The sequence below is a fragment of the Urtica dioica genome, chromosome 11, assembly GCF_054948205.1.
Source record: "Urtica dioica subsp. dioica isolate 48M chromosome 11, U.dioica_male_clone48M_v1_H2, whole genome shotgun sequence".
Classification (NCBI taxonomy): Eukaryota; Viridiplantae; Streptophyta; class Magnoliopsida; order Rosales; family Urticaceae; genus Urtica; species Urtica dioica.
In genome coordinates, this window is record NC_142766.1 from 18855635 (window position 1) to 18997920 (window position 142286).

Below are 142286 nucleotides of genomic sequence, written 5' to 3' on the forward strand. Positions count from 1 at the left end.
GATGTGAGCGTGCCAAAAGAGAGTGCCTCGTTGCCCAACAATGGTGTAATTGTAAACATAACTCTGACCACTCTGTATCGGACATTGCGTCACATACGCCGGCCCGTCCGCCCACCCCGTCTGCAATTGCCGAATCCCATGCCTACAAACAAAATATATGTTCAATACAATCACAATATATATTCATAAATACATACACATACACATCAACACATATACCAATGGATTGAAATGTTGTTGCTGACGTGGTTGACCACTTTGATCTCGACCCGGTCCCCTTCCCTCGCCACGATCCTCGGCCCCGGAAACTGTCCGTTCACTGTCACTATGCTCTTCGTTTTACACAGCCTCGTCACATTTTGCAGCTTTATCTGCGTAGTGTACGTACGTCATTCACAATACAACTAAACAAGGCATTATAAATAATTGAATGCGAGTTTATTTTATCGTATAGGGCATACTTCAAACTTATAGTGCCGTGTAATACTGGCAAACGCATGCTCTGGAGTGGAAACCAAAGCTATGAAGCAGAAGAGAAAGGCTTTGACGAGAACTGCGGGTTGAACATGGTCTTGTACGCCCATTCTCGCTGACTAGCTAGTTTAATATTATATAGATATGGACGTGCAGTGGAAAATGATATACTTGAGAAGTGTGTGCGTGTGTATATATATAGGTTTACTTGGAAAATGACGGGTTTTGAATGGATATTAATTTTGAATAAATTGGCTGATGCGTTGTTATAACAACTTTAGAGTGGTGTCGAAGGTAAACAAGTAGTAGTTTCCGTTGTCCCTCCTTTCCCTTTAAGACAAGCCACTTAACAAAATAATTGTATAATGTATACATGTAATGTAAGGTACGTGATTTTGACCAACTTAAACATTAAGTGCGGTAACAACTAGATGTAATATGTCTGCTCAAAAACAAAAATCATGAATTTATTTTTATATTTTATTGGCTCCAAGTCTATGGTAATATGTCACATGCCTAAATTAATATATATATATATATATATATATATTAATATATATATATATATATATATATTAATATATATATATATATATATATATATATTAAGTTGTTAAATATTTATCTCGTCGCTATAGATTAACCTAAATTAGTACGACTTATTTTAATCTCACGCGTTAATTATTAATTTATGGTAAAAAAAAATATTTTGTAAATTTATTTTTATAATATATAATTTTTGAAGCCTCAAATACAGAATTTCAAAATGTGAATTTTCCCTATAAAGCTAGATACACCACTATTAAATTCAGTCTTCATCGCCGACGACCTAGTCACTCTTCCACGCCAAATCCACCTCGTCGATTCATCATTTCTTAGCAAAAAATCTTACATGCTGCGTATGGATATCCATTTTGTGTGACATATATTATTTTACCCAAAATGTATTGACTTCTGGAATATATTGTGTGACAAAATTATTTACTCCAAAAAAATTAGAAAAAGAATTGTTACCAAAACAGAAACAAACTTTTTCGTTAGCAAAAATTATCACAAATTAGAAAGTTGTTGGGAATTTATTATCTACGTGCAGATTTGTAAATGGATGATCTTGGTCGTAAAGGAAACAATTCAAGCTCATCAAACGCTGAACAATTTGATGTCTTTACGGCTCAATAAATTGAGGGTGATATATAGCGTTCAATATATAAAAAAAAAAAGGTAATATATAATGCATTAATATTATACCCACCATATACGTACGTGTATTGTAATAATATTCGTCGTGATCTTAATTTAGTCTCATTCCCATCAATTCATGTAACAACTCATGGATGAATAATAGGGGAACCTCAACTCAAGCAATATCTCAAACAAGCATATATTGGTGATACATCGCAGTGTGAAAATATAATGTATTAATAATATACATATATCATACGTATTTGATTATCTCGTACGTATACGACGATGCCTCACAAGACAATTAGGCTGCAAAATATTGTAAGACCAAATAAGATTCGTTATAGTCGAACCGATAAAATGTCACGTAAATGATACAGAGATAGTTGTAATAAAAAATATAGTCAGAAATAGTCTTAACCATTGTGAATATAATGTTGATCCTAGTGGCTTTGTTTTGTTTTGTTATTTATTTTAACATAATTGTCCGTATTTACTATTTAAGTTAAATCCAACTAAAATTTCAAAGGTCCTAAGGCGACTCTACTAAATCGAGGACCTTGGAGTGAGCCTTGGGCATTGCCCCTCTCTCCATCAGGCTGAGCAAGTCCCGACTTTAAATATTGAGAGACTATTTCAGTGATCCTAATTGTTATATTTAGATGGGATTGAACTAGGTATTGAAATTGATATGTTCTCTTTGTCGCTGTGCTGTGGAGAATCGCGCTCATTTGTTCAGAGATTGTAGCTTTGCTTCTAGAGTTTGGTACAAGATTTGCTCCTCCCTCTCTGTGGTCGTCCCTCCTCGAGTTGGCGTTCCTTTTGAGGACTTCAGTCTTTGGTTTGGCTCTGCGGGTAAAGATAAAAGATCACGGTCTGGTTTCAAGGCCATCTTTTTTTTCCGTTTGTTGGGCCATTTGGAAGCTACAGAATAAATGTATTTTCGAAGATGCCTTTGTTTGCTTCGACAGTTTTTGGGACTCCCTCTTCCGATCCATCGGTTTTTGGCTCGTGACCCTTGATCCCGATTTTAGCTCTTTTAGCCTCTCTGACCTTTCCAGAGATTGGACTAGTGTTTTCTAGTTTGTATTTTGCTTCTTCATAGTAGAAGCTTTCTTTTTCCCTTTTTAATTTTATCTTGAGTTTCTCCTAAAAAAAAAGATTCTAAGTTATTTTCTTCTATATTAAGAAGATTATTTTCTCATTTTTAATTAACGTTAGAAGAATTTCACTCATGTTTTAAAACTAAATTAAAACTTAGGTAAACATATTAATATAAATATGTCACTAATAAATCTTACATGTAATATTTTCATCGTTTTTTAAGGGGAAACATGTAATATATTTTGCGTATATAATTATAAAAATGATCGTCATGACAATTCTCCTTTATTAGCCTGGCGGTGGACTGTACTACGTAGTCGTTTTGCAGCTTTGAGGTCTAGGGTTCGAACCCGATTGCCGTCACTCCTCTTAATCCCACCTTAATTTTTTTTTTCTTTCTGAAAAACCTCCCGCCAAAACCCCTCCTAAACCCTTGTCCGACTCCGATTGACCAAAAAAAAAAAAAACTAGACACGGCGATTCGTCGCCATGGCCGCGTCAAGAGACCAAGCTCAAAACATCGTCTTCACGAAGCAGCCTTTCATCGAAGACACTGGACCTCGCAGAATGTACACGCATATCGATCCACTTTTTCTTGTCTTGGTCTGACGATCTTCGATCGATTGAGTAATCGAACTGTGGTTGCATATTGATTTTTTCTTTCCTTACAGAGAGAGCATGAAGTTCACCGCTCAATCGGCGTCGGAAATCAGCAAAATGGCCGAGACTCAGGTGTTCAAGGGTCAGTACTACGACGCGAATCGCAGACCCATCGAAGGGGGCTTATTGGATCCTCGAATGGTATAAAATTTCACGAATTTTCGTCAGCAAATGCTTGTTTGATTTTCGCTCTTGGTCATTTCTAATCGTTTTTTTTTTTTTGGTTCCCTGTTTGTGCATTTATTCAGGGTCCGGCAAATAAATTCTCTGAATGCTCAACGTGCTTCGGGCGTTTCTCCGATTGCCCGGGTCACTATGGGTATTTGCAGCTTGCTCTGCCGGTGTATAATGTCGGATATTTAGGTACCATATTGGACATTTTAAAGTGTATCTGCAAGGTGATTTTTGCTTTTTTGTGTGTTGTCAAGTTATTTGAGATTTTTCCATGGTTTCGATTTCTTGCGCCGTTTGTTTGATGTCCTTGAATTCTTTCAGTCTTGTTCTCGTATTGTTCTTGATGAGAGTCTGCGCAAAGACTTCCTGAAGAAGATGAGGAGCTCGAAGATAGAGCCGTTGAAGAAGACCGAGCTGATGAAGAGGATCGTGAAGAAGTGTAACAGTAGAGCATCGCGTTGCACCAGATGCGGATACGTTAATGGTTTGCCTCTAGTTCTTGCATAACCGTTGCCAACATGTTTTTTTTTTATTATTATTGTTTATTTATAAACCAGTGTTTTTCTATCCCATAAATTACAGGTTCGGTGAAGAAAGCTATAGCTATGTTGGGAATAATTCACGATCGTTCGAAATTGATTGATGGTTTAGAAGAATGCAGAGCAGCAATTGCTCACACGAAAGAAGCTAGAGGATCTATCAGTTTGGCAAGTCATATTATTAATCCTGCAACTGTTCTTTCCCTTTTTAAAAGGATGAGTGATGAGGTATGTGAGATTAAGCCTTCTGGACCATAATTCTTTTTCGACTGTTATATTGTCTAACGTTTTGTAGTCTATGGTATGATAATATTACAAAATATATGTGATGGTCAAGGAACAGCCTTATAATGTTGCTAGCTCGCCTTTTAATAAAATTTGTTTATTCATCGTTTTCGCTTAATTTTCCTGGAACATCGCAGGACTGTGAATTGCTTTATCTCTCTGGTAGACCAGAAAATCTTATAATGACGACCATTGCCGTGCCACCGATAGCAATTCGGCCTTCTGTTATCATAGATGGATCTCAAAGGTCATTTTGCTTACCTTTCATGTTTAGATTTCACTAGACTGTCATTGTTCATGATGCTGTGATATTAATTGAGTTACTTTTCACATTTGCTGCAGTAACGAAAACGACATTACCGAGAAGTTGAAGATTATAATTCAATCTAATGCCAGCCTTCGGCAAGAACTAACAGAAGCTAGTGGTGCTGCTAAATGTTTGGTAGGCCATAGGAACTTTTTTTTTTTTTTTTTTGCTGAATGTAGGCCATGAGAACTGAATAGCTAAATTATATGCCCTCTATACTTGTTGGAGTTCTTAGCTCCTCTGAAATGTGAAGCACAAATGACGTTCAATGTCTTCTTGCCACTGATCGTTACACTCATTCTAAAATAATCTGTTCAGGAAAGCTGGGATACTCTTCAAGTCATGGTTGCACAGTATATAAACAGTGACGTCCGTGGCGTTCCTTTCTCGATGCAAAATCAAAACCAGAAGCCGCTGAGTGGTTTTATGCAGCGGCTGAAAGGAAAACAAGGAAGGTTTCGAGGGAATTTATCCGGAAAGCGTGTTGAATATACTGGCCGAACTGTTATATCTCCTGATCCCAATCTTAAAATTACAGAGGTTAGATATCAAGCACAAAGTAACATGGTTGAGCTGTTCTTGTGACCGCCTTCTGATTTTTCTTTTCTTTTCTTCTTCTTCATATGCTACATAGGTCGCAATTCCGATGCGAATGGCTCGAATTTTAACTTATCCGGAGCGCGTTTCCCATCACAATATAGAGAAGTTGAGGCAATGTGTCAGTAATGGCCCTGATAAATATCCGGGTGCCAGGATGCTAAGACGTGCTGACGGGTCAACATGGTAAGTGCTCTAGTATTTTTATTCCTTGCGCTGGCATCTATATATTTCGTGAATGTGAGTGGTTTTTATTTGTTTGTGTTGTAGGTCTATCAGAGTTTCCCGAAAGAGATTAGCCGATGAACTGAAATATGGTGACATAGTGGAACGTCACTTAGAAGATGGGGACATTGTTCTGTTCAACAGACAACCAAGTTTACATCGGATGTCTATCATGAGTCATAGGGTAATTTGCATATTTGAATTGGTGTTAAGAGTTATGTTTATCCCTTCACCCTGACGTTTTCGGTGTTAAGTTATGGAGCTTACACATGATTTAAAAATAGGTCCAACAGGGTTGAACTTGCCATTACAGGAGTCGTTAGATGGTTTTGTAATGGCTATCAAGTTAGGAAGAATTAACCCCTGTAGATGATGTTATTTGTAAATAAATAGATTTCAATTCTTGAGAAGCTTGTATTTATCACGCCTAATGTATGCAGTCTGGTGTACTGTTTTATAATGATGGGAAATGCTTGCAATAACATACCTCATTTGTGCATTCAGGCAAGGATTATGCCGTGGAGGACTTTGAGGTTTAATGAGTCCGTTTGCAACCCCTACAACGCTGATTTCGATGGCGATGAAATGAACATGCACGTCCCTCAAACAGAGGAGGCTCGTACAGAGGCAATTTTGTTGATGGGGGTAATTATTATTCTGTCTCACTAAATTCTTGATCCAAATCCTGGGAGAATTTATTATTGTGCCACACTAAACCATGGCAAGAGTATAATGAGTCATTTTTAATTTTAGATTTTCTGAATGATTTATACTCGATGTTTTGACAGGTGCAAAACAATCTATGTACGCCAAAAAATGGAGAGATTTTGGTTGCTTCTACCCAAGATTTTCTCACATCATCTTATTTAATTACACGGAAGGACACATTTTATGACCGTGCAGCTTTTTGTCTCATGTGCTCGTACATGGGAGATTCCATGGAACAAATCGATTTGCCAACCCCAGCTGTGATTAAGGTTGCTTTTGACTTTGTTGTGATCATTCTTCACATTGGCTTTTCCCATCATTACTTAAGCTTGACACTTCATGTTATACTAATAAAAAGAGCTGTATGTCTTAAATTTAGATGCTATACCTAGTTGTTGTTGTTTTTTTTTTTTTTTTTTTTTTTTTTTTTCCAATTATTACCATTTCTAGTTCTGAATGAAGAAGAACTGTTATTTTTACAGCCTGTGGAACTTTGGACTGGAAAACAATTATTTAGTGTCCTAGTACGCCCCAATGCAAATGTGAGAGTCTTCCTGAATCTCACTGTTAAAGAGAAAAACTACACCAAGCTCCAAGTGAATGGAAGGGAAATTGAAGCAATGTGTCCAAGTGACGGGTTTGTCTATTTCCACAATAGTGAACTGATAGCTGGTCAACTTGGCAAAGCAACATTAGGTGAATTTTTTTGTCTTATCGTTCCGTTTTTGTTTTCCTTTTGGTCTTTGTTGCAAGAAATGTTTTAACTTCCATTAGTGGGATTTTCTCCTTTGATGAAATTGGTGGGCAAAGTACACTCTTCATAACATGAAATTAAGATTGTTTCTTAGAATTTCCCAACCAAGCACTTTCAGAATTTGAAACCAATAATATGAAAACAAAGTTTCAGTGCTAGAAATATCAAATGGAATCTTGATTAATCCAATGATTAGACGGTAAATTTACCTTTTTTATTCTGTTTCTTTTATTTTATTTTATCTTATTTTATTTTTTCGTACCTGCCTTGTTGCTGCTTGGTAAGTTAATCATTTTCAAATTCAGGAAATGGAAATAAGGATGGGCTTTACTCTGTTCTTCTGAGAGATTACAAAGCTCATGCTGCTGCTTCTTGCATGAACCGTCTAGCTAAGTTGAGGTATTTTTCTCCACGATTTTATCGGAAGCTAATATGTACTTTGGTTTTTATTTCTCCACTAGTGGATGAATTGACATAGGTTCTTGCAAACTTGCTTAGATCCCAATTATTGGAAGAGTTTTCTTTTAAAAACAAATTATTGGAAGAGTTCCTGTTTTGGCAAATTTAAATGTGCCTCACTTAGTAGCAATATAACTTACCTTTTCTTTATTTGATTGGACACAGTGCTCGGTGGATTGGCAATCACGGGTTCTCTATTGGGATAGATGATGTCCAACCGAGCAAAAAATTGCACTCTCAGAAAGAACAGATAATTAACGAAGGGGCAGACAAATGTGATGAGAGAATAAAGCTGTTTAATGTGGGAAAGTTGCCACCTGAACCCGGTTGTGATGCTGCTCAATCTCTCGAGGCGAGGATAACTCAAATATTGAATGGTATTCGAGATGCAACTGGAAAGGTAAGGTCACTACGCCGTATTCATTTTTCTTAAAAGGAAACAACGGGACTTTTTATTGAAAACGGCAGAACCGTAACAAAACTAATGAGAACATAACTTATTTAAAAAAAATTCTATATTAAATTAATGTTTCTTATTTATCGATCTTCAACTGCTTATGTAGTAGTCCTTCCTATTTATGGGTTTTTTTTTTTTTTTTTTTTTTTTTTTTTCCTCGAGTTGAGCTTAGTTGTTCCACATAATAATTATGAAGAAGCTGGCTGTTAACGGTTCTATAATTCCATGAAACATATTAAAATGAAATTTCTGATGTATTTATATTTTTTTTCCTGTTTCTGTATAGTTGTGCATGCAAGAGTTACATTGGAGAAACAGTCCGTTGATTATGTCGCAGTGTGGTTCCAAAGGATCTCCAATTAATATCAGTCAGATGGTTGCTTGTGTTGGTCAGCAGTCAGTCGGTGGTCGTCGTGCACCCAATGGATTCATAGATCGAAGTCTTCCTCACTTCCCCAAGAAAGACAAAACCCCTGCAGTATGTTTTTGTATAGCTATTTTTGGACGTTATATCAGTTTTCTGGTAAAAAAGATTATTTTCCTTTGGATCGTTTACTAGCTGACGAGCTAAATAAGTCTACTTTAATTTTCCTATAGTTAAAGAACTGTATATTTCTTTTATTTAATTTAACTGTATATTTCTTTTATTCAACTGTATATTACACTGACCCACTTTTATATCAGGCTAAAGGTTTTGTTGGGCATTCTTTCTATGATGGCTTATCAGCTACTGAGTTCTTTTTCCACACCATGGGAGGCCGAGAAGGTCTTGTTGATACTGCGGTCTGTGTTCTGTATACTTGAAAAATAAAAATTAAATCCATGCCCTATTGAATTCGTAATTGTATTAATCTTTTTTTTTCTCTCTTCTTTTTTTTTATTTTTTTTTATTTTTTTATTTTTTATGTTCTAGGTGAAAACAGCTGACACAGGATACATGTCTCGTAGACTAATAAAAGCTTTGGAGGATTTATTTATCCATTACGATAACACAGTACGCAACGCAAGTGGATGTGTAATTCAATTCTGTTATGGGGATGACGGAATGGATCCAGCACAAATGGAAGGGAAAGATGGAGCTCCGTTGAATTTTGATCGATTATTTATGAAAACCAAGGTTGGGAAATTGATAGTTTTCAGTTTCTTGTTTTATGTTCATATACACGGCGTTGATCTCAAGTTTATGATGTCACTGTGGGTTTTATAGGCCACGTGTCCTGCTGGAATAAACGAAAAACTGTCTCCAGAAAAGGTGTCTGAAATAGTCGAAAGCAGGCTTTCAAAGCAAGATATGACCCCTGAGGGAGGTTGCTCAGCTGCGTTTAAAGATTCTCTGAAATCTTTCCTCGATGGATATGTAAATTCTTTGAAGAGAACATGGGATACATGCGAGTCCGTGGAAAGTCTTTCTGGGATGGATGACTCTGGAACCACAAGAAAGATTATCCAGAACATATCCTCACTTACTGCTCGACAACTAGAGGTATTGTCTTATGTTTTTTTGGTTGGACTGAAGATATTACTCTCTTTTTCCCCTTCTTCGACAACATCTTTCATAGGAACTCACTTCCTGTTGTTGACGACCAAACTCATCAGTTCAGATTGTTATTTCAATATCCGTATATGCTAAAAAAATAAAAATAAAATTAGTTTCCGATTAAAGAAAATATCTGTATATGCTTAATGTTCTAAATGACTGGAGTACTCTTGACTGGTTTTCCACAAATGGATATTATTCTCTTGTTCTTTTCAGTATGATAGTTGTCATTTTAAAGCTGGATAGAAATGTATGCGACAGTCATCATAGTTTATTAACTGTACTCTTTGTGGATGAGCTACGGCTTAGTTTTTTCCATAAGGAAAAACTAATTAGGAACGAGTTACAATATAAGTACAGTTTTCAAGGTTTTGCAGTATCTTATAATCTGAAGTCTTCTGTACTTGTGTCTAGTAAGAAAATATGTGCGTGATGTTTGCATAATCATTCAGGTTTTTATGAACACTTGTATATCCCGTTATCACTCCAAAAAAATTGAAGCTGGAACTGCTATTGGAGCAATTGGAGCTCAAAGTATAGGGGAGCCTGGGACTCAAATGACCCTGAAAACTTTTCATTTTGCTGGGGTCGCTAGCATGAGTATCCTTTAATCTTTAACTTCTTTTAGTTTAGCTAGGGATGAGATAGTCACAGATATACCTGCCCTGTTCAATCTAATTGTTTTGTTCAAGTTGGACCTTTAACTCCTCGTTAGATGTTACGCTTGGAGTTCCACGTATCAAAGAAATCATCAATGGAGCGAAAAGGATTAGTACACCCATTATTACTGCAGCACTAGAGTATGACGGTAGCGTAAATGCTGCAAGGATGGTGAGAGGCCGAATCGAGAAAATAAGTTTAGGACAGGTACGTCAAGATTTACTCATAGTCGTTTTCATTTATTCATATATTTATTTATTATTGTTAATCCGTACACAATGTTTTGAAGTATAACTTGCTTATTTTGTTGATGAAATGTTCCCCTTTTTTAACACAAGGCATTAAGCTATTTTGGTTTCTAGTTTGTTAAAAAAAAAAAATCTCAATCCTTGGGATGTCTTTTCCCTGACTAGCTCTAAGGCTTATTCTGTGAGTTTCAGGGTTCTCAAAGATTGTGATATCCCAGCATTTCGTAAGGAAAATAACAATATTAAAAATAATAAAGGAAAATAAAACAGAATTTATCTCCTTCCCTCCGTATCTATAAAATTAATATGAACTTCAAATCTTTCATAAATTAACAATGAATGATATTTGCTACAGGTTGCTAAGAGCATGAAAACTGTGATGACCTCTCGATCAGCAGCAGTGGTAATCACGCTTGACATGGATATGATAGAAGAGGCACAATTGTGCATCGACGCTGGTGTTGTCCGAGATTCTATAATAGCAACTCCTAGAATCAAAATTAAGCAAGAGGTCATCTTTCTCTCTCAATAGTGTTCGTAACGTTGCTTTTGCATTAGATATACTTAACCCATATTTTTTTTTTTTGCAGCATATTAGGGTCTTGGATCACAAGAAGTTGGAAATTCTTCCATTTGAGTCAGATAGAAATAGACTTCATTTTCATCTCCACCACCTTAGGACAATTCTTCCAAATATTATAGTAAAGGTGACGCAATGTATTCCTATTCGTGTTCGGTTCATTTTTTTGTGGCCTTCAAGGCTGCTTACAATTTGATGAAATGCAGGGTATTAAAACTGTGGAGCGTGCTGTCATTAGTAAAGAAGAAGATAAGAAAACCAAGATGGGTAAATACAAATTGCTGGTAGAGGGGTAAGTTCTCTATCCAAATACACTATAGTCTGTTTCCGCATCGCAATAGTCTCAGAGCGTATATGACAAAAACGGTTTTCTTACACTTTGACATCATTCTGGCTTATGAATATACGATCTCCGTTTTGCTGCTCCTGGTATATTAAAGGGTGTCTGAAATTTCTCTGCTTTCGTTGTTTAGAACGGGTCTTCTAGCGGTTATGGGCACTGAAGGAGTGGATGGACGTAAAACCAAAAGTAATCACATCATCGAAGTGCAACAGACACTTGGTATTGAAGCGGCAAGAACCTGTATCATCGACGAGATAGAGTATACGATGAAGAGCCACGGAATGAGCATAGATAACCGACACATGAAGCTTTTAGCGGATGTCATGACTTCTCGGGTAAGTACTTTTACTTCCCACCAAAAGATTGAAAAAAAAAGGATTTTTTTTTTTTTTTTTTTTTTTTTGTGGTTTCTTGAATATTGTGTCATTTATAGGGCGAAGTACTTGGAATAACAAGGTTTGGGATTCAAAAAATGGACAAGAGTGTGTTGATGCTTGCATCGTTCGAGAAGACCGCCGATCACCTATTTAACGCCTCTGTAAGTGGACGAGAGGACAGGATTGAAGGCGTGAGTGAGTGCATCATTATGGGTATACCAATGACGATTGGGACCGGAATGATCAAAGTCAAACAAAGGTAATTATGAAGCATAATGAAATGGATTCACGTGAAAACTATAAATACGTGACCCGTTTCAATTAATGCTTTTGATCAACTATTTTTTTCCCTGAAGAATTTGGCGTGGTTATATAATTACATTTTTTTAAAACAGTTATAGCTTTTCTGAGTACTCCTTGATGGCTCACAAATAATTGTATTTGATGGTGCAGAGTTGACGTGCCTGCCAAGCTATCCAATAGGCCAAACGCCATTCTTTCTGACTTCAAGTAGAAGTGCACGAAGCCTTTCTAGTTCTTGAATCAAATCGATAAAGCACAACAAAATGTTTCTGAACAGAGCTACTTGTAAGGTGAGAGTATTACAGGTAAAGGAAAACGAAAGCTCTCTAAATTTTTGCCCAAATCCGAGACGATGTGTATAGAAATTTATGACGTAGTTAAGGTTCCTTTACATCTAGAGCGAAACCAGTAGTTGATAAACGTTTGACCTATGTTGCTGCGGAGGTCAAACAGGAAAGTGAGTTTGCTAAATTATTACCCCCAAGTGTAAATACAAGGGTTTTTGTTTAGTTGGCTTGAGTTGGGTTTCAGTATTGGCTTACTCCACTACGATGCTCACTCTTGTGACTTTGAATATTCGATCTTTCTGGTATTTAATTTTTTTCAAGTGATTTTACCGAGCCATATTGACGATAGATTTCTTGTACACTAATGAATGTTATGCCTCAATAATTGAAACGAACAATGATAAATTTTCTCAGTTTGATATTTATATGTTTTCATTTCCGGTATTTAAATCTAATAATTATAATTGGAAAGAAAAAAATAAGTATATTATCGAAAAGAAAAATCTTAGTTTTCGTTTATAAACGTGAAATGTGACACACACACACACACAGGGTAATATAACAAACTAATAATGGAGAAAATTCATACAAATAGCTATTTAAAACAGTGTGAAATGACTTTGTGAACACAAGAGTGAAATGACCTAGGTTCTTAGGCTCATTTAATAAATTCTACAAAACCTCATAACGTCTACGTCTAGTATATATAAATTATGCACAGTAATAAATAGTTTATTTACGTCTTGTAATCAACCTACTTTTCTAAGGGTATAAACATACCGTGATAGTAAAATATCTAAAAGCTAATTTTTGTGACCTTTATATTCACGAAGCGTCAAAATATAATCTCCCATAAAGTGGGATGATCGAGGATCTTTATGAAGTTGCTTCTTTGTTTCGAGTCCTGGAAATTCTCTTTCCATTATTAAAGGGAACAAGAAACTCGACTCTCGTCAACACTGAAGCTCAACTCTCTATGCCTAAATTGTATTACATTAATCTGCCCTCCACAAAACACACTCCCAAAAACCATCGAATATCCTCAATGAAAAAAAAAAAGAATCATTATTTACACAAGAAATTCAGAAGAAAAAAAAACCCCTATACATTTATCAGCTGGGATAATCGTAAACCGCGATCTGCAACTGAGAGTTCTCGGGCTCAGCCACGGAGTCCCTCACGAAAGCCCTTCTCCACCAAACCTCAAAGGCTCTCTGAACGTTGGGATAATCGTCGCCTTTGTCGAGAAAGCGATCGAACCAGTCGAGCAAGATCGCCTGTTGCTGAGGCAACGGAAGAGTGAGGATCGTCTGTCCGAGCCCGTCCTCCACCGACTTCTTGTCCACCGACCGGCAACCCCTCCTCATCCACGCGAAATCCCCGTAAAGCCCCTCCAGCCACGTCTCGAGCAGCGAGAATCGCGTCTCCTTCGGGACCAAAACTCTTCCCCGCCCGATCGCCACGCACAGCTGCGCCGTCACTCTGCTCACCTCGTGCCGGTACACCGTGCCCGCTCTCGAGTGCAGACCCGCCAGCTCGTCCTGCTCCGCCCATATCTTCACGAACTCGTCCGCGATATTGTTCTCCACCAGAATCTCCACCATCCAATGGATGTTCTCCGCTTCTCGGGCGATCTCGCGCCGGTTCTCTTCCGGGCCCGACGACAGCGAGGCGGCGAGGGACGCGATGCAGTCTCGGCAGAGGCGGTACAGCGTTTCCTTCGAGACGTCGAGCCTGAAGATGTTCTTGTTGTCTTCTCGGAGGAGCCGGGAGATTAGGGCTTTCATGTCGCGGCGGGCTTTTTCGTCTTTTGCTTGGAGGACGCTCGTGAGGAGCCCCGAGAGGAGGTCGTCGGGTTGGGATGAGGTGGACGGCTCCGATGAGAGCCTCGAGAGGACTTCTCCGGCCAAGGCAGAGTCGTCGAGCTGAAGCTGGTTGAGACTAGATATGATCTTCTCTTCTTCTTCTTCGGACCATGGAACGGCTTCCAAGTACTCTAAGCACGAATCGATTCCAGCGTCGAACAACAACGCCGAAGATACCTGTAAAAACCGCGATGAACAGTTCTAATTTTTTTTTTCTTTTATATGATTCCAAAAGATGATGTCAATTTTTTTTTTTTTTTTTTTTCTGTCAACTTCTTTCTATTGCAAATTCCATAGTGCCTTTGAAATACAAGCTTTTCAGTCAATACAAGTATACAACTAGTCAAACAAGAAAATGTGGATTCTCCACAGTAAAGTCTCACTCACTCTTTCATTTTCAAGCAAACAATATAAAAAACATCTGAAACAGAGCATATCACAAAGAATATTTATATTTGCATAGAGAATGTTGGTACTCAAATAGATATTAAAAGCAAAAGCCTGATTACTTTCCCGGCGTACCTTGAGCAAACCCAAGACCTTGGAGACATCTTCTCCGATCAACCTCTTCTTCAAGTCGTCATAATACATCAACACGACGGTCTCGACATAAACCTCCAGATCGTCGCAGTCGCTGATCTCCACCGTGTGAGCGACGCCGCGCTCGCGGCGGAGCTTATCGGCGAAGAACCGGCTCTTGGAAGCCAGAACGCTCTTGTGGACGTCCATGGAAACCCTAAGCCCGTCCCTTCCAACCACCGCGAGCCTCACGTCGCCGGCGCAGCCATCCCAGCCGGAACTCCGAAACGGCGCGCCGTCGATGAGCTTCGCGACCCGATCGTGGACTCTTCGCCGCACCGCGTCGGTGGATCGAGCCTCGCGGCTCTGCTCCTCCGACATCATCTCGTACAGCGTTTGGCCCTGCGAGCTTTCCGTCGGCGGCGAGAACGGAATCTGCGGCGGAGGAGAAGCTAGGGATTTGGACGGCGACGATTGCGGAGAGTACGTTCTGGAGGCAGCGGATCTCGACGGCGAGAATGTGAGAATTTGGTCGGAGATGAATCCTTGCTTTATCATCGCAGAGACTTCTCTCGATTTGAACGAGCTCTCGGTCGCCATTAAAGCTCTGGTCTGATCTTTGTTTTGGCCACAAAGAACAGAGACAAAGCTGAGAAAATAATGCAACTGATATGGCTGATTTTTCCTAGTAAGAAAAATAGAGTAACTTGAGTAAAAATGAGGTTCAATAATGACAGCGATTAGTAACCTAAAAAACGGTTTTTGTGAAGGGTAAATAATTGTGTTGCACGTTGTGGGACCCAATTTCTCTGTAATTGTTACTTTACCTCTGCGCTATGCAATGCATGGTATTGGACCATTGGTCACCAGGATAATTATATACTTTTTGAAGCTGGATTATTCTGTTTTTATTAGGGCTTTGTTTAGTCGATTGATTCATTTTGTCTTTTACCGCCGCAGAGATGTATGACCAAGGTTACTTTTTTAAGGAGCGAGCAAATCAATGAGTGTGATTTTTTTATAATACAAGAAAACTAAGCAGATCCAAAGGAAAAATATTAATTTATTTTGTTTGGTGTGAGTGACAGCAATTATTAAGTGAGTAATATAAATAAAATGATGCTAAAAATTGTAAAAACAAAAAATTCTGAAGGGACGACGGTAGAAATGAGATTGTTACTTGTTTTTTTTTTTTTTAGTTGGTTAGTGGACCAATGACGTGGGTTTAATGTCATTTCTGGGCCATAAATAGGAGAATAGACCATATGCATATAGATTATAGACGCGATTTTTACTTTTTTTTTTTCGCGGTGATTCCTATATATTTTACGGCAGGGCTATGTTACCATATATTATACTATCAATTCGTCATAAATGAATGTGTATATCTATATAATAATGAGTGTGCACTTCATTTCACAGCAAGAGTCTGTGCAACACAAGTGCAAGTGTTTGGGACAGATGTGACTCATCTTCTCTGTCTTTTGGGTTCGCTCAATGTGACACTTAATATTGGTTTTCAATACCATCTCACGTCTTATCTATCAAACAGAAAATAAATGTTGCCTTGTTTACTTTGTTGATCAATCTAGTTAGATGGTCTTCTAAGTTGAAGATTAAATCTCATACTTGAATCATGCTGATATGCATTTTTTTTAGTGTCTCTTAAAATGTCTTTAAGGTACCAGACAAAACTGCACATGATAAATAAACCTGAATTCAAATTACACCGAAGTACAATGAAATTCAAACGTAGGTAAGAGAGAGAGAGAGAGAGTAAAAAATCAAGGGACGATTTCTAGAAATCTAGCGTAGTTTATATAGAAAATTATACATATTCGTGCAAGATAAATACAAACAGTCATACTTGTATGTTTGAACGATAATTATTATCGCAAACAACATGACTATTCGTTCAAATAGTAACTAAAAAAAATAAAATATGCGATTGTAGGGGAGTCAATCGAGATTGAAGCTCAGAATACGGAAATTCAAAACAAAAATATAAAATACCCCTAAATTAGAGTTATGATGAGAAACAAGATTTTTTTTAAGAAATGGTAAAGCACCAGTCTAGCCTAGGGGTGAAATCGGTTCGGTTCGGTTCGGTTTTGGACCAATTTGAAAACCGAAACCGAATTTTCGGTTTTGAAAATTTTGGACCGATGACCGAGCCGAATTGGTCCAAAACCGAAAATCGGTTAACCGGTTTTGTAAAACCGATAACCGGTTTTATAACCGTTTTAAAACTGGTTAACCAGTTTTAAAGATGTTACAATTATCCAAATCGGTTATCCGGTTCAAATCGGTTATCCGGTTTCAAAACTGGATAAAAAAAAATCGGTTAAATAACCGATAACCGAATTTTTGGATTTTCAAAACCGATAACCGAACCGATTCTTAAATTCGGTTTCGGTTAACCGAACCGAATTTTCGGTTTGATGACGTGGCACCGAATTTCGGTTCCGGATCGGTTCGGTTATCGGTTTAACCAATTTTCGGTCAATTTTTGTACACCCCTAAGTCTAGGAAATGGTTAGCACTAGGGAAGAAGAAGTTTTTTACACTTTGAAATACGTCAAAAATCGTCGAGAAACCAAATTATTTTTAGATTTTTTTTTAGAAGAAATCAATGGTAAAGATACAAGTATTTTAAAAAATAAAATTAAAAGTTTTTTTTTTGTCCATTAGATATATAGCCTTATTTACATATATGATGTTCTATTTAGCCAACCTACAACAATTTTTTGGTAAATAGTCATAAACCATTATTTTCACGTTCAAAAAGTTTAACTACAATAACAAAAAAGAAAATAAAAATGTGTAAATACGTGCAAATACGTCAAATCTGTGGTTATTTACCTAACATTTAATGAAAGTTGGCTAAATAGCGATTCCGGAAGTTTAAGTGGCTTAGTTTTCTAAATTTTTTTATTTTTATTTTTTGCTATTGTATTTGCAATTGAATGCATAGGGTCGGATTAGTAATCACTACTAATCCGTGAGTATTTGCTATTTTATATGGTAATTCAGTGGGTGTTTACCTCTCAATTTACCCGCAATAAATACGGATGATGGTTTTGTAGGTACCTTTATTGATTAAGACACTTGGATCCTTGATTAGGATTTAGGACTCTATCAGAGACTAGATAGAATTAAAGTGATTATACATTGCTAAAGGTAAAACTTCTCTGTCGGCAATTTTGGCCTTAGTTGTCGGAATATTTTTACCACAAATTTGTACGAATGTTGACGAAATTGTCATCACATAATGTCACTTTCCTTGTTCAAGGTTTTCTGATATATGAAAGAATTAGTGTCTCCTAAACAACAATAGAAACCCTCGACAATGAACAATCAAATGTTTGTATTTGTTTATTAGAATTGTAAAGCGGAAGAGAGAATAGAGAATAGTCAGTGTGACTATCTTAGCATTGACAGAGAGTACGATACAGAGCATATATACTAGTCTATCACTTGTTGAGTTGTTGACTAGTCAACATATAGTATGGTAAATGACTATATTATCCTTAATATTGTTAAGTAATGAAAAGAACAAATTTTGATTAGACCTTTTTTTTTTTAATCTGACCTTGTTATCGCCGATGATGATGGATTGAGAAACAGGTAAACATATCTGATCGAAACTACATAAGCCCACGTAACAAAAATAGTGGAATATTAAGATTATATACGGATTAATCTAAATGAATTACACACACTACCGTTACCGTTATCGTACCGGACTTCAATTTTAGGGGAACCCGCTTATCGAAGTGGAAACCGAAGGGGATTCAGACAAAAAAAGAAAACCGGTATCGGTAAAAAACCGTTTACCGTAAAGGAAACCGACAAAAATGTAGGAAACCGAGGGGTATTCAGCAAATATTTTGCAATAATAAACACTTTTTCATATTTTGCAAAACTAAATTACTTAGATTATTAACACGTACGATAAAATATAAAACAGAAAGTTCAAACCAAGATAAAATTCAACATAAAGTATCGTAAAGTCAAACCTTGATTACAACACGTACGACAAAATATAAAACAAAAAGTTCAAACTAAGATAAAATTAAACATAAAGTACCATAAAGTCAAACCTTGATTAAAACACGTACGACAAAATATAAAACATACTGCTTAGTAATTAATTATACGTGAAGTGTCTCTCGTCACTGGTGAATGAAGAACCGAACGCCATAATTCATCATCAAATTAATTTTAATTCAACATAAATAAACATGATCACAATCATCAATTCATCATCAAATTAAGTTTAATTCAACATAAACATGATCACAATCACCAATTCATCATTAAATTAAGTTTAATTCAACATAAACATGATCAACATGACAATCATCACCAAATTAATTTAAATTCAACATAATCATGACAATAATCATGAATTTCTCATCAAATTAATCAATTCATCATCATATTCTAGGATTAAGACACAAATTTTTGGAAAAACTGAAAAAATCCCCAAATCTCCGAAACCCTAGATTCATACCTCTCGGAAACCTCGATTTTTTTGGCAAACGAAGGCAGTGACAAACAGAATCCGCCGGGAAGTGCAGTCAAGTTGACGGAATTCACGGAAAACGGTCGGATTCCTACCGGATTCACGATACGGCAGTGGTTTCTTCACGTTCCGTCCCGATGAGCTCCGGTTCGACGAATCCCGGCCGGAATCCGACCGGAACCCTCGAAAAGCCAGACCTCTCTTTCCCTCACCGATCACTCACAATTTTGTTTCGAAAGAGGGTATGGCCTCTATACTTTGACTGAATCGTTGACTCGTAACGATGCATACCCTTTGGATGATTTTTTTTTTTAATTTTTTAATTTTTCATTATTATTTATTTTTTTGCATCAACCTTTGGATGAAATAAATTATACACACATGGGTATTATTGACTGTTGTCAAACTACTGTGCGTGTTATTATCCTTTATAGTGCACTGATATGTGGTGGCAATGCGTAAGAATTTATTTTTCAACTATGAAACACTAGGAATATAATGAATTCACATTACGAAAATAATTTACATCAGACTTGACTTGATAAGCACCCAATTTAACAAACTTGAGCAACACCAGATTATTGTAATCAAAACAGGAAAGCGTCCAGAGTGGCAGGAGCAAAAAAAATAAAAGAGATTGCAAAAACAATACATGACCTTGTAAATAAATACCACCCAAAAAAAAAAAAAAAAAACAGGCAGAAAGAAAGAAAGAAATACATGATCAAAAACCTCAATTATTTTCCATCTACAAAAATACCAAAAATAAAAATAAAAATAAAAAACAAAGGCTTCATCATAGCTTTTGACATTCTTCCAAGACCACGTTCTATTTAGCCTGCATAGAAAGAAAAAAAAAAAATTAGTGTCCGTGATAATAAAATTTAAAAGAAATATATATAAACAAAGAGACCTGAGATTTTAAAAAACATTGGTTTGTAGGTCCTCCAACTCAGGGTCCACAGCTTTGTGTCCATTCTGTTCATCCTCAGCAGTCTCTCCGAATAGCGGAGCTTCAAGCTTAGGAGGGTTCTGCAAAAGAGGCATATTTATACATGTGTATGTATGGAAGGGTATAATACGAATGATATATTTCTTTTGTAAGAGAGCCTGTAGTTATTATGAGCTTTGTGATCGAACCGTGCAGCGAACGAGAGCCCAATTGACTCCGCGGAAGAAAGGGTGTCGCTTCACTTCATTGGCTCCTTCTCGAGACCCCAATCGGTTCTTCGGGTCTCTGTGAAGCAGCCTGTACATTAGCTGCTTTGCTTGTAGACTCACCTGTATATATATATATATAGCTTTTTTAATCAGTTATCTATATGTGCATTGATTGTCAAGATGATGACAATTTTTTTGTACGTACTGGTATACTGGCTGGGAATTTGAGATCTTTGTGAAGAATGTTGGCAAATGTCTTTTGCCTTGTCTTTCCCCTGAATGGCGTGTATCCATAGAACATTTCATACAGAAGAATTCCTTGGGGAAAGAAAAATAATTTGATCAGAAACACATATATATTTTTGTATGAAACAAGGCTAGTAATTACGTTGCAAAGATATTCTTAATTATCACCTAGAGCCCACCAGTCCACTGCACTGGTATGTCCCGCTCCGGTAATAATTTCCTGTAAATAAGCCGTTAATAATAATAAATACAAAACGTCATGTTTTGTCCTAATTTTTCTTCTTGAGAGAAAGATTTGTGCTTTCGTATTGAGAGTAAACCACTATAAACCCGTGTGTGTTATTTGTTCTTCACTTCTTTGATATAATTTTTGTTAGGTTGAATTTGGGGCTTAAATCCCCTTATAAGAAATATTTACGAGGGAGAGAATGTCGAACCGGAGCGATGTATTCCTCGGTGCCGACAAAGGAGTTCGATGCTCTCATCGGCTCTGCCATGAAGATCGGAGCCTGCTGGTTTTTGTGTGACCTTTTCTTGTCATTTGAGGCAGGAATTATAAGCTGTGAAAAACAAGAGAACATATAGTCAATTCGGTTCTTTTTTTTTCTTTTTCTTTTTTCTAAATGTAGTCGAAAAGAACCACGAAAACCACCTCCGGCTTGCAAGAAGTCAGACACGACAAGTCAAAGTCGGTCAAGGCCACGTGACCAGATCCCTGGAGCAGAACATTTTCAGGCTTCAAATCTCTGTAAATTATCCCTGAAAAACAATAATACAAAAAAAAAAAAAAAAAATTATGAGAGGTTCTCAATTGTGGCTTTTTGCACAGTGCGTGATTGACATACCTTGGCAGTGAAGGTACTCCAGTGCAACAAGTACCTCGGAAGCATAAAATCTACAATAACATCATCCACAAATTGTGATAAATTTTATAAATAAATAATCAATCAATCAAAACATTTTAATTTAATTAGGGATTATTATCTCTATTACCTCACAGCATCTTCCTTGAGGACTTTTGTTGGTTGTCGGTCGAGAAGCAAGAACAGCTCTCCGCCCGGGCAGTAATCGGTTATAAGACAGATATGCGTTTTCGTCTGTGAATTTTTCAAAATGAATTAAATATCTTTTAAAAAACATAATAAAAAAAATTCAAGACTCAAATTGCTTTAATTTGCTGACCTGAAACGAAGCGTATAAGGCGGGAAGGAAAGGATGATCCAACATGTCAAGAATCTCTCTCTCTGCACAAGCTCTGTGCACCTATACACACACAAGTAGTACATGTACATTAAATAAATTAACTAAAAAGTTGAACTAGTTTATATAAAAAGAACATTGGCTGAGGAAAATATCATTACCTTGTTACGGTTGAGCATGACAGTCTTATCCATGGCTTTCATAGCAAACATCTGATTAGTTCCAATCAGCTCAACCAAGTGGACACTGCCAGATCATATCATCATCAGTAACGAATCAAATCGTATTAATAATCAAAGCAACGAATTCGATTCAAATAAATTTTTATATACCTGCCAGTGTCTCCGGAACCTAAGGGCTTGATAGGCTTGAAATGCTTCAGTCCAAGCTGTTCTCCGTCCTCCTTAATCTGCGGAAGCGCATTTTATATTTTCAATATTAAAAATATACTCTTTTCATTCAACTTTTATTTATTTATTTATCAAATGGTACCTTTTGGATGGCTTTCCATGAAGGGCTCTCCCTTCTATGAGGCTTTGGATGAACAACTTTGGAATGGTTCAGCCACAAATCCTCCGGTTTCTGCGAATTTTTTTTTTAAATCATAAGCTCTGGAAATGTGTGTCGATTTATATAAACAGCCACGGAAATTACCATATTAGCATCCGGAAGCTCCCTAACTGCCTCATCAACGTTCTCGGCGGTTTCTTTAATCTGAGACACACGGTGATTAAGCATGTTTTATTAAGGACGTACAAAATATTAGTATAGATATTGTAAAAAAAATTAAGAAAAGTTTAGTTACAATTTTTTCGCCCTCGATGGCAGTCTGGTCGGCGATGCAGTTGCGAAGAGGCTCAACGTGCTGACTCCCATCTAGTTGTACTCCAATGAAATACTGTACTTCTCCCTGTTTATATCAAACATATAAACCAGTAAATAAACCAACCAATAAATAAATAGATATCTCCTCTGTTTTTATTTTTTTTATTTAGGATTATGTTAAAAGAGATATAGTAGTAGTACTTACCTTTTGATCACGCATAGGCTGAAGGTGGAACAGGTTCCAGAACTTTTTCCCTGTTTAAATTACAATAGTATTGAGTTATTAACCATGTCTTGAATTGTATTATCAGTCCATGTGTGTGTTAATAATAAGAATAATTAAAAAAAAAAAAAGAGTTCATATCTATACCAGTTTTGGTGTAGTTAATGAGCTGCACAGTCACATCTGTTTGGTTGTCAATGGCGTCCCTGATTTTCCTCACAGTCGCCGGATCGGTTTCTGGTCCTTGAAGAAACCTAAGTCACAAAATCATATAACGAATTAATTTCTCAAAACTCCAATATAACACCAAAATAATATGTACTTCATATACCTGCAGTTCCTTCCCAAGATTTCTTCACGGGAGTACTCGGTCAGCTCTAAGAAGCTATCGGATGCGAAAATCTAAAGAAAGAAAAAAATGCCACACAAAATCAATATTACAAAAAAAAAAAAAAAAAAAAATTCAATTGTATAAATGTATGGAAATAATGGTACTTACAATGGGATTATCAGGCAACCTTGGGTCGGTGATGACGAAATTCTTCTCGATACGTTCGAGTGTGGTGGCGAGATCCATACCCTTCCTCATTTCCTTTTGCCGTTTCTTGTTTTCGACGCTCTTTTCCACTCCATCTTCATCGTCCTCGTCATCGCTATGAACATTGTCGACGACGATTATATTCTCATTCTCGTCGTTCTCGTTCTTTGACGGCCCCTTCTTAATCAGCCTTGATCATCATCGCCATCCATAACAATGCACACAACATATCAATCACCGTATATACAGAACTAACAACGTTTATAAGGTCATGAGTAAAGGAAGAGCCGGAGACTATATTTAAAAAAAAAGGGGGGGGTTAAAGTTCATAAATAATATCTTTTCGATAAATAGAAAATATAAGATCTCAAGTTTATTATATATAAAATTGTTAAGTTTCTTAGCCAATTTCTAATATGATTAGATAAATAACAACACAAAGTCTATTAAAATAAATAATAGAATAATAAAGGTTAAGTATTGGTTTTAATATATATATATATAAACAAAAAGAATAACAGGAAGTAAACAATTGGTCATTGATCACGAGTTACTCGCCTCATTTTCAATTCTTTTTTAAGAGAACTTGACATGATATAGAGTGGCAGAGGTAAACATTTTGAAAATTTCACTTTATACCCTAATTTTTTAAGCTCAAAATTTTATGATTTTTTTAAAACTAGCCCCCTCATTGTTATTTTTTTTTTAAATTTGTCCCTTTGATTACAATTCAAGATATATTCACGCACCCCATGAGAGAGCGGCGAGTTGACTTTTTGGGCTTCTTGTCGGGAATCTCGCTGATGCGTTGCATGGAGGCGCGTGGAGGAGCGTGGGAGTTGCGTCTGTGTGGGACCGCCATGCTCTCTGACTTCCTTCGGTTCGCAGACTCCACAGATTCCATGACTGGAAGGTCGTCCCTCAAGTTGCCTCCGGATTTTCTCAATGGACGGTTCGTTGACTCGCTCAGAGCGCGTGGCCTCTTCACTGCCAGAACTAGCTCGTTCACCGAGCTCGTTGCCATGTCCTTCTGACGAGCTGCAAAAACGCCCACCATTAACTATTATTAGCACACTGCTCCTTAATCTTATGTTAATTTACTCGTATTTAATTTGCATTTTGATCACATATACAAAGATCACTTCGTTTAATTATGTTAATTAACTATTCGGTTAATTAACTTCTGACAATATTTTTCTATCACATAGAGAAAAATCACTTTGAAAAAATAAAATAGAATAAACAGCCTTATTAGAAGGTATATTTTTTTTTCATCACCAAATTTTTTTTTTACCAGCCCTGACATAAAGTTCCAATAAATCAACAATTCTGACATTTACAATTTGCACTTGATATTTCCAATCAAAATAATGCTAACAACTGTGACGACTGATGTCAATAATTACTGCGTGTGCATGGACATGTATGTATATATATTAATTGAAAGTCTGGGTCCGCAAAAGTTTCCTAATAAAACCAATATTTCAAACATTGTTAAAGTTAAAGATGCCCCACATATTACTCATTTCAATATCAAATCAATGCTGCATATTAACAAACTTGTGAATGGATCAAAAACAAAAAGTAAAACAGTGATAGAGTGTGGAGAGTACCATCGTAACGGATCAAAGACTCAGGCAATCCATTGGGTCGGACGGTCTTTTCCTTGGACCCCTCAGTGTGCTTACTCACCTCAACTTGCATTCTAAAAAAAAAAAAACTAACTAATAAAAAAAACGTACATCATATCGTATCATATCACCATTTAATCTACTCCCTAACCAAACATTCCCAAACTTTGTCACATCTCATTGCGATCCATCGATCGTCAATCCGACGGTCCAAAATGATGTGAATTAATTCAATTCTAGAGCACTGAATATCAGACTGTCACTTATCATATCAAGTGGCCCAAATGAAAGAGAGAAAACAAAGTTGGGCAAATAATTTAAGACAATGGGGACACACAAAACAATGGCTTTATCTAATTATTTATAACTCTTTCTATACTCTCTATAATAGTCTATATAGCCATATACACGTAATAAATTAGATTATGAAATAATTTTATATTTCTTTGGTCCGGTAGTGTGCACGTGGCCAAAGATTAAAATACCGATATCGAAATTTTGATTTTATTGATATATCGACTATCGATTGGTATCTTATAACAAAATATAATTATAAATATATTGTACATGTATGTTTTTAAATATATATAATATATGCCAACATGTCTAATAAATATACATAAATATATGTATTTTATGTATATTTATGTACATATATATATATATATATATATATATATATAATTAAAGTAAGAGCAAAACAAAATAATCTTATCCACAATGAAAATCGTACATACTTACGCACGAAGAATTTCGGTACAAAAAAAAAAATCGTATGTACAAGTGAATGCTTGAATGTAATTGTGAAGAAATAATAAGTCTTCTATTTGGTAAGAGAAAAATAATATATAAAGAGGAATGTAAAGCTTTAAAATTTTAAAGATATCTACGGACCTAAAATTAATATTGGACATGTAGTAATAATTAAACATATAGTCAAGAAGGATATTGAAAAGGCTTAGAATATATTGAATTGTAGTAATTTACACCATCATGAAATGTTGTTTGTCTTCACCGAGATCACATCACATATCTATATATACAACGCCAATATATATACATGTGCTTGATCGTGTAAATGTCTCATGTTGATGAATCATAACTAGATAATAATCCATATCACACAGCAACGAGATGTGACAATCACATTGAAAAAGCAATTTTAATTGAACTACTTTTGAAGCAAACTTGTATGAGAGTCAAAGATCAAATCATGAGGATGCTAAAGTAGGCAGAGAAAATTTAATGACAAGAGCCACTTAATAACCCATTAACTAATAGGTAATGAATTGCATTAATCAAACGTACGTGTATTATTATTATTATTATTTTATTAATAAATGTATGGTCCAAATTTAATTCCGAAATCTTTGTTCTTCCATGAGCAACAAGTAGGTAGAGAAAATCCAAGTACTGAGTCAGAGATCACACGTTACTCTGAGTGTGTCTAGCTTTTCGTAACCACACATCTTATCTAAAAAAGAGAACAGGAAAAGGAAAAGGAAAAAACAAACTTTATATTAATTTACTTTATCTCAGACTCTCATGATCTCCTTCGAACTCATAAAAAAATGCTCATCTAATGAATATTCCTTTACGCTACTACTACTACTAGTAAGTTAAGTTCACGACCTGTATGAAATAAAGAGGCCTGATTGGGAATATATACACATTTAGCATGAAAAATCCATATCGACCCACGTGAAGAAAATGAAATAAGAAAATGAAATCCACCCAATCATATTTGCGGAAGAAATGAATGCATGACAACCCATATGCATATCAATTTAATGAATTAATAAAAAAAGAGATCGACGGAAGATAGACTAAATAACTAACCCAATGAATTTGAGGATTTTGCCGGTTTCGTCCTTGATGGGAGCGACGGTGAGCAAATTCCAGAAAGGGGTCCCATCTTTCTTGTAATTCAAAATTCGCCCACAATAACTCCCTCCACTTTGCAATGTCTCCCTAATCTTCGCCAACTCTTCCGAGTCCGTACCAGACCCTTGTAAAAACCGGCTGCACAATAATATACAATCCCTTTAAAACTATTTTCTTATTCACATTTTCCTGTTCCAGAGTATATAATTATTGTATTCATTCTGATTAATACAAACCCCAATAGCTATATATACATATATATTATTAATAAAATTCAATTGACCGCCGCTAAACAAATTTAATTTAAACAATCAAAATTTATTAAAGAATCCAAAAACAGCAAAAGAAGCCTATCGGCCCAGTCATACTTGTTAATACCATTTTATACATTTAAGCAACCAAAAAAAAAATTACCATTTTTACAAATTAGTTAACTCAAGCTCAAGGCCTAAATTTATAAATAATTAAAATAAAAAAAAACTATTATATATGTCCTCTCCTTTCTTAACGATCGCACCTAACTTTAGTGGCAACTTCAGTGATTTAGGGTTTAGCCGTTTATGTGCTGAAATAAAATAATGCAGAATAACAATTATATGTGTAATTAAGAAGAGAAAAAAAAAAGGTGAGGATGATGATGATGTTACCAGTTTCGTCCGACGACCTCCTTGGAAGTGTAACCGGTCATCTTGAAGAATCCGGCGCTGGCGTACATGATCGGAAAATCCGGCTTGGTGGCATCGGAGACCACGAAAGTCTGCTGAAACGCCGACAGCGCGTCCTTCAGATCCTCCGACACGCGCGGGATCCCTCTGCTCCCTCCGCCGTCGTCCGACATCTCGCCGGAAGTCCTCCCGACCGAGTTCTGCGAGCTCCGCCGCGAGTTCCCTCTCACGTGACTCGCCGCCGCTCCGCCGGGCTCGTCCCCGCCGGAAGTCCTCACCGCCACCCCCTGCGGCTTCCCCGTCTCCGCGTCCGTCTTCAGCACCAGCCCCCACTCCGCCGCCCTCTTCTCCGCCGCGCCGGAAGGGGCCGTCGGCGGCGGAGTCGGGTCGGCGGTGGTGATGGCCATCCAGGAGGTGATTTCCTGATCTCCGGTGGCGGCGGCGGCGGTTTTGTTCGGCCATGACTGTTGGTTGGGCCGGAAGGGAACGGTTTCGGGTCGGGTCGGGTTGAAGACTTCGAGCGACCCTCTGGAGTCTCTCGGCAGAGGAACCTTCGACGATGACTTGCTGTTGTCCGAATTGTTGTTCTTATCCATTGTTTCTGTTTCTCTTGATCGCTGATATCTGAACCAAAGGAAAAAAATTAATAAATGTCGTCTCAGGAAACGCAATACGCCAATATACAGATAAGTTTCTATTTTTTTTTTCTAGACTGTTCGGTTAGTTAGTACGTGGGTTGACTGGACTGTATTAATTAAGGGTTTGATCGGGTGTTGTGTGGATGGTTTCGGCTTTGGGTTTGGGTTTGGGTTTATCTGAGGAATCTGAGAGTGATGTTTTTGGCGAATTTTGAGCGAGGAAATGAACGTATCGTATCGATGCATGAATTGTCGAACACATCAATAGCTTGTTTTTTTTAGTCGGTTGGATTTGTGTGTGAGAGAGAGTATGTGATTGAGTGTGAGTGTTTCTGTTTGTGTGGATTGCGTAATGAACATGAGTGACCTGTTGTCAAGGGGTGTTTCTGACATTTACACATTCATATATGAGAGAGTGTTTTATTAGGGTCCGTTGGGTGATTGATAGCTAAGTTGAGAGCTTATGAGGTCCTCAGATTCTTTGGGGGTAGAATGGTCCAACGAAACACGTTTTGACAGCTTAAAAATGTATTAGGAAAATGACAATTGTGGCAAAAACTAAGTGGGTCCGGATTCTAAGCCCAAACTTGAAGAGACGGTCGCTATTTCTTTTTTTCTTTTCTGTCCGTGAAGTAAATATCAAAAAGTTTTGTGTCACTTTTTCATGTATGTAAAAAGGAGTAAAAAGAAAGCGTTGACTAGTCTCAGCTGCGAGGAGAATTACTGCTGAAAGTATTCCATATTTAGAATGAAAAGAAAGAAGAATGATGTGTACTTAGTTTTTAATGTGCATGAGAATTAGTGTCACTTACCTGATCAGTGATCAGTGCTTGATTGAGCTGCCACGTGGACAAAGTAAAGCCTTTTCTCTCTCTCTCTCTCAAGTATCCTCAGAAACTGAACAACATGAAACAGAGACTCTCAGAGATGTAGTGAAGATGAGAGAACCAGTGAAGCAGTTTATATATGGAGGCGAAAATCAATATATTTTACTGTTCAAAAAAAAATTAAAAGAAGAAAATAATAATTATAAGGAATGATTGCATGTCTCTATTAAAGCTTTGGCTTCCCATCCCTATACACCCTAGGCCTCACATGCCTTTTGCCCTCAATAATTTTGCCATCTCTCTTTAAAAGAAAAATCCAATTATATGTGTCCATGAATTCAGATATATACACTGACTCTCTCATTGCATAAATCTATTCCTGACAGTACATACATTATGTGCACAAATAGATTTTATCTATCCAGTTTTATATTTCTGTGTGTAAATTTTGTTGACAGACTGGAAATGTGTTGGCATCAACAAAAACAACAAAAGTAGAATCAGAGAGAGAACACTCCATCAAAACACATATAGAACTCTCTCTCTCTCACTCGCAAGAGACACAGATTCTCTTACGATAAAACCAAAGACCGATCGGACACGGAAGAATGGAAAGAATAGCAAAATAAAATATCTAGTAGTAACTAGTACATAGAGTATGAATCTTTGCACTGATTACGTGAAGTAATAAAATAGTTTAAAAATAAAATGGCTAACATGGGGGTTGTGGTACGTAGGAGCAACATACTTGCATTGTCTTGAATCTCGCTAATTTCAAAATAATATAAAATAAACAAACTTGAAAGCATGGTCGTTTTGGAAACATGAAGAGAGCGACCACGTTGTATTTTGGTTGTGTTTGTTGGATTGTAATACAAGATAGATTTATAGATTGTGATTATACACGATTTTTTTTACCACATTTCATTTCACCTCTCTTTTTATTATATTTTTTTAATGAAGTTCTTATACATGCAACTTCTATACTTCGTTAGATATATCATAAAATGGTTGGAAAGAATTTATAAATATAAATGTATTTTTTTAAATTAAGGAAAATTGAGTATGAGGTTGGATAAGTCTTTCAAGAATTCTTTCCTATATAATTTTTTTTTTACTTATACAGGTCATTTTTCTGTAACACTAGGCATAGCATAAATCAATTTGGATCAAATCTAAAACTAAGTAGTACATTTGTTCGCGCTCATTTTATAAATACTCACATAAGAAATTACAAAAGATGTACTATATATATAAATGACTCTTTCGAGATACTATATTAAATGGCTCAAGGAGATCTACAAACAACCGCAACCTTTATTTGATTTCCTTATATTCAAATGTAGTATGACTGTATAATATTTGTATATATATATATATGACTGTTAGATATTTGTATATAATCAAAGACACAATATAGTATGACTGTATGAGGTTTTATTACTGCTTTGAGTTTTAAATAATCGAAAGCAAGTTCTGAAAAGAAAAAAAAAATAAAAAAATATAGTTTTGTTTAGGGGTCTATTAGGAAAATAATCAATTTAAACGTTTAACATTGTTATATAGTCAATGATTGATAAATCTTAGATAAATAGTCATTTTCATGTATTTGCAAACGTAAATCTTAGATAAATAACAACTTTCATATATTAGACCACATCATTATTTACGGCTATTTATCTATGATTTATCAAACGTTTAAATTGACTATTTTCCTCGTTTTTTGTTTTTTTAGAGGTAATTCTCGAACTTTACGATTTTGGTAAATTGAAATCTACTTCTTTTTTTTTCTCTACACAAGCCGTTCCTAATCTTTATATTTTGGCACCCCTGTGTAGCCCGTTGTATAACTTACGTCAACTCTTTTGTTTTACAAAATTCGAACCGTGCGATTCCCACTTTATTTATAGAAGAAAAATCTCGGATCATGTGGTATAATCCAACATATTTATCACTATCTATACTATCGATTCGTAGTTCATTGCATTAAACTATCAGCTTCTCAAAATTAACATACTTTTATAAAATCACACAAACAACCTATTTTACCAAATGAGATCACGATTCTTTTAAAAATAAAATTGAGTTCGCGAATATTACAATATTTAAGAGTATCTCCAACCTAAAATCCTGTTATAAATTTTTCATCAACGTAATACTATCCCGTCTTTACAATATAGCATTATAAAATGTTAACTAGTGGAATTTTTGAAAGTTCACTAAAACACTGTATAGCATATATATATATAAGCCAAAAATATGTTTGGGGACAATGAATTTTTGGTTATTCATCACCAAAAAATCCACTAAAATGTTGAGAGGCTTTTGCCTGAAAAAGAGATATCTTGTTAGAACGTTATAGAAAGGGTGTGTGTGTGTGTGTGTGTGTGTATATATATATATATATAATATATTCATAAGATCGATCAAGCTTGCTTTTTGTTAAGATTAAGGAGAAACATTGTCATAGAGAGAAGAAGAAGAAGTTTTGGGACTGAGGGTGGACGATGAAGATGAAATAGACATGTGTGGTGGGTCCCACGGACACGTGAACAAACTTTTGGTAATAAATAATCTTATCTGTTAGCCAAAGCCACGGCTGATGTTGGGCGGAGAGAGAAAGCTTCCTTTTCGGTTGCTGGTCCCACCGGTGGTCCCCACTATTTAGTGGCAAACGGAATGGCATGGGATTCGATAATCATGTATTCATCTTCATCTTATTTCTTCTTTTACCTCTCTATTTACACATATCCCCTTTTATTTACACATACCCCTTTTACATGCGTATGACGTATCCATATATTATATATATATATATATATATATATATATATATATATATATATATCCATAAGATTTCTATCGTGCACCTGAATTCAGGTGTGTGGAACCCTGAAAATAATTGGCGCGAGGAAAATGGAATCTCTCTTTGTTTTTCTTCTTTTGTATTGTTTAGATTATACATGTAGTGTGGCATGAGAACATCAAAATAATCCTTCTTTCATGTGAGAATTATTTACTTGATTTATTTTGTCACATAATTTTATAAGTAAAATGATATTTAATTTTTAATTCCAGTCCTCTAAAAAAAATCAAATCAGCACAACACAAGGAAAATATAAAAAAAGGTTATTAAGTTATATAACCACACGACTATAATGAATTGATATATAGTCCACATTTAATTAATTTCTTGTAAATAACCAGGTGGACTTATTAACAGATTAATAAAATACTTATTTAACACAACCAAACATGTAAAAAAATAAGTAGTTAATTGGCTGCCACGTATGCAAGTTGACTATTTACAAAGTATTTATCAAAAATTGGTCAATTATTTACAATTCTTATAGTTTAGGTGGTTTACGTAACCAATTTTTTATATAAAAATGCAAAATAAATAAAAAGTTCAGATTTGTAGGTTCCAAACATAATCTTAAAATTTTGTAATAATTAAACAGCTAATATAAAAAATAAAAAATAAAAAAAAAACTTAAACAAGCTTACTATATTTAAAATTGAATCAGCAATTTATATACTACATCATAGTTACACTCTAAAATGAATTTTTTTACTACTTTTATTATAAAAACTGAAAAAATTGGTCAACGGAACAACTATGTGCTATTTGTTATTTAGGATTATTTATACGTACTAATAATTAAGGTCGTGGCTATATTGCCCCGGCCATAATCAAGCAGTGACTTGTGACGATGATTTATATATAGCGACGAAATTTCAACCAATGTTTGTCGTAATTATTGTTACGATTAAAATGAATTTAGCCGCGACGTTGTGGGATACAACCGCGACAAATGTCACAGTTTAATGAAGTGTAATACATTTGTAAATAACTATGATAATGATAACAGTACCAATAATTAAAAATACCAATAAATACATAAAGCTTAATGAGATTATATTTGTGATTTCTATTATTGAAATTCTTAGAGACACCAAAGACAAATGAATTATTCTATGTTTATGACCATTTGAATTTTATTTTCCCATAATGCATGCGATAACAAGTATTTATTTTACTATTATAATATATAATTTTGATCAATATTAAAATATCCTCACTTCTCTTTATTTTCGGGCAAACATACTTCGTCGCGTTTGGCACGAAGAATAAGCCGATTCCAAAGCCGAAATGGATGAAGGAGTCTATCCCCGGAGACGAGAAGTACAACACCTCGTCTTTCTCTCCAGCATTCGAAGCTACGTTGCTGAGTGATAAACGCGCTCTTTGATTTGAACTTCAATTTTTTAATGTATGGTTTTGATTTGATGAAGAAAACAAAGTTCATATACGTTTGTTCTTTTTTCGCGAAATTGAACTTTTAACTTCTTTGAAAATTTAATGACATGTTTGACAAATATGTCATTTTCCAAGAAACAAATAAGAAAAGAATCAAATTTGTAAAAATGAAAAATAATACACTAATCATCTTTGAAATATCTCACAACACCCTGAAGTGGGGAAGAGAATAAATGGCCTCTAAACCATCTTTCGAATGACTTTGGTACATAATAGATGAGTTTTTATATGATATATTTCTTTGAAGAACAGTTTTGCTGCTAGCGATGATTGAACCCACAACTTCCACTTTGGAGGTGGTGTGAAATTACAAATCTCATTAAGAGCAGTGTAGCAAAATAGTCAAAATGAAACTATGAAATTTGTTTTTAGCCTACGTTTTACAACTTTTGGGGAAATAGCCAACAAGTTTATGTGGCAATAATTAAGGTCTGATTTACCCCTTATTTATTAATAAATTCGTCATTTTCTCTCTCTTACTTTTTTTCCTACACTTTTTTTACATAAAAGCTTCAAAAAAACCATATCTATCTCATATGAACTCGAAATTGAGTTATTCCAAATCCTACGGATTCGTGACGCCGAGATCTTAAAAAATAGATCAATTGTGTTTGATGAAAATTCATGTTTAATACCATAGATGTATAAAAATTACGTTACTACCTTAAATATGGAAATGACTGAAATTTTTTGAAATTATCGACATAAATATAATTTTTCATCAAACACAATAGGTCTATTTTTGAAGATCTCGACACCACGAATTTGTAGGATCTGGAATCACTCAATTTCGAGTTCGTATGATAAAGATACGAATTTTTGAAGTTTTGATGCAAAAAAAAATATTTGAAAAAGAATAGGAGAGAGAAAGTGACGAATTTGTTAATAAATAAGGGCAAATCAGACCTTAATTATTGCCACATAAACCATTTGGTTATATCCCTAAAAATTATCAAACATAGGTTAGATCCAAAATCACATGTTTAAAGTGGCCTAATTAGTTACAAATCTCATTAATTTATGCTAAGTATTACAATTTCTATATGATATATTAGATGAAAGTTATTTTGGTAACAACGTATTTATCCTATCCAAAGCTAAGTCATAAAAAAATAATAAAGATTTGCTATTAACTAGTGAGAAAACAAGTATCAAATGATAGTTTTACTATCGACTAGTGATAAAACAAGAATGAAATGATCTAGAATAATAGCAAGATGTGATCCAATGATTCCAATCCCAAAAAGTAAACTTAGTTCATTTTGGTGTATAATCCAATATTAGCAGTAAGGGTATTATGAGGCGATGAGAGGTCCATAATATAAAGGGGAAATTACATAAACATCAGATTTTGATTGTTATTTTACGAAAAGAGCAGATTTTTTTAAGTCTTTACGAAAATAACAAATTTGACTTTTTTAAAACTAAAATGTCCTTATTCAACACACTTAATATACAAACAAGATCTACGAGATGCAAAAATACGCCGAGTTCCGTGCCGCTACGTCAGAGCTTGAATGTGTGTGGGAGGCTTTCTCCGCCATCGTCGTGACTCCGACGCTCTTTTTCAACGCTAACAGTATACAATAATCACATTATCAGTATATTGTATATAATATATTTGCCGTAGCTCAAACGTTCATCTCCAACGTTAACAGCATACAATAATCACACTATCAGTTTATTATATATAATATCACATAGTAAATAAACTGTATGCAATAATTAGTATGTGATTAAATAAAATATACATAACAGAAATTTATATATATGTAATTTCCACTAATATAAAATTTTATTTAGCCCATTAATTTCCAATGGTATACATGCATACGGATAAATTCCACTGATATTTACGCTCATTCCAAAAATATCGATTTAAAAAAAACTTCAACGAATAATGATTATAGATTGAAACGGTAGGCAGCTCTTATTTTTAATGAAATATAAACAGTAAAAATAATAATAATAACTAAATTACATTTTAAAGGCTAAAACAATTTTAAGAAAAATAATTATCTACAGTCAGTTTATATTTATGGGATTAAGAAAATCTTGGTCAGCATCTCTGGAATACGTTTGGAAATTTTTTTTGTCGGTATAAGGGAAATTTCCCGGCTTTTCAAAACTTATTCCGTGTATAATGACCAAAAATTTCAATTGTTTACAGCTTCATAGGGTTGCTTAGTTTTTTTTAATTTAAAAATTCATCTTTTGTTGAGCATAAAAATCAATCTTTATACGCGAAATTTCTTATATTTTTTTAGGATCTACTAAGTGATTCAAAGTTATACTAAAGACCCATTTAAATGATAAAAATGAGAAATATAGATTAAGCCATTTAAATGTTAGAGTTACAAATGATTTAATAAATTGGTCAAAATTCAACTTGTATTTTTATTCCAACTTAGCCTTAATAAATACTCAACTTTTTAAAAATTGCTGATTATTTAAAGGATAATTAAATATTACGTTTTTTTTTTCGAAAATCAATTCTTTCCTTCCATGTTTTTTTTAATAGAACGGATTTTCCATTAAAATTTGGTAAAAAACCCATCAATATAGGAGAAAGACACATCAGTACATGAGTCACCAAGACCTAAGTCAAGTTAATCTAACACTAAGTTCCGGTAAAAGTACGTTATGTGCAAACTTCTGACAACGGGAAGAATTACAAGCACAAATATAGCACATAAGAGGCTCGTTCAGAAATCCAAAGATTGACGATGGAAAAATCCAACCAACCTCGGTCCGATGGCCATGAATAAGATGGCTCTTCAACCTGCATAGATCAAAACCTAACAGGAAATCCACTACGGGAGATGAGACTACGACTAATCCGAGTCCAAAACAAACCAAAAGAAACCAAGCAGAAAAATAAATAAGGTTCACACGCAGACTAAAACTGAAACTAAAAAGAAAATCTAGCATCAAAATCAGGGTCCGACACATGAGATTCAACACCGAACCGATGGGAGGATGCTGACCACGAGAGCCACGTAGCACTGTTGTTGCCGAAGAGCCATGTAGCACCACTGTTGCTGAGGAGCTGAGCCCTTCCGTAGTTGTCGAGGCACCGAGTCGCCCTGTTGTCGTCGAGGGAGGAGCTGCATCACCGTCGAGGCTCCGAGGCGCACCGTTGACGACGCAGGGGAGACGAGCCGCACCGTCATCGCCGAGGGAACGAGGCTCCATCGACGAGAAACCGAGCCGCCACACCTCAGCCACCGAGAACCCGCGACACAAAACCAAGCAACAGAAAGGTGGGACATACCTCCCATTGTCCAGGATCGACGCCACGAAGAGCCCAATCGCAGCCAAATCCCCAAAACGAGTTGCGGAGAAGAACAACCGTCGTCGGAGATTGAGACCACAAAAAGTCACCCAAAGACGGAAGCCCGAGGAGAGCGCCGGAAAGACGGATGCGAGACCGTGAGACGCCGACCAAGACGAAGAAGAAAGTCGGAGCACGGATCCCAAAATTAGATGCAAAGAAAATCTGAAAAACAAACAAGCAAAAATTGAAAAATAAAAGAATAGAAATTTTGTAAGCTCCCTCCAGGTCGGAACACACCACCGTAGCGGCAGCCGGGTCCTGGAGGGGCGGCGGCGGCGCCTTCAACAACTAGGGTTTGCTGTTTTTTTTTTAAAGAGAGGCTAAACGCAGAGAGATTCGTGTGGGTTTTGAGACTATGAAAGGTACAACTTTCCTTCCATGTTATAACAACTGATTGTACAATTAAATGAAAACTCTACAATCACTTGAGTATTTTAAAATGATTTCAGTACTCTTTTCCTTATTTAATTTGATATACATAATATTTGTGGAATTTGTTTGTCGGGTATAGTGTTTACAATTTATTAAAATTAACCATTTAAGGTATAACTTCAAATATATAACGTGAATATTCTTCCAACCACATTGTATAGTGCACGTCATTTATACTATGTGATACAATATCTCTTTTATATTTGGCTTGGGTAGTGTATCACACGGTATAAATTATTATTTTTTAAACATTCTTTTATTAATATAGGTGAATATCTAATCCATATATACACATATACATATATATATATATATATATATATATATCATATAAATGAGTATAATACAATCTGTCTTTCAAATATTTTTTTTTATCTAGAGTTATTTTAATGAAATATATTTTTAAATAATGTAATATTTATTTCAAAATATATTATTTTTATTTTAGTATATTTTAATTTTGGTTAAATATTGACATGTAAAAGCTAATTTCATTAGTTAATTAAATATATAAATTATAATTATTTATTAAAAAGTAATTAATAAATAGATTATTTAAAATTACTAATATAATAATATAGAATAGTGTTTTAGTGTACAATTTAGTGTTGTGGTTGGAGTTGAAAAAAAATTTAGTGATTAAAACACACAAAAATTGTGTAATTTCAATACCAAATTAGGTGTTAATGTTGGAGATGTTATTAGAAACATTTATAAATAGATAAAATAGGTTGCAAAATTTCAATTATTTAATATGATAATTTAAAGAAGAATACGGAGAGAGAGAGAGAGAGAGAGAGTTAAAAAAACTAATTGCTAATATGTGATACATAAATTAGTTTTTAAATTTTTTATGATTGATTATCTTTTTTTTTTTTAATTTGTTCACTTTTTTTTTATTAAGTAACTTTGAAAACGTGAGCTAATAATAGTCAAAAGAAGATTGTGATAATTATGAACTCGTTTTATTTTTGTTAATGATTAAATCGCAAACTTAACTAAATATTCAGTAATGAGAAAAGAATGCAACATTTTAAAAATAATGATTATTATCTTTTCAAAAATACCTTATATATGAAAATTGTAAACAATAAATAAAGTCAAATAGAGCACAAAACAATAAACAATTTTTTTTTTAAAATTTTTTGAACATAAAAAAATTACAACTTAAAAAATATTATTTTTACAATAAAAATTTTAAACATATTATTTTTGTAATAATAAAATCTAAAAAAAAGAAAAGCAAGCTCCAGTGGCGGCGGACCCACGTTGAAGGCCCAAGAGGCCTGGCCCCCCAAAAAAAAAAAAAAATTTAGGCTTAAATTTTTTTTTTTTTTTTTTTTTCCGGCCAAAATTCAGTTTTGGCCCCCCCGAGTTTGGATCCGCTACTGGCAATATCTTTTTTGAGGAAAATCTACCAATCATATGCTTTTATACTTATCGTAGCACATACTCCGCGAGTCAAGCAGCTTTAAAGAGAATAAAAAAAATGAAAACAAAATGAACATTTGAATGAATAAAAATGAACTACAAAATCCAATTATATATTAAAAAAAAATCCATGCATAATCTTCGCATAGCTGTTTTAGAACTATGCAAGAAAAAGAACAATATACGTAAATACCCTCTTAATTCACTCAACTCTCTGATCCGAATAACTCTCGAAACCCTCCCACCATCCTTGGAACCGATCCAACCAAATGACCTCTCCAACAACAACCACCGCAACAACGCCAACAAAAACAATATTGCTGGTCGAAACGACACCATCAAACCCCAAACGACGCTAAACCACGCAACCCCGACGGCCATGACCACCACCGCCGCCATCGGCCGAAGCAGCCTCGCCATCTTCATCCTCTCCACCGCCGCTCTCTACGTCCTCTACTCCTCAAACCTCGTCTTCCTCTCCCACCAGCACCAAATACAACACCAAGAAGAGAAAATACCTCCGCCGTGCTCCGGCGAGCCCCTGAAGAATCCGAGCTCCGCGGCCCCGCTTCGGCGGCGGCAGGACACGGAGCTGAGACACGTGGCGTTCGCGATCGCGGCCTCGGCGGGGCTGTGGGAGAAGCGGAAGGAGTACATAAAGTCGTGGTGGCGGCCGGGGAAGACCCGCGGCGTGGTGTGGGTGGACCGGCCGGTGAAAGGAGGGAAAGGGCTCCCGGAGGTGAGAGTCTCCGGCGAGACGTCGCGGTTCAAGTACACGAACCGGCAGGGAAAGAGGGCGGCGCTGCGGATATCTCGGGTGGTGAGCGAGACCCTCAGGCTCGGATTGAAAGACGTGAGGTGGTTCGTGATGGGGGACGACGATACGGTGTTCGTGACCGACAACGTCGTCAGGGTTTTGGCAAAGTACGACCACCGGGAGTTTTACTACGTCGGAAGCTCGTCGGAGAGCCATGTCCAGAATATATACTTTTCGTACGGGATGGCTTACGGCGGAGGAGGGTTTGCGATCAGCTATCCGTTGGCGGTGGAGCTGGCGAAGATGCAGGACCGGTGTATCCAGCGATACCCGGCACTCTACGGCAGCGACGATCGCATGCACGCTTGCATGTCCGAGCTCGGCGTCCCTCTCACCCGAGAGCCCGGCTTCCACCAGGTACTCTATCTACGTACCAAAAACATGACCATGCATCAGTCTTGACCCACATGTTAATGATCGTAGAGATGTACAATGACTATATGAATTGCTTTTGAGATTTGTCTATTGGTACTTTTCGCCGTGAGGTATTTTGATCAAAATAGTTAAAAAAAGATGTGTAAAGTCGGCCACGAAGTCTATATGTATCATAGTTCTAAATACTTTGTTATATTATATATATTCCGTACTTCAGATAAGAGCATAATAATGAGAATATCTGACGAAATTAAATCATCTCTATACTTCCGGGAAAAGCATGAAAAAAAAAGTTCAAATGGATGTATATATTCTTTCAGTTTAATTCATATGTATCATTATGTAATCTTTGACCGATATATATATCATGCTCTTGAAATGCGCATATATATTATATATATATATATATATATATATCATGTTACTTTGACCGATAGTGTTATGAATTTAATTTTATGAAATGTTTTTAAAATTAATTTTGAGATGAAATCCATGATACTTTCATGAGTGCAGTACGACGTGTACGGGAACTTGGTGGGGCTACTAGGGGCACACCCGGTGGCACCGTTTCTGTCTCTCCACCACATAGACGTGGTGGAGCCCGTGTTCCCGGGGACGTCCCGCCTGGAATCCGTGCGGCGCCTCCTTCAGTGGGCGAAAGAGGACTCGGCGAGCATAATGCAACAATCAATATGCTACGACGAGGCTCGCCGGTGGTCGGTCTCGGTGTCGTGGGGCTACGTGGTCCAGGTCATCAGGGGCGCCGTGTCGCCCCGAGAGCTCGAGATGCCCGCCAGGACGTTCTTGAACTGGTACCCGCGAGCGGACTACACCGCCTACTCGTTCAACACGCGGCCCGTGACCAAGCACCCATGTCAAACCCCCTTTCTCTTCTACGCCTCTGCCGTCGGAAACCGCCGCTCTGTCTACACCCGCCGTCGCCGCCGCCGCCAGCCCTACTGTCGCTGGAGCATGGACTCCCCCGATGCCCTTCGCTCTGTTGTTGTCTTCAAGAATCCCGACCCTTTTCGCTGGCACAAGGTATGTAATCAACCTAGAAAACGGTGGCCTTTTTTCGTGCAAATAATCAAGGACGGAGCCAACATAGGCCTAGAGGGGGTATGGCCCCCTCCATTTTTTTTTATTATGATTTTTGCTAGTATTTAACTCTTTTTATACTTTAATTTACAAATTATCAACTTTGGACTTTATATTTACCTCCTAATTTAAATTTCTGGCTCTGTCCCCTGGTGCAAATAGTCTTTAAACAACAGGAGACACCATCCAACCATTAATTTTGTATCAACTTATTTTTTTTCCTTTCTTTTTAAATATAGGAATTTTGATAAATTGTTTATAGTTTTAAAAAACTCATGAAAACATAATCTTATTGTAACAATAGAAAATAATGTGTTTCAATGGTTACTCAAATTTATTTAGTTATTTTGGATGTTAATACATTTAATATTATAATATTCTTGTAATAATTATGTTAATTTGTATATTAATAGCATGTGTTATGTTTTTATTTATTCTTCCACTTTCAAAAATATCAAATTATTAAATTAAAAGGACTAAATTATAATATATTTATCATTATGTACTAAAAAATAAAATATTTTATCAAACTTTGAAAAACAAGATCAATTTCAACAACTTATACAGAATATAAAACTAAAATATAATAACTGAAAGTTTTTGAGGATCTGAATTCAGGGTGCTTGAAAACCCTAGAACGAGAATTTAGAGTTTCCTATTAAAAGTCCAAAAACCCTCAAAATGAAGGTTTGAGGGCCTCCATTGGAGATGTTTAGTTTTTCTTCTTCTTAGAATAGCAAGTTGAGTGACAGTAAGTTTCTTATGTTATTTAAGACTAAAAAGCCAAAACTTCTATTATTATCTTTCGTTTGTGTTGTTGATTTTTTTTTTTTTTTTTTTTTTTAATTTGGGTGTGAAAAGGCACCGAGGAGGGATTGTTGCAGAGTTCTTCCGTCGACCAACAACTCGGTGATGTACTTATGGGTTGGGCATTGCAGAGATGGTGAGGTCAGTCAATTGTTTAACTAATCACTTGCTTCTAATTCAACCACCTCGCATTTGTATTCTCATCATTTTTTATTTTAAATCAAATAAGGAAATATCAATTTTTTTTCATATATTGTACAATCTCGAAATCGTAGCTCCTCATCGATCGAAGGAATTAATGCTTTGATCTAAAATACAGTATCGAGAAAAAAGGAAGGAAAAGTTGTTCTGTTGATAACTTGTGAGGCGAAAGGAAAATTCATACACGACTCATGATCACCACCAATTAAATTAATTGAAGAATATATAAGTGAAGAAAATTACTGACAGAGTAGCAATGAACAATCTCGTTTCCATGTTTATTTCGAAAGAAAAAAAATTTGAGAAGCGAATCGCGATCGCAGAAATCAAGGTTTTAATCCAAGAATGTGCATTCAGATTGAAACTATAAAATTTGACGTTAAACTTGGTTATTAGAGGTTACTTGCGCATGAAGCTTCTCAACAGTTATAACTTAGTTTGTAAATCTGTTTTAGGACCTTGTAAACAACATTTTTGACTGGTTTATAAAGTCATATCGTATAGCTTGAGTGTGTAAGTACTCTTGGATATATATAAATACTTAAGATCGGGTGGGAATTACAAATAACAAATCATCTTAATAGGAATCAAAGTAAAAAAAAAAACACGAGTGAAGATATTGAGAAGAAGCTTCTTGAATTGGGAATTGGGATATAAGACGAAAAACCTTGGTAGAATCTTTGAGAGTGTGAGAGGTTGATTATGAGCTGTTTCATGTACGTTGTAATTCTGAGATCTTGAGACATCACCGATTAGTGAAGCCACGCTGGAGTAGGTCATGTTTATGACCGAACCAAGATAAATTTCTCTGTGTCATCTTCTTCATTTCTGTTGTTCAAATTTGTTCTATCAAATGTTTGATAATTCTCGACAATTTGGTTAGTTGCTTAGAGTAGAAGTTATTGCTGCTAAGTAATTAAGTTTTCCGCAAAGCTGAAGAGTTAAAGTTCAACCGAAACTACAATAATTGCCGAAGCAAGAAACAACTACAATAATTGTCAAGATTCAACACAGGCAAGTAATTTAAATGAAAAAAAAAAAAAAAAAAAAAAAAAAACTGGGAATACTGCGAAGTTTCGATTGAGCATGAAATTGATGTTACCTACCTGGATTGGATGGTGGAACCAGGCAGTTTCTAACGAGCTTTGGCGCCAAGTTTCTCATGCACGTGACTCTTTGACTGTTTTGTAAACGACAGGGTGGATTGGATATAGGTTGAGATATCCAAGTGAACCAAAGGCACCCGGCCCAAAATGATGTCGTTTTTTGTACTGGTCATGAAAACAGCATGTTTAAAATTTTTACTACGAAAATAACATTTTATAAGTTGTACACAGCCATTTTCTTGATATTTACACAATCTTTTTAATAAATTATCTAATGCGTTGGGCTTTATTAAACTATTTACAATGTCATTTATAAGAAAAATAATATTTTACCGTTTGAAAAAGGCTATTTTTGAAAGGATTTGAAGTAAATGTTATTTTTGAAATGTTACCCTTAAAACAGTTATTTTTATAAGCTCTCCCATTATATGAAAACTGCATAGTTTTTTTTTGTTTTTTTTTTTTTTAATCATAGAAATAGCGTGTATAAAGTCACTTATCCATGCAACGAAACGATGCTATTGAACTCACACACTCAGGTATAATCTTGATCTTGCAGAATATGTCCTTAACCAAACATAAACGTCATGGGACCACTTTGAGCTCACGAATACCAATTTATTCAAACTAACGTTAATCTCTAATCAATGTAAGACATGTACGTATGGCATTGGTGAATCAATCGACTGAAAGACTATATGTCGTATCGTAAGACATCTCTGCTTTCGTCACTTCTGACACGTGGAAGTGGAACCATTTTTTCTCTACAAACAAAGTGAGACATACAGTGAGTGACTGCGACCAAACCTTTTTTTTCCGCTGCACTGGGATTGAAATCTTAAATAACCAGCATTGGATTTTCGTTCATGTCAAGACAAAAATATATGTGGTAAAGTTTGATTATATTTTCACTCAAACAGTTTGATGTTACGCTGGCATCAGATTCTCCTCTCAAGCCTCTGTCAAAATGTTACTTTCGGGTTTTCATTTTCTCCTCTCTTTTGTTTTGTGTGTGTGAGGTGAGCATGTTTAAAATTTCCCTAAAGAAAGAAAGAGAGTATATTTAAAAATGTTACATTATACAGTTGTGCGTTTAATATAATATGTTTGAATTATTGATGCATATCATGTCCAATTTTCTTAGTCCGACTCGGTTGGTAAAATTAATTGCAAACACTGGCAGAGAATGCATGAATGATTAATTTATCATTGAATTTTGTGAGCAAAAAAAATTGATCATTGAATAATATTCAGACATTTATTAAATTTATATTGCCAGAAAGGCAACATTCGGTCAATGAGAATCAGACTCCGTGAGGCCTCTCAAATATCGACAACACGTTTCTATAGACAAATTGCACTGCCGTTCCTTTTCTTTATCTTTATTCTCTTTTTTATTTAAGGATAAGTGCTGGAGTAAAATAATAAAGTAATTATTACTAAAATAAAAGGGTCAATTAGCCAAAATAAATAAATAAATAAATTCCTACACAGCTAGAGAGAGAAGCACTTAAACATACAAGAACTCCCAAAACTCACCATATTCACAATCACATGTACAGTGAAGAAACAATATGGTAAAAATTCTCTCTTTTTTTCCCTGTTATCATGTCAAGAAGCATTTGTCATCTCTACTGTATAATTTCAAAATTTGATAACTAAGCACTTCACATTTATGCAACCTCAAGGGTGGTTTTTCTTTTCTTTCTTCTTTCCGACCCCACTATTCACTGCTTATTTTTCTAAAAAAAATAAATAAAAAATCAACTCAAGTCCATCTCTAGTTCATCGCAACTAGTTCCCCTCCTCGAGTTGATTTGCTGGTCATACTTCTGGGAAGCCAAGTAATTCAAAGCCGTGACCACATCCGATATGACAGGCCTCAAATTGGGCTGTTCTTGAACACACATCGCGGCTATGGCGAGAGCCTGATAAAGCCCTCGCACCGGATATCGCCCTTTCAGCAACGGATCCACCATCTGCGAAAACTTCCTCCGGTCCCGAAACAAAGGCCGAGCCTGCAAAACCAGAACCAAAACAAAGCTCAGTACTCAAAATCTCGACGAAACAGAATTAGAAACAGAAACTGGAATTAAGTACTGACCCACGCGACCAAGTTTTGCTCTTTGTGGGGCTTGGTCGAGTCAATGGCCTTCCTTCCCGTGATGAGCTCGAGAAGAACGACCCCGAAGCTGTAAATGTCGGACTTGAATGTGAGTTGGCCGGTCATGGCGTAGTCGGGGGCGCAATAGCCGTACGTTCCCATGATCCTCGTCGAGACGTGGGTTTTGTCTCCGCTCGGACCCACTTTCGCAAGCCCAAAATCCGACAGCTTTGGGTGATAGCCTTCGCCGAGCAAAATGTTGGAGCATTTCAGGTCTCGGTATATCACCGGAGGTTTCATTTTTACGTGCAGATACTCTAAGCCTCTCGCCGCCCCCGCCGCTATCTTCATCCTCGTGTTCCAATCAAGTACTTCTCTTCCCGGCAAAAGATCTGAAAAAAACAAAATCAAGTCACATTTCACTCCCTTGACACCTCGTTTTATGTATGCATATATATACCGTGTAAATGGTCTTCCAAGGAACCCAACGGCATGTACTCGTAAACCAACAGTCTCTGATCTCCCTCGGCACAGAATCCAATCAGCTTAACGAGGTTAGGGTGGTCCGCGAGGCTGAGCGTGAGAACTTCCACCACGAATTCCCTAATCCCCTGAAGCCCGTTTCGATCAAGTTGCTTGATAGCCACAACCTAATAAGAACCACCCCGTTGAATTTATCAGCCAAACTTCACAGTCCAAGTCCCATCTATCTATCTATCTATCTATCTATATACCTGATTGATTTTGTCCAAGTGTCCCTTGTAAACTTTGCCGAAACCGCCCTCGCCGAGAAAGCAGTCGCACCGGAAGTTTCCGGTGGCGATTGCGAGCTCTTCGAAGGTCAACGTCTGAGCTCTTCGGCCGTTGGTCTCGCTCTCTTTCAGGTTCAGCTTCTTCACGTCCAAAGACAATTGGTCGTCTTTGTCCTTCGAGGCCTCCTCGGTCTTTGCTTCCACGTCCATCTTCGAGCTCGGACTCACTCTCACAGTGCCTACAGATCAAATGACAAGACGATCAAATACATGGTATATATCAAAAACAGAAATTAGGCTAATCATGCGACACTAAAATTAAGGCATTTGCTATTAGAACTTAGTCTTTGTTATGTCGTTTTTGGTTAGTGTAGTTTTTATCTGTCGTTACTTTTTGTTTACAGCCTATATAAAGGCTGGTTTGATGTACAAATCATTAAGTCAAATAAAAGAGTTTTGGGTCTCTGATTCATTCAAGAACAGAGTCCAAATTCCCAATTTGATTTCATCTTCTCAAATCCCAGAATTGCAATATTTTTTTTTTTTTTTTTTTTTTTTTTTTTTTTTTTTTTTTTTTTTTTTTTTTTTTTTTTTAAAATGCTAAAGCACATATCTCTGCATTAATATAATTTTTGAAACTAAGAATAAAGAATTGGACCAAAGCTGAAGAAAAAGAAACGAAGACAGTAATAATCCATTAACTAAAAAAAAGGAGTTCATTCCCATCGAGAATTTATTAAATCGAAACATGAATCAGCTTGATTATATTGCAATTCTGGGATTTGAGAAGATGAAATCAAATTGGGAATTTGGACTCTGTTCTTGAATGAATCAGAGACCCAAAACTCTTTTATTTGACTTAATGATTTGTACATCAAACCAGCCTTTATATAGGCTGTAAACAAAAAGTAACGACAGATAAAAACTACACTAACCAAAAACGACATAACAAAGACTAAGTTCTAATACACCCCCTCAAGATAAACTTTCTTGAAAGTTTATCTTGGACTAAAAATCATGAAACATCGGAGAAGACACAACTTCTGAACAGCCTTGAATTCCCACGCAGCCTTGAAAATCATGGATTTTTCAAGAACTGAACTTTGACTCCGTAGAAGATAACAACTTGGTGAAGAAGTCCAAATGCTGATGAAGCGTCTGAACCGAAATAACCAAGAACCTCCACTCCGATTGAGTTGTCACTCTTCTTGAACATGAGAAAAATAAACAAGCATCCTGGAAAACTGAGAGCAATTGTAGTACAACTCCATGAACTGCCCTTTTGAAGAGACGATCACTGCCATGAATGCCGCGAATTCCCGCACTCTCTTTACTGTTGCGGCAGTGATTCCCTCCCTTGCCCACAAATACAGACCGCGATTGACACAACCGGAAAAGTCTGGACTTCGGGGCTTGTGAGAGAGATTGTCGGACTGACATTGTTGATGAATCGCTGCGGCTTTGCAGGTGAGCTCGGCTGACTGAATCGTGATCGCATTAACACGGCGCGACTCGCCGGAGATAGATTCTTGATTGCAGCAGCTTTGTAGGCGAGGTAGACGGAGTGAATCTGGATGGCTTTGACACGGCGGGACTCGCCGGAAAAGGACCATGAAGGCCAAGGCACGGCAGGACTCGCCGGAAAAAAAAATTGATGCTTGACGCAGCGTCTTCGTCAACCTTTCTTGATCATATTGGCACGGCGAGACTCGCCGGAGAAAGGATCTTGATAGACTAACACTTGTCGCAGCGTCGTCGTCTTGATTGCGACTGAGATACGGAATTGTCTCCGAATTAATGAGAATCCGTCTGAACTTCAAGAATGGACGCCGTCTCGTTCTTTCACTAGATCGAGAGAAAGGAACGTCGTCTCGAATCTTCATCGGATCGAAATAAAGAACTCTCCGTCGATGAATCTCCGAATTCCGCCATGGACGCACGGGAAAGGAATCAGAAATTGCAATCGAGAAACGAGAGAAATACAAACCCAGAATTGGATTGAGGATAGGCGTCGCCGATCCCGTCGAGGTTTCTTCAATCGTCATTGAAGAGACGATGAAAACGAAACAAATCTCGGATTTGGGGGCGAATCAATGACAAACCTTGCTGAAAATCGCTCTGAATCGGACGACTCGTCTCCGTCGATGAAGCTTCATTATCCGGCATTGTAGCAACGAGAGAGAAACTTGAAAACGAGAAGGAGATGAAATCGGAAATCTCAGGTGGCGCAGAAGATTTGCTCTGATACCATATTGCAATTCTGGGATTTGAGAAGATGAAATCAAATTGGGAATTTGGACTCTGTTCTTGAATGAATCAGAGACCCAAAACTCTTTTATTTGACTTAATGATTTGTACATCAAACCAGCCTTTATATAGGCTGTAAACAAAAAGTAACGACAGATAAAAACTACACTAACCAAAAACGACATAACAAAGACTAAGTTCTAATATTTGCTAATACCCATAAGCAATTTGGATTAGGGACTTGACCTAGCCAGCCAACCATGAAAACAAACAAAAATAGATTAGTGAAATAAGAGAAAAATCTTAGCCCAGCTTCGATAATAACAAAAAGGTCAAAACTTTGATAGATGTATTTGAAGTCTGAGATGTGAACGCGATTTCAAACAGCGAAAAATGGAAGCTATATCACCGAAGAATTCAGGCCATTGAATAAAATAGTAAAAGAAGGAATTCGCTTTACCGGAATTTTTTAAACTGATTAAACCCGGTAAAAGCCAAATCGAAAGAACCAACAAAAACAAAAACAAAAAAGAAATGTTTTACCCTTTTATTTCGGCAGCGAAAACGACAAAGCAATCCCAGTCGAGTCTCGATTACCACCGACGAACAACGAAAAAAAAACTAATAAATGAAATTAAAAAAAAAACAAAACTTCCGATATTGTGCACACAAACAAAAACCCTATCAAGCTAATTTCAGTCAATAGAAACTCAAAATTCCTAACAAAAAAAAAAAAAAAAAAAAGAAGCAATCATCGAAGAATAATAATTAAAAAAAATTAGACCTCTTCATCTCAAGCATTCATAAACAAAGGATAAATAATAAAAAAAAAATCAACAGTGTACCTTGAGAGATTTGCTCGTTTGACTTGACATCGCTACGAGTTTCTCGACTCTCTGATCTTTTGTTTGAATTCCCAGCGCAACGAAAACACCCCATCGATGACCTCCAAATCCGTGCGTTTGTGTGAGTGAGTTAGTCTTGCTTTTTTTTATTTCTCAGTTACACAGATAGAAGACCCCAAAAAAACGCAGAAACCCGAAAACCACGCTTGAAAATATAACACACGAAATGAGAGAGAGAGAGAGATTTTTTTCTTTCTTGAGAACTCTCGAACGCAGAGACGAAAGGGAAATAGAAAAATAAAAATAGAAGAGAGAGTTCTTCGATTCTACAATACTCACAGGCACAGCACTTTTTATTTTTATGTCTTAATTGCACGTTTTATATCTCTCGAAGCTGTAATACTCTGGGAACCACCATAGAAATATAAATCAGAAGAATCCACTCAAATTATGCCACGTATCCCGTAAGAGTTTAGTTGTCATTTCAGGATGGCTTAAAATGCTGCTGTTGAGGTTGGGTCTTGTAATAAAGACACGTTATAAGGAAACGCCACGTCGTTTTAGCAGGAAAAAAGCTATCGTAGTCTTTGTCTTTACTGGTTTCGGGCGAGCTCGCGGAAATGATGACGTGGCAAGATCTGATTGCTGTACGGCGATTCTCGATGCGAGCTGGTTCGCAACAGATCTTTGTCCTCTTCTTCCGTAAGCCAAAGAGTTCTCTATTCATTTTGTTTATTTATTTTTACTTTATTTAATTAATTTTCCTTTTTCTTTTGTGTCGTATTACCCGCCGGTGACGCACAATCGCCAAACGTGTCTTTTGAGCCGTCAGATTTGCTTATAAGAGTCAACGTTTGAAGAAAACGAGAAGAGTGGGAATAAAAGCGCTTTTTTTCCCATATATAAAAAAAAAGAGCTTATTTTTCAAACAAATAAATTAATTATAAAAGAGCTGCAAAGTTGGTCCCACTTTGCTGATGTCCGTGGCGGGACCCAATGGAGGTCGAAACGCGTACTGATTTAATAAGTGCGTAATACCTCTTTTATTATCGAAAAATAAAAAATAAACAAATTAAGACTCACAAAAGCTTTTCTATTTCCCGTCATTATTTAACGTCTATTTCATGTTCCTTTTACTATAAAAAAAAGGCTCACGACGTGTCTTCTTTCTAATTTTTTATATTATCATCAATTTATTATAATAATAAATAAATAAAAACAATTCTTCAGTATTCATGATACCCTCTAAATTGTCTTTTTTTTTCTTCAACTAAGACTCTTCTTTGCACAAATATTTGCTTGTTAGAAAATTTAACCGTTGTTACCATAGTGTTATGATATCAACTGAATCTTTACTACATGCTAAAAAAAAGCATTTGCCATTTTTCAACTTAATCTTTGTGTGTTTGAAAGTTAACTATTTCTAGATATGGGTCGTTCTTATATACCAGTCTCTAGTTCTCATAAAGCATCACTGCAACGCATTTATAATGTGCACTGTATAGTTAACAAAAAACTTGAGAACGCAACTGAGAATAAATTATTAAGGTTTCATTAGGGATGTTATGGGTATTTCATCATTTAAATAATATAAAATCAACAAAATTTATAGTAGGGGAGAGATATTATACATTAATGATTTTTGTAGTACACTTAAGTCATAAACATTACACAAAGAGATACGCATAATATTTCTCAAAATCAGAGTGATTGATGCCCAACATATTTTCCTATAAACAATATTCGCAAATATAATGTAATTATGTGGGTAATAAGAGATTTTCAAACAGGTAATAATCAAATAGCTGCGAAATATGTACTAGGCACATTAGCTTTGCTCTTACTATCAATATGATTTTAATAAAAAGAAATTGAAATTGATTTGATTTTCAAATAAAAAATAATCCTTAATCACCATTTTCTGTAGTATCCTCAAAATCTTAAGAATAATGCTTCATATTTGTTTGCTTTGATATAATTCTCTTTAAATCGGATAGAGTTTAATTATTATTTGAAAGAAAAAAAAAACATTACATAATTACATTACGTGCCATGTGAAGTTCCCACAACAATGAATAATAATAGAGAACTGAATCTCGGTGAATCAAATGTAAATGAGAAGATTAACACGTACGTGTAACGTGGATTTACTATTTATTTACGCGTGAATTCGGAACCATGAAGATTCCACGAAGAAGCTTCTACAAAATTGATAGAATCAATTATAATTAAGTTTGAGATTCTTTGCGGATTTGGTTCATCATTATAATTACTGAACACAAAACAAAATGAAACTTCTCTCAAGCACTGGTATTCAGTAACTAATTGCTTCTCCAAATCTATAAGAAAATGGCAAACTCATAGAAACGGTACACGTTTAAATTTTATTGGTGATTTCATAAATTCCCCAAAACAAATAAATAGCTAATAAAGATTTATAATTATGAAATATAATCACGTATAAACTAATTAAAGATGGTCTATTTATCTTTACCCATGTGACTGCGAATAAAAATGATAGAGAACAAATCAAAACCATATGTTCAAAAGAATAATTTCAATTCACTGTTGTGTTCAAAAGTGAATTACGTGGTGATTTTTTTGGTCGGTGGTTTGAATCAATAATATATAGATTATAGAACGGCAATATGATTGTTCCAGCTACCAATAATTTCCATTATTAAGAAAATTGAGCAATATGAACTTTAATTAAATATTTGAAACATTGATAGGTCTTTATCGACAAGGAAAAAAAAATTCTTAACTTTTTTTTTGCTACACCAAAAATACACACTTGGCAAAAAAAATAAAAAAAAAATAAAATAAAAAAAAAATAAAAAAAAAGACATCCATTCTCATATTCTTTACCTAACAAATAATTTGTGTTTCAATAATGGATATGGACATAGGATTTTGAGAGAGACACTTGGTAACGTATGTGAAGTTTGGCTTTTCTTTTTCCCTTTCAAGTTTTCAACTTGCTTATTGCATTACCTTATAAATGACAAACAAGAAAAGAACAAAGATTATCATCAAATTCATATGGTTGGTGTGAAATAGATTTGTATGCTCTAATGGGACAAATAAAACAAAAACGTGTCACCCCCTGTATATATTGGACTTGATTAATAAGTTGTAGTGTTTATGAGCCATCAGCTGGTGAAAAAGTTTCCAATCATAGTAAATGGGAGGCGATTAGTGATGGAATGATCTCATTCATGAAAGTATTAGCTTCTCTTTATTTATTCTTCAATTTCATTAATTATTTTGATATAAAGAGTAGATATCTGATCATAAGATAAACATTAGCTTGCCAAATCATGAAATGCTGATCCAAAGATTAAAAAAAAAAAAAAAAAAAAAACAGTCAAATAAAAAAGGTAAAAAAAAAAAATTGAAAAGAAAGTAAAAATAGGAATATTAGTTGTCTGGGTGGATTAATTAGTACTCACTCCAAAAGGTCAAGCGATTATAATTTTAAGAATTAGTGGGGGTATGTATATGTACCACTACCACGACTCTGTATTTATTAGTCAATAGTAGCTTATTTATTTTTAATTATCAATAGTAGTTTGATTAATGGTATGTTAAAGCATCTCCTTTAGCCAAACTAGTCAATCGTAGGAAATTAGGTGCCGCTTTCAATATGCATATTAATTACCATTATTTATATATATATATATAAGGAATAATTAATTAGGTGCCGCTTTCAACATGCATATTAATTACCATTAATTACATATATATAGCTGAAAATAGATGGCTGCTAACTATGTGTGTGTAGAGAGGGAGGGTATGGATAAAATAGGGGAAATGATTTTTGGCACGTTTCACGATTTGAAACGATCCACTCACAACGTGACACGTGGCACTGAACATCCACGTGTCACGTTGTGAGTGGATCGTTTTAAATCATGAAACGTGCTGAATAGCAGTACTCATAAAATATATACACACTAGCTAGACGTCATCCTAGGCATCGGTACCGGAAGTTAACAGAAATTCTGGTAACTTCGATCTATTTACTGCCAACAAGACTACCGTTTTCAAGATTGGGTATATCAGAAATACCACTTTCGACGGTCTGCGGAATTGGTCAAAGTTAGATAGAAGTTATTGGTACCGAATGCTACCGTTAAGAGAATAAGTGAGCCTCAGTCTGATACGTGCGACGATATTGCTTACAACTTTTTGTTTTTTGTTTTAATTAATCTGAGTCGTTGATGATACAACGGTTTATATATGCCCGTTGAGGCCTCAGATTTTAGCAAAATAAATAAATAAATTTCAACCATTTTAATTATTTTTCCTATTAATACATCTCATTCCTTATTATTTTCCTTCACAAATCAAAACATTCATCTCTCTCGAACCCATTAAATTCTCTCAAGTATCAATGTCTCACAAATTTTTATTTAAGTGGTTCTATTAATCTATAGCTCTCACAACTTATGATTTATAGTTTTATACGTATAAAAAATTTATTATATAGTTTCGAACATGTTTGGCTCGTCATCCACTCACCGAAATTCTCATCGAGGCTCACGTCGAAGTTCTAATCGCACTCTCACACCATCCAATCACAAAAAGAATAGGAACAACATCAAGAAATTCAACAACCAAATCCCCTCTCTTCCTCATCCAGTATGCACAAAAGTGGTTAAATCTTTCTAAATTTCTCAATTATGAAAACACCGAATATGCTTCCATCACATCTCCAACATATTCATATCAACCTCTAAGTTTCCCTCAAGAGTTATCTGAATTTGCCCCGATCTCCCCTTATATTCCACAACAACAATATTTTACATAACAACATCCACCGCCTGCTCCTCTACATCAACATCCTTAAAGCTCACAACCACACCCCAACGAAGACGCTTATATGGTATATCCACAACAACTTCGTAGACTTCAACAACTTCGGAAGAGAGTTTTACGCCTAATAGAATTACCATTTCCGTTAGGCAATAGAAGGCTATTTAACGGTAACGGTACTACCGTTTTGTAACGATGCCCATGATTAACCTAGAAGGGGCAAATTTGTATCATAATTTAGGAGGGGTAAATTTGAAAAAAAATAGATTAGGCTAATCTGTAAATTTTTAGGATAAATTTTTGGAAAAAAAAAAAATGGGTCAAAAAAAAAAAAAAAAAAAAGGGAAGATCATATGACCCCTGAGTTTCATGTAAATCCGTGCCTGTATAGACGTCTTGCAAAGACCATGATTATCAAAGGAATGAACATTGATATGAAGGGGACTCCTTCACCAATATATGTTTCATTTGGCATAAAGCCGTTCTTCATTAAAATAACTTCGGAATATATGTTTTTTTTCTTGAAAATAATCACATACATATATATATATATATATATATATATATATATATATTTGACAATATATGCTTTTCTGAAGAAGAAATATCTATTTAAATTTAGTCATATGTCATTTACGTATTCCAATCATAGACTCACTTATTTGTTCATTTATAAATTAACCTCACTTTAGTAAATGTTAGATTTTGTCCCTGAATAAATAGCTAAGTAATTTATTAGGAAAGTAGATAACATCAAATTACATTGTACATTGCATATTAAGAAAAGAATAAGGACTACCAAAACTGATCAAGAATAATTATAACCATACCGGAAGGAAGAAGTCAAAGAATCTTGACCAAGGGAGTTAATATGCCAAAAAAAAAAAAGGTTCAAGAGGGGTTGATTTATATATTTTTTGGGTAAATTAAAAAAAAAAAAAATTGAGGAAGGGTTGTAACTTGTAAGGATTGAAATTTCGCGGATTTCGGTCGGAAACCGGACCGGAATCTGTTTTTTTAGAGTCTCGGTGCTGATATGTAGAAGACCATTATTTTTCTTTGATTCCGAGGAAACCGTTCCAGTTTCTTGCGTTTTCCGGTGAATCATTCCGTTTTTCGATTGTCTTCAGACAAATTATCACGCATTCCGACAGAAACTTACCAGTAAGTGGTCAAATACCGTCAATTCTTAAAATCTTATGATATTTATTAGGAGGGGTAAATTTGTATCATAATTTAGGAGGGGTAAATTTGAAAAAAAAAATAGATTAGGCTAATCTGTAAATTTTAATTGTATCATAATAAATATCCTTCCGTTTTCCGATTGTCTTCAGGCAAATTATCACGCATTCCGACAAAAACTTACCAGTAAGTGGTCAAATACCGGCAATTCTTAAAATCTGATGATATTTATTATTTCTTCATGAAATTTATCGTTATTTTTTGATGATTTAGTTCAAATTCTTAGTTTCTAACTTCTTATCGTATTTAATTGGAGTTTGTATCCAATTTTTTTTAGTTACATCCGAAAATATAGGATTAAGATTTGAATGTGTTTTTGGGTTTTTTTTGTTAAATTAGTTGTAGAATATTAAATTTTATGTATAATTAGTTGATTTTTAATATGAATATTATCACTATTTTGATTTTGTACTTTGTATTGAACTATGTCATTAAGTTTGTGTTGGATTTTTGTTGAACTATTATTATAGACTTTTTCCATTTTTATCCTATGTTATGCATGAATTTTTTAAAAATATTTATTCACTACATTCCTCTCTGTAAGTACGGTATTTGACAGTATTATTCAACGGTAACGGTATTCTCAATGGTACAGTTTTCCTTTTCTTTTTCCGAATTTCACGGTATAGCTTACCTTCAGATACCAGTAAAATCTGAGTCCTTGAACGATAACGGTATTTTGATCATTCATGAAATCCACCCCCTCAATGTCTATTGGCTTCGTGCCTGGCCATACCTCAATTTAGGGTAACTCCAACCCATGCACTATATTTGGTGTTGAAATCACACAACTTTTGTGTGTTTTTAACACCAACTTTTTTCCAACACCAAATTTCACACTAAAAATACTATTCACCATTATTATATTATTAAAACTACAAAATCTCTTTCATTTAAAATTTCAGTAAATAATTAAATGTTTATATTTTTTTTATTAGATGATTAATATTATTTATAACTTGTCAATATTTAACAAAAATCAAAATTGTACAAAGTTTAAAAATAATAAAATTCTGAAATAAAAATTACATTACTTAAACAACATATTACATCTAAATAATTCAAAATAAAAAACATACATTTGAAAGATAGATTACATCATACTAATTTACTATGTCTTTTAAAATTATGTTATTGTTTTTAGTTTTTACGTTTATTTAATGTGTATAATTTAATTTTAATATATGTTTACATTTTTTATGTTTTACCTGAACTTTATTTTAATGTGTTTTTTTAGTCAATTATGAGTTTTGGTGTTTTGTAAATATTGATAGGTTTATATATATATATATATATATATATATATATATATATATATATATATATAAAGTTAGTGCTTAATGTGTTAATAACATTTTTTTTAAGTTTACCGTGTGATACATGTCACGACAAATATAGTGTGACACTGTATCACACGCTATATTTGATGGTGCAAATATCGTGGGGTTAGACCAAATCATACGGCATATTTGATGGGATATCGTGTAATTGGATAAGCTCTTAGTATGCTCATTTCGATTAGAAAAAAAAATCAAAAATCAAATGTCAATAAAAATATCTATTACTGAATATTCTTTTACAAAAATAAGGATCATATATGCTTTTATTATGTCAATCTCCGTATATTAAGACCCAAAAATCAATAATTAAAAAAATTGATTAAGGGATAAATTTTTAAGATTAATAAAAGATAGTAGACAATGTAACAAAAAAATGAATAACTGAGAATATATATATATAATTGTGATACACTTGAAAACACATAATACAATACAACTATAAACTAAAGAGGAAATGTCTTACTACAGCTCATTGAATACTTTGTATATAATGAATTACTTGTATATAATATAACACGTATTTCTCTTACTCGGAGAAATAGGTGTTATACTCTATAGATTGATGGTCAAAGTGTTATCTAGAGTGAACGATGGATGGTTGAATCGAAGCAAAGTGAAACGACAAGTTTATTTCGCAATCTCTTTTTAATTCTTTGTAGTTTGTTCCGTACGACTTCCGAAAAAGCTTGCATCTTTATTGCCATAATTACAACTGCTATTATTAAATAGGCGCTCTCAAAGAATAGTAAGTAAATTCATGCCTTAAGACCATAAACCCGAAACTCCGTTGAATTTAAAATTGAATTTTTAAATGTTCAACTTTTGAGGCAATGAAATAAACATAGCAATACTGTAACTGCAAAGCTAAAAAACCAGTCTACTTTTGACTACATAGAAAATTTATGCGTTTCGCAACAAACAGTATGGGCATTTTTCTTTTCTTCCTGAAATCTACAAATATATATATATATATATATATATATATATATATATATATATATATTTGGCAATGAGCAGATATTCTCTCACCCATGATTTATTGCATGAAAATACTCAAGTACATGGATTTTGGTCAAATTTCTATAAATGAATAAATAAATATGAATACATATACATAAATTCCCTAGAGATGAACTGAAGGTATATGATCCATCAAAGTTGGATGAACTGTTTTGATCAAAATTAAACTATATATATAAGTTGAGTGGTTATTCTGAGTTCTGACATGTGACAATCCCAATGCCTCTCAGCCAATGTTTTGGTCAACTTGTACTCAGCTACAAATTTCAGTAATTCAAGAAAATAGTATGAAACAAACGTGTCGTGTTAATGTGATAATTATTATAACTTATATGCCCATATTTTTTTGTTTAAACAGTTCGAATTTTAGCTCTGATTTGGTCTTTGAAATTTGAATAGCTCACCTGTTTCAACAGTTGGGTTAAGGCGTTAAGCATTGCATTTATTTTTAAAGTCTTAAAACTCTTTAATTCTATGTTTTCAAAGTTTAAACTGTTTTGGAAGATGATATAGCTAAATATCTTTTGAAAGTTTTTGTTTTTTCAAAAAATTTAAAATTGCATATTTATTATGTGTCATGATAAATTAATTATTTTGTAAATATATTATTGTGACGTCACTATCTTACTATTTTAGATCTAATTCCTTCTATTAATAGGGGAGTCAAACGCGTTAAAGTTGTTGAACTGTAAGCAATTTAAGACTGATGAAATCTAATGGAAAGCAACATATGGAGGACTCGAGAAGCTTTACTCATTTAAACTATATTTTAATTCAAGAAAAAACAAAACCAATTAATTGTCGGTAATGGTACTATTATTTCGCGTTGGAGGAGCTTAGAAGTTGCTCATATAAAATAAATAATTTGAGGCTTTATTTTAGTCTCGCAACCTCGATTGGTTTGGAAGAAAAGTTGTTTGAATCACAAAGCTCTATGAATTAATCTTATGTTTGCAACAATAAATTAGTCACTTATTTATTTATTCTATCTATACGTAGTACGTATTGACTATTTTTTACTCATTAAAAAAAAAAAAATACCGGCATAACTTAAAACCGATGGTGCTGCTTAAAAATATGACGTGCGTCGAACTAAATAAAACTCAACTTTTTTAAGCAAAAGAAAACAAAAATGAACAGAGGTTCATATTCTATAATTTATATATTAGACCACATTATTCCAGTGATTTAGTTTAGGGGATTATTCCTATTCTATGACCTCCACAATGATTTTGGACCAAAATCAAATAAGTTCAATTTAATCCTAAACTATGACTATCTATTTTCTTTAAGTACAAAAATACCCTCAATTTTATTAACAATGTCAAACCTGCCGGTTTATTGACATTGATGTCAATAAACTGTCAGGTTTATTGACATCAATGTCAATAAACTGTCTGGTTTATTGACATCAATGTCAATAAACCGGCAGGTTTGACATTGTTATCAATAAACTAGCTACTGTCAACGACCCCGACAACACCAAGCACATGTTATCAAAATTGGGAAACAACAACTTTGTTTAAAAAAAAATTTGGGCACCAAGAGTTAGAGATGCATTTTTAGTAACATAATTAACATCTCAACAACATAACCACGCTCGGCTTTGACCCATCGGCGCTGGGATGGGAAACGCGAGGACTTCTACGCACCACCGGGGGCGATTTCTCAGGCGAGGGTTTGGGTTTCTTGGCGGGGTATTTCTTTGTTTGGGTTCATCTTTCTTTAAGTCGTTGAATTTCTGTGGTTTTTGAAGTTAAGAAACAAAGAAAAAACGATTCTCGCGATTCTGGAAAATTTTGAAAGTTTCTGGAAATTTCTGGGCTTTCGTTGAAGATTTATTGACATTGATGTCAATAAAAATGCATATTTATTGACATCAACGTCAATAAATCTTCAACGAAAACCCAGAAATTTTCAGAAACTTTTCAAAATTATCCAGAATCCCGATAATATTTTTTCTTTGTTTTTTAACTTTAAAAACCACATAAATTCTACGCGGAATCCAAAGCGGGCTGTTTCGGCGGACACTTTGAGGTCGCCGCCGCCGGGATGGCCATGGGCTGCTCTCCGGCGGCCACGGGCTGCTCTCCGGCGGCCATGACCGTCGTTCCCAGGAGCTTCAACGTCGGAGATGGGAGAAGATGAAGGTTTGGGGATAGAGCTGTTCATAATGAATGAACAAAATGCTTAAAAAAAACATTCATGGATGAGAGAAATGAGGTTTTTTGGACGCAGAGAGAGAGAGAGAGGATGTGAATTGTTTAAAAAAAAAAAAAAAACTGACTAGAGGGATAATAAATGAAAAGAGGAAAAATAATGAATAAGGTTAAAAACGTAATTTAATCAAATGGGTAGTCATAGATTTAGATTAATTTAGACATATTGGATTTTGGTCCAAAATTAGTGTGGATGTCATAGTTTAGGAATAATCCCTTAGTTTAGAGGGGGCGTGAAAGAAGGTAAGCATTTTTTTTTTCTTTCTTCCTTTTCTGAATAGTTGTTTGGCCTAAAGAATGCCGTATTTTAAGTGAAAAAAAAAAACAAAAAAAACAAAGAAAAAATCACGAGCTTTGAAGAGCAAAGTCGGGCATTGTTTTGTCCAAAAAAAAAAAGTCGCACATTGGTGTCAGAAGTGGGATCTTTGACTTGTAAAGAGTGTAAAGAGAAGAAATTGAGGGAGAAAATATGGCTTTGGAAAACTGTAACCCACTTTCCAAGCACCGTCAAAGTTTTCTTGAAAGCTAAACAGTTTATTATTGTTATTTCTTGCCGCAAAGCTTAACAGTTAACTTACTCGCAAGTAAAATATTATAGATTTATAATTAGGAACATTTTTTTTTATACTCTTCGAGTCTGAGGTGACTGAGCTGAAGGGAAAGGCAGACATACCTGGATTGCCCTATTTTTTGGGCATTTTTTTCCCCAATCGCATAAAATCTCTCCTATTCACCAAGACACCAACTATCATTTTGGTTTAGTTATTTATAAACAAATTATTAATAATCATAATTTAGTAAACACTTCATTTGTACCGGTAAGAAACATCACTACAGATCATTCCCAACAGAAAAATCATTGACAGAAGGCTAGGAGCATCGTAATCCAAACAGTATTGATTACGCAACAATCATTACTTAGGACACAAAAATACAAGAACTTAATGACACACAGCACCCCACAATTTACAGATAAAATTGTGAAGAAAACAAGTAAATACAATAAAGAGTGAAGAGGTCAAAACAGAGTCACAAGGCTACATCTTCAAACTTCAAAGCACTATCTCGGTAGATTTTTTTTTTTTTTTTTTTTTTTTTTTTTTTTTAAAGGAGGGAATTCACATGAATAGAATCATAAGGCTACAAATGAAAAAAAAAAGTAAAAAAAAAAAGAATTCACATGAACAATCAGCAGAGACTACAAAGGGTCTAAACTGACCAAAAAGACAGCAAAACAATGGAATCAGTACTCACAAAAAAGAAGCCTTGGTCAATAACACATGCAAATCACCGAAAAAGAAACCTGACCTCTGGAAAATGCACATCCGTTTATAGACAGGAACATCCTAGCTTCAAGTGTTCAACCAAAAAATATAGAAAAAAAGCAGCCAATACGATTTTTTATATGAGCAAAATTATCCCGAAAGATGAAGTTAATAGAAGCCAATACATCGGACATATATAAGCACTCAAATACATAACATAATACATGTAAAGGCACTGCACCGTACCGAAATAAAAGCAACCGGTCATATATATAGACAAATACCCTTAGAGAAACTGAGACACAACCCATGAAGCTTCTCAGTCGGGCTAGAGTAAGAGAATACCCCATAGAAATAAATCATCTCAACTTTGCTAAAATGTCCCAAAACCATACTCAAAGAAGAGGTCAAAGCAAAAGCAGATATACCATTCCAAATATATCAAAATCTAAAAACATTGGGTTTGTGTGTTTATCATATATATCTGCAAAAGAGCTAATACCACCACTATTGAAAATCAAAGCACACAAAGACATCACTCAGCTAATAATATAATGATATTACCTGATGAATCATTTATCTTACCTTAAGGCTTTGATATACAGCTGAAGATATTGATTCAAAGCCTGAAACGTTGAACTATGTGTAATATAAAACACACGTAAAAATAAAAACTCCACAAATGTTGATATTATGATTGTAGGTAAGACCATGACCACACGCGCATAATTTTTAGATAAAAACACGTGAATATGTCCTCGCCATCCAAAGAAAGGTCAAGACAATCTGCTAGGCCTCCATTGATAAATGCATAAATATAAATATGATAAAAGCAAGTTTAGGAAGATAATTCAATTCATGACTGCAGAACATACCTGAAAATATTGACACCATAGTGTTCTTGTGTATCATTTGTTCTCCTTGTGAATTTCCTCCAGACTCGAAAAGCACAACAGTATCTCCAAGAGCTCTTTCCAATAATCTTTTCTTATGGAAAACCTTATAAATATCAAAAGGGGAAATCAGTAGAATAATTACCCAACGGTCAGGCTAAAGCAGAAATCAAAACGTAAGATGAAAAACATAAGACTAGCGAATGAACCAATACCTTTAATTAGCACTGAAAAAAATATTAAAAGGGAAAATCAGTAGAATGATTACGCAACGGTCAGGTTAAAGCAGAATTCAAACCGTAAGATGAAAAACATAACACTAGCGAATGAATCATTACGCACTGACAAAAGCCACGTGTGTGAGAAAAGTTTCAGAAGCCCTATGACCACCAAAAAGAAAAGGGGAGGAGTAAGTGTTCAGAAAAATTCAGCCTCAACTATCATTTATTATAACCGGGTTATTTGAAAGAACACAATGAGCAACATAAGAATGAGAGTATATAGAGCGATACAAAAATAGAAAAAAGACGTACCTTTTATGCGCTCAGCCACCGGTAGCATCACATTCCGGTCACGTTCTCGGGCAACCCTGTCTTTTTCCAAAAACGAAAAGGAGAACCATGCACTCTAGCTTATCACTGACATAAAAATGACTTACTGCCATATTTACCCCTCACCCTCAAAGTGGTATCAAAATGGAATGAGTTATATTGTACAAACTTATAACACATCAACAAACAAAGACCAGCTTCTTAGAAACAAAGATCGATGCATCCAAAAAGAAGGTCCAGACAATCTGCAAGACCTGCATGAACCAGCCTCAAAGTTATTTATCATACGAAGGCCAGCGAGTATACAAATAAAGGCAATACATGAAGGAATCGTAGACATATCCACGACAAATAATTAACTGCGCATGATTGAACACTACTTGCAGATTACGAATTAAATTGGTTCACATTTCAAAAAAGAATGAAAGAAAACTCTTTGGCAAGCGGATTGGAGTCACGATTGAGGACAACAGAGAGAGAGTCGGAGAGTCCAGGGATATACAATGACAGACATATAGCCTGAGAATCGAGATGTTAGATACAGATGGACTCACTAACAGAAAAAGTATAGTAAATTCATTGACTCTCCATTCCACATAATAACAGGGAAGATCAAGAAGAGAAAAAAGTCTTGGAAAGAACGTGAAAAAATACTTCTGGAGCTTTAATCTCAGATAATTTAACATCGGTTGGCATTGACAATCAAACATAGTGACACTATGGCAGCTGTCCGATGGGCGGCAAGGGATTCCCTGGGAACCAACTTTGCTCAACCGAGGTTTAAGAAGCTCTAACAACATTAGAAAAGAAATTAAAAGAAGATATAATAATGGGAAGGGAAAACAAGGTTGGAAAACGTAGCCATGTTCAGCCTCTTGTTCTCCTCTGTACCAACTTGATGCCCTGAAAATTTTGAGCTCTCCATGTTCAGAGAAACTGCAAGGTGGAAAACAAATTAGTTTGTTGTGCAATGGAGAAACAAACGAAGCTCTATTCTAGAATTCATTCAAGATAATATAGATTGAATACCAAAATCAAATTGAAAAATAAACAATCAGGTACCATGTGAGTGGTAGCACAAACTCATGTTACTACATGGTCTAGACTTCATTGTTGGCACTTCGGATTACCTCCATTGCACTATAAGTCTTGTATACTTTTTCAGAGAACGAGGAATTACACCAAGATTCTTTATATACATAAATACTATATGAAAGCATACTGCAGAAACCCAACTACAAAGGTGAAACTTCATAAACTGAGATAACATGTACAAACTTATCACAAAAACATTAAAAAGATCCTTGACTTCATCAAGTTTGATGTGGGCAACGTGGTCATGGTGACAGAAGGAAGGAATAGAGGGCGTATCGGGATCATCGAGAACAGGGAACTGAGCAAGGGAACCTTTGAGACCGTCCATCTACAGGACTCTCTGGGCCATGAATTTGCTACCCGTCTCTGCATATGTAGTCACCATCGGAAGGGACTCCAAGCCATGGATTACCCTACCAAGGGAAAAGGTTCCGCTGTTACTAGAGATTTGCATGGGATCATCAAACATTTTTTTGCGAAACATGTCATGTATATTTTTTTTTTAAGAACTCACCTGAGATCGAGCCCCTGAAGAAACAAAACTCAAGAGGGCACTAGTGAATCAGCTAATGAAGAATCTACAAATCCCTCCATTTAGTTGGTTTAAGATCTACAGCGGCGGAAGCCATTAGTGCTGCACCGCTGCTTCGACACACAACAGTGTCAATGGAGCCGAGTTTAGGAAAGTGGGAAAGACAATTTTAGTAGGAGTATACCTATCAATACTTGATTACATTGGCTGGAAAATAACAAGTTCTGATCATTTCATGTTGCTGTGTTATATGTATATTATACCTATTATTTGCACCTGCATTTGGAGGCATGGGGATGGTGACCTTAACCTCGTGGACGATGAGAACGAAGGTCTCGTGTTAGTGAAACTGCAAACTAATGCCACTGTCTCCCATACCCGGGATGTACAGAATTTCTTCTCTGCTTCTCTCAGTTGTTCCTAGCTCCATGTCAATATAACCCAAAATGAAAACGAAAAAAAAAATCAAACAGTAGAAAATATGATATACCCTATGATGAACTGACTTATGCCATATATACTCACCTGAGAGTCGCCGTGGAAGAAACAAGTTTGTCGAAAGCATTGTAGAAGTCGACATCGGCTATTCACCACTGCATCTCTTTGTCAATATATCTTAGAAAGAAAGAAAACTCTTCTTATCTTAAGCAATGATCACACTCGTGACATTTAGTTACAAGAAATTATGCGATCACAAGGACAAAAAAAAAAAAAAAAAACTATACAATCAACAGCCACAAATTTGTAACACAAGATAGAAGAGGAACCCTAGAGAAGATATATTGAAAATATTCAGCCTTTGGTTTTTTTAGTACCCAACAATGTACATGAATGAATAGCAGATAAGAAAAAAAAAAAAGACTCATTAGCAATGATCCCAAATCGTGACGTTTAGTTAAAAAGAAATTATACAATCTGCAGCACGAAAAAACTCATCAGTACTCAACTGTAGAACAAGGCCTGATAAATATACGAAAGTGCAGAAAATTTAGTATAATCAAAGCAGTTATTACCTAGTTGGTTTATTTGCTCCCGACTACTCTTACAAACTTGTTTCCCTCAAAATTGGAGCTCCTCGTATTCAAGAACTGCACGGAAGTGAACAAATTTAGATACAGATAAAAATAAACAAAATGAAGCCCTATTCTAACAGCTTCATCAGAAAAAGTGAGGCGCCTGGGGAGCCACTTACATTGTCGCAGGTAAGGTTCCACAACCCCGATGTTTTTTTTTTAATAAATAAGGAAGATATAATAGTAGAAAGAGAGAGAGAGAGAGAGAGAGAGAGAGAGAGAGAGAGAGAGAGAGAGAGGGACGTTGGGAGATTAGAACTTACAGTTCTCCCACATACAATCTCATCTTTCAATCATCGTCCTCAAAATCTAGCGTACTAGGCCACTTGAAACGTTAAATTTGCAATCTAGCCAACGTTTTAAGCATGTTTAAAATCTAGCCACATTTGATGACATGGCCTCATTAATCAGATAGCATTTTAAATGATTGTCCCTAGCATTTCTATATGTTAATTTTGGTAAATGGCTAATTCACCAAAATAAACAAAACCTTGGCTAGTTTCCTTAATAAATCCCGAATACTGATAACAATATCTATTTTGAGTATAAATGTTTTCAACAAATCACTGTGCAAATCAACATATTGGATATATATTATAAAAGTAAAATGGCAGCAAAGCTACTTCAGAATAGATATGCCAAAGCACATAAAGAAACTGAAGAATCAAGACATCAGAGAAATGATACAGTAACTCTAGTGCCAAACCGTAATCGTCATCCACGCCTTGCTCGAGATGAAGTAACTTGAAAACACATCAATGTTAATTTATTTGGTGCTACGATAAAATTTGAAAAGAAGAAAAAATGAACAGAGAACGACTAGGACAAACATAGATCAGAGTGCTCCAACTACAAAGAGGCAACAATATATATACAGGGTAAACTACACAAGAATCAAGTGAGGCTTGAGGTTCAGATGTTGAGCACACAACACACACCTGCAGAGATATACCTGATTCGTTTAAGTGTGTAAAAAAGTGTTTTTTCTTAAACAATAACTTTCAATTGATATCGGCTAGAGTGTTAAAGATTCAGATGTCAAGGGTTAGTTATATTATTATGTGTACAAATGTTCGCCCTGGGAAGATGTGTGTATACATTATTTGAGGCCAGAGTTTCTCGTTATTAATGTAATTCTGTATGGTTATTGATTTTCATTATCAATGAAAATGAAGCACAATTTTCTATCATCCCTGTTACCATTCATGATATTTTCTTATCTGTGTTATGCCTACGTTCTAAAAAAAAATAGCTTTACATGCAAACTTTTGATTTGCGTTTCATACACAGCAATCACATCAGATTTGCTTCGGCTCATTCAAATGGGAAAATGTCAAACCTGGGTATTATATTTTAAAAAGAAAGAAAAAAAGTACAGCCCAGAAACAAGAAGTAGAACACAAAACCTGTTTTGCTGTTGCAATGGAAGACGTTCACACCCTTGTACATGACAGAGATGAGGCAATTGTGTTGAGACCGCTACCACAATCTGATTTCTTGAATGCAAAAACTGTGAGTGAGTTTTGTTGTTAATTGGCAAAGAGAAGAAGAGGAGCAGAAAAGTCCATTGGAGCGGTTGTGGAGTTTCAGACCTTAAACAAAACAAAGAATGAAAGCATTGAAGGTATAGATGCAGGTCACAAAGTGATATCATTAGGCAATTCAAGTTATATATAGGCATGAGAAAAATTAAAGAAATTTGAATAATCAGTACCCGCTGGTGCAGTTGAGCTTTCGATGCAAGACGGTCCTGATGAACAGAAACACTTAGAACTTGTACTGATATCCACCAAAGTATTAGCTATTAGACATGGGTGGTTTGGTCTTTATAAGAACACCACTTTTAGATATCCGTAAATGAAACATAACATTGATAATCGAAGGCAAAACCCCCGTTGCAGTACTCAGAATGGGAGTAGATGCTCAGAAACTGAAGCCGGGCACAGGACAGGTCAAAACTCAAAGCCTTAATTTCATCTATAATAGAAAGAAAGAAAAAAACACACAAAATTGAAGAAATACTAAATAAACATAAATGTTCACATCAGTACCAAGATTATGATTGTTTCAACTACCATTTGAAGGTCACGAATGCCATAAGTACTCTTGACTAGATCTCTACAAACACGGAATCAAGAAATGCGTTCCTTCGGGATATACCTTCACAGCGAAGAGTACGGAACTTTGAGTAAGAAAAAGCTTGGATCCGAAACCCTAAGTGTTTATTCATGCCCGGGAATGTTCAGCAAACTACCCACCTCTATCCTAGTTCAATGTCACAATCAGAACAAAATAAAATAAATTGAAAAGATAACAAAATATAAAAATAGAATGCAGTGGATATTATATGATAGAAGATACAGTGTGATTTAATTGGATTACGTCTTAGATGCTCACTCGGAAGAAACTACGTTTTTGAGGGAAGTCAAGGCCAGGGATTCATGACCGGACCGACTTAGCCAAGCAGTCAACTGTGGGAGCAGCAAGGGACAAAGAAGCTTTAGAGAAAGAGAGAGACAGCTAGGAAATGTGAACAGAACAATATTTTAATTCATATATAACAGGGAAAAAAAAGATCAATTTCGGGCCTTCATTCTCACCTTATTTGGCATAAGCAGCAATGATCACATCAGATATTTTTGTGCCCAAGCAAATAGGAAGAAAAAAAATCAAATCTAATACAAACAAAACCAAACAGAATCTAGAAAGATGAAGACATTGAAAACCTAACCTATTTCGCCATTGGAATGAAAGCTGTGTTGGCGTTCCAGTCCTTGGAATGAAAGCTCTATAGATTTTCTCGTCCGTGCACATGGTAGAGATGAGGGAAGTACGTTAAGACTGCATCCACAATTTGATTTCGGGCTCTCCTGAATGTAGAAAGTAGAAACTAAGCGTGAGTTTGGAAAAGAGAAGAAACAACAAGAAATCTGACCTTTGAAGAGCAGAGACGTCGAGACCGACAACCTCTTCGATTTCCCTGATGACGTGCTCTGCTCCAGGACAGAGAGGCCAATTTTGTTAGGATGAAAGGTCATGAAGTCGAGCGTGGTCAGTTGTGGTTTCAGATATAAGTAAAACTCACGTAGATACCCAGCCTGCAATATTGTCTGCAATACACGAAAGAAACAGATCATTAAACGATTGGAGTTCATTTTGCCAGAAAAATAAGATAGTTATCCATAGTCATGGAGAAAAAAAAGGTAATGCAGAATAACTCAATGCTTCCGGCCCAAGTATTAGCTCCTCCGCAAGTGTGGTTTGGCCTTCTTGGTAACGTAACTTCAAGCAATTTATAATATCGTGACTTTTAGAAATCAGTAAATAAATCAAGAGAACGGACAACATAACATGACTTACATTTCACATACACCGCTGGTATTATTTAGCATTGAAAGGCTCTATGTCCCTCGGCTACCATTTCAACTCGATCCGACCTTCCTACCAAAGCGCATCGATCTCACTTGCCAAAGAACGAGCCGAATAAATTAAACCCATCATCCAAGTTCATGTAAAGATATCATGTTATAAACAACACAGAACAAAAAGAAAAAAAGAAAGAGAAAAAAAAGTGACAATTCCAAGGCTTGGCAACGAGGAAGTACATGTTAACCGTGGTGAAGCAGCAGTCTTCTGGCCGGAGTTGAACCTGTATACCAACTGTGTTTATGAAACCCTAAATCAAAAGCAATTTCCCAAAGAATCAGCAAAATAAATAGGAAAAAAAAAAAGCGATATTCATTGTTCCTTACCAGGGCGTTGTGGACCACAACCACCCTCCTCCCTATTCTCTCCTCTCCACCCGAGCATCGTTCGCCGGAGCCGCTGTGTTGACCGACGGTGGAGTTGAAGAGGATTTTCGTCGAAACCCTAGATCAAAGAAAAACATTTTTTTTATCCGTTGAAGTTCAGCCGACGAGTCTGTGGTCTCCACCCGAGCGTCGTTCTCCAGCCTTTCCCTCACGGTGGAGTTTGAAGCCCTAGGATTTTCTTTGAAACCCTAAAATTCCAGAGACTGAGAGCGGGTAAATTGTGAGTCCTGTGTGTCTGAAGCTTCCTGAATGATTTATATAGTAGAGAGAGAGCGGCAATGGTTGTCCAGCTGTCCTCCGAAACTTGGGCATCAATCAATTAGCTGATATAACGGTTATATGACTTTGTTTCCTTTTTTGTTCCAGATAATTACAACTGTCAAATTACAGTAATAATTGAAGTGCTTACTCTTCAAGTCAATCGTATACTCCCAATGAATAAAAAAAAAAAACTACAAAACTCAAAAAAAAAAAAAAAAAAAAAAACTTCCGTATATATTAATCACCATTTTCTATTTAAGAAAATAAATACTCGTTAATTTTTTTTTAATAAAGATAAAACATAATTTTTTTAAGGAATGAAAGCATCTCTTTGGATAAAGAAATTCCTAATTAATTATTGGTCATATGTGATAATAATTTGGTCTAGAGATAATTTCACATAATCTTCAAAGTAAAGGTTATGGATTCAATCTTTATCGACAACAAATGTCTTAAATGTTGATATATATATATTGGCCATCCGGTAAAAATCTAGCCAAATCAATCAAACTCATTCACCATCCTTCTAAAATATTTGTACGTTGCAACTAAAAAAATCCCAAGTATCGGTACCAAAAGTTAACGGAAATTTTGGTACATATGCTATATTTATTGTCAACGGAAGTATTGTTTTCGATGTATTGGTTAAAGAAAATAACTCTTCTGACAGTCTGCGTAAGTGGCAGATGTCAGATGGAAGAAAATATTTTTGTGAGTTACCGTTAGAGCAACGGAGAGACCCTTGTGCACGGTGCATTGTGAACGTTAGTGTTTTTTTTTTTAATTATTCTGGGCGATTGATGATGTAACGATCGGATGAATCAATGACCCAAAAAAAGTAGTCGTTTTTTGCCTGTTCGAGCTAGAATTTTATAAAAAAAAATTATATTTTAATCTCTCTCTCACAATTCTTCTATAAATAGACCCATATATATACACTATTTTCTTCACAACTATCAATCTCTCTCAACTTATATTATCCTCTCAATCTCTCTCAAGTCTCAACTTATATTATAATTAGAAATTTTAATCTATACTAGTTTATTTTATAAATTTTATATTAAAGAGTTTTCGAGAATGTCTAATTCGTCGTCATCTCATAGAAGTTCTCGTCGTACTTGTACTCGCTCTTACACACCACAACCTCAAGAGCAAACCCGAAGTTCAACAACCAAATCGCGCCTCTCGTGCTATTCAATATCCTCAAAATTGGTTAAATCTTACAAAAACACGGAATATGCTTCCACCCTAGCTCCAACATATTCATATGAATCTCCAGGTTACTCTCAAGAATTATCACAATTTGCTCCAATATCTCCTTATGTTCCTCCTCACTATAACCCACCAGCTCAACATCTTTAAAGCTCACAACCACATCTATATATTATACACAATAACCTCATCAATTTAACTCACCACCTCAACATCTTTATAGCTCACAATCACCTCCATCACAAGATCCACAACCTCCGACACCTCCACCACAAGATCTATCAATTCCACAAAATCCAGAAGACCAACAAAACCCACCAAATCACAAACCTCTAAAACAAAATAAAAAAGAAAACCAGTTCCAAAATGTGACAATATTTTATAGAGATTGGTGACGGCGAGACCCGACAAGGTCAATGCAACATTAAATAGTATTTTAATATAAAACAGTAAATAGTTGGAGTATGCTGCATCATTAGCCACATGAGAAAGGAAAAAAGAAAAAGAAAACAAGAGAGAGACACTTCCATATCCCCTACATGATACAATTAGAAATATTACGTAAATAATATTTATTTTTTTGGGAATAAAAAGACGAAAACTTGATATTAGAAGAAATAAATTAAACAATAACAATATTATAAACGAAAAAAAGAAAAGAAGACAGGACGGAAGAAAAAAGACCGAGGACCGTTCAACGGTTTCCTTAGAGTAATATTGCTCTCCCACAGGTGCTAGAATCGACGAGCAATTTACCTCCCTGGATACAACGGCGGAAACGAGAAGAGTTTTGCATCAAACGGACTTCTCCTGCGACCCGATCCGGCCGGCTCAGCGGCGGCGCGTGTGTGCGCACGCGAGGGGTTAAGAGTTAACCCACCCACACTCTCCTCTCTTGCACTTACTTATCCACTAAAGAAAGAGGATAGTATATAAACATAACACACCACACTTACCCAACCTATGTGAGACTCTTGAAATTCGCTTCATTTACACATAAAAAATGTGTTTTTTAAGCATACTTTGAGCATCAATTTCTCATTCATTATAGCTCCGATTTTGGCAAACTTATAATAGATATTATACCTCATTCCGCGAGGAAGAATAATACGAAGGAATTATCAAATTCCGTTGAGTGGACCCACTCAAATCTTTTCTTAAAGTCAACAGCTCATTTGATAATATATACTAAATTATCCAAAATCTCTCTAATATTCCAACAGATACATCAAGAATAATTTCGAAAATTTGAATCCAAAGAAGAACACGAGGAGACACTTCTTCCACCACCTCCTCGACACCTCCACCACAAGATCTACCAACTCCACAAAATCCACAAGATCACAAAACCCACTAAATCACAGACCTCTAAAACAAAATTAAAAAAAAAAAAGTCACGTTCTAAAATGTGATAATATTTTACGGAGAATGGCGGCGGCGAGACTCGACAAGGTCCATGCAACAGTAAATATTTGTTAGAATCTGCTGCGTCATTAGCCCCATCAGAAAAAAAAAAAGAAAAAAAAGAAAGAAAAAGAGAGAGAGAGAGAGAGAAGAGAGAAAAGGATGTGGATTGATAATATGATTATGACTTGGCTGTCATATTACGCTGATGTTGTAACTTGTAACTGATTTGAGTTAGAAGTCTAAACTGACTTAGCTTGTATTTGAAGAAACTGTTATGTATGAAAAAAGTTTTAATGAGAATTCAGTTCGAGAAGTTATTCTCTCTATCGAATCATCTCAATTCTCAAACTCGACCTATATTAAAATTAAAAGTGGTGAAAGTTAATGTTTGTTGGAAATATTTAAAATTAAGCATGTATTTTGTAACAAACAATTAAAATTATTTACAATTATGTTACCACATTATTTTGACGACTATATTACTAATTTTATGACAATTAAAATTCTAAACTACAATAAAGTAATATAATCAATAACTATTTTCATTAAATATTATGTTGACGACTATATTACTAATTTTATGACATTTCTCTCTTAAGAAAACTCATTCCCGCGTGCAAAGTAAAATGAATATACACACCAAAATAAAGGGAACAAATGGTCAATATTCTGCCATGCAACGAAACACCACCAACAGTCTTTAGATCTTTTGGGAGAGACATGCACTATTCTCTGACATGACATGAATGATTTATTTCATGGAGGTCAACCTAAACAAAGACGACCACTTTCCTTGGCAGGTCTGTCAAAGCTCACCGAAAAAAAAACATAACACAAGTTTACATTAATAACATCTTTGATCAGGTTCAAAAGTTTGATTTTTAACAGTAGCTTCATGAAGAGAAGAAGACGAAGAAGAAGAAGAGGAAGAAGAAAAATAAAAAATAACACACTATATGTACTAATTCAAAGACTCAGACGCAGAAGCACGGCCCGTGTAAAGAAATCCACGAACCCCGGGTCGGTTAGCTATTTGCATCACTCTCACCTTCTACTCATGTTATCGTACACTGCTCCCAGAATTGTTATCCTCCGACTTGAAATCTTCGTTCATGCAATCTTCTCCTTCTTTGCCGTCCGACCTGAAAACAATTGCCGACATCACTGAGTTATTTTCTTACTGCATCGATGAATTCCATAACCCTATGTTCTATAGAGGATATCATACACTCTCTGTCGAACGAACTGTCCCCGAATCCGAGGCCTCAGTTCCGCCAGCTTTTTCCTGCTCTGGTATCTCACCTGAAACCAAAAAACAAAAAAACAAAAAAAAAAGAGAAAATAACTATTAAGTTGCTCTCTAATTACAGATATACAAGCTAATACAGGCAAATCTTCACCCACGTATCAAAACTTGATTTGTTTAACATAGTATTAAGTTATTGAGATGAAATCAATGGTACCGGCTAAGAAGTTTACTCACTACACAAAGACATGTTATATTGCTAATATAATCGAAGAGTACCATAACCTACAAAGTGAAGACAAAAAAAAAAAAAAAATACTCACCCTCTTTTCAAAACATCTATCTTTTCTTTTCTGGCGGAATTTGGTCAACGCGGCCTCTCTTTGCGCAGCACGACTCTCGTCGATCCCATTCCCGACCCAACCATTCCTCTTGCCTCCGCTGTTGCCAGTGACTCCATTGTCGCTCACCATCCCAGCGTTCAAGACGGTGCTACTTCCGTTCTGCCCGTTGCTGCCCGAGCCGCTCTCATCCACGTTGCGCTTTCCGGCGCCGAACCCGTTCGAGGATCCACATTGCTGGGCCGTCACGGCCATGTTCTTCAGCGAGGCGTCGTCGTGGCCGTCCTCCTGGAGATTGTGGACGTGGTGGTGGTAGTGGTGGTGGTGGTGGTGGTGATGCTCGTGCTGAATCTTACCCTGCCCGCAAGATTCATCTTCTTGTTCTTCTTCGTTTTCGTTTTCGTTTTCTTTCTCTTTGGCTTTCTCCTGCGGATCGGAGTTGTTCTGTATCGGGTGGAAGGCCGACGTGTGAGAAGATTTGAGCGCTGACGTGGGCTCCGGTTTTTCAGCGGGAAACTCGGGCTTTGGGACGATGTATTTATTGGTGGAGGCCACGTCGTTGTTGTTGTTGCTGCTCTCGTTAGATTGCTGGTTCGGGGGAGTGGTGTTTGAATTCGACCGGAAGTTGTTCGACGGTCCGTTATTTGGAGCGACCGAATTAGAACCGAACGGAGAGCAACTTCCGACATTCCCGGTCGGCGCCTGTCAGAAAATTGTAATAAAGTTAGGTAAGCAAAGTGTTACAAATCGATGACAGTAAAGGAATAATACACGAAGAAAAGAAACGAACACAAATACAAATTGTAAAACTAGTCAAAGGACAGACATTCACTTTTGACACACAGTTACAATTGGAAAACACCAAAGGGAAAGTGACAAAAAACTAGGCGAAATTCAAGGGTATCAAACTTTGTGACACCACGGGCCTTACTGGCATGACCAAACCCATTCTGGTCACCAAAACTCTTAACACAAAGTGAGACATTGATCATCATCAAAGGAAAAAAATAAATAAAAAATCACGCTGCATTCAAGACAGGTCTACAGTCCGAGACATAGCAACAAATTACCTGCTGATTAGCAGAAGACAGAGTGTTGTATCTGCAGAACATGGGAAAAATAATAAAAAATTAGATGTTTAGCTTCATAAGTTAACACCAATTAAAAAATAATTAAAAAAAAATCTCGTGAGTTGACTCTGCTTACTTTGAGAAAGCCGACAAATCCGAATGTCTCAAAACATTGCAATCATTGACAGCTTCTCCAGCTCCCCGTAGTCTCTTCAGACTGAGTTCAAGCGGCGAACAATCTCCAGATTCACATTTCCCTTTGACATGTGTAATGTCAGAAACGCCATTCAACGTCCCAAAAACCCTTTCTTCGGTCTGTGGTTCGGTACTACAATTGGCATTTGCACCGCCTTTTTTACCCTCTCGGTTCTGCTCCTGGCGACTCTCTTCTGGTTTTCTGGCTACTCCGATCTCCAAGCCTTTACCGTTTGCAACGTCATCTATCAAAACCCATCAACAAATAATGAATCGCTGAAGAAACCACAGAGACGAATCTGGATAAAACTCGTTAGACACGTACCGAAATGCTGTGACTCCGAGCACTCTTTTTCAGGCTTGGCGTGAATAAACTGAGCACATGTGCTATCGGCCAACTGACCACCATGAGACAGAGAACGAGGAATGTTAACATCATCTGCCCTTGAGCTCTAATTTAAGATTTCATGATTTTAATTATTATTTGACATCAAACTCTGCACATACTGGCTGTGACTTGTTCGGTCCAAGACACGGTTTCTTATCGCGTTACAAATTTTACACGAAGAATGAAACAGTGATACGTATCAAGCCTTGTAACTACCTGAGTGCCACTTCCTTGATCACTTCCGTCTCGGATGCTCTGACCCATGCTTCCATTATCGTGATCATCGCAGCTTTCAGAATCATTTTCCAACTCGCGATTACTCTTTGGTCGGGCATAAATCCTGCTCTGGGTCCCACTTTCGCTTCCACTGCCACTCGACTGAGAACATATAATAAGAAAGAGGGAATAATGTTTTAGTATTTTTTTTTTTCAAGTGAGCGTCTAGTCAAAGAGATAACATTGCAACTCACGCTGTGACATCTCCTCCAAACATGCTGCCACAGATTTTTGAGTTCGTTCTTCCGGATCGGTTTGACTAAGAAGTCAACCGCGCCCTTTGACAAACACTTAAAAACTAGTCCCATTGAGTCATGAGATGACATCACTGCATGGGCAGCAAATCAGACACAAAATAACGGGAACTTGAAATCAAACAATACGTGTATGCACTGGCCTATCAAGCAATACTTACTTATGACCGGAATATTCTTCAGAGATTTATGACTCATGATTTTGCATAGAAGAGCAATTCCAGATATAACAGGCATGACTACCTCTGTTAGGATGATATCAGTGTGGTTATTAGGATCTTCTAGAATCTTCCATGCTTGAAGCCCATTCGCAACACCATTAACTAAGACACAAAGAAGAAGAAAAAACGAGCACCCAATAAATAATCTCTTCCCGAAACACATTGAAGCCTATCTTAGCCACATACACAGCTACATAATCGGAGCTGTGAGCATATAATGTCTCTACTCAGCAACAAGATATACAAGTATATGAATAAACAGTCTCCTTGGATAATTTTTATAGTACATTAATATCCACAACAAAGCATCTTAAAGGAATTACAAACCTTCATAGCTGCAATTTCGCAGCAACGCGCTCACGACGTGGCGCGTAGAATCATCGTTCTCGACGAGCAAAACCTTGAGCGATCTGATGGGAAGAAACCTATCCCACTGAACCACCGACCCTTGAGGCATTGAATCCGTCGCCCCTCTAATACGTTCGCTACTCGAGTCTCGACCTAAATTCATTGTCGAGTCGTTCTCTTCCTCGTCTGGCGTTCCCGAACCTCGACCACCCTCTTCCTCATCCACTACCCGGTTAATCTCTTCCTTTTGTTCGAAACACATGTGGCTACTTCGATAAGTCGAATTTCCCTCGACCAGATTAAAAAAAACTCCGATGATTTGGGACAAACTCTTGCTCACACACACACACAGTTTGTTATTCTCACGAAATGTCAGGATCGTTCATCGCAGCCCATCTTTCCCAGATTAAGATACCTATATCATTCACTTCAACAAGGACTCGATTAGGAAGAAAAATATTGTAGAATTTGTCTGAAAACCCAGCGACTTTCTGAGTGTAACAGAGACAAGAGTAATTTACTTTAATCATACTGTTATCACAAAGATAATCATATCACCATAACAAAATGTTCAACACTGTTTATGCTTCCAATACTCTAAACAGCGAAATTTCATATGGTAATAAAAATAAAACATCTTCATTCAAATATCCAGCATAAATCAAATTAAAGTCAACCAAACCCTACATCTCAATAAATCATATTTAAAAATAAAAATAAAAATAAAAATAAAAAACTAGACAGAATTTCCAGTTATAATAATTTTCACAATCTTTAACATAATCAATAAAAATTATACTGAATTTACAATCAAAGTGCTCTCGCGCATATTATTTATTCCTAGATTTGCAAAAATAAATAAAAAACCTCAAACTTAGTAAAAAATTAAAAACAATCAAATTTAAGGCGAAAATATAGCCCAGTACTTTAATTTAATATTTTCCAGTAAACCAAACACAGCAAAAGGAAAAAAAAAATGAACAAAAATAAACTCAACTTAATTAAAGCAAAAGGAAAAAAATAAACAATAATTAGACCTTCAAAATTCCTCTGAAAACGTCGAAACCTCCATTGTTGACCTCATTTTAGCAGGTCCAAAAAATATCAAGGAAAAAGATAAAAAAATACAAGAAAGTTTCCGAAAACGAAGAGAAAAAAAAGTTTGAAAAATCTCAGCAGAGAAGGCGATTCAGGATAATACATATCTTCCGAATCATCCTCGTGGATTTTTCCGAATCTGGCTCATAAAAATAAACGAATAAATAATTTCTGAGATACAGAGAGAGTAAAAGAAAGAGGATTTACTGATTATACTAAAAACAAGAGGAGAGAGAAAGAGGCTTTGTGGATGGGTTGTCTCTTCGAGGGAGAAGATATTATTATTCGCTATGATGACATGTCACAAATGGAGGTCTTAAGTCCCTCAAAATCCACGTCGGATACGCAGCACATGGGTCCTATGCTGACGTGTTTAATCTGGGCCGTTTCTTTGTCTGAGTGGACAATATCTAAAGCTTGAAGGTCTGAAGACCTGCAGAATCTTTTGTGATGCTTCAGATCTGGCCAAGGACACGTGGCAGCTTGGCGGGCGAGTTAAAGGTCTTCGCTATTTGCAGTGTAAAAGAAACCCTAAAAAGGATTTTGGGCGGCGTCTATTTGTGGTCCATTAACGTGAATTTCCTAAAATGGTTCAGATAATTTTTTTTTTTTAATAAATCCGGTTAATTCGTTTGTACTATTTTTCCAGGAAATAAACTCTAGAGTACTATTTTCCGGGAAAAAAATACTTGTTGCAAATATATATTTTTGAGCTTCTTTTAAGAATTTACTTCAGTTTGGTGGATTTTTTTTTTATATAAAATGAAATTTTGACTCATTTTTTAAAAGATGGTGGGTTATTTGGTTACTGACTTAATTGAACTGTTTACTTGTATTATTTTCAGAAAAAAAAAAAAAAAAAAAAAAAAAAAAAAACACTACTTGTAATACCTTTTTTTGTTCTTATCAAGAAAACATTTAAAACTATATATTTTTATCAAAGAAACACCATTACCACCAGGAATATGAAAAAAGGGAAATAAATTATTGAATTCCTCTTAATTGAAAAAAATCCTCTCATATATTTTTTTTGTATTGTTTTGAACTTTTGATTAACAAAAATAAGAAAAATACTTTCTAGTATATTTATAAAATGACATATATATATATATATATATATATATATATATATATATATATATATTGCTTGAATCATATAATTTTATATCGTTCATTTGAAATACTTTCTAATATAATCTATATAAAAAAGTACTTTCTAATATATTCCTGTAGTTTTTTTTTTATAACTATCATATTCATGTAGTTATGTATCATAATACACGTCATTATTGTAACATTCTGTTTCGATAAAACAAAACAAAAAAAAAATATTGTAACATTATGTGCACTAAATTTATAAATCGATGGAAAAATATCATATTTAAGTCCAAATGGGGAATAATAAATTGTTTCGTTCATGCAATTGGAAAGAACAAAAGTCTTATCCAAAAATGTTTATGGTGTGACCCTTTTTTTTTTTAAACGTGGGCGGTGTCACAGAGATATAATAAAAGCTCTCACGTATGGCGGAGGAAAATTGTTGTTACAATAAGAAAAAGAACATACACAAAATCACACAAACAAGACAACACATGCCTCTACAAGCTGGAGGGTAAAACCCCTAGCTTGGGAAAACGTTTGCGAGGCTAACACCCTTCCGGTGTGGTCACGAGCAATGCACCCCACACCGAATCCTCCCTGGTCTCGATCTAGCGCAGCATCTACAGTCACCGAGATTGTTCCTTGCGTCGGATGGATCCATCTAGGCTTGGTCGTCCTCTTCTCTTCTCTCCAAACTGTTGTCTTGTTCGCGTCTCTGAACTCTTCGAGGAAACTCTCAGTCCACTGAACAATCTCCGTCTGATTCCAAGCTCTCTTCCCCGATACGACATTGTTCATGTGGTTCCACAATTCCCATATGATAGTGATATAGAATTCAAACTTACTCACCTCGAGATAATCCGCCGCTCGGAGGATGGTGGCAAGAGCCTCGTTTCCCTGTGCATCGGGAGAATCTCACCGAATTTTTTTAAATAGTATTTTTTTTCCTTTTTAAGGAATTCTATCTTATATCCACCATGTATTTTTTTCATTTATTTTATGGCAATTTTATGGCATTGAAAATTTAAGGGCAATCTAGATTTATGGCCATTATGAAACTTGAAATTGCATTTTAGCCACCTTTTAGATAATTTTTGTTAATTAGCCAGCAAACATTATTATCCAACGAAAAAAGACAAAATTAACCTTACAAAAATTCCAACCCATTTACACAAAATTATTATTTGAAATAAAAATAAATAAATCATAATAATAACTACCCATTAGACTAGACAACAAAATCAATTTCCATGCAAATCATAAAAAACGTATAAAAAAATACCTAGAGAAGATAACATATTACCAATAATTTCCAAATATTAATTGTTATTAAAATATATTAACAGTTATTTTTTGTTTTAAGGGAGCACCAAACATATACACAGAGATCGAAGGTACACTTATCACAGATCTCGTCATATTTTTCACCCCCCATAATCACAATCCTAATTAACAAAAAAATTAATATGTTTTAAGTGGTTCTTTTTTTTCAGTTTATTTTGAAATCATAAAATCCAGATCCTATAATTAAGGAATTTAAAGAATAATGATAATTTTTTAATACGAAAATCAATTTTATTAATTAACTAATAAGGGTATATTCGGTACAAAATAAGTGGTTTCACTTGCCACACCATCAATTTGGCTAATTATCAATTATTAACTAAACGTTGGTTAAAATAAAATTAATATGTTTTAAGTGGTTTAGTTGTTAACAATTCTCAAAATTTAATATACCCACATTTTTTTTAGAAACTCAATTTTCAAAATTATATTCGGTTAAGTTAGTTTTATTTATGTGAAAATATAAGAGCATTAGGAATGACAATGTATAGAGTCTTGCAAATCAAACTCCACCTGCGAATTTTTTTTAAAATCATACATTATTTATACCAATTTATTTTTAATGAGTCTGAGTCTGAGTAAATCTCTAAAAAAATACTTTAAATAAAAAATAAACAAATCTAAACAAATACTTAAAATCGAAAATCTAAAAAAATATTTTAATTAATAAATACGTACACTAAAATTTACTTAAAATTCATAAATATAGTGATAATTTCAAATGAGTATGATATGAGTAAGGTCGTGGGTAAAGTATATAATAATATTATACCAATATTCGTATAATTTTTAACGGGTAATACATGCATATAATTTTTAACGGATAATACATGTACCTATTAAATACTCATTTATTCGGGTAAAACTATATCCGGATAGGGTATATATATATATATATATATATATATATATATATATATATATATATATATATATGCATGCGATCTTGCCATAAGCTTATGGAATGTAATTATGTAAGTTTGAGTATTTATCTTCAAGGAGGAGTTGAACAATACCGCTAGTTTCCGTTGAAAAGAAAGTAACCCAAAGTATACGACGTCGTCGTTTGGACGTTGGAAAACGACAAACAGACAGACGAAGCTTGCACAAGCGAACGAGCGAGTGAAAGCGAGAGAAGAGACAACAATGGCGTCTTTGATACGAGCACGTGCTTTCTCTAGAGCTCTCAGGAATGGCGGGCAATCGCTCCCACACGTCGCTCTCAGAGCTTCGCTTTTACCCCGACCTCAAACCCTACCAGTCAGGGCATTCTCCGCCGCCTCGCCGCCGTCGAAGGCCGTCGTCTACGACCAGCAAAGACCTCCGGATTCCGTCACCAGGTCCGATTTCTCATTATCTCTTGGTTTGGACGAGTGATCGATTTTCAGTGTATTGGTTTTTGTGGCTTGAAGAGTGGTGGAATTGGCTCCGGTGGAAGTGAAAGAGAACGACGTCTGTGTCAGAATGATCGCTGCTCCGATCAATCCCTCTGATATCAACCGTATCCAAGGTCCTTAAGCTTTTTTACTTTCGATGCAATCCTCTTCAAATGACAGTGCTTCCTATTTTTATACGTTTCTTTGTAAAATCTTGGCTGAGGCAAATTCTTGCACAACCAACTTCAAGGTCAACATTTTTTTTGTTTCTTTCTGTTTATTCGAAGCATTAGTATCGGACTTAAAGGAGTCGGAAGATCAATTTTTTTATTTACAGTTCCGAGATGTTAGGTTCTAAGAATGAAGGAAATGACAGTGAAGAGTGTGAAATTGATTGGTGACAGGCGTGTATCCTGTGAGGCCAGAAGTACCGGCGGTCGGAGGGTATGAAGGAGTTGGAGAGGTTCACTCGGTAGGCTCTGCGGTAGAGGATCTCTCCCCTGGCGATCTCGTCATCCCTTCTCCCCCGTCTTTCGGTACTCTTTCTTTCTTTTCAGCTCCGTTTTGAACTCGGAAAATGCCAGGGGAAAATGAAAATACGAGGAAAAAAAGGAAAACTGAACGGAAAATAAGAGGGGAATATAAAATGTTATTCTGTATTTGTGAAGTCATGGAAAACGAGAGCGAAATAAGATGGGAAAGCCCTAATTTCCCTCGTATTTACAAGGAAAATAGAAGGGATTCCATTTTCTTGGGTCCCAAACAGACCTTTCTTGTTTGAGCTGAGATAAAGAAAATATACCATTTACACGTCCGGTCCACGAGAGATAACGATGAGTGTGTTTCTATTCTACTCAGGAACTTGGCAGAGTTACATTGTGAAGGATCAGAGTGCATGGCATAAGATCAGAAAGGATTCACCGGTGGAATATGCAGCCACTGCCACTGTCAATCCTTTAACAGCTCTGAGAATGCTTGAAGACTTCGGAGCTTTGAACTCAGGTGTGATTTGAATGTGTGTGTGTGTGTGTCTTTTACACGAACTTATCACGGATTTGCGACTTCGTATTTGAATAGGAGATGCAATTGTGCAAAATGGGGCGACGAGCATTGTAGGGCAATGCGTCATTCAAATTGCACGAGACCGAGGCATCCATAGCATCAATATCATAAGAGACAGGTTCAATTGCAAAATTTTGCATTAGTAATCGCTTTTTTTTTTAACTATTTCTTTATGTTATTTCCTACACAAGCAAATGATCATCGTCTTTTTGGTAACCTCGCTTTCTAGCATATAGAAATTACTTTTTTGAGTTTTCTAGTCTCATTCGGAACTGACTGCTTGACACACAGGCCTGGATCTGATGAAGCCAAAGATAAACTTAGGAAACTTGGCGCCAATGAAGTTTTTACAGAGAGCCAATTGGAAGTGAAAAATGTCAAGGGCCTTCTGGTATCATTTCAATCTATGCAAAACGTTTTTTTTTCGACAATATATAATTTGAACGTTCAAGAATCCTTTATAATCATCTGACACTGGGCAGGATAATATCCCCGAACCTGCATTGGGGTTCAACTGTGTTGGTGGGAACGCTGCGACTTTGGTTCTTAAGTTTTTGAGGTACAATATATGATTCATTTTATTACATGAATTCAAGTTCCTATATTTTTTTTAAGTAAATTTGTCTGAGCACTCTTAAGAATTTCTTTCGCTGCAGACACGGAGGAACTATGGTCACTTATGGTGGTATGTCCAAGAAACCTGTTACTGTACCCACTTCGGCTTTCATATTTAAGGTATTAGTAGCTCTACCTTTTTTTTTTTTTTTTTTTTCTAATATCGTAAATGAGCTCGAAAATACATGTGATTACAGGACATATCTCTGAGGGGATTTTGGTTGCAAAATTGGTTGAGTAGAGACAAGACAAAAAAATGTAGAAAAATGATAGACTATCTCTTGGACCTGACTCGCCATGGGAAGCTGAAATACGAGTATGCAATCAATCTGTGGCAGTTACTTGTTTTTGCTTTCTTCCATTTAGTTTGATTAACTAAAGTTTTATTCTTTTCTTTTCTTTTTTTTCAGAATGGAAATGGTACCTTTTGACAATTTCCAGAATGCACTTGATAAGGCACTTGGGAAACTAGGAAGCCAACCGAAACAAGTAATCAAATTCTGAATCAAAGATCTGGAGAGGAAGAGATGTTTATGTATATAGTCAATTGCAGCAATAGAAACTAGAGATGTTTATGTTTTATTCTCTGTAATTTCACTTTGCTACCCTGAAAGTCTGCACTGTTAGCGCTTGCGAGTCATTACATGAATCGAACATAATAACATTTGATAATAAATAAGCGGACAAAGGAAACATTATTTCCTTGACTAATTCTCTGGCTCAAAGAAACGAAATGAATTTATTCGAATGGGTGAAAATAATTTCCAATCACTGTTAAGTGAAAATATGTTCACCATCACATAGTGAATGGATTTTAGACTCAAGTCGTTACGCACTCCTTTTTAAAAATATACTCAACTGCTTCTTCCACGGTGTCAACGACCTGCACAAGAAGCATTTTATTTATAAAAATTAAAAAAAAAAGAAAAAAAAAGGATAGATATACAATTGCTTTAAGGGAAAACCAGGCAAAAATAACCTTGAATTGCTTACCAAATCAGCGGGAAACTCGGGATGATTTTGTTTTCCTTTGAAAACCCCTGTCCTTGTCAGAATAGAAAACCATGGGTACCCTGCCTGTTATGGAGATGATATTATCCATACACTATGTACATAATTCAGGAGAAAAAACATCTGATATGATGATATCTGTGTTCAAGCGAGACGACGAACCTTCCGGGCTCCACAGATGTCAACCGAGGGATTATCTCCGATCATGTATAGTGTTTTGAAGCATTGATTCCCGGCATTTGTTTGGTCAGAAACATCAACCTTGTTGTCGAGTTGTTTAAGTACATTTTCAGCGTTCTTGAACACCACGGGATTCGGTTTCCCGTACATTGTGTACTCCAATGCACGAGGATGGATTCTAGCATCACAAAGATATCGTAAAATTTAAACCCACCCCAAAAAAAAAATTACTAATTTCTCGAAACTCGATTTTATGAATTATAACAATTAGACAGCCTTTAGAAAGGTCTTGTCTGGGATTTACCTATTGAAGACGGATTCTAAAGCGATTCTGAAAGCTCCCATACCGAAACGCTCAGTAGGAAAAGCACCCTAGCTTTTGTTCAAACCTCATCAGTACATTTAAATCCCTCTTTATCAATAAACCAGTCAATTCTAGCAATCAACGCATAACCAATCCAGAAGGATAAAGAAAGTGACCTGATAAGCAAGATCGTCATGGGCGAAATAGAGCGGAGGTTGATTTCCAACTTGCCGACCGGGAAACCCTCCGGTTCTTAAAATGTCGCATAAAACCTAAAACACAACTAACAAGTTTTACTTGAAATCATAGCACGATCGAGGCCTGAAGATTTTCAATTTTCTTCTCAGTGCAACGAAGGAAGAAAAAAAAATGGTAGCGAAAACAACAAGATGGTTCTGAACAAAAGTCAAACCTGGACGTCTCGACTCCAGTCAACAGAATCGCTCACTATAAACACAGCTTTGACGTTTTGCGAGAGAGCGTGTTCCATGACAGAGACACTTTCGTGAGCAACTTGTTTGGTTATCCATTTCTTATACGGTAACAACGGGTCGATGTTCTCAAAGAACGAAGCGTAGTCGTCAATCGACACCACGTTTCTGTCCAATTTCAATTATTGCTAATAAAATCAGAACAATGTGAGAAAAAATAGTCGACTCTGAAGCAGAAAAAAACCTCACTTGAATCCGTATTCAGTCATCACTTTGTCAGGCTCGCCTTTCCCAACCGCAATAACAAGTTCATTCTCATATCTGTCCCCAAAAAATAAAATAAAAAGTGTGACATTCTTAATCAGCCGATGAACAAGTATGCCAAAAAAAAAATTCGATAATTGTACCTTCCTACGAGATGCTTAAATGGCGAATGGCCTTGAACAACCTACAACACCAGAAGTATATACACACACACACACACACACACACACACACATATATATATATATATATATATATATATATATATATATATCAGTTTCTACAGTGTCGCAAAACCGAGAAGTTGAGCCGGATTGTATGCACCTGAGAAGGTGAAACATCAACACCGAGAAGTTCGCTTAGCTCGAGAGCTCTCTTGGACTCGCGAAAACCGCCTCCTGTAGAAATCATCAAAGTTTACATACATTTAAACACAGTTTATTTTCACTGGGAAAGTGAAGAGTTTGATTGTTTGTTGCTCTGATTTCGTTGTGACTGACCGTTAGTAAGGAATATGTACGGAATCCTTAAAGCACCTGCGCTACACATAGGACGAAAAACATGTGTACTTTGGATTTCGAGGAAAGAGTCACGACGCGTGTTGAGTGAGGAAGGTCGTACCAGAATGATCGTAGAATCGGGCGAGGGCTCGCGGAGAGTCTCCGATGGGTGAGTCGCCGCGCAAAACGACGCCGTCGATGTCGAAGGCGACGCCGAACGAGGAATCGGAGAAGAGGCGAGCCAGAGATCGACGCAGAAACGGTCCTGCATTTTGGGGTTTCTTGCTTAGGAATCGGAGACTCATTGTCCGAAGAAGCAGCGAGAGAGCGAATTTCTCCGGCAAAGTTGGAGGCTTTTTGGGTTCTCAGTTGTAAAAACTAAAAAGTAACTTTCATCTGGATGTCCTTCGACATGTCATTTGGAAAATTATGTACTGATAATTCGTGTCGTTTATGATCTTAATTTTCAATGAGAAATTTCATTGTGATAAACCATGAAAATGGGATTATAAATTTATAAGGTGAATATTTATTTCTGTGTCGTTTTCGTTTTATCGTCGTTTTCTATTTTTGTCGTTTATTTCTACTGTCGTTTATTTGTTTATTTTGTTTTGTCGTCATTTTCCTTTTTGTCGTTTATTGATGCTGTGTCGTTTGCATTTTGTAGTCGTTTTTCTACTTCGTCGTTTACTGTGATGTGTTTGCGTGTTGTTGTCGTTTTTATCTTTTGTCGTTTGCGTTTTGTCTTTCTTTTTCCTTTTTGTCGTTTATTGCTTCTGTGTCGTTTATGTATATATTTTTGTCGTCGTTTTTATTTTTGTCGTTTATTATGTTGTGTCGTTTGCGTTTTGTCGTCGTTTCTTTTTTTTTCGTTTATTGTTGTGACGTTTGCTTGTCGTTTATTTCTGTTGTGTCGTCTGTGTCTTTTTGTCGTTTATTGTTGCTGTGTCGTTTACGTTTTGTCGTCGTTTTCCCTATTTGTCGTTTATTGCTGATGTGTCGTTTGTTATTTTAATTCAAAGCAAAATATTGGGCTTTTCGGGAATCGGACAGTGGACGCGCACTGCAGTTAAGAACCTAACCACTAAGCTAATTCATGAATTTGAGATGCATATAGTTTGGGTAGTTTTATATTACCTAGTTTTAGACAAATACCAATATATAAATTAACATAATTCATATATAAATATAAAACTTTACTCATAAAAACATATATATTTTTTGTTATCGTACTGGATTACGGTATTTAAAAAATCAATATATATAAAAAAAAAATCTTTAGATAGTTACTACCTATATTAGTAAATAATATATCAAACGGTTATTTTTTAATCATATTAGTGCATATATAGAATATGTATTTAATAAAATAAAGATAAACATATATTTTAATAAAGACATACTATTTTCTGTATATATATATATATATATATATATATATATATATATATCATTATAATACAAAAATTATATATTTTATAAGTTTACAAATTAAAAGATATATATATACACATATATTTAACATAATATGCCAATACTTTTTTCCGTGCAATTTTCCATCGGTATGACAATTTTTCATAAAAAACGGCATTTGAAAAATGACAAATCAGTTTTCTTTTTCCATAGTATTTTCGTGCGATTTTTCATCGACATGTGAATTTTCCATAAATCATGAGGCTAGAGATGGTAACAAAAACGACATTTGAAATACGATGGTAAATCTCTACGTTATTTTTTTTTTTTTTATCAAAGTAATGTATTAATGTCCCACATTTAAATATAATTTTACATTTAAAAAAAGATGCTTTAATTTATAAACAAACTTGAAATTAGAGATACATCTTACCGCAAAAATAGTAGGGCATCTACGTCCATATCCCGTAAAAAAAAATAGTTAAAACTATTGAAGAGAAAAATGTGGATAAGTACATGGTTCGATGTTGTTTAATTTATCTGTGGTGCATGAAGCATAATAGGTGTTTAGATATACACAAAAAAATCGGTAAGCAAACTCACAATTTAATCGTGTTTTATCCGAAGAAACAGATGCCAATATGAGAGAGATAGAGCCCCGACATGGAGAGAAGTTTTCTCGTTCAAGCACCGAGCATGTGTGTTGAACGTTCATCTCTCGTCTCTGGCGGGCATGTGGCTCAGGGCGAGCGCATGCGATTAAGATGCGTGCTTGGGTGCTGACCCCTAGCATGTTTCTTGGTTGGTAGGCTCGGCAAATTCCTTTGATTAGTCTCGGATTTTCCTAAATTATCGCATTGCCGTAACACACACAAACGAGCGCCTCTCTCTTGGCCGATGGTGACTAAACCTATACCCATTGTCTTCAACACGTAGTTTCCTAGAAGTCATAATCACTTAATGTTTGTCAATCTATAGAAAATTATAAATATATATTAAACTCGACAATATTTTCTTTTAAAACGGATAAATCTGTTGTTTTTCCCTTTGATGCATAGTAACATAGAAAATCATTATTTCTCAAGTTTTCCATTTGCCAACTTCTCTAATGTAAAAACGGGTGCAACTTCTTTGATATTATTTCTCACTAAAGAAGTATACGTTATTCCAAGACTTCGTGCTTGTTTTGTTACAATGAACCAAAAAATTGTTTCTAATACATCCATAAATTGATTACAGTATATAGCAATGGCTTGAATCCACAAATTTGTGATAAAGAGAACAATCTTCCCTTGAATGCACAACACGATAACCTAAAAATATGGTGCACCTCTATGCAAATATTTGAGCATATAGCAATGGCTTATAGCAGGATTATCCAACAACATGGAACCAAAACCTGCGCTATAAATACATTTCATCTTCAACCCGAGAAAGACCTTACGGTGAATTGCAATACATTCCATGGCTTCAATGCAAAAACACAGAAAAAAAAAAAAAACCAGTCAGGCTTGCAGATACAAACTTGACACACCACCCAAATATTGAAGTTTTTTTCTCTCATTTTTTCTTGTCCAACGCTTTTACATCCTTGGTGTGTACTATTCAACACACTAGTCAATCACTAAAATGTCATAAATATGTACATATAATTTCACTAGAGATAATTTAAGTTTTCTTGTTGTGTTCTCTTTTGGCTACATTTAAACTGAAATTTCTTATTCGAAACGTCAACAAGGTTGTAAGCACAATTTAACTCAACCTCCTTCCATCAATCAACACTAAGCCCTTCTACAAGTAATTTCTTCCATTCTCTACAACTATGAGAAACACTCCTATAACTACACAAAACTGCTCTTCATCTCGTTTTGACTACCACACATGAATCGAGGACAAACATACAAAATATTCTTCTAAAAAAAAATTCTTCGCCTTTATACGATGAAGCAAAATGCCTAGTTCTCTGAAGCCACCAGGAAGTTCAAGGCTGCTCTGGTGTGGCCACACTCATTCTTCTCGAGGTTCACTATTCTATTCTCGATTTAGAACAAGGACAGGCACATCAAGCCACTCTACTACAACAGAAGGTACATTTGGAAACAGCAGGACACAAATCCGTATTACAACTAGGCTCAAGGCTGAGACTACATACTATTGTTCTCAACTAGGGAAAATCTTCATACATGTAAAAACAGGTCTCATTCAATTCCTCTTATTAAAGAACTAGTCAAGCAGTAAAATGATTATAGCCCACGATTCCAGATTAATAAGATTAGGCTTAGGCTTTTATTTGATATATTATAAGCCCAACTTCAACACCCAAGTCAAATGTTATGGCCAACGCCAGCCTCGTCGATATCTTTTCCAATGGCAACATTTGGTAAGAGAAATACTAGTATTTACAGGAACATTGAAACGACCTTGTGATTACAGGAACACCAAATCATTCACCCTTGTTTTATAAACAAATGAATTCGGTTTCAAACACGCCTATATGCATGAGGACGATGCTCATCTATTTCACTTAAATGAAGTATTGGCAAGTGGCAACTAAACTACTCATACATAATTATTTTCTATCATTGTTAACCCAGTAGCATTTTCTTACTACATGCATCTGCACAATGAACTATTGCGTGCTTTAATGCATCAAACTCACAATCACAAGGACATATTTGATTATATACTATGATTTTCATACAACCGTATAAATGATTGATATGCAGAAATAGGGTAAAAGTTTCTCGAAATAAAACACTAAATCGTGAAAATCTTGTTTCTTGTTGAACTTGCTATAAATTCAGATGCCTCTATACTGTGTCCAAGAATTTGATACCAAACATGCACTCTAAGATGTTGGTATGAAATGCATAAAGCTTGGTGCTTTACTTGATCATTTTTAAAGAAAGAAAGAAAAAACCAAGTAGCCCTTTAATGTGCAAGCACGAGAGACAGCTGTTGACTAGGAGTCGAAATATGAATCACAAAAATTACAAGAAGATTCCGACTAAACTAGGTCAGCTCAACGACTATATTTTCCCCTTCAATTTTGTCATGAAGTCTTGGGGGCACAATTTAGTAATATTCAGATTTCGCATATGCTATAAAACTCCTCTTTGAGCAACAACCAGAGATATACAATATTATATACCACGTTACCAACCTTGAAAAACTGAGGACTGCAAGGAGAAACGTAGGACAAATTTCGATCTTGCGTGTCTAAGAAATGATCGCATCACCGAGTCCATTTCCAAAAGAAGAACACAATGACAACCGTGAGAATCATGCCAGCATACTTGATCCATTTATCACTTCGGTTACGCCTCTCAATCAACTTCAACACGGAGTTGGAAAGTCCCACTGTGTTAAGCACATCCAACGCTTTCCGTTGTGCTCTCTAAACAAAATATTGACCGAATTAAAAGAATTAATCAAGTTGCAGATTGACGGATCTACAACAAGAAAGGTACACGAGGTACCGAAACTAGCTATTCACTTTCTGTTTATTTTCTTTTCAGCAGTCCTTTCTAAATAATGAAACAAATATAGAATATCTCATAATATTTTAGAACAGGCAGAAAGGGGAAGCTTTACAGGTTAGACATTACAATTTGTGTTTTGACCTAAAATAGACTCAGAAAAGCAATAGCCAAGCAAATGAATATGGATGTAACTAAATGACAATTATTGTCCAAGATTATATCCACCAGCGAAAAAAAGAAAAAAAAAAATAGACCCACTACCATCGACTTGAACACCACAAAAGCTGAGGGGTTTCTTTTTCATTCGGTTTTAGCTGATCTGTTCATATATACTGTTTTTCTGATTGAGAATTTCATATGATTTTAAAAATAACAGGACCAGAATCATGTAATACAGAACAGTGCAAATAGCATCTAAAACCACAAAACCCTGGTTATGTCTATCAGCAATATGATCATTCACCAAATATGTTGAGCATATTAGATAAAAAAAAAAAATGTTAAGAGCATAAAGGCAAAAGCAGAAAGGTATAATTGGTTCATTTTTAAGATCGCACACATCATATAGGTCTGAAACTGTGAAACTCTTTAAATCTTGATTGCGTTGGTTCTAAATGCTTAGCTTTCGTTTCTCCGTGATTCAAATTTGGTCGTAGTTAAACCCATATCATGCAAATTTTGTGAGTTTAACTTAAGGTTCAAATTCCGCCCTCGTGTAATCTTATCTGTGTCATTTTAGTCCAAGATTGGAATATTCCCATTTTAAGAGAAGTTAAAGAGGACTACTATAACTCTTACTCGCATGGACGTTCAATCACTCTACAGCTAAACCGAGTTCATTGCAATTCCACTATCCTGGTTTATGATCAATCTCAAATAGATCCTATGAAATCAAGAAGAGAGAGAAGAAATACCTTGAGACGTTCTCTTTGCTCGGAGTACTTATGAAGGATGGCTTCTCCTGTGGAGGTGGCTTCCTCGAGCATCCGCGACGAGTTTCGGACGGACTGCGTGGCCTGAGCTTCCTCGTCGAAAATCCTCAGCACGTGAGACGATTCGCCATTCTGATCCGCGCAAACCAAACGCGAATTCGTCAATTGATCCCAAAGCAAATTTAAAAAAGGAAAAAAGTTCAGTAAATCAAAGCAAACGGCAACACAAACACGCGAGGCGTACCGATCTTCCGAACAGATCGGCTCTCTCCTGAGCTTCGATGATCCGGCGCTGAGCGCGGAGAGAGAGAGTGTCGAGACTCCGGCTGAGGGAGTCGGCCTCCTCGGCGAGGTGCTCGACCTTCCTCCGCCAGAGATCACGCTGGGACTTGGCGGCGACGGAGCGAGAGAGGCGGTCCATGTCGGAGCAGAGTGAGTGGAGGAGAGAGATATCGTTCTTGAGAGAGAAAGAGAGCTCCGGCGAGTCCAGGGAGGCGGAGGAGAACTCGAGCCTCTCGAGGCGTTCGAGTCCGTCTCTGGCCCGTAGAAGAACCTTCTTCGCGCTCCCGTACATCTCCGACAGAGTCCCTCCGCCGCCCATTTCCACCGCCATTCCGATGATCTTTCTTCTACCCCTTTGAGTAATGGATCTCTGATGTCTGATCTCTCTCTCTCTCTCTCTCTCTCTCTCGGTTTCGGTACAAATTCACCGTTTGAAGCCACTTTGGTAATGGTTCAGTTAAAAAAAAAAAAAAAAAGTGCCACATCGGCAGTCCAATCCCGTTCTGCCACGTGATCATGAGCAGCGAGTGAGTGTCGATAATTTTTGTGTCCACGCAAGGGAAGAAAGTAGAGAGTAATATATCAAAGAAGAATTGCATCTTATCTACCGCAATTTGATAACTTTTTTTTTTCCAATTTTTTATCAAAAGTTTAATTTGATAAAAAAAATACTATTAAATAATTTATACAAATATAATTTTACCATTAACAATAGATATTAATAATTGATGTCAATTATTGACATAGATGTCAACAATAGATTTCGATTGTTGATATCTACATCAACAAACAAAGAACCAAAACTCACATTTGTGAACAATAGATGTTAATTATTGACATCTATATCAATAATAGATGTCAATTGTTGACATCATGTTGAGGGTAAAATTGTATTTTTTTACAAGTGATTTATTAGTATTTTTGACCAAATTAAACTTTTGGAGGGAAATTGGAAAAAACTTATCAGATTGTGGTAGTTGAGGCAATTTCTCTATACCAAATAGATTGAGAAATATAAATTGAGAACTTACCTCAACTACCATCATTTGATAAGTTTTTTCTAATTTTTCACCAGAAGTTTAATTTTGCCAAAAAAATACTACTAAGCCACTTGTACAAATACAATGTTACTCTCAACAATAGATGTCGATTGTTGACATCTATGCCAACAAACAGAGAACTCAAAACTCACATATGTCAACAATAGATGTCAATTATTGACATAGATATGTCAATTGTTAACATCATATTGAAGGTAAAATTGTATTTGTACAAGTGGTTTACAACTATTTTTAGCCAAATTAAGCTTTTGTTGAGAAATTGAAAAAAACTTATCAAATGATGGTAATTAAGACAATTTCTCATAGAAATTTGACTTCATATGTGTCAGAAATCCGTGATTAAGATTAGGCAGGCTTGTTAATAAGTTGTTAATTTATTCTTTTGTCATGTTTATTTTATAGAAATATCCCTCCAAACTTATATGGGTCAATTAGGTTAGTAGCCCAATAATCCATCCACTTTTTTAAAAATAGTCAAAACTCTGCTTTATTAAAAATAAATAGCTCACCAAGATCACACTAGATTAATTTACTCTTTTATATAAAATAAAATTTTGGCTGAATCTTAAAAAGTGTTAGTGGAATGACTAATTGCAACAAACTCTTCAACTTATATACCCTCATTTTTCGTTCTCTCACTTCTCTCTCTTTTCTCACGCTCTCTCGTTCTCCTTTAAAAGGTAGAATTTGTGGCTTGATGTCGAAGACAAGGAGAAGCTCACTTCATATAGATCTAAAGTTTAAAAAATCTGAAAATTTTCATGTTTAAGAAAATACAATTATTTCCAATGACATTCGAGGAGTTTTTATGATATTTCTAATGCATCGAATCACAACTAAACTCATAGAAGTTTCTCTTTCTAAAAAGTTTTTCTCTTTATAACTCTTTTTTACCGCCGCCCCTTGAAACTCGGACGTCGAATTAATGACTCCGACCCGGGGGGAAGGCGTGGAACGCTATCCTGTCGCGAGTTCGTCTGTTCTCCGAAGTTTTCTCTTCTTCTGACTTCGCTCAAACCGGAAGCTCGGCTCTTTCTTCTCCTCTACCAAGTCAAGGTAGCTGGCGTTCTCCGGCGTCCCCGTCGCGTCTCTTCTCTTTTGACGACGAGCCACATGGAGTGTTTTTCTTCTTACGGGCTCTGTTACTGCACGTCGCTCCCGGGCTCTGATCTACGTCCATTGACCGTAGCTGTGCCTTGGTCCCAGACCGGGCTTCGACTCGGACAGTGCTTTATTTTTTCATACATGGCGCTTTATCCGGATATGCTTTTCTCTTCGGATCCTTGGCTCGGACAAATGGTATACGCTTGATGGCCTTGTCACGGTCTCGTGTGGTTGCGTCGGTGATGGGGATTTTTCTTCGCCGACATGGGTTATGGCCGAAAACTGAATGATTTAGGCGAGGAAATTTTATTGTGTTGAGTTGTTTCAGTCTTAGATTCAAGTTTATGGTTTTTTTGCCGATGTTGTTTGTTTGCTTTAGTTTTTTCTCTAGTTTTGATTGGGCTAGTGCTCAGTCATATTTGTATTTACAGCTCAGTGAGAGCTGTTTCGTGGGTTTTGTGCTCAGTCCAATTTGATGTTTTCTCACACATTGCCAAAGATATTTGCTTCAAATTTCAAAATGCTTTCTTCAAAAGACATTCAATTGAAATATTGTTCACCACTAGAGTAAAAAAAAAAAAATGGGCGATGTTACATACAATTGGCACACTATTAATGGACCATTTCCATTTAAATTAATAAATTAAATGAATTTTTTGAGCAAAAATCAGAAAACAATCAATCTGTTTAAATGAGTGTTTAAATATTAAATGGCAATTTGATCATTCTTTAATTCTACTATATAGATGAATTAAACTCGTTAAAAATGTCCACCATTTAAAATACATTAGTTGTTATGTACTAAATTTTAGTTAAATTATTTGTAACTAGTCAAGTTTGCTATTTTTATTGAGAGTAGTCTAAGTTTCATTTTATTAAGCAAATAACTCATATTTTTTACTCATACCATAATGTCCTCGCTTCCTTCACGAATCAGTTAATTAATTAACGTACATGAGTGAGTTAGGTTGATTAATTAACTGATTCGTGAAGGATTTGAAATTCACAAAAAATTTACAAAAATAAGAACTTAAGTCAATTGATATTCAAAGCATTCAATTAATTAAACTAATTCCTAATTCAATCATTTAGTAAATTAACTTTTCTCACAAAAAAAAATTCAAAATCTAAGCTAATATACAACCAATAAGTTAATTAATTAACCTAACTCAACAGTCAGTTAATTAAATTAACTGATTCGCGAATTTACAGTGAATCAACAAAATCGGCGATCCTCTTCTTCTTCTCCACCACCAGCGAACCCGAGCCACAATTTAAAACAGAAAACCGTAGAAAACCTCTAATCATCGTCGGACACTCTGTCGGAGGCTCGATCGCTGTGTGAAACGCGAGGTGGTGGAGGCGGAAAATCTACCGGCATCGTCGTTTGAGTCGGTGGAGACGGCGAGTCGACTGTCACCGTCGTTTGTGCGGCGGCGGAGGCGGAGGCGAAGGAATCTTCTGAGTCGCGTTCGACGTGGCCGGCGCCTCCGGCGGAGACGTGTTGTTCGTCGGCGGAGAGATAGTCGGAGAAGTAACGACATCGTGAGAGAGATAGAGAGAGAGAGAGAGAGTGAAGTTAGGTTGGGTGAGTGGAATTTCAAGGGTAATTTAGGTAGTGTACAAAATATGGACTATTCCCTTAATTAAATGAAATTTTGACTATTCTCTTAATATTAGTAGGTTGATTGGGCTAGTTAGCAAAATAGCTCATTAGTTGTTATGTACTAAATTTGATCAAATATATACTGTGATTATATATTTGCTAACATTAATAAAAATAAATATACTCTAATTACGTGAACTTCAAATCAAATTATTGTTACAGTTATAATTTATAATTAATTTTTTTTATTTTATTGAATAAAATGCTATAAATTATCATAATAGTAAGATAAATTATCAATAATATAAAATAATAATGAATTGTTTTATATGATATTATATCATCATTGAGTATATTAAAAAATGAATAGAACATTGTAAATATTTATATATAAATCACATATAATAAGCTAGATCAAATTATTGAACTTCATGTTAGCCAACGTTTGACGATTTTTTTACAAAATAAATAATATTATTAAAATATATTTAGTGTTTTTTTAATAATATAATAAAATAAGATATATATAAATCAAATGACTTTGTATACTTTTAATTATAATAAATATAATTTATTTTAAATTAATAATATGGTAGTATAGCTAAATAACTAAAATACTTTGTACTCGACTTTTTTGAAAGATTTGGAAAAATACCTATTAAACAAAATTAACTACATAAAATGTACAAATATACTTTCACACATTTTCTTATGTAAACAAAAAAAAAATATAATAAATGTCATTATTGCAAAATTTGCGTTTTTTATTTGACATTGAACCTAATTTATTTAAGTTGATTTATACAATCTTGTTTAGTTTTGTTTATTGCTTTTACTTTCCACTTAAAACGTGTATGGATGACAAAATCAAAATGAATAATTGATTATGAAATATACGTGTATAAATTTGGGTTAAATAAAAACAATTAAATAAGTTGAGTATTTCGCAATTATAAATTTTAAGCGGCATATTACAAGTAATTTTTCTCAATAACATGAGTTTCAATTTTTACATTACTCACATCATATACTGTTTAAATGGTGATAACCGAACACTAATTTATCACTTTTCTATTTTAAATTATTTTTTTATGTAACTTCCCGAACTACATTTCAAATGGCTAGTTTGAATGTCCAGTTTATAATGGCATGGCCAGTTCAAATAGTGTGCCAAACATACCCATAATCTTTTGAAAAATTAGTCGATCTAAGCCACATCAAACGTTGCAATTGTAATCTAGCCAACGTTTCGTTTAATTTTCGAATCTAGCCAAATTTGATGACGTGTCATATTTATGTAAGATGATATTTACTATATTAGCCTTGGTTTGGTTTCAAAAATACTAGCCCACGTTTTGAAACTTGGGTTTGTAGCCGAATTTGTTATATTCGGTTTATATTTCGAATTTTAAAAAAAATTATATATTTGACAAAGTTGGTTATTGAGCGTTTATTTCTTTAATGAACATTATATCCGTGTAAGCAAATACAGTGTAAATTTTTGTTAATCTCCGTTGCTTTGTTAATTTTTGTTAAGTATGGTAAATTTACATATGTGCAGGTAGAGCCGATTTCTTTCTTTTCCTTTAATACGCATTTAATATGGTATTTTTGTTTTCCAAATTTATTTTCTAATTTTGAACGGGTCATGAGTAATTACGTGTATTCATTATCTTGTTTGACTTATTCAATCAATAAATATTTCTTTTCCCTTTTAATTACATCACCGAATCTCCTATTATGAATTCAAAAAACTGAAATTAAATTGCTGTATACAATATAAATACGTGTATATAATTCGAATTTAAAAAAATATATATATATTTGGCAAAGTTGGTTATTGAGCGTTTATTTATTTAATGAACATTATAGCCGTGTAAGCAAATACAGTGTAAATGTTTGTAAATTTTTGTTAATTTCTGTTAATTATGGTAAATTTTTTGTGCATTTATTGCATTACTGGATTCGCACGCATAATATCAAATAAACCAATTTCTTTTTTTTTTCCAAATTTATTTTCAATTTTGAACGGTTCATGACTAATCCCGTGTATTCATTGACGTGTTTGACTTTGACTTATTCAATAAATAAATCTTAGCTTTCTCTTTTAATTACATCACCGAATCTCCTATTAAATTAGCTAAATATCCAATTAAATTGCGAAAAAATCTGAAATTAATTAGCTGTATACAATTCAAACCGGTCAAACGTGGGCTAGTGCTTTGATCAAGTAAGTATAAGAAATAAAGTAAATTAGTTATTTTATATCCGTAAATTTCAGTAAATGGCTAGATTTCAAAATTTACCAAACGTTGGCAAGATTCCAAAAACCATGTTTCAAAATGGCTACGTTGCTAGTTTACCCTAATCTTTTCATAGCAATATATATATATATATATATATATAATAATAAAAAAATCTGTATTACATTGCCATATAATCAGTAAGGTCTTATTCATGTTTATTCTTCGGTGAACATGAATTTCTCTCTGCATCCTCTTTCCTATGTCGAAGATTTTCGATTTACTAAATACAGACACTGCCTAGAAACATAGAAGAAGGCTTAGAATATCAAAGCCTTCTGTTCAGACTCTCTCAAGTACCAAGGAAGAACCACTCTCCCTTGAGAGACTTGACCACACATAACACAATGTTACGCTCACAAACCAAAACAAATCTCATCCATACAAGAAACAAACTACTTAAACCCAAAACCCGAAAGAAACAAAAACCGAAACTCGGTTACCCCGCAACACTATCCGCATGGAAGTTCATGGTTTCCCTCCAAATGAGCTCTTTGATGTCTTCTTCGTTAAGCGATATCTGCTCAAAGTCGAAGACAAAAGGGGCCGTGCAAGTGGGCTCCTCGTTGATCTCGTGGAGGCTCGCCAAGTACGGGTGACTCAGAGCCTCCTCAACTGTCAAAATCAACCGAGTTAAAACGTAGATCGCGACGGAAAATCAAGCGTCGGGTAATACTGAAAGGGCGTGTACTTACCGGTGATGCGTTTGCACGGATCAAACACAAGCATTTTCTCGGCGAGGTCGATGGCCTCGAGAGAAACGTTTGGGAACTTCGAAGCAAAGGACTGCTTCGGGAATCTCGGGAGCTGATTCACGTACTTCTTAGCATTGTCGCTCCTCAAGAATCCAAGATCGGAATCCTCAGGTGAGCCCAATAGCTGTTTCGGCGGCAACAACATATCAAGCTAACTAGAGTGACCGAAATGTTTTGAAATAAGAGAGAAGAGGATAGAGAAAGTACTTGAGTTATAAGGGCCAACTGTTGGACATAGTCTCTACCGGGAAAGAGCGGCTCTCTCCTGATGATCTCCATCAAGATACACCCGACCGACCATATGTCGATCGCGGCGGTGTATTCCGAGCAATTGAGAAGCAGCTCGGGGGCTCTGTACCACCGAGTCACCACATACTCCGTCATGACATCGGTCTCCGCGGTGGTCCTCGCGAGCCCAAAGTCGCAGATCTTGACGTCGCAGTTCGCGTTCAGAAGAAGGTTGCTCGGTTTCAGATCGCGATGCAACACGTTCGCAGAGTGTACATACTTCAATCCTCGAAGCAATTGATAGAGGAAATACTGCCAAAGGCATAATAGTAATAAATAATGATAATAAGTCGCAGTAAAAACTTGATTGGATCATAGTTTAAACTCTAGACCAGATATCTAACCAGCACATCAATTCGAAACCCTAGTTTGAAACGATAGACCGCATCCAGATTAAGGTTTCTCCCATAGAATACTCAACAAGCCTGTATATTGTACGGACAGAGAGAAGTGGTTACCTGGCAGTGATCATCGGTCAAATCCTGGGTGGAACGTATAATCTGGTGCAAATCGGTGTCCATAAGCTCGTACACAATGTAAACATCATTGAATTTCTCCCGGTCCGGTGGTCTAATTATGTCCTTGATTTTAATAATCTGCAAAATTGGAAGATAAACCAACATCCTTGTTACCAACCCTATCAAAATGCCAACACTTTTTTTTTCCTAATCGTTTTTATAATATGTTGAGAATCTGATAAGTTTACATTCTCGTGGTCCATATGGGAGAGAAGCTTAATCTCGCGGAGAGTCCTCTTCGCATCGATGCAGTTGTCAAAGGCATTGCCTATCTTCTTTATCGCGACCTCTTCTTTTGTCTCCGAATCCACAGCGCAGCTTTGCACATGAAATCGCAACAACGAAATTGAATTTAAAATACATTGCTGCTAATTCGAGTTTCCACTCATCTCGAGAATCATAACGGATGATGTAACTACAGTTACTTCACCGCTGAACAAACTGATAATTCAGATTGAAATTTAGGGAAAAAAAATTACAAGAGTTCGAATCTTTCTTTTCTCGGTAAGAAAATTGAAGGTATGAAGTCGCGAAGAGAAGAGAGACAAACCAGACGATTCCGTAAGCACCACGACCGACGGGTTGAATTGGAGGGACGTATTTAGAGGAGAGCTCGAAATGAGTGCCGAGAATGTTGTACTGAACGTACTTCCCTCCGTACGTTTCAACTCCTTTCGATTCCTTCTCTTTGTTCTCGTTCTCGTTCCCGTTTTCCTTTTCCATTTTTCTCTGTTTTGCTCTTCTCTGCGACAAAGCCAATTATGTCCAAAACAGACCCACTCCACTGAGAGAGAGAGAGAGAGAGAGAGAGGGTTGTGTAATGTACTAATGTTATTTGCCCCTTTTGTTCGGGTTTTGAAACTTTGAAATTTGAAAGGGAAAGCACGTCTCGTGTCTTGACTATAGCAAGTCAGCATAATTCTTTTCACATTCAAGATCTTAGTGAATAGTCGGGCACCAAATTTCTTGTTTTTTTCAACGACTCGTCAATTACAATAGGCTACTACATACATAACAAATTTTTTTGTATTGGAATTTTTTTTTTCAATTAGCTGAGTAACTAAATCACAAAAATTTAGAGATTTGTTGAATAGTTTAATATTTTATAAATTTTAAGTAATTAATCATTATGTTATGGTGAAGTTACATTTTTAGATATTTTTAATATTTTATTTATGTATTTGGAGTATGATGGTTATTAACAATTATTAATGTTTTTTTGGCTTTGTTAATAAAATTTCATGGTTATTTACTTAATACTTACCAAAAAAATCAATATATGAAAGAAAAATTAGTCGATCTAAGCCACATCAAACGTTGCAATTGTAATCTAGCCAACGTTTCGTTTAATTTTCGAATCTAGCCAAACTTGATGACGTGTCATATTTATGTAAGATGATATTTACTATATTAGCCTTGGTTTGGTTTCAAAAATACTAGCCCACGTTTTGAAACTTGGTTTTGTAGCCGAATTTGTTATTTTTTGTTTATATTTCGAATTTTAAAAAAAATTCTATATTTGGCAAAGTTGGTTATTGAGCGTTTTTTTCGTTAATGAACATTATAGCCGTGTAAGCAAATACAGTGTAAATGTTCGTAAATTTTTGTTAATCTCCGTTACTTTGTTAATTTCTGTTAATTATGGTAAATTTACATATGTGCAGGTAGAGCCGATTTCTTTCCTTTCCTTTAATACGCATTTAATACGGTATTTTTGTTTTCCAAATTTATTTTCTAATTTTGAACGAGATTTTATCATAATTACGTGTATTCATTATCTTGTTTGACTTTATTCAATCAAATAAATATTTCCTCTCCCTTTTAATTACATCATCGAATCTCCTATTATGAATTCAAAAATCTGAAATTAAATTGCCGAAATTATAACCGTGTAAGCAAATACAGTGTAAATGTTTGTAAATTTTTGTTAATCTCCGCTGATTTGTTAATTTCTGTTAATTATGGTAAATTTTTTGTGCATTTATTGCATTCAATTTTCTCTTTTAATTACATCACCGAATCTCCTATTAAATTAGCTAAATATCCAATTAAATTGCGAAAAAATCTGAAATTAATTGGCTGTATACAATTCAAACCGGTCAAACGTGGGCTAGTGTTTTGATCAAGTAAGTATAAGAAAAAGGGTAAATTAGGTATTTTATATCCGTAAATTTCAGTAAATCGCTAGATTGCAAAATTTACCAAGCGTTGGCTAGATTCCCAAAACCATGTTTCAAAATGGCTACGTTGCTAGTTTACCCTATATGAAAAAACTAAATTTTTCAAGTGGTTATATAGTTAGAGAATATTTTTCTGCTAATATGGGAATTGGAACATATCAATTTGAAAAGTGTTGCAATAATAATTTATTTATTTGAAAACTAGCCGAAATTGTTTATAAAATAACTAGTGAAGCAATAATTTATAAATACCAAATAAAAAAGGCCTAAAACGTATCCGAATTGAAAAAATGGAGAAATTACAAAATAACAGTTTTATATATAACATTTTTAGAATCAATGCATTGTAGCGAAATAGCCAAAATGAAACTATGAAATTTGTTTTTAGCCTATGTTTCGCAATTTTTAGGGAAATAGCCAACAGACTTATGTGGCAATAATTAATGTCTGATTTACCTTTATTTATTAACAAATTCGTCACTTTCTCTCTCCTACTTTTTCCCTACACTTTTTTTTACATAAAAACTTCAAAAAACCATATCTATCTCATATGAACTCGAAATTGAGTGATTCCAAATTCTACGGATTCGTGACGCCGAGATCTTCAAAAATAGATCCATTGTGTTTGATGAAAAATCATATTTAATACCATAGATGTAGAAAAATCATGTTACTACCTTAAATATGGAAATAACTGGAAATTTTTGAAATTATCAAAAAAATAAATGGAAACGTAACTATGATGCATTAAACATAATTTTTCATCAAACACAATGGGTCTATTTTTGAAGATCTCGACGCCACGAATTTGTAGGATTTGAAATCACTCAATTTCGAGTTCGTATGAGAAAGATACGAATTTTTGAAGTTTTGATGCAAAAAAAATTATTTGAAAAAAAATAGGAGAGAGAAAGTGACGAATTTGTTAATAAATAAGGGCAAATCAGACCTTAATTATTGCCACATAAGCCATTTGGCTATATCCCTAAAAATTGTCAAACATAGGCTAGATCCAAAATCACATGTTTAAAGTGGCCTAGTTACTTACAAATCTCAATAAAAAAAAAGGCCTAAAACGTATCCGAATTGAAAAAATGGAGAAATTACAAAATAACAGTTTTATATATAACATTTTTAGAATCAGGGCAGTGTAAAGTTGTAGCCAAAACTATTATAAAATTGGGATGTAACCAAGTTTGCAAATGTTTAGAAAAATAGTCAATGACAATTATATTTGACTTAAATATCTTTATACTAAACACGTTATAATTAACAAAAAAAAAATGTAAATAATTTTAAAAATTCGACAATTAATGTACGAATGGTGAACTCCGGCGGAATTCTACAGTCGTAGACAGGATTTTTCATCCAACACAATTAGTCTATTTTTGAAGCTCTCATCGCCACGAATCCTATGATTTGGAATCACTCAATTTCGATTTTATATGAAGAAGATATAGATTTTTTAAGTTTTGATTGAAAAAAAAAATAAAAAATTGTATGAGAGATAAAGAATGACGAATCACCATAGGGGAAAAAAACGGCCGGAAGGACACAATGAAAATATAAATGACTTATTCAAATTGCACCTCATCTGTTTGGCTATTTGTTAATAAGTTTTCAAATGTTAACTTTATCTCAAACGTGATGTTTGGAATGACTTATACAAATTTCTTAAAAGTATGAATATGTTAAATCCAATCGATAAACAGTAAACAATTGCTTTTTTTATAAATTAAATTATAAGTAATGAATAAAATTAAATAAAGCCCAAACAAAAACAAAAATTAACAATAAAAAAAGTCACGTAAAATAAAAAAAAAATATATGGTTTACAACTTAAAAAGGGCTATTTTTACCATAAACATTTTAATCATATTATTTTTGCGATATCGTACAAAAAAACGGTTACCATGAGCAATTTTCATTAAAAAATGGAATTTGTAACTTATTACGCCATTCCAAAAATCACGTTTTAGTTAGATATGATCAACGTTTGTAAACTTATTAAAAAAAATAGTCAAACCGATCAAGTAACACTTGAATAAGTCATTATAATTTTCTATTTTGTCATTCGTTCAAAGCATCAATTTTTTTTTACACTATTTCTCTCGGATTTATTTTTCCGTTTTTTTTTTGTTACAATTCATCACACTCTCTCTCATACAAATTTTTTTTCTCATAAAAAATCTGTATGTTCTTCATATGAACTCGATATTGAGTGATTCGAAATCCTACGGGTTCATGACGATGAGAGCTTCAAAAATAGACTCATTGTGTTGGATGAAAGGTCATTGCCTACTGCTGTAGAATTCCGCCAGAGTCCACAATTGGTACATTTTCTGATCATTAGCAAGAGGAATTTCTATAATATTTTTTCTTGGAAATTTCCGGAATTTTTTTGAAAATTAATGGAAAATCAATAAAGTTTAGTCTGTGTTTTTGGGTTTACTGAGAAAAGCCAAGAAATTTTATTTTTAATTAAGAAAGAAAAATATAAATTTTTCTAGAAATTCGGAGCCAATAACACTTGTCATCAATTGCCATTTTTTTTTAAATCATTTTCGTTTTTTTTAATTATAACAACTTTAATATGATGATATTTAAGTCAAATATAATTGTCAGACTATTTTCTAAACGTTGGTTATATCCAAATTTTAAAATTTATTTTTTACTACAAATCTACGCCTTTAAAAAATCAGCCCAATTTTATAGAACTTTTCTTTAGTCGATTAACTACACTGTTTTGGGAGAATTTTCACAAATATCATATTTAAATTTGAAGTAGATAATTCCCTAAATTCTTTGATGATTCACATGTTCCGTAGATATAGCATTAATAAAAGTTGCGATGATTTTGTTGTTATTTTATAAAATAGTAAATAACTAAGGAAAATTTAAATGAAAGTGTAAAAGTAAAATAGAAAAAATAACCTAAAAGGTAAAATAAAACTGTAAATAAAAAAAAAACATATAAATAGGATATTCTCAAAATAATAATCAGAGTTGGATATTCTCATAAATAAGTTTTAAATATGATAAATTGTCTCATTTGTCACCAATTTTATCATATTTTATCGCTTTTCACAAAAATACTAATTTGACTCAAACTGCCATCATTTATGTAGTGAAGGGTAAAAATAGATATCAACATTGTTGACATAGATAATAAGATTTTAGGCCAAATTAGTATTTTGGTGGAAAATGAGAAAATATTATTTAATTGGTGATAAATGGGTCAATTTCTCTTTAAATAGCATAGTTTAGAATTAGATAATTCTTGCACTGTTTCTTGTCAGGCTTATGCTCAAATAAGCTATTTGGGCTTTTAAATTGGCTAACTCGGAATAACAATGATCTCAGAAAAAAAAAATGTTTAAAATAAGATAATTTGGGTAACTTTCACACTGTTTATTTTTTTTTTTTTTTTTTTAATCAGGCTTAAGATCAAATAAGCTAATTGGGCTTCCGGATTGGCCAGCTCATAATAAGAAAGAGAATTCAATATTATTGAAAACGTTTTTAAAAGGAAAAATGATATTTTTAGCCTTCAATTTTGTCACCAGTAACAATTTGGTCCCTGAACAAAAAAATCTGCATTTTTACCCCTTCGTCATTGTAATTGTATTATAATTGGTCCTTATGTTACTTATATCGCCAAAGTAAATGAGATTCAATCGTGTGTTTATCATGTGTTGAAAAACAATGCTATATTATTAATTCGAGAGAGATTAATTACTTATCGATGGTGGCGACAAGCGGACAACGGCTTCATGAAAGTCAAACCGCATCAGAAACACTGTCGAATGGATTCGAATGTTACGAATTCACATTATTACCAATATACTTTTTTATTTTTTTTCAACACATGATAGACACACAATCGAATTTCGTTTATTTCGACGATATAAGTAACATAATTAGGATCAAATATGATATAATTACAATGACAAAGGGGTAAAATTACAGATTTTTTTGTTCAAGGCACTAACTTGTTACTGATGACAAAGTCGAAGGGGTCAAAAATATCATTTTTTCTTTTAAAAATTAGATACTTCAGGTAATTTTTACACTATTTTTTCATCAGCTTAAACCTCGAATAAGCTAATTGGGCTTCCAAATTGGCCAACCCGAATCTTACTAAAGTCTGACTCAAGGTTCTAAATATCGGCGATATATAGGGATATATCGCCGATATATCCGTTTTTTTTAAGGCTCGGTAAAAAAACTGATATAACAGCCTAAATATCGTTTTCTTCCCGATATACCGTTTTTCTAAAAAAAATTCCTACAACAGCCAAAAACATAAAAGTTATTCCTGAAATACCTATTTTCATAGCTCTAAACAGGTCCAAAATTTAAACTTGAGTTCTTAGGAATATTAAGACTCATTATTACTTATTAAAATTTATAGAACTACATATGAAGTGATTTTTTGTAAATGTAAAACAAATTCCTACAACAGCCAAAATAGAAAAGTTATTCCTGAAATACCTATTTTCATAGCTCTTAACAGGCCCAAAATTTAAACTTGAGTTCTTGGGAAGATGAAGACTCATTATTGCTTATTAAAATTCATAGAACTACATATGTTTATATGGAGTGATTTTTTAAAATTTATTAATTTCATAATAAGGTGAACTTTATTGTTAGCTAAATAAATGTTATATATTCATTCATTACGTATATTTATAGATATAAATATACGTATATATCTATATAGATATGTTATATATATATATATATATATATCTCTATTTAAAATATAATTGTTATATGTATCATTAAATTATATATACATTTTATATATTTTTATAGGATTTCTGCCGATATATCCGTCGGTGTCCGATATATCATCGATATAATCGGTAGTCGGTATTTAAATTGTTATAGAATATCCGTCGATATATCCATCGATACTCGATATATCCGTAAAATCAGAACCTCGATATGGGTATCGGTATCGATATTTTAAACCTTGGTCTGACTCATCAAGTCGCCATTACTCCACATGTCCAAAATCCATACACTGACTCACGAAGTCTATTTAGCACGTGAAATGGGACCCCAAATTTCAAAGGGAAAAATGTGTGTGTATATATATATATATATATAATGTATATTTATCGTAGTATATAAATAATATTTTGTTACAAGTTGCAGGGTCAAACGAAAAGTAAAAAGCTTCGTTGAGAAGGAAGGAAAAACATATAATATCAGCCGCAATTTATCATTTTCATTTTGACCAAATAAAATGATTGTAGAACAGCTACAACAAAAAAAATTAACAGTTTTTCTTCTTCTCTCGTGGTCGCATTCTGTTGGCTTTGTTTATTAGTCTCAGTCTTCTCGATTATCTTTTTAAAAAAATGTTCATTAAATATATAACTATATTGGCAATTTCACGTTTTTATACCTTTGGTTTCGTAAATTTTAATTAAATAATCACGTAATTTACATAAATACTCCACTTTTTTACTTCAATAAAATAGAAAATCAGAAATGTCACATTATCTTTATGATTATTTATTTAAAATTTATGAAACGTTGTTTATGTAACAATCACAAACGTTTTAATTTACTAATTACTTTTTTTTTGTTAAAAAAATCAGTCAGATACTCTTTACGCTTAATTTCTTTTAAACCAATCTCATTTGATTTGGACTAATTTTACAAATTGAACTAGAAAATTAATTATATAAAAATAAACTACGGCAAATACTAACATAAAACACTCTGAATTTAGAGGTTCAAGCAAATTAGAGTAATTGGCACTCACTTTAGATGTTTGCGGTAAATTTATCATATTTAGACTTTATATATTGATTCCGGAGGAATTGTCCTATTTGCCACCAATTTCATAACATTTTCTCATTTTCCACCAAAAGACTAATTTTTCCCAAAATGCCACCGAGATGTCAACATTGTTGACATTTATGTCAACAATATTGACATCTCATAGTGAAGGGAAAAAATAGATGTCAACATTGTTGACATAGATGGTGGCATTTTGGGAAAAATTAGTCTTTTGGTGGAAAATGGGAAAATGTTATGAAATTGGTGGCAAATGGAGAATAATCACTTTATATATGAAGTATGTTTGTCTTCTTTATGAGGAAAATACGCATTGACGCTAGATTGATTACCACCGTTATCATTCTCTCAAACGAAATCTAGCTATTGCATGAAATTATAAAAGAAAATAAAATAATTATTTTTTGCTTGGAATGTCACTAGAAATAAATTTGGAATACGGCATGGGACAACAATTATGATTAGTGCCGACCAATGTTCAAAATATCGGGATATATCGGTGATATATCGCCGATATATCGTTTTTTTAAGAGTCTCGGTAAAATATCCGTTGTAATCGTTATCGTTTTATAAATATCGGTAAAATATCGATGATATATCGACAAAATATTGTTTAGTTAAAAAATCCAAAATATCGACAAATATCGATAAAATATCGTCAAAATTTGAAAATATCGTTTTTTTTTATTTTTTTTATTTTATTTTTTATTTATTATTTCTTATTATTTATACATTTTACTTATTAATTTTACTTAGTATAATGATATTGTCAATATTTCTTTATTTATATTTTATTATACATATAAATATATGTATGATACATAACGTATTTTATATATATAATATCTATACTAAATTACTAATAGACTAAATAATTAAATATATAATACTATTCTTTTTTTTCTTTTTTTTTAAAGAATATTTGTAATGTAGTAGAAAAAATATTACAATTTCTTTGAAAAAATATTTTATTACATTTTTTAATATTGAGAAAGTAATGTATATCTATAAGAAAAAAGTTATAGCTTATAGGTATATTTTAAATTTGATTGTTTTATTAGAAATTTAAAAATATAAATAGTGGTACATATTTTATTATATTTTGTTATAAGATTTTTGTCGATATATCCGTCGATAATCGATATATCATCGATATATCACCGATATAATCGGTAGTCGGTATTAAAATTGTTATAGAATATCCGTCGATATATCCGTCGATACTCGATATATCCGTAAAATCAGAACCTCGGTATGGGTATCGGTATCGATATTTTGAACATTGGTGCCGACACAGGAAACCAAAGTTAATTAAAATAGTCAAGAAAGACGCTTGTTGAATAGATTGAGCCATTCGGAAAATGATTAATACCAATTAAATGGAATTCTAGAAGTTTATTAAAAAAATGGAATTCCAGAAGTACATTTTTTTTAAATCTATCGCCGAAACTATTCGTCGGTGATATTCTACAATTTTAGAATCGTTATTACGTGGGCATATAATTTTGATAGACCATTAATGGATAATGTCAAACAAAAGAACACTTGTTTACGTTAACCCTTCATGTTTAGCCTCCAAAACTAAACAATTACCTTTTGGTGATGCCAAGAGACTTCATTAAAGGCCATTCCTTTCAATTTTCAATAGAGAATATATATATATATATATATATATATATATATATATATATATTGTATATTATTCTTTCATTCATGCATTCAATATTTGATTATATAAAATATTTAATCTCAGATTACAAATAAATTTTTTAAACTTCAATAAATGAAAACAAGTCATTAATTCATAGTATTAAGCTCATGTCTTAACGTAAGAAGAGACTTCAAATATCGATATATTGTCACTCAAACTAAATACTCCGAATTTCAATAAAGAGGTTGAGTCTATAACTATACCACTCTTTCGTCTTTGTTCTGCTCTATTTTCTTTTATAGTGGACTTTACAAAAAATATGATAGTTTATCTCAAGATTTGAGTTATCCACGATGACTCGCAATTATTTTGGTAAATAGTTTATTTGTGATATGTAGTCAACGCTATTTAAATACTCCCATCCATCTAATTGTAAGTAATTGAGGCATATACATATGCAAAAACTCTATTAATAAAATACTCGTTTATTTATTTGTTTTAACAAGTGATTTATCCGTTGAGAAATAGTTTACCTTTCCTTAACGGGTATTATAGCGGCATAGTCATGTTCTAGTTTAACTGTCAGTAAGTCTGTACAATAAATTACTTACACGTGAATCAAAGATGCGACATTCATGTCGGTATCAGCAACTCGAAGTTGCCCTAACAAAATTTATGATAATAAGATCTTATTATCTGATGTATGATTAATTAAAGTTACTATTTTTTATCATAATTTATTTAAAACAAAAGTTGTCATCAATACACCCCTATGAATTAATGATTGAGTTACCGATTATACCACTATGGCATCATAGCGCTATAATTTTAATGGTAAACTATGTACCGTCACATAAATTTCACATGCAATTATATATATATATATATATATATATATATATATTGTATATGTTTTATTAAATATAAATCTTGATTATAAAATTTATAAAATTAATTTTTTCTGCAATTTGTTTTTATGGTTTTTACTATCTCCGAGAGATTTTTATCTTTTTATTGTTAGAAATATTATTTTCAGAAAATTAAGACAAATTACAAAAGAAAATTATTACATAAATAAACGTGAACAGTACAAAAAATAAATACAAAATCGGATGAAAACCTCAACCGGTATGCTCGAAGAAGAAAATCATGCATTTAATTACGTCAATGCATTTATCTCGTGCATTTCGCTTCAGAGCATGTAATTTCAAACGGTTGTAACATTCATTTCAATGATCAATTAAGGTCTGATCGAGCCTTAATGATGTGAGCTTGAAACAGTTGCTATCCTTGCCTAAATAAAGAGGCTTGAGCTCTCATTCAAAGACACACCGAAAGCAAGTATATATATCTTAGCATTCCTCTCTCCCTCTTCGATATTGTGTTTTTTCCTTTGTAGTCCAATGGTTGTTTATAACATAGTTGTTTTAGTTCACCGAAGCCGAGTCTCTTAGTGCCTCGTCTTGTCCGCCGTTGTGTTCTGTGATGTGGTTGGTCGTCGTTTTCAGCATCACCCATGGGAGAGCAATAGCAATTTAAAGAGAATGTCCAAACGATCTTTCTTTTCTTCTTTGAGTATACCGATTGAGGTTTTCATCCGATTTTGTACTTATTTCTGTCTTGACCAAGTTTATTCATTTAATATTTTTCCTTTGCAATTTGTCTCTATTTTCTGAAAGTATTATTTTAATAATATTTTTTAAACATTTATTTCCTAAGAGTAACGGCTTATAAAGATATTAGAACTGGAAGTAAGATGACTGGAGTTTTGAGATTATATTTATTTTCTAGAATGCTTATTTAATTTGCGCGTTTTAAGATAAGGTGGGAGATTTTTTAATAAATGCCTCTCAAATTTGCATTCCTTATATTATCAATTTTGTCAACGAGAGTCTTAGTCGATTCTAAGAGAATCGTGTCAAAAACTTTCCATCACAATAAATTATTTTCAATTTTCTTAAATCTTTCTCGTTAATCTCTATTGGGCACAAATTTTATATTTTCTTATACACTGAGTAAAATCTCCCCTATCTTAATCAAACCAAGAAAAAAAAATGTATCATTAGGTTCCACATTCTTTCCCTAGTTCTGTTCTATGTGTGTGGTGATAAGAATTAAACGTTGGGGTTATTTTTTTACAGTATCAAGAGAAAACAACGAGAGGTGTGTGACACTAAAAATAAATAAAAAAGCGAAAATGAAATGTAGAAAACAGAAAGTCGATAGCTTGTGAAATTTTTTTTCTATAAGCCATATGCCCATATGCCATATGAGAGTCACAAAAGCCATATATATTATTATGCTAATACGGCACTTATCCAACTATGGACAAAATGCCGGTCAAAATTCGAACACAAATGTATCTCTGGTTAAATTAACAAAAACAAAAAATGTCTCTCTCGTTATTGTTCAAAAAAATAGAAATTAGAATAGCTTTTCATTGTGCAATTAAAAATGTCCAACTATTATTGAGTAGAGTCACGCATTTTCTATAAAATTTATTTTTTGTAGGTAATTCCTTTTTTTTCATTTTATTATTCACCATTCAAAAAAAAAAAAAAAAAAAAAAAGAGCCGTAAGAATCGTCAAAACATTTGATCATTATGTGGCTCGTTCGATTGGGAGTGCTTATCGTCGTTAAGAGAATCCTGGGCATATAATTGTGGTAAAAACTAGAAAGCAACTCGAAAATAGCCATAATAAGAATACCATCTATGCATAGAAGAATATGACATAATTAATTTTACTGAAAGCGCAAAAAAAAAAACGCACTAATTGCAAAAGCTTCCCTATTTGAAGAAAGAAGTAGATAGTTGTAACTCTTATATTATTTATTTTCGTGTCGCTAATAGATAAAGGCCAATATATTTACCTATAGTTCAATTTATTGCCATCTTCATCTTATTCAATTTTGAACAATTATTAAAAAGTAACCAGAAATTGTCAAAAATCAAATTCAGTTCATAATACCCAAAAGTTTTGAGCCAAAACATACTGGATTTATTTTATTTTACACCGGTGACAATTGACAAACAATACCCATTTACTTTTCCAACTAAGCAGAGAATACACAGTTTAAAACCAAAAAAATAAAAATCAATTAAAGAAAATTATCAACGCTCTGTCTCCTTATATAACAACCTATAACAAACCTCCCAAAAAAGAAAGGACAAACATCAGAGGACGAAAAAAAAAGGAATAAGAGAAAACAAAAACACTATCGTAAAGTCTTCAAATTACACATTTTACACACCCACCCAAACCCTAACCCATCGATCGATCGATCGTCGTTAACTCGGTGGATTGAGAGGCCAAAAGAGTTAAAATCCGCCGTCGGAGGTGAATCCCGGCGGTGTCAGAGACGCGCCGCCGAAACGGAGCAGGCTCCTCAGAATCGCTTTCAGAACTCTCCCGCGCGGCGGCGGAATCCGGTGGTTAGGGTTTTCCATCTGCGTGTTCGCCGTCGGAGGTCTGGGAAGTGTATGGTTGACTTGTACGGCGGCGGAGATTTTCAGATTTCGACGAAATCCGTGGAACTCAGAGAGCTTGGAATCGATTCCGACCACGGAAAAAATGAAAAAGAAATGAATTTGAGGAAGAGGAGTTGGTTTTGCTGTAGTGAAGTAGAGAGACGAAAACAGTTCATGCAAAAAGAAGAAAAGATAGAGAGAGAGAGAGAGAGAGTTTGTGCTTGTAGAGAGAGAGTGTTTGTGCTTGTAGAGAGAGAGAGAGAGAGAGAGAGAGAGCTTGTGTATTTTTAGTACGGAAAGAGGAAGCAAAAGAGTAAATTATTTATAGAGTTTTTTTTTTTTTACTAATGTTTTTTAGTATTTTAATTCTCATGACATAGACTCTTAGACATTTGAATTTCATTTACCCGAAATTTACCTTTTCCAGGTACAAAATATGATTAATATCGAATGTTAGAACGGTTTCGTGAATGTAAGAAAAAACGCGTGACAATCAGCTAAAACGCGTTAGTAAGAGAATGGTTTCACGAATGTTATTCCAATGTTAACTGTATTTTAGAAACTTAATCCAAATACACAAAAATACTATATATCTGCTTTTATCTTTGCATGTACAAGTACCTCTAAAATCCCAATTTTCAAAACCAACAAAGCATCGATATAAAAATACATCCAGATATATAATTAAATACGACTTTTATCCTGCACCAAATTAAAATCAACCCCGCATCATTAATTCAGTAAGTTTTTCTATCTACCAAAAGCAATTCAACATGTTAGCAAAATTGTTGGGTCAGATTCTCGCAAGGTAGAAATGACACTCCTAGAGCTAAAACGACATCTTGATGGCGCCAACCTGCCATGCCATCAACCTGATGGTGACACTAGCTTGAGGTGACGCCAACCTGACGATGCCACTAACCTGATAGTGTCGCCAACCTGCCTTGCCATCAACCTGATGGTGACACCAACTTGAGGTGACGCCAACCTGACGATGCCACTAACTTGATGACGTCGTCAACCTACCATGTCGTCAACTTGATGGTAACACCAACTTGAGTTGACACCAACTTGAGGTGACGCCAACCTGATGGCTCAAACCTAATGATGCAGCCAACTTGATGCCGGCACAAAGCTGAGGTGACGCCAACCCAAAATGTCGTCCACTCCAGGTTGTCGCCAACCCCAAAAATCCACCCAGAGGCAGTTGTCGCCAACCCCAAAAATCCACCCAGAGGCAGTTGTCGTCAACTCATCTAGCTATGATGTCGCCAACCTTCCCGAGGCTCCTTGCCGCCAACCTGCCAAGGGTTTCTTGTTGCCAACCTGCCCAAAGCCTCTTGTCGCCAACCCCACTTGCCACAAGGAAAAACTTGCTTCCAACCTCTATTTCCTTCAACTCATGATCAAGACAAGTCTCAAACCTCTAATAAATACTCATCTAAACTCTCTCTCAAGGTAAGTTCTCTGGAGACTTGAAAAAAGCTCTGCCTCTCTCTCACTAGAGAAATATTTCCTCTCTCTACCCTCCAGAGACGAGATGAGACCCCCCACCTCTACTAATGTTGAGCGTCGGAGCGCGCGTCGGGGGAAACCCTCCACGCCCCCTAGTTCATGTTTCTTGATTCTCAGATTTAAGAACACGAAGAACACGACGAACACGAAGAACATGAATAACACGAAGGTGGAAACCACTTTCCGATGAGGCAAGGATGACGAGAATAGAAGAACTTCACCAAACTCAACCTACGTGCGGTCATAGGGTCCGGCCCCAGATCGAACCACGGACGGTTCTAAGTGCTAATCCAAAAACGCGATTAACAAACATTAATAATAATATTGGTGAGAATTATAGACGATTGCGAAAATAAATAAATATTTGGAAAGCTGATAAGATGGAAAAAAAAACAAATAACATAAATAAATATTGGTGAGAATTATAGACGATTGCGAAAATAAATAAATATTTGGAAAGCTGATAAGATGGAAAAAAAAAAACAAATAACATAAAAAATAATTAGAAGTAGCGAATACAAAAATAAACTTGACCAAATCTTAATCGGTATGAAAAGGAAAAGGAGAATGTTGAGGCTCGTTTTACAATTTCTTTGAAATTTTTTACTGCTCTTCCACGGGTGACAGAATATTTAAGCGAAATAATATTTTAGCGAAAGACTCCCAACATGATACAACGACAGACAAAACGAGCTTTGCACCACACGGTTTGACTTCAGCAAACAAAAACCACATATTATAAATTGCCACAAAACGATAAGAAAAATTAAAACAATTTCGGAGGAGGAGAGGAAACTTTGAATGTTTGGATTCGGTTTGTTGGAATGAGATAGTTCGACCTCCTTTTATAGGAGGGAAATGCATCGATTTATAACTTCCAACATTGAAACCCGACTCATCCTGGGTAACGATACATAACAAATGTTCCACTTTCAATGAAATAAAGTATATGCTAAGGTGGCACAGTCCGCGTGTAACACTGACTCAATTAACCTAGTCAATGTTGAGTGATCAAGATGTTAGCGAAAGCAAGATTTTGTTAGAGTTAGTTGTGAGTCCATATATGTAAACAATATTGTGCATTGAAATATTCATTCAATCATAATAACAAACACTTTACATACAACAAGAATAAGAGATTTTCTCTCTCTCGATTGAAACCCTATTCCATCTCAATGACCAAAAATTTCGGTCCTTAACGGAACGAATGCTTCCGACCATTAAGGATCGAAATTTATCGTTGAACCGGAACAGAAGCTTCTTTCCGGGATTTCCAGTAGTGTTCGCGGAATAAAAAATTAATATTTACGATGGTGTACAATGTCTTACGATGGTATACGATATTGTACGATGGCATACGATAAAATTCATACAGATTTACGATGGTGTACAATGTCTTACGATGGTGTACGATGAAATTCATACATAATAGATGGATCAATAAGCTGTAAATGTATATTTATCCGTTTTTTAAATAAAAAAAAAATTAGTTTGAGATATTTTGAAAATAAAGTGTCTAGCTTTCATATTTTGACTCATTTGAATTTCATGTTATGATTTTTTTTCCTAATTGGCTACATTTACTGGTCTTAGTTTTCTCGTTTATCTTTGAAAATTCATTCACCCACTACTACTACCCTTAAGCAATTTTTGCCATTTTAGTGGCAGACAAGGCAACCATGGATTTGTTGGGACCGACGAGGTGAATCTAACACTTCATGTGATCTCGTATCGCTCCAACAAAACAAATATAAATTAAATGTTTACGTACGATATTCCATCTCTATTCCATACGTATCTCTTTACACCTTGCTTCAATATTCAACCAAACACGTTGAATGTAAATTGAATTCCAAATATAAATGAAATAACTAGATCGGCCCATCTCTAGACTACAATTAATGGCGTTCAGTTTAAAGTTCATGAAATAATTTTTTTATATAAATTATAAAGATCTCCTCAAAAAACATATTGATAAACATCAAAGATTTAAATTACAATAATAACACAAATAAAATATAAAAAATTATATAAGAAGAAAATGTAGAGTGAACCTCAAACAATCATAAACATAACAAAATAACTTATAATTTTCGTCTATGCAGACAAACAATCATTATCAGAAAACTATACAAATCACGAGTGGAAACGCTGGCGTCTGTTGTAGATTGCAATTTTAGTTTTAGGGGTCTTGTCAAATTGAGATACATGCCTAATCGACAGATATAAAAGTCAAGTTTAATAAGTCTGGATTATTGAAACATAATCAAAAGAAAAAGAAAACACGAATATTAATATAAAGATAAAAGTATTGTTTTTCCTATGACGAGATCCTCCATTAATTGAAACTATCGGAATTTTCGTATTGTAGGGTAAGTGACGATACCAAAAATTAAAATTTAAAGTTTTGATTGTTTGAGAAAGAGCACGGCAACTAGAATTTTGGGAGGCACAAAATATTTATATGATATATATATATATATATATATATATATATATATATATATATATTTAACATAGTGCCCAAAGAGAAACATCTCCAAAGTGACCAATCACTCATGATCACTTTTTTATTTTTATTTTTCTGTCTCACAAACTAAATGTATGATAAATTGGGAAATATGACGAGGAACAAATGTACTGATTAGTGCCGACACACGTAACCGAACCAAAAACAGTCAAGAAAGGCGTTTGTTTGGCCAAGTCACCATACATATTATAAATTCGAAAAGAAACATAAATCGACCTTTTATTATTTTATCTTCCTCTTTTTGTTTTTGTTTTTGTTTTTGTTTTTTAGATTGAACTATTGAAGTTAAAATATATTTACTCATAATATTGGAAAACATATAATTGAACCATGTAATTGGAACTCTAGAAATACGTAAAAAAAAAGCCATAATATTTCCATTTGTAAAATATATAAGTAAACCATTTTAATTAGAAAAATACGTTTTTTCTTCTCCTCGATTAAGTCTGATGCCGAAGAAGATATCCGTTTGGTGATATTCGTGGGCGTAGCCTAAGAAATGGTCAGACAAAGAACAGCTTTTTTAGCCCTTAAAATAAACCATTAACCTTTTGACGATGCCCAAGGGGCTTTATTATTAAATTATTTTAATTTGTAAAGATGATGATTTTTAATAGAGCGAGGAGGTAAGGGTGACGTGAAGGGTCTTTTTCAGTAAACGTTAAAAAGATAATATTGTTTATCTTTGATGTACTATAGTAAAGTATAAAGTATAAACCTATTAATAGTATTAAAAAAAAGAGGAAAAGAAAAGTATAATTCTAATAATGATGGCTTTGAAAAAAAAACGTAATTTTTATATTTTTATCAGCTATCCTTCGGATCAACACAATATCGCTAATAAATATATACAAGTAACAAGAGCAATTTTTTTTTTTAAACATTGCTATCTAACAGAATTTTATCAGATATCATTGTGTGATGTGGGTTTAACTGAAGTTACTCGGAAACTGTGTTGAAGATACCCCAATAATAATAAATAATAATAATGGATTAATAAAACCTTAAACTAAACTGTTTATATGAGTTGCCACTTATACGCTGATTAGAGCATTAATCCTCATTACTGAAGAGCTACTGAAACATGTTAGACAATTTGAGCTACGAACCTGAAATGGGTTGGAACTTTGGTCATAATAGGTTTTAGAAGGAGTTCTTGTTTCTTCCATTAAAATTAAAGTTTACTATTCAAATATAAAAAATATAGTTCATCATAGGCTTTGTATCTTCTTAATATAACGCATAAACTTTTCTTACCTGAATTATTTTCTTAAGCATTTGATATTTAGACAAAAATCTAATATAAGGGGTCTAAATATGCCTTATATCTAAATTTCCTTTTTTAGTTATTAGTAATTTCAACCTCTTTTATTTTAGAAAAATTATATGGACTAAACCACTTGAAATATGGAAATTGCAATCTAATCAACTTTTCAGATAAGTTTCAAACATAGGCACAATTAATGACGTGACTTTTATTAGTCATTTAACAATTTACATGTTTATCATTTGTTTAAAAGTTGGCTGAATATCTCGCCTATTTATTTTAGTTTATTTATTACACGCATAATTAAAAATTAACGAAAATTTATTAACGATTCACAAGTTACTTATTTTAATCAATATTTAATTTGTTTTTTATATTATATTCATTAATGATTTTCCTTTTAAATATTCAAATTTGAATCTAAGCGTGTACTAAGTCTGATGATGTTGTTGACTTTCTTATTAGTAGGAGTCAAATGTTGGCTACTATTTTATTTTCACTCATTTAAACCACACAAGGGTATATTCGATATTTCATAGCCGTAAATTTCAGTAAATGACTAGATTACAAAATTTACCAAATGTGGACTAGATCTTAAATATCAAGTTTCAAAAAGGCTACATTGCTAGTTTGCCCTTTATTTTATTTTCAAGATTGCCTAAAAAAAATATTACATTAATTTTTTGTTATGATTAGTTAATTACGATGAACATAATTTCCCCAATTATGCCATATGTCTAAATTACCCTAATTACTTTTATAAAACTCGATGGTTCATTTGACAATTTGGGTAGAAAAGTATATAATGAAAAACATTCTTTCTTGAATTAAATTAATTGAGAATCTTATGAAATTAATGTTCAAAATAGACATAAAAGATAATTTCTTAAAAAGGAAAAAAGTGATTACATCACATACTAAAACTAAAGCCATGCAAAACAAATAATTTCTTTAGCCAAAAAAAAAAAAAGGTAGGTAAAAATGCGTGTAGTCAATCTCTAGATAGAAGTTGTGTCACTAAAATTTATTCCGGTTTCTATCTTGAAAAAGAGCTTCTCGAGCTATTGTCAATTCATATTTTGGATCATCAATTACTAAAAGTAACATACCCAACTTATTTGATTTTAAACATCGAAAGAGAAACAAAACCAGACGTAGAACCAATCCATAAATAAACATCAAACAAATTGTATATATATTACATTGGTAGCAAAACAAGAAAAAGCAACATACATCACTTTTGTAACTAAACAAAAAATATATGGTCACCAAAAACTAAAAAAAAAAAAAAAAAAAAAAAACAGAGCACTAACGCTCTGTCCCCTTATACCCTTCGCCAACACAAAACAGACGGGACACACATCCGAAATGACGGGAAAAAAAAGGAATAAGTGAAACAAAAATCCTGACAATATAGTAAAAAATCTGGAATTATATCCGTCGATCGATGGATAGATCGACGATGATCGTGGTCATTTCCGCGGTTTGAGAAGTCCAGAGATGTAAGAACTGCCGTCGGAGGTGTATCCCGGCGGTGTCGCCGCCATACATCGAATCATACTCTTCAGAATCCTTTTCAGAATTCTCCCACGCGGCGGTGGAAGCCGGAGGCTATGGTTTTCCATCGGCGGAGCTCCGGGATGAATCCGGTTCATTTGTACGGCCGGGGATGGTTGATTTCGTCGGAATCCGTAGAAATCTGAGAGCCTGGAATCTAATTCCGGTTATGGACAAAATGAAGAAGAAACCAAATTTGAGAGAGAGAGAGAGAGAGAGTGTGTGTGTGTTTGGATTAAATGAGTATCGGAAATGGGAAGGTGGACTCTTTATAGGTGTTTTGACTCTTGAGTGTCTTGAGCTGCAAGACTCGCAATTAGAGCATTTACATTTCATTTGTCCAAAATTTACCATTCTCTTTTATTAGACTAAAAAAAAAAAAAATAGACACACACACACACTACAACATGTGGGTAAAGGATGCTAAATTATGCAATAGGAAACGTGTTCCAATTGGCTAAACCGCTTCTAGTAAGAGTTTTGTTTATTTTTTTTTTATTTTATATAATGCTAAATTTGTTTTCATCATTTTTTTTATTGATGATCTAGTTTGAAGCTAACAACGTGTCAAGTTCTAATTAGCGGTCCAGCTTCTAATTTCTGAACACGTCATGTAAATATAAATAGGCAAGTTGCACATAATACAAATACATAGATGCGAATCCGTGTGTGTGTGTGTGTGAAGACCGTTTTTCACTATTCATCTAGAAACATTTTCTGTTATGTCTACGGTACCGCTTACTTTTTTTTTTTATAAATAACCTTTAAAACTTACAAAATTCCATAAACGATTTTAAAAATAAACTTACAATTATTTCAGAAACGACTTTAAAAAACGAAAATTACAAAAACAACTCTAAAAAGCGAAAATTCCAAAAACAACTATAAAAATGAAAATTCCCTAAACTAACTTTAAAACGATAACAATTATTAAGCGATTAATAGTTTTATAATTCAAATTATTTATATTCAGTACAATTATTGAAAACTAATGAACATATAAGTAATGATGTTGGTTAATCATAATTTTTGTGTTGCTAAAAAAAATTGTGTTTAATTACAACTTATTATTTCTATTATTTTTTTTTATATCTGAGTTATTATTTAATTAAAATGGTTTTAAATATATATTAAAAAATGGTAAAAAGATGCTAATTTTTATGTATAACAAGTGACAACCAACAATTGCAAACCGTTCACATTATTATCTAAATTAAAATTTATCAAGCCTCCTGGGCAACGCCAGGGCATATTGCTTGTGTGTGTGTATATATATATATTATATATATATATATTTTATATATATATATATATACACACACACACACGAGAGAGAAATGACCTCAACTACCACCGTTTGTTAAGTTTTTTTTTTAATTTCTAATTAAAAATTTAATTTGGCGTAAAATACTATTAAACCATTGTATAAATACAATTTTACCATTAACAATTTATGTCAATTGTTGATATAGATGTCAACAATAGATGTCGATTATTGACATCTATGTTAACAATTGTCAATTGTTGACATCATATTGCAAGTAAAATTATATTTGTACAAGTGGTTTACTAATATTTTTTGGCCAAATTAAATTTTTGGTGGAAAATTTGAAAAAACTTATCAAATTGTGGTAGCTGAGACAATTTCTCTCTCTCTATATATAAAGCATGCCTGAGAAATCAGTTTCTAATTATATCGATTTTTTGAAAAGAAAAAAAAAACGTTGGTAAAATCTGGGGCTTTATAGTGAAATTATTATTCTTGAAACTGCCATAAATTTCCCTTGAGATGAGTGTTTATATGGCCTCTTTCAAATTTAAATAATCTCTTGCATTATACGAAATAATAGGAGAAGACATCATTAAGACTAGAGGATGCAGTTTGAGTTTTGAACTTAAAATGGATCTGATATTTGGCTATTTTAGGTAAATTTTAGCTTTGTTGGGAATATTTTAAATTCGCAAACGAATCGTCAAACATGTAATCATTACATGTCTCGTTCTCATTGTCGTAAGAGAATCCTTGGATATTTGAGGCATAAAACCCTAAAACAGGTACAAGAAGAATATCATCCATTTTTATGACGCCGTAGTATGAGATAATTAATTGGCTGAAAGCTTTGTTTGCTTTTTTATCAATATATATTCTTTTTTTTTTTATAATAAAGAAAGTTTTTTTATTTTATTTTATTGTTTACTGAAAGCACTAATTCCAAAACTGTCCCTTAGTTTTACTTTTAACAAACGAAGTAGGTGGATTCCATTCATATGATAATTTATTTGATCAACAAAGATGACAAATCACCTTTTTAGTTTTTTATATTCAATTACTAAAAAAAGCAACACACCCGACTTTTTTATACTTCTTAGAGTAATTATCTCTTTTTCCTCTTCCTCTAAAGATATACGTCGTAGAGCCAAGTCCCGCCTGAAGTCGTCGTCTTCGCCGGAGTCTTCAGCAAAGCTGGCTTACTCATCCGATGTCGCGGGTTGAAGCCCAGATCTCCTACTCATCCGCCGATCAAGTGCTTCAGTTCCGATCAGCCAAAAATTCCCCTGAAGTAGGTCTTCGAGGATGAGGATGGATTTGGGGTTTTTTTTTTTTTTTTTTTTCTTTTCTTTGTGTATGAGGATGGATTTCTGTCTAGTGTAGTTTCAATATTTTCTGATTTGGTTTTTAGATCTCTTAGGTTGTGTTTGGTTTCTTTTGCTAGCCAGTCGTATCTTCTTTTCATCGTTGTGCGCTTTTCCACCGATGTCCCTTTGGGAAGAAGATGTTGGGTTGTTCGCCGGCCTCAAGCTTTCGAGATCCCGCTGCGAAATGGCGCTTAAACTGCGGCAAATCCCAAGTAAGTTAAGTCCTGCGATTAGGTCTCGATGGTTCTTAGGCGACACCATTTACGACGGCTGGTCTAGCCGGCTTAGTGACATTAAATGTACTTTGAAATTCTGTTCCTTTGTATCTGCTCATTAGTAGCTTTTCCGTTCCTTGTGCGGAATGCTTTTGTAGTTGATTTTGTGGAATGACTTTTCTGGCCTTCCCTCCCTCTACTGCTCTTCTTCTGAACAGCCCATCATCAAAAGAGTTGTGTATAAAGTATAAACATGAATGATGAAACAAACTGTATTTATTTTATACTGGTTACAAACAACACACATTTACTTTTGTACCTAAACAAAAACACATGGTCGCCGAAGAAAAAATAAATAAAACAAAATTAAGAATTGCTATGCCTCAACGAATCTGTCCCCTGTTCCTGATAAACGTCTAATTGACCGCTCGCCGCCAATATGTATAAAAAAAAGTATAACCACCAGTCCCAAAGAAGAAAAAAAGGAATAAGGGAAAAAAAAAACAGTACTACCTATACCCAATCGCAAAGTCTGCAAATTATAATTTACACAGCCATCCAAAGCCTCACCCTTCGATTAACGGCGACCATAGATTCATAACTAATTCAGCGGATTGAGAGGTCCTGAGAGGTACGAACCGTCGCCGGAAGCGTATCCTGGCGGTGTCGCCGCCGGCGTCGTGGAGCTCGAGGTCGTCGGAGACCCTCCTCCGAATCGGATAATAATTTTCTTCAGAATCCTTTTCAGAACTCTCCCGCGCGGTGGTGGAAACCGGAAGCTAGAGTTATCCATCTGCGAGATCGTCTGCGGAGCTCCGATAAGAAACTGGTTGATTTGTTCAGGGCGGCGATTCTCGATTTCGACGGAATCCATGGAAAATCAGAGATTCTAGAATCGGCGTAGAATTTGATTTCTGGCCCGGTAAAAAGGAAAGACGAAATGAAAGTTGAGAGCTGAGAGCGAAGAATTGGTTTTTTCAGTGAAATATAGAGAGAGAGTGTGTGTGTTCTGTGTTTGCTTAATGTATAAGCTGAGGCCTGAGAGTGAGGAGGGGATTTATAGGGGGTTGGGTGATTTAGTAGGGCTTGGGGAACAAGTTTCAGAACTGTAGCAAAGACCTTGCAGAGTACACGATTGTAGGGGATTAGAGCCTCTACTTGCTCATAACTATTTTTTTTTTAATTTTTTTGTAATTTCAATTTCGTTTGCCAAAATACACCATTTTCTTTGCAATCATATTACAAAGAGCAAATAATATTACTATCTACAAAATGAGAAGTTTCTAGGAAAAAAAAAAGCAAAGAGAGATAGAGAGGAATAATGTTGCATATGTTATATTTTCACACTAGATCCCGTGTTACAATTGGCTAAACTCTTCATGTAAAAGACGGGGGTTTTTTTTTTTTTTATGCAAATTTTGTTATTAGCGTTATATATTTAAAATTAATGGATGACGCTAAAATTCATGTTTGAACTGAACAACGACGTGTGAAATGCCAATTGGTGTCCTAGTTTCATAGTTCTGAGTACGTCATGTGAATGTCATCCATCTGCACATTTTACATATATAAGAAATACCATTTAAAATTAAAAATGGTCGTGGTAATAGTAATACTAGGGCAGCACATACACCCGATACACCCGAAAATCGATCGGACAACTGATTTTAGATCGATAGTCTAGTCAAAGACGGAACTAGAAAATGAAATTGAAGGTGGCCAAAAATTAAGTTATGTAAAAATATCTAAATTATATTCATCAAAGAAAAATTAAAAGTCTCTCAAATTATATGCTTCATTTAAATCAAATATAAAATTACTTAATTTCTTATACAAAAAATACTGAGTAGATTCTTAAATAAATATTTAAACTATCTTTAAATACTACGTTAATTTGTAATCAAATTCTTTCACACAAGTCTAAATAATCAAAAGAAAAAAAAATATATAAATTAAGTTATATTCAGGGTCGGCCCAAACTCACCGGGGACTTTAGGCGATTCAATATTTTGGGGCCCTATAATACTAATAAAAATTTAAATTTTTAGGATAAAAAATGTAAATTTTTTAGAAAATTGGTCAAAAGTATAAAATAATTTTTTTTAAATGTAAAATAATTTTTTTTCGGCCCAAGGCACAAGCCTTGCCCGCCTTAGATCAGGGCCGGCCCTGGTTATATTCTAAATGTATCCTTATATCTAGGGGTGTAATCGGATTGAGTTAATCGGTTTTTTCATGTGCTATCAATCCGAACCGCTACAAGTATTTTTTTACTTTTAAAACTCAAACCAACCCAATTGAAAGGTAAAATCATACCAAACCAACTAAAAAATAATCGGGTTGGTTTGGGTTGATTTATTTATTATAACTTTCAACAAATGACTTTATAACTCGAGTGAAAATCATATATGTATATTATATCTAATACGTTATATCAAATAAAATCAAAATTTTACTTATCTTTAGAAAGTTTAAATATTACAATAAAAATTACGCATATTTTTAATTAGCAAATCTTCATGTATTCGCAAATAATAAAGTATAATATTGAGTATTTTTTATTTAATTATAATATTATTAAAAAATGATTTTTTTTTTAACAATAGTACATATAAAATATTTGCAATCTTAAAAAAATTAAAGGATTAAAACTGTTGGGTTGGTTTGATTCAATCCAATCTTACGACTATAAAAAAACTAAACCAACCCGAAACAATTGCGGTTTGGGTTTGTTACAATCCAAACTTCATCGGGTTTTAATGAGACGGTTTAAAAAAAAGTGCAGTTTAGTTTGGATGATCGGATTGTTCGGTTTAGCAGTTTTCATGAACACCCTTACTTATATCTAATGCATTATACCCACATAAATCAATATATATGATTAGCTCAAAAATGCTATTTAACTGAAGAAAAAAAACGATTTAGAGAATAAGGTAACAGCGCGCGTCCATCAAAACCTCTTGCGCGCGGTGTGCCAACCTCTTGTCTTGCGCGCGAGGCCACTTGTGTGCACCTTGCATACCCATGATCACGAAATTTAGGGTTTCTCCAACCCTCATTCTCTTATAATTACCCCCGCTGATGGAGAGGAAGAGGTAATCAATTTCTAAACTATCCATACTCAATTCTAGAGTCGTGAAACTTTGCCGAGGACCATTCACACACGCTTTCACTCTAAATCGCTCACAAATCTCCTAAAATATTCTCAAAGAATATCGATGCCTCCACCTCACTTATAGGAATCAGACTAATTTTGAGCGTCAAAGCGCGCACCAGAGGCAACGTCTCTACGTCATTTTAGCTCTCTACTCGATTCTAGAGTTGTTAAACGCTGTCGAGGACCCTCCGCACATGTTTTCACTCTTAATTTCTCGCAAATCTCAGAAAATATTTTCAACGAATATCGATGCCCCTACCTCACTCATAGCAATCAGATTAATGTTGAGCATCAGAGCACGCGACAGAGGGAACGCCTTTGCACCCTTTTATCTATTTTCTTCTTCTTATTCTCAGGTTTTTGCAACGAACAATTAACGTGCTTGAGCTAGAGGTGAACCTAGTGACTTTCGAGTTCTGCATACCCGGTTCAGGCACGACCACTTGGTCAAGCCTTGGGTCGAACAGCCTGAAGTATTCAATTGTTGTTCAAATTTCAACGACAACATTAATCATGTAATAAGTTCACCACTAACAAAACATTTGAAAAACTTAGGACTCCGATAAAAAATAACAAAAAATGTATGGATGTAAATAAGTAATAGAAGTAACTCTAAACATCACATACACACCCCTTTAGACGAAACAAAAAATTTAGGTTAAAATTAGACATCTGGACAAAAAAAATTGGCTGAATAAAAAATGTAAACCAAAAGGAAGATAGAAAAAAAGGACTCAATCTTGTTGACCAATTAAATACTAACATGTCATAAAAACCTTAAATATCTAAATGTGGAAATTAATACCTCAATTTTTTTTTGGAATGCTTTATTTTATTACGAAGATAGCTCATTATTTTATAGTTTTATCTTGATGTTATAGTTTTATTAGACTTATTGTATTACTTTTTTACAATTTTCATTTAATTTTTTATTACTAGCTTAGAATTTCATTAAATTACTAGCATTTTAATTTTTACAAAAGTCGGGGGTGGCATGGACCACCCCCATACCGTGAGTCCGCCTCTAGGTCTAGTTTTATACGATTACAAATTTTATTATTTTGGTCCGGTCTAATTTGTACGTATAAACGGTTAGATCTGGTTTGTATTTATAAATGGTGCAATCTAGTTTGTATAAATAAAATGTCCGGTTTAAAACGATCGGACAGATTTGTGCTTCCATACATGGTTTCAATGTCTTTTCGCCGAACAAATTAATTTAAGCCACATAAATAACAAATAAAAACCTACGGTTTAATGTTACTCTATTTTATAAAAAGCTAATAATAAGAGATCCGAAAAGTAATTCATTAATCTTTACAAAAACTTGAGACTATTTTTGTTTAAAGTTATTAGAATATTAATAATAAAGGGGACCACATTTAGATCGTCACAGATTACCAATGTTAAGAATAACATGTCATCGCTATAATACCTAATCAATTTCAACAAATTTCCTACATGAAGGAACAAATAAATATAAATCCCACAGAAAGTATTAACATATAAGTACTTCATTTTCTAGGATTAATGAAATTGTCATCAATTAAACTTCTAATGATTTCTTTATAATAATAATTCTACTATTACGTATTATTTATAATAATATCAATTAATTGTAGTACTCGACATTCAACAACTATAAGTCTTTAACTACTAGCCGCAAATAATGTAACGCATATGGCTGGAGTGATACACAAACATTATTCAAATATTTGCAGTAAGGTTAATTACTTAATAAGTTTTATATTTTCAGGAGTTACTCGTAAAGACAAAAAAAAATATACAAATAAAAAATCGTATTTTTCTTCGTGTAATTATGTGATACCAATACTTTTCCTATGGAAAATCTTCTCACATATCTTCGTTTTATTTCTCACATACCAATACGTATGATGCAATAAATCCTTACGATAATTTCCAAACGAAAGCGTTGTGGTGTTTCCGATAAATTTAGGGTACTTGTTTTGGTGTAAGTTGTTCACACCTTCATGGTGCTCTTCTATAAACTAACATCGAAGTTATAAGTTACTGTTTTGAACTACATGAAACTACAAATTCGAAAAATTATATATTTTCTTACCATGCTCTTTGTCTTAAAACTATATTTTTTTCAATTAATTAGTAAATTAATCATATTTATAATTTTAGATTGCTATTTAACAAACTTTTGATAAATAGTCAATCTTTATTACGGTTACAACTATTTAAAGTTATTTTTATAATTGATTACACAAAAATTGACTATTTACTAAATATGTACTAAAAATTGACTAAATAGCAAATCATACATGTAATATGACTATATATTTATTAATATATATATATTTTTTTAATAAATATATAGTCATATTACATGTATAGTCATATTAATATATATATATATAGTCATATTAATATATATATATTTTTTTTTAATCACCAATTATGTTTTCGTTACCGCTTGCTGTAATGTCGATGACATTTTATTTTTCAATCTATCATTCCACGTCCTCTGCTTTTGAAAATTTTCCTAAACCAGTCAGCAAGCAACATCTTAATTTTGATTGGTTGGTTCACTTTATTCTACACATATGATTTTAATTACACCGCTCTCTCCAACCGTCAAAAATTAAGCTTTTTGATATGGTATCAGTCCCAAGAATTTACGAATCTTAATTCATGTTTGAAAAATAAAGTCAACCAACTATCCTATTAGTAATAAGGAAAAAAAAAAAAACAGAAAAGAGCTATGAAAGTTCAGATACATCGTTTGTTACAAATTGAAGTTGAGGAGATGGTTCGTTAATCGATTTAGAGTACAGAGGGATTCATGTAATTAATCTTTAAACAAATAACTTTTTTTTATTTGAAATACAGACACAAAACAACGGAATATTTGAACGCTGCACATTAATGCAGAATAAATTCTTGGAAGTTCTTTTTATTCAAAAAGCATAATTTAATCGATATTTTTTCCATTACATCATCCAATCATAGTGGGGCCAACACATATATTAAATAAAAAATTTGTTCGTACAACGTCAGTAATTTATTTCATATTATATTATTATTAAATACACATATATTATAATTATATTGTTGTTGATTATTTCGTCGTGTTTCACAAGTCTCACTCTCAGGTTAACGGCTTCAGTCAAGAAACAAAAGCGAAATTTCATTTCATAGGCCTAAAAACTATCACAATATCAAGATTAGACCCATTAGTTTAATAATATCTGAAATTGGACTTTTTGATACTTTTCGGACAAAAATGCCCTTGAAATTCAAATAACTCATATTCCTCTCTCATTTTCAAATCCAATAACCCATATTCCCCTCTCATTTTCAAATCATCTTCATCAAAATTCTTGTCACCTTCAAATTGGTTGCGCTAGGATTAGTTTGGGTATATGTTTAGCTTCGATTTTGAGGGTTTCACATCGTTTTTGGAAAAAAAATTCTATAGTTAGAATTTGAAAAAAAAACATGAAAAAATCCGATGAAATCCGATGAATCTCATCGGAGATCATCGGATTCCGATGAAATCCGATGATTTCCGATGAATTCCGATGATCTCCGATGAGATTCATCGGATTTTTCCATAGTGAGAGTTTTTAAAAAACTTGGAAAAATCCGATGAATCTCATCGGAGATCATCGGAATTCATCGGAAATAAATACCTGATGTTTGCGGGTTGATGACCGCATTACAAAAGTCTGCTTTCATTTTGTCTCTTTTAGTCACCGAACACAATCACGTATGCAAGTTGGCTATTTACAAATTATTTACCAAAGATTGACTAATTTACAATTCTTATAGTTTAGGTGGCTTACGTAGCCAATTTTTTGTTATTTAAATGCATATAAATAATCTTTACTACATCTTTTTTTTTTTTTTTGAAGTTAATCTGTACTACATCTACTGACGCGTTTTGACGTTCTAGAATGATTCTTAGAATAATTATAAATATTCTTTCAGCTTTACATTTTGGGCATTTCCAATGTTAGTGCTGATACTGGTTTGGTGTAATTTTTAAACAAATTATTAATTTCACTCAAGATGATTGCTTTACAATTTATAGATAAACATTATTAATTTAAATGAATAAATCAAGCAAATAACGCTAAGAAATGTTTTAAAAAATGTTGTAACTTTTACGCCAAATAGTATTAGATAAATAAATTTGGTAGATCACATTTCATAGCTCTTTTCTGTTTTTTTTTTTTTGGGAAATTTTTTTAAGATTTTTTTTTTTTGGTGTGGTGGTTGTGCAAGGAACGACAGTCTAGATGTAATTTTAGGAGAACCAAAACTACAATAGAGTTTTAGTCTTTTAGAGCTCTATTATTTGAAGATGGACTTCTAGAATCTGATCCGACAACTCAGAAAACAATAACAAGTTTAGTCAAGCAATTAGCGCCATCACAATATCTAAATAAATAAAAAAAAGGATGGGATGAAATTGCTTTGAAATTACAATCGTGTGTATATCTGAGACTTGTCAGTGTTAGTATATATTACAATTACGTAAGTGGACTCATTGGAAGCAAAAAAGAGAAAAGAAAAAAAAAAAGCAAAAAGTTTTTTTTTCTTCCTGAGATCATATTTGAGCTTTTCTTCTCGAACATAAGCACGGAAAGGCTTGTACTGAAATAATATGTGTAAGTTTTGCTGACCAATTGTTTTAGCTAGATATCCGGCAACAGATTCGTTCTTCTTCAGGAAAAATAAAAACTCAAAAATTGTTTATCAATATTGAATTTATGTGTACTATTTGTTAATTATATATATATATATATATATATTATATATATAGCATTTTCCTGTGTAGTTGTTGGAAATCTATAGTGTGAAAGCAATTAGTCGCTTGTTTTCACACATATAGTGATAGCATCAGGAACTTTCTAAGAAAATCATCCAATTATAATTGCGTATCCAAAATTGTACGGACAATCAGGCTGGGCCGAAAAAGGATTGTAGGATTGATTGGTGAGCATCGGACGAAAGAAAAAAAGGGTTTTGCATTATTATTTATAGAGTGAAAATCATTTGATCTACCGAGGGACCCCAAAAACCGAAGGCAATTTAATTATCTTTGCCTTATTGGTTTGGTAATATAGTGCGAAAATATGAGGAGGCAATTTTCTTGCATTAACTATTAAAAGAGTTCAGTTATATTAGCTAGTTATGTGTTTTATTAGATTACGTAGTAGGTTAGTTATCTAATTGGTGTTTTTTTTTATTAGAGCTAGCTAACGTGCATTAGTTTATTTTTTTCGTATGTATGTTGTGGATTTAGACTAAAGCTGATTGGCTATTTATATGTGCCAACTCAGATATCTTTTGTACCTTTTACGTAGCAACTTTTTTTTTTTTGAAAATGAAAATGGTAGCAACTTTGCTCATTTGTGAATACAGAGAATTCTTTCTTCTTCTTCGTTTCTACTTTCTTGAAATCTCTGAGATTGTACCATTAACTATATGTGTATATATATATATATATATATATATTAATTTAATTTCTTTGTATGATATTACATATGAACCCCCTCTTGAATTTTTTTCTTTCAGAATATCCCCTACTAAAGACCTATGCATCCATAAATATAATATTAGAGACCCAGCTGTTATGCGTCCAAAGATGCATTATTTAAAGACTCGTAACTCTTAACAACAATTAAAAAATGAGTTAACTAATAAGGGAATTTAAATGAATTATCATACTCTTAGAAGTTTGTGACATTGATCATGTTGATATACATATATGTATGCGTTCTTTAGTATATATATAATATCTATAAAGTTCTTAAGGGCTATAAAGTTCCAATTCATTCAATATGCTGGTTTTCAATTCAGTCATAAATGAATCGTATCTATGAGATTCCCATATTTATAGCGAAGTTTTTCTTGTCAAAGCGCAGTTAATTTAATAGCGAACAATAAATTGGTAAACCATAGGCATAGATAATGAAATCTAACCATATGTTGCCTATAGTATTAAATGCTCAAACCCTGATAAATGTACTGGCTATATTCTGAAAAATAAAATTATTAATTGCCAGTTCAACATTTAGGTTCCCCTTTTTAGCTGGAAATGAAATATTTAGATTTTAGAGCATCTTGTTTTGGATGATTAAAAGAGCTTTCACTCATAAAATGGCTACAAAATAGGTGCATAAAAATTGCAAGTTATATAACTACTTACTTATCTGTGGACATTTTATGCTATATGTTTTCTTTTATGTCCCACAAAGGGTATTTTATTTAAATAAAATAAAAATCTAATTTGGATATAGTTCAAACTAACGAGTCTATTTATGAATTTAGACTCCTTAGAAAATCTATTTTATTTCAAGGAACTAAAATTGAACACGACGTTATATAGATATGTTAAAATGCCAAACAGCTAGCTCATAGCCAACTACCCTGAAATCTTAAATATTGCCATATTTATGTAACAGGGAAGACAAAATGGCCTTCAAGCATTAAAAATTTATAACTTTGCCTTTTCATTTTTGATATACAATACAAGCTAATGAAGATCAGACAAAAGCTGGATCTCGAATCCAACTAATAGGATGATAAATCACAACAATAAAAATTAGAAGATTAAGAATAATATATATATAAAATAGTTGACTACTGTATCCAAATATCTTTTCATCATAATCAATAACTGTTAAAATAAATAAATCAAACTCTTAATAGACCTTGTAAAAACAAACTTAATTGATCGTAAGCCTAGTCATGTGATGTCAAATTCCAAACTTCAAAGTTCAAAATCCACATGTGGTTCGCAATAAATTTGCTTTGGAAGTTATAATTGTCTCTATCTCTGGGACTAGTCAGTTCCACCAACCAAGCCATCTATTTAAAAATTAAATGTAATGAATAATGTCAACCCAACGAAAATGAGTGGCAAATGTCAACGATGCCTATATTAGCTCTTTGATCTTTTATAAGTCGTCCAGCCACACACTGAGGCAGGTGGATTCGAGACGAGGGACTTTAACGACACGTGAATTTCATTTAATACATATTTAAAGATCAATTAAAACATTATTGTAAAATCCATCAATGTGATATCATAGTTAATATGATATATTATATATACAACTAATATAGTTTGTTATATTACAACATCTAACTACCCCGCCATAAAAATTTGGTTAATAATATCTCAACTTTAATTTTGAAATGTCATTCAAAAGACATATACACACCACAAATATAATTAGGCGCATAATGAAATTTAACCAAATTTCTACGTGTAGTATTTTTTTTTCACTATATCCTATATTTCCTTTGCAAACAAATGATACAATCACATGATGTTTCTTTTTCATGTTTATTTTTATTTTTATTTTTAAATTCAGCTTCTAAAGAGACAAAGGTGAATAGATTTAGATGAGAGTGAACCATTGACCAAGTTGTTGCACAATTTGTAATTTTGTATAGACAAAACTCTCTTATCAAAATCCCATAACATAAATTTGAAAGATAGATCTACTCTATTTTGAGACGATCAAAATAACGGAAACAAAAGTCCAACCACGCGTCAATATATAGTTCAATTCCGAACAAAGCGAGTGTATTTCGTAAAGGCATTTAATACCACAAATATATGGTTAGGCTAGGCATCATGAAAGCTGATATGGCTGTCATGGATGTTTATTTTATATGTGTCTTTAATTTGCCAGTATTTTGTCACGTATCAAAGTTTCAGCAGATAGGTTATTATTAGTGGGACCAAAATTAGCTAGATGATGTCACTTTACGAATGAGAGTATCAAAGACCGGATTTTTTTTTTTTTGAAGGCATCAAAGACCGGATTATAATTGGAATACAATTGCGTGTTAATTGGAACTTTAAGTTATACTTTTTGAGTTTATATAATCATCCCGAAAGAGGGACTAAATGGTTCACAGAAATTTTTAATGGGGATAGATGGACCAGGAGCACAAACTTCTTATATAGACCAATATATAGGAAGTGCATATAAGGTTTTTTTTTTTTTTTTTTTTTGGGGGCAAATATTCGGATTCCAAACACTTCTAGAATTTTTGATAATTTTTCTCAGAAAGTTCGTGATATCATTATTATGAGATCGTCTTTCGGGCTACGTGTGAAAGCATGGGACTAATTTGAACATTCACTTTGGAAATTGCTTGGAATGTTAAAAAAAAAATACCACTTGTAATGTGTGGACTATTTTCCAACCACAGTTTTTGTTTGAATATTTATTTTGACAATCACACGAATATGTTTCTCTGAATAAATGAATAATAATAAAAAAAATCGAGTTTCAGCGCCTTTGTGCGACTGCTACGTTCGAGAAGCAATGATCAAATGAGTCCATGTACACGAAATAGTAATATATTCACTGTGATCCGACCTCTTCACTAAAATACTTAGTTGGGCCAAGCCCAAATACAAATATGATAATATCGAGTTCAGTTAGTTCATGATAGTTCAACTCGTCCATAGGAGCTCACTTCGACACAAGCCCAGTTTCAACATATTCAAGGCGTCCTCTCTTCTTCACGTCAATCTAGAAGAAACGGTCATCACTCCGACTTTTCGCCCTCAACAGCCCAAGTCAACCAATGAACGAGCTCCGAGATGATCTCCAACGCGACTATGCGTCCTTCAGATAAATGATCAAGATGAGACGGTCTCAGCTATAAATGGATTAGATCTAGGCGATGAGATTTTATCATGATTCTCTGTATTCTTCAAATTTGTACTGACTGAGCTCGTCGATCAACCGAGCTCAATCCTAGTTGTACTGTTTGATCCCGTATTCAATAAACTCATCATTGCTTACGTCCATTTATTATTTTTGATTTATTTCAATTATTTTACGACGAATTCTTGAGAGTCACATGAATACAAGTAATACGATACACTAAATATAATATATAATTTTGTGATTGTTGATGAACCGAATTCGACATCAACATCTACTATAAGCCATGCATAGTTTAGATAGAGCTAATTACACTTTATATTTGACTACAGATGTAAAAAGTATTTTTCATTGTCTATAAGCGAAAATTTTATTCTTCGATAGTATACCTGCACACAAAACATATAGCGGGGTTTTAAAAAAAAAAAAAAAAAAAAAAAAAACAAAAACTAAATAAAGCGAACTTCATTGTTTATAAACCCACGTAGTACTTTATTTGAATGTCTTTTTATTGTAGAAAGTAGAGTCACACCTATCGTTATAACCTTTTGTTCATATTTTCTTTCATTTTCATTCCCTCAAATGTCTGTAGTACCAAAACCTAATCTTATATATGAAAATTGCCACTTAAACATTTAGGGTATTGGTTTTGAAATTCAAAGGGTATGAATTGAAAACCATCAGACGAAATTGTTCATATATGTTATCTTATTTTGGAAAATTCAAACATTGGAAGTCTAAAATATTAACACAATATATTAGTTATTATTATATTTATGTAAGGTTATTTCCTTTTTATTTTATTTGGGGTTATTTACATTTTTTTTCTTTTTTTTATTATATTAGGGTTATATATGCTCAAATTATTGTATTTTTCTTTTAATAAATTATCATTCAAATTATCTCTTTTATTTTCGCAATCCTCAAATCTTCATATAGAAATTTCGGGATTTGTTTTCTTCCCTCTTAAACTCCTTAGTTATCTGTGGGCATTACAATCTGGTCTAAAACAGCCAACCCATACTAAGTTACTAACCCATCAAAACTCCTTTACTTTTCGATTTTTATATTTTAGGCAGAATTTGGATATTTCTTCTGACTCTATTGTAATCTCTATTTCTGTTAGATTGTAAACAGCTCATAGCCACCCACCCAAAAATCCAAAGTCATCACCATATTTTTGTTAAAATCACCCAAAAAAAAAAAAGCCATTCATTAGTTAACCTACAATAAACTTTAGCTTTCACTTTCGATACACAATATAGGCTAATTAAGAAAAGGAAATCCACATATTAACGGAAAGAAAACTCAAAACGAAAGGTGAATATATATGCAGAAAAACAAACTTTTCCACAAATCAGAATGAAAAATCAGATCAAACATAAAAAGTAGAGATAACTTGTACAAAAAAGTTGGAAAACAAAAAATGGTGCAAACAAACGATAAACACATGAATTTATCATTGGCTCAGATCAAATGGATCATAATTGGAGCCACCATTCGAGAGAGTCCTATTTTTCGATTCATTAACTTCAATAAAATATACAATCCACATGATTATAATAAGTGAATTTGATATACTCTTATCAAGAATATATATGCTTATATCGTAGCGATTATCTACTCTTATCAAGTTATGTTTATCGTAGTGATTTCTTGAGCGTTTAATTTTTATTTTTGTAATTTTATAAGGTTATAGATTTTTATTGAGATTGTAGCTTTTGAAGCCTAATAGAGCAAAATAGGAGCATCACAAGACGAATTGGGTACCTTTTTTAGGTAATTTCAAGCAAAATGAACAAAAATGCGTCATTTTTAACATAATTTTGAGAATCTAAATTGATAATTTTTTTATAAGGATTCTAAATTGAGAATTTGACATTATTTCTTTGCACCTTCATATAGAGCTTTCACCAACCTTTCCAACATCTATCTATTTGCAAATACCTAACATTGTAGTAAGGCGTTGTGACATTTTCAAGTATCACTTTGCCGAACAAGCCACGAGCACGACACAAACTGTTGGAGTATTAGAGAAGTAAATAGACAATAGTGAGTATTTATTGTCTATTAAGCTGCTGACTTTAGGCAAAAAGGTTGAGTGGGTTCAACTCAACGGAATTTGATAATTCTTTCGTATTATTCTTCCTTGCGGAATGGGGTATAATATCGATTATAATTTTGCCAAAAACGGAGCTAGAATGAATGAGAAATTGATGTTTGAAGTATGCTTTATCACACACTGAGAAAGTGACGGACTGGACGAAGTGACTAAGTCATTCCAGCTCGACTGGGCGAAGTGACGAAGTCATTCCAGCTCGACTGGGCTAGGTCGAAGTCATTCCAGCTCGACTGGCTAGGTCGACTGGACTTAGTGACGAAGTCATTCCAGTTCGACTGGACGAGCTCAACTGGACTTAGGTCGAAGTCATTCCAGTTCGATTGGACGAGCTCGACTGGACGAGCTCGACTGGACTTAGTGACGAAGTCATTCCGGTTCGACTGGACGAGCTCGACTGGACGAGCTCGACCGGACGAAGTGACGAAGTGTACGTTTGAGACTTAAAGCCAACAGTTTGTATTCCTCAATTCAATGGTTCTTTGAGCTTTAAGTGCGCTTTATGGTTGTGTAATAATGCCATTAAGGCTGAAAACGTTGGACTGTTCGCTTGGCCTTGAATTCAAAACGGTGTTTTAACTGGTTGTAATAACCTGCTTTAAATGCCTTTAAGGCTGGACAGTTTTGAACTTCAACCAACGCAGCCTTGACCTTTATAAATAGAGGCTTGCTCATCTCATTCTAAAGACACAGAGTTTTCTACTGCTTCTCTCAGCTCCTTCTTTTTCCCAGAATTTGTTTTTCCTTTTGTAGTCGGTGTTCAGTTCTGTTACAGATTTAGTTCACCGGAGAAGTCCGTTTGGTGCCAGCCTCTTCTCTTTCCGCCGTTGTATCCTGGGAGGTAAATTGCTCGTCGATTCCGGTACCATAGGGGAGGGCAACATTACTTTAAGGAGACCGTCGAACGGTCTTCGGCCTTTGCTTCTCATTTTGTTTATTTTTCTTTTGTTCATAATATTGTTGTGTTGTATTTTTATTTCCTTTTTCCTAAGCTGTCGGTTTTATTTTTCCAGAAAAATAAATTTTTTGAAGTAATAATTCTAACACAAACTAACATTGACGCGATGCAACATGTTTTTGTTTTCCCTAAGCTATTTTCTCATTGTCTAGCTTTGCGCACTCTATCTTCTCTGCAATGCTCATAGGAGAAAAACAATGTAATTAAACGCAAACCAACGTGTGTGTGTGTGTGGAGAAAATCAATTATTGTGACGAGCTAGGTTCTCATTGGGACATGCTAGTACACAAATCCACAAGTGAATTTTTATATATATATTTTTTTGGCGGTTTCCACTCATATTTTGGGTCCAAAGTCTAAAATTATTCTACGACGTTATAAACTCGAAAGTATAAGTATCTATATACATCTTTTTTCACAAATTTAGGTTTCTGTTAAGTGTTTAAAGAGTTTTTAAGGGTTTTGTCCTTCACACTACAACAAAATAAACTTAAAAAAAAAAAAAAAATACGTCTAAAAAACTAAAAAGTGGATTCAATTAAAAAGTATAATAGTGTAATTCGTGAGTGATAAATTTAGTGCTTATTGTTTCAATATTCGTACTAATAAATTTATATTACATCAGTGACACGTTCATTTTTAGGGTGTTAATTCTCGCAACAGATCACAAAGCAATGAAGCTAATCTTCCTCAAATTGTGTTTTTTATCCCAAGCTCTCAAACCCTCGGTGTTTTTCAAATAATCAAGACATATTTTATATCTATTAAAAGTTCTTGTTCTCAATTAATATAAGGCCTTTTAAATTTTTGTTAGCGTTGCACATGTGTCATATTCCAGGTTTATTTTTAAATCAATGACTTTTTAAACATTAAATTATATGTAAATATGAAGCATTATCCAAAAGAAATATATATATATATATAAACAAAAGAGACATAAACTAAACATTCTAAAAATAAGAGCAATTAATACTAATTTTTAAAATAATATCACCAATAATAAGACATGTTGTTACATGGTCAATCAAGTTGATAAAAATGGTTTAAAATAGCACACATAATTTAGCTCACACCGAATCTCTTACACACATCATGTCATGTGCTTATATTGACTTGTGCCCAATAAAATCAATACTTCATTTCTACACAGAATCTTGATATTCATACACTACATATCACAAAAAAAAGCCTACCCTACAAAACTTTGGACGTCATATATCGAAGAAGAACCAATATCACAAGTTTCTTCCATGGTGATTGTTTAAAAAAAAAATTAATAATATAAGTGCTCAGAGCCTATTGGAAAGAAAGGAAACGAAATCTCATGTGGCCTATAAATACTACATTCTTTCAAGCAAAAGGGAAGGAAGAAAAAAAATTAGAGAACAAAAGTACAAATTTGAAAGCAAAAAAAAAAAAAGAAAAAAAAAGAGAGAATTATAAACTCAATGCAAATTTAAGATTCATCTTTATTATAAGAAATTAGAGGTAAAAATGAGGCCGGAGCGACGGACATAAATCTTCCGCGCCTCCTCTAGGTCGATTAATAGAGGTAAAAATGAGGTTGGAGCGACGGACATAAATTATGCGCGTCCCTCTAGCTCGTTTCCTCTATTTTTTACAGGCAAAACAAAAAACCGAATTGTGACAACACTAAGAACGGAGACGAAGAGACGAATCCCAAGGCAAACTGCACTGCCCTCCTCGAATCCCGAAGGCATCTTCGCAGTCGTGATGCTACAAGATATTCTAACTCGTTACGATGTTCCCGGAGTCATATGAGATTCGACGCTCGTAACCTAAAAACGAGACACGTCACAAGCTCAACATCTCGACACGTGTCCCGTGAATGTTATCCGAGAAATCGCATTAACAATACATATTTATTTATTTAAGAGAGAGAGAGAGAGAGAGAGAGAGAGAGAGAGAGAGAGAGAGAGAGAGAGAGATATCTTTTGTATGCGCATTAATAAATAAAGTAGAGTAATAATAACAGCTCTTTAATTTGCACGACTAACATTATCTCAAACCGACCGTCCCAGCAATTCCAAAAAAAAAAGCGTATTGTTATTTGATGAAAAACGACTTAAGACTTTTGCTTTCGGATTTTGGTGTCAAAGTTCAAGGAGATGGAAGCCGCCACATACGATTACACTTCAATAGTTCAATGAGTAGTTCTTTTCTCCACTTTTTCTCCAATTTATCATATAAACAAACAAACAAATAAATAAACACGGAGTATAAAATAGTGGGACCGAGAAAAACAATAAATAAATATAACTCCAATTTATATTTCTTTGTTTGTAATGAATTATTCTTATATTTTATATGGTTTTGTTTTAAAATCAAAGTACTAGTTTATCTAGTAATTCCTGAATCAAAGATCTATGTTTCTAACTTCTACCAGTAGATAGTCATATGACAATTTGAGTTTCATAACTCGAATGAACTTGTACAAATCACAATATGAATTAAATGCATTTATTAATAGCATCATGTATCAAACATTTTTAATTTCAAAGGATCCACCTTCCAATTTTCAATAGGTATATATCCAATCCATGGGTGTGTGTGTGTCCAGTTCAATATCAATGTTTGTAGTACGTCATCTAATAAAGATGCTATTGAATTCTATTATTTATTTTTTTCAAATATTATAAAAATAATCAGCCATCAATCAATCATCATCGCTATGCTATAAAGTTAAAAGATAAAAAAAAAGACACAAATAAACATTCGGAAAAATGCATATATGCCAGATATGAAACAAAAAGTGCAAAAAGAAATACAAATGTATAAACACAAACAAACTTTATTATTAAAATAGTAATATTAAACAACAGTACAAGTAAAACAATAGAAAGATAGATCTCACTGCCAAAAAAGTTGCAGAGAGAAACAAAGCAAACAAACACACCACACTTTTCTTCTTCCAAACATATCACCTTTCATATCTCTGCCTAAAATTTGCAAAGAAACATCGGTAATAATATATGGAAGCTAATTTTTTGTCTTCTTCCACACTCATATAAGACCAAATACGAAACCTTAATTATACAAAGAAACAGACTTTGATGGACTTTTTTCACTCCTGCAAAACTTTCTAAAAACATAAGATCTGCAAAAAGCTGACTTACCCTATAAAAACGGCCATCTATAAAAACGACACCGAAAGAAGCTAGAACTGTAACTAAAACGACAGTATCTTAGCTTCTATCTAAAATACGACACGAAAATAAATAAGAGAAAAGGAACAGAGCTTCTCAAGCATCGAAAAAGGTCAGCGAGAGAGATATCATATAGAGAGGTAGTTTAGGGTTTCTTTTAAGCCTCGGGATTTCCGTCGGAGCTGTAACTGCTCGCCGGAGGAGTTCCGCCCGCGGAGCTGGACTTGCCGGAATCGGAAGATCCGCCGGCGATGGAGGTTACGGTCGATTTGACCGTTTTGACAATGGACTCGAAGATCTGAGCCTTTATTTTTCCGCGCTTCGGTGGGAATGGCTGGCTATTCTTGTTCTGGGTTGCCATGGCTGATTAACAAGCGATCTCTTATGAAAATTAAAAAAAAAAAGAAAAAAAAGAGAAAGAAAATAGAGAGAGTTTGGTGTAGAGACGAAAAGTGAAGGGAAGTGAAGATAAGTTTTGAAGGAAATGCGTAGGTTTGTGATTATATAAAGCAAGAGAAGGTTTATTTGTGAAAATAGTCCCTTTCTTTTACTATTATTTTTCAGGTCACTAACCTTTTTTTTTGGTCTCTAGCCTATATATCGTAGCATTTTAGTCCTTACCGTGGCAATAATACCTATTAATAAAGTCTCACTCTTAAACAACTAACACGTGATTACTAACTAAAACCGCTTAATGATTCTACTTAATAAACTAAATTTTAACCTTAAATTTAATACATAGAAGTTGCGATTTCATATTTTATGGTATTCTTTTTAGGGGCACTGTAGCGAAATAACCAAAATGAAACGAAAGTATGAAATTTATTTTTAGCTTATGTTTCACAACTTTTAGAGAAATAGCCAACAGACTTATATGACAATAATTAAGGTCTGATTTACCCTTATTTATTAACAAATTCGTCACTTTCTCTCTCCCACTTTTTTCTTACATTTTTTTTTTACATAAAAACTTCAAAAAACCATATCTATCTCATATGAACTCGAAATTGAGTGATTCCAAATCCTACGGATTCGTGACGCCGAGATCTTCAAAAATAGATCTATTGTGTTTGATGAAAAATCATGTTTAATACCATAGATGTAGAAAAATCATGTTACTACCTTAAATATGAAAATAACTGAAAATTTTTGAAATTATCAAAAAAAAAAAAATGGAAACGTAACTATGATGCATTAAACATAATTTTTCATCAAACACAATTAGTCTATTTTTGAAGATCTCGACGCCATGAATTTGTAGGATCTGAAATCACTCAATTTCGAGTTCGTATGAGAAATATACGAATTTTTGAAGTTTTGATGCAAAAAAAATTATTTGAACAAAAATAGGAGAGAGAAAGTGACGAATTTGTTAGTAAATAAGAGCAAATCAGACCTTAATTATTGACACATAAGCCATTTGGCTATATCCCTAAAAATTGTCAAACATAGACTAGATCCAAAATCACATGTTTAAAGTGGCCTAATTACTTACAAATCTCTTGTTTTTATTTTAATGATACTTTTGAAATTATAATTTTTATTAAATATGTTTTGAGTTAGTTATGTATTATATTTTTTAGAAAAAAAAAAGTTACCGGCTCAAAATGCTACTAAATTATTAAGATTGAGGATCAAAATACTAAAACAACAAATTATATGGACTCCAATAAAGTGAAAGGTTTTGGGAATTAAAGACAATAAATTAGTGCAAATAGCCCATAAAATAAATAGTTAGTGGGTGTGCAATATTCTATTTGGGTATATATACTTTTCAAATGTGTTGAAGGATACGTTTAAGATATATGTGAATCTCATCCATGTAAAAACAACTAATCTATATGAGAACGATCTTCGTGTAATATTGACGTTATTACTTGCTCAAAAAAAAAAAATTATTGAAATTATTACAGATTTATATAGGGTATAAGAATGATGAAAGTTATAGATATTATATATATATACACTTTTAGCCCTAAAGTATTTACTTGTACACTTGCATTTCGATCCACTAGACGACAATCAAGATTTTGTTATGTTTTTTTTTTGTTTAATAATTATTGTTATACTACGTCCAATCAAGTTCGTTTTTTTAAAACGTTGTACTTGTATCAGCGACCAACATATCATAGTCTAAATTTTACAAACTCTTAAATTCGTTGAAAACTAAATAATTTAATTAAGATGCTGCGTACCAAACAGTAACACCATCATTGCAAATAATATAGTAATATATGGCTGCTATTTATATATATATATATATTCTCTTTTTTAATATAAAATTATTTTATTATTATTTAATTATTCCTTTCTAATACAAACATTTCTTCTTATGGTTATTATTATCTAGAGAGCGTGTAAACTCTTTCTACAAGCAATAGATGA

General features: G+C 34.1%; 11 protein-coding genes and 3 long non-coding RNA genes across 31 annotated transcripts in view; 3 read left to right on the plus strand and 11 right to left on the minus strand.

Moving 5' to 3' along the window:
* Positions 1–637, minus strand: part of LOC149382000 (laccase-17-like) — a 2675-nt gene extending 2038 nt beyond the window's left edge. Inside the window, exons 1-3 of the mRNA XM_089630485.1 lie at positions 462–637; positions 220–371; positions 1–142 (exon numbers count right to left, since the gene is read on the minus strand). The exon at positions 1–142 is cut by the window's left edge and continues 106 nt beyond it. Coding sequence (XP_089486611.1) covers positions 1–142; positions 220–371; positions 462–584 — 417 coding nt within the window. The 5' untranslated portion in view covers positions 585–637. The remainder of the gene's footprint in view (positions 143–219; positions 372–461) is intronic.
* A 2483-nt stretch (positions 638–3120) lies between these two features.
* NRPC1 (nuclear RNA polymerase C1) lies at positions 3121–12695 on the plus strand. Of its 2 annotated transcripts, XM_089630480.1 has the most exons (27): positions 3122–3329; positions 3432–3561; positions 3669–3818; positions 3916–4078; positions 4177–4361; positions 4556–4665; positions 4761–4860; positions 5044–5265; positions 5360–5508; positions 5593–5731; positions 6052–6192; positions 6336–6524; positions 6738–6951; positions 7315–7408; positions 7634–7868; positions 8212–8403; positions 8610–8708; positions 8839–9042; positions 9133–9408; positions 9915–10062; positions 10178–10329; positions 10726–10881; positions 10961–11077; positions 11157–11242; positions 11424–11628; positions 11727–11929; positions 12124–12695. In XM_089630480.1, exons 1-27 carry the CDS (start codon positions 3250–3252, stop codon positions 12182–12184), a joined length of 4200 nt encoding a protein of 1399 aa, XP_089486606.1. In that variant the 5' UTR covers positions 3122–3249; the 3' UTR covers positions 12185–12695. The 2 variants fall into 2 exon arrangements, with proteins under 2 accessions (XP_089486607.1, XP_089486606.1); XM_089630481.1 differs by lacking the exon at positions 12124–12695 and having other exon boundaries at positions 3121–3329; positions 11727–11933.
* Positions 12696–13064: 369 nt separating this feature from the next.
* LOC149382002 (BTB/POZ domain-containing protein) lies at positions 13065–15392 on the minus strand. Its single transcript, XM_089630487.1, has 2 exons — positions 14648–15392; positions 13065–14302 (listed from the first exon to the last, which is right to left on the minus strand). Exons 1-2 carry the CDS (start codon positions 15242–15244, stop codon positions 13373–13375), a joined length of 1527 nt encoding a protein of 508 aa, XP_089486613.1. The 5' UTR covers positions 15245–15392; the 3' UTR covers positions 13065–13372.
* Positions 15393–19652: 4260 nt separating this feature from the next.
* On the minus strand, positions 19653–29098 carry PHOT1 (phototropin 1). Of its 2 annotated transcripts, none has more exons than XM_089630482.1 (24): positions 28996–29098; positions 27528–28169; positions 26836–27018; positions 24979–25070; positions 24115–24403; positions 23327–23555; positions 23159–23229; positions 22975–23081; positions 22810–22859; positions 22585–22689; positions 22434–22493; positions 22272–22361; positions 22112–22188; positions 21941–22025; positions 21762–21842; positions 21573–21676; positions 21425–21474; positions 21232–21338; positions 21017–21139; positions 20748–20799; positions 20539–20651; positions 20313–20453; positions 20086–20204; positions 19653–20010 (listed from the first exon to the last, which is right to left on the minus strand). In XM_089630482.1, exons 2-23 carry the CDS (start codon positions 28139–28141, stop codon positions 20094–20096), a joined length of 2934 nt encoding a protein of 977 aa, XP_089486608.1. In that variant the 5' UTR covers positions 28142–28169; positions 28996–29098; the 3' UTR covers positions 19653–20010; positions 20086–20093. The 2 variants fall into 2 exon arrangements, with proteins under 2 accessions (XP_089486608.1, XP_089486609.1); XM_089630483.1 differs by lacking the exon at positions 28996–29098 and adding an exon at positions 28277–28615.
* A 9563-nt stretch (positions 29099–38661) lies between these two features.
* Positions 38662–41790, plus strand: LOC149382004 (uncharacterized). Its single transcript, XM_089601450.1, has 3 exons — positions 38662–39705; positions 40237–40764; positions 41683–41790. The coding sequence occupies exons 1-3, from the start codon at positions 38662–38664 to the stop codon at positions 41788–41790; spliced, it is 1680 nt and encodes a 559-aa protein (XP_089457576.1).
* Positions 41791–44347: 2557 nt separating this feature from the next.
* Positions 44348–49241, minus strand: LOC149382005 (putative serine/threonine-protein kinase PBL5). 4 transcript variants are annotated; one of them, XM_089629961.1, is made up of 6 exons: positions 48582–48659; positions 48256–48284; positions 45774–46030; positions 45500–45689; positions 45040–45431; positions 44348–44953 (listed from the first exon to the last, which is right to left on the minus strand). In XM_089629961.1, exons 2-6 carry the CDS (start codon positions 48257–48259, stop codon positions 44699–44701), a joined length of 1098 nt encoding a protein of 365 aa, XP_089486087.1. In that variant the 5' UTR covers positions 48260–48284; positions 48582–48659; the 3' UTR covers positions 44348–44698. The 4 variants fall into 4 exon arrangements, with proteins under 4 accessions (XP_089486087.1, XP_089486086.1, XP_089486089.1 ...); XM_089629960.1 differs by lacking the exons at positions 48256–48284; positions 48582–48659 and adding an exon at positions 48884–49241; XM_089629963.1 differs by lacking the exon at positions 48256–48284 and having other exon boundaries at positions 48582–48850.
* Positions 49242–60620: 11379 nt separating this feature from the next.
* On the minus strand, positions 60621–64295 carry LOC149382006 (uncharacterized). Of its 4 annotated transcripts, XR_016301989.1 has the most exons (5): positions 64135–64295; positions 63841–63968; positions 63294–63760; positions 62214–63167; positions 60621–62060 (listed from the first exon to the last, which is right to left on the minus strand). It is a non-coding gene; the product is annotated as an uncharacterized LOC149382006 (long non-coding RNA). The 4 variants fall into 4 exon arrangements; XR_016301987.1 differs by having other exon boundaries at positions 60621–63167; XR_016301990.1 differs by having other exon boundaries at positions 60621–63167; positions 63294–63739; positions 64122–64295.
* Positions 64296–64372: 77 nt separating this feature from the next.
* Positions 64373–69065, minus strand: LOC149382007 (uncharacterized). Of its 4 annotated transcripts, XR_016301975.1 has the most exons (7): positions 68866–68893; positions 68537–68801; positions 68292–68390; positions 67899–68041; positions 67663–67801; positions 64872–64946; positions 64373–64473 (listed from the first exon to the last, which is right to left on the minus strand). It is a non-coding gene; the product is annotated as an uncharacterized LOC149382007 (long non-coding RNA). The 4 variants fall into 4 exon arrangements; XR_016301974.1 differs by having other exon boundaries at positions 68537–69065; XR_016301973.1 differs by lacking the exons at positions 68537–68801; positions 68866–68893 and having other exon boundaries at positions 68292–68530.
* Positions 65137–67279, minus strand: LOC149382008 (uncharacterized). The gene is made up of 3 exons (XR_016301977.1): positions 66646–67279; positions 66338–66523; positions 65137–65869 (listed from the first exon to the last, which is right to left on the minus strand). It is a non-coding gene; the product is annotated as an uncharacterized LOC149382008 (long non-coding RNA).
* Positions 69066–72443: 3378 nt separating the features above from the next.
* Positions 72444–77335, minus strand: LOC149382009 (two-component response regulator-like APRR3). 4 transcript variants are annotated; one of them, XM_089630049.1, is made up of 11 exons: positions 77000–77335; positions 75942–76377; positions 75555–75716; positions 75334–75467; positions 75080–75241; positions 74801–74873; positions 74417–74720; positions 74281–74311; positions 73193–73912; positions 72852–72925; positions 72444–72765 (listed from the first exon to the last, which is right to left on the minus strand). In XM_089630049.1, exons 2-11 carry the CDS (start codon positions 76222–76224, stop codon positions 72684–72686), a joined length of 2025 nt encoding a protein of 674 aa, XP_089486175.1. In that variant the 5' UTR covers positions 76225–76377; positions 77000–77335; the 3' UTR covers positions 72444–72683. The 4 variants fall into 4 exon arrangements, with proteins under 4 accessions (XP_089486175.1, XP_089486176.1, XP_089486178.1 ...); XM_089630050.1 differs by having other exon boundaries at positions 75942–76389; XM_089630052.1 differs by having other exon boundaries at positions 75942–76389; positions 77268–77334.
* A 3231-nt stretch (positions 77336–80566) lies between these two features.
* On the plus strand, positions 80567–83068 carry LOC149382010 (Polyketide synthase, enoylreductase family protein). The gene is made up of 10 exons (XM_089600798.1): positions 80567–80845; positions 80918–81015; positions 81286–81417; positions 81740–81883; positions 81959–82061; positions 82235–82334; positions 82426–82502; positions 82600–82678; positions 82756–82874; positions 82969–83068. The coding sequence occupies exons 1-10, from the start codon at positions 80652–80654 to the stop codon at positions 83060–83062; spliced, it is 1140 nt and encodes a 379-aa protein (XP_089456924.1). The 5' UTR covers positions 80567–80651; the 3' UTR covers positions 83063–83068.
* On the minus strand, positions 83062–85627 carry LOC149382011 (hydrolase family protein / HAD-superfamily protein). Of its 2 annotated transcripts, none has more exons than XM_089600799.1 (11): positions 85370–85627; positions 85249–85284; positions 85073–85146; positions 84892–84932; positions 84734–84805; positions 84466–84652; positions 84230–84325; positions 84054–84121; positions 83732–83927; positions 83552–83635; positions 83062–83441 (listed from the first exon to the last, which is right to left on the minus strand). In XM_089600799.1, the coding sequence occupies exons 1-11, from the start codon at positions 85551–85553 to the stop codon at positions 83379–83381; spliced, it is 1101 nt and encodes a 366-aa protein (XP_089456925.1). In that variant the 5' UTR covers positions 85554–85627; the 3' UTR covers positions 83062–83378. The 2 variants fall into 2 exon arrangements, with proteins under 2 accessions (XP_089456925.1, XP_089456926.1); XM_089600800.1 differs by having other exon boundaries at positions 83069–83441; positions 85249–85289; positions 85370–85625.
* A 1749-nt stretch (positions 85628–87376) lies between these two features.
* On the minus strand, positions 87377–91758 carry LOC149382012 (membrin-11-like). 3 transcript variants are annotated; one of them, XR_016293953.1, is made up of 4 exons: positions 91320–91758; positions 91058–91207; positions 89825–90058; positions 87377–87601 (listed from the first exon to the last, which is right to left on the minus strand). XR_016293953.1 is itself a non-coding variant. In XM_089602048.1 (3 exons), exons 1-3 carry the CDS (start codon positions 91686–91688, stop codon positions 89897–89899), a joined length of 681 nt encoding a protein of 226 aa, XP_089458174.1. In that variant the 5' UTR covers positions 91689–91758; the 3' UTR covers positions 89400–89896. The 3 variants fall into 3 exon arrangements, 1 of the variants encoding a protein (XP_089458174.1); XR_016293952.1 differs by lacking the exon at positions 87377–87601 and adding an exon at positions 87719–88129; XM_089602048.1 differs by lacking the exon at positions 87377–87601 and having other exon boundaries at positions 89400–90058.
* A 6053-nt stretch (positions 91759–97811) lies between these two features.
* On the minus strand, positions 97812–99833 carry ATMPK13 (Protein kinase superfamily protein). The gene is made up of 6 exons (XM_089629890.1): positions 99543–99833; positions 99181–99310; positions 98933–99070; positions 98394–98726; positions 98127–98310; positions 97812–98046 (listed from the first exon to the last, which is right to left on the minus strand). The coding sequence occupies exons 1-6, from the start codon at positions 99713–99715 to the stop codon at positions 97871–97873; spliced, it is 1134 nt and encodes a 377-aa protein (XP_089486016.1). The 5' UTR covers positions 99716–99833; the 3' UTR covers positions 97812–97870.
* Between the last annotated feature and the right edge of the window lie 42453 nt (positions 99834–142286).

What these genes read in the sequence shown, in the direction of transcription:
- NRPC1 (XM_089630480.1), top strand. Translation starts at nt 3,250, where the DNA reads ATGGCCGCGTCAAGAGACCAAGCTCAAAACATCGTCTTCACGAAGCAG. An exon ending in TTTTAAAGTGTATCTGCAAG is followed by an intron (nt 3,819 to 3,915) that starts GTGATTTTTGCT and finishes GAATTCTTTCAG; the next exon opens with TCTTGTTCTCGTATTGTTCT. An exon ending in CAGATGCGGATACGTTAATG is followed by an intron (nt 4,079 to 4,176) that starts GTTTGCCTCTAG and finishes CATAAATTACAG; the next exon opens with GTTCGGTGAAGAAAGCTATA.
- LOC149382002 (XM_089630487.1), bottom strand. Translation starts at nt 15,244, where the DNA reads ATGGCGACCGAGAGCTCGTTCAAATCGAGAGAAGTCTCTGCGATGATA. An exon ending in AGGTCTTGGGTTTGCTCAAG is followed by an intron (nt 14,303 to 14,647) that starts GTACGCCGGGAA and finishes CGGTTTTTACAG; the next exon opens with GTATCTTCGGCGTTGTTGTT.
- PHOT1 (XM_089630482.1), bottom strand. Translation starts at nt 28,141, where the DNA reads ATGGATAAGAACAACAATTCGGACAACAGCAAGTCATCGTCGAAGGTT. An exon ending in GTCTTTGATCCGTTACGATG is followed by an intron (nt 24,404 to 24,978) that starts GTACTCTCCACA and finishes GCGTTTTTGCAG; the next exon opens with CTCGTCAGAAGGACATGGCA. An exon ending in GGTTGCCTGATAATCCCATT is followed by an intron (nt 23,230 to 23,326) that starts GTAAGTACCATT and finishes TTCTTTCTTTAG; the next exon opens with ATTTTCGCATCCGATAGCTT.
- LOC149382004 (XM_089601450.1), top strand. Translation starts at nt 38,662, where the DNA reads ATGCATAATCTTCGCATAGCTGTTTTAGAACTATGCAAGAAAAAGAAC. An exon ending in GAGAGCCCGGCTTCCACCAG is followed by an intron (nt 39,706 to 40,236) that starts GTACTCTATCTA and finishes TCATGAGTGCAG; the next exon opens with TACGACGTGTACGGGAACTT. An exon ending in ACCCTTTTCGCTGGCACAAG is followed by an intron (nt 40,765 to 41,682) that starts GTATGTAATCAA and finishes GGGTGTGAAAAG; the next exon opens with GCACCGAGGAGGGATTGTTG.
- LOC149382005 (XM_089629960.1), bottom strand. Translation starts at nt 48,977, where the DNA reads ATGGGGTGTTTTCGTTGCGCTGGGAATTCAAACAAAAGATCAGAGAGT. An exon ending in ACTTGGACAAAATCAATCAG is followed by an intron (nt 45,690 to 45,773) that starts GTATATAGATAG and finishes GGTTCTTATTAG; the next exon opens with GTTGTGGCTATCAAGCAACT. An exon ending in CTTGGAAGACCATTTACACG is followed by an intron (nt 45,432 to 45,499) that starts GTATATATATGC and finishes TGTTTTTTTCAG; the next exon opens with ATCTTTTGCCGGGAAGAGAA.
- LOC149382009 (XM_089630049.1), bottom strand. Translation starts at nt 76,224, where the DNA reads ATGTGTTTCGAACAAAAGGAAGAGATTAACCGGGTAGTGGATGAGGAA. An exon ending in GCGAAATTGCAGCTATGAAG is followed by an intron (nt 75,717 to 75,941) that starts GTTTGTAATTCC and finishes TTTGTGTCTTAG; the next exon opens with TTAATGGTGTTGCGAATGGG. An exon ending in TGTCTTCTGCTAATCAGCAG is followed by an intron (nt 73,913 to 74,280) that starts GTAATTTGTTGC and finishes ATTTTCTGACAG; the next exon opens with GCGCCGACCGGGAATGTCGG.
- LOC149382010 (XM_089600798.1), top strand. Translation starts at nt 80,652, where the DNA reads ATGGCGTCTTTGATACGAGCACGTGCTTTCTCTAGAGCTCTCAGGAAT. An exon ending in TTGGTTCTTAAGTTTTTGAG is followed by an intron (nt 82,503 to 82,599) that starts GTACAATATATG and finishes CTTTCGCTGCAG; the next exon opens with ACACGGAGGAACTATGGTCA. An exon ending in CATGGGAAGCTGAAATACGA is followed by an intron (nt 82,875 to 82,968) that starts GTATGCAATCAA and finishes CTTTTTTTTCAG; the next exon opens with AATGGAAATGGTACCTTTTG.
- LOC149382011 (XM_089600799.1), bottom strand. Translation starts at nt 85,553, where the DNA reads ATGAGTCTCCGATTCCTAAGCAAGAAACCCCAAAATGCAGGACCGTTT. An exon ending in TTTAAGCATCTCGTAGGAAG is followed by an intron (nt 84,806 to 84,891) that starts GTACAATTATCG and finishes TTTTGGGGACAG; the next exon opens with ATATGAGAATGAACTTGTTA. An exon ending in TTAGAATCCGTCTTCAATAG is followed by an intron (nt 83,928 to 84,053) that starts GTAAATCCCAGA and finishes TTGTGATGCTAG; the next exon opens with AATCCATCCTCGTGCATTGG.
- LOC149382012 (XM_089602048.1), bottom strand. Translation starts at nt 91,688, where the DNA reads ATGGCGGTGGAAATGGGCGGCGGAGGGACTCTGTCGGAGATGTACGGG. An exon ending in CCGATCTGTTCGGAAGATCG is followed by an intron (nt 91,208 to 91,319) that starts GTACGCCTCGCG and finishes TGCGCGGATCAG; the next exon opens with AATGGCGAATCGTCTCACGT. An exon ending in AGCAAAGAGAACGTCTCAAG is followed by an intron (nt 90,059 to 91,057) that starts GTATTTCTTCTC and finishes TATTTTGTTTAG; the next exon opens with AGAGCACAACGGAAAGCGTT.
- ATMPK13 (XM_089629890.1), bottom strand. Translation starts at nt 99,715, where the DNA reads ATGGAAAAGGAAAACGGGAACGAGAACGAGAACAAAGAGAAGGAATCG. An exon ending in GGTGCTTACGGAATCGTCTG is followed by an intron (nt 99,311 to 99,542) that starts GTTTGTCTCTCT and finishes TCATGTGCAAAG; the next exon opens with CTGCGCTGTGGATTCGGAGA. An exon ending in CCCATATGGACCACGAGAAT is followed by an intron (nt 99,071 to 99,180) that starts GTAAACTTATCA and finishes CCAATTTTGCAG; the next exon opens with ATTATTAAAATCAAGGACAT.